At 38.7% G+C, this 119419-nt stretch overlaps 1 protein-coding gene and 1 pseudogene across 1 annotated transcript; one reads left to right on the forward strand and one right to left on the reverse strand.

The window, feature by feature from the left end:
* Positions 1–32251: 32251 nt before the first annotated feature.
* Positions 32252–54543, reverse strand: LOC143402049 (patr class I histocompatibility antigen, A-126 alpha chain-like). The gene is made up of 11 exons (XM_076859549.1): positions 54472–54543; positions 53927–54196; positions 53403–53678; positions 52538–52813; positions 52295–52411; positions 51842–51874; positions 51652–51699; positions 42453–42521; positions 41258–41339; positions 40495–40592; positions 32252–32559 (listed from the first exon to the last, which is right to left on the reverse strand). The coding sequence occupies exons 1-11, from the start codon at positions 54533–54535 to the stop codon at positions 32252–32254; spliced, it is 1641 nt and encodes a 546-aa protein (XP_076715664.1). The 5' UTR covers positions 54536–54543.
* Positions 54544–62850: 8307 nt separating this feature from the next.
* Positions 62851–84807, forward strand: LOC143402050 (patr class I histocompatibility antigen, A-126 alpha chain-like; annotated as a pseudogene).
* The last annotated feature ends 34612 nt before the right edge of the window (positions 84808–119419 follow it).

Consider the following 119419-nt stretch of genomic DNA (forward strand, 5'->3'; position numbering starts at 1 on the left):
CTCTCCTCTTTCTCTTTCTCTTTGTTTTTTGGCATCAAGAGGTGAACAGTCCTCATCTGCCCCATTCTAAGGCTGTGATGGATTCTACTGTGCCCCCACAGGCCCAAAGCAATGGGGTGAAGAAACTATGGACTGACACCTCTGAAATAGTGTTCCAAAATGAATCTATCCTCATATAATTTTATTTATCTTAAGTAAATTGATTTAAGTTGATTTATCTCATTTTGATGGTTACAGCAATACAAATCTAACACAATATCTTAAGTAAAAAGCACCCTCACCATAAAAAAAAACATTGTTAGCTATAGATTTTTCAGAGATGCCTGTTATCGGATTGAAGAGGTTTGCTAAAAGATTTGGCAAGAATAGGTTTTGAATTTTTATAATGCCCTTTCTTCAAGGAGATGATCTTATGGTTATTCTCCCGTGTCTTATTACATGGAAAAATAAGATTTATTTTTAGGTATTCATTCTAATTTATAGTTTAGGATAAAACTAACTTCATCATAGTGTTATGGACTTGATTTATTGATATTTTATTAAGGATTCACAAGAAATGTTAGTCCAAAGTTTCATATTTTCTTTTTAAAAATTTTTTATTCTAATTTGTTATGCATGACAGCAGAATGCATTTCTATTCATAGTACACATAGAGAGCTCAATTTTTCAAGTCTCTGATTGTACACAAGTAGAGTCACACCATTTGTGTATTCATACATGTACTTAAGGTAATGATGTCCATCTCATTCCACCATCTTTTCTACCCCATATTCTCTCCCTTCCCCTCCATCCCCTATTGCCCTATTTAAAGTTTCCCACTCCCATTCCCATTATGGGTCAGCATCTACATATCAGAGGAAAAAAAAAATCAGCATTTGGTTTTTTGAGATTGGCTAATTTCACTTAGCATAATATTCTCCAACTCCATCTATTTATCTGCAAATGCCATGATTTTATTCTCTTTTAATGCTGAGTAATATTCCATTATGTATATATACCACAGTTTCTTAATGTATTCATCTACTGAAGGGCATCTAGGTTAGTTCCACATTTAGCAATTAAGAATTGGGCTGCTATAAAGATTGATGTGGCTGTATCCCTGCAGTATGCTGCTTTTAAATCCTTTGGGTATAGACTGAGAAGTGGGATAGCTGGGTCAAATGGCAGTTCCATTCCCAATTTTCCAAGGAAACTCCATACTGCTTTTCAGATTGGCTGCACCAATTTGCAGTCCCACTAGCAATATAAGAGTGTAATTTTCCCCCACATCCTTGGCAACACTTATTGTTTGTATTCTAAATAGCTGCCATTCTGACTATAGGGTGATGAAATCTTAGAGTAGTTTTGATTTGCATTTCTCTAATTGCTAGAGATGTTGAATATTTTTTGATATATTTGTTGATTGATTCTATATCATCTTCTGAGAAGTGGCTTTTCAGTTCCTTGGCCTATTTATTGATTGGGTTATTTATTTACTTTTTTTTGGTGTTAAGATGTTTGAGTTCTTTATATATCCTAGAGGTTAGTACTGTATCTGATGTGCATGTGGTAAAAATTTGCTCCCATTCTTTAGGCTCTCTCTTCACCTCACTGATTGCTTCTTTTGCTAAGAAGAAGCTTTTTAGTTTGACTCCATCCCATTTATTGATTCTTCATTTTATTTCTTGTGCTATGGAGTCTTGTTAGGGAAGTAAGGGCCCAATACAACATGATGAAGACTAGGGCCTACTTTTTCTCCTATTAGGTGCAGGATCTCTGGTCTAATTCTTAGGTCTTTGATCCACTTTGAATTGAGTTTTGTGCATGGTGAGAAATAGGGGCTTAATTCATTTTGCTGCGTATTTCCAGTTTTCCCCCACCATTTGTTGAAGAGGCTAAATTTTCTCCAATTTTTGTTTTTGGCATCTTCATCTATTATGAGATAACTGTATTTATTTGGGTTAGTCTCTGTGTCCTATATTCTGTACCATTGATTTACAAGTCTATTTTGGTGCCACCACTAGGCTGTTTTTGTTACTATTTCTCTGTAGTATAGTTTAAGGTCTGGTATAGTAATGCCATCTGCTTCACTGTTCTTGCAAAGGTTGCTTTAGGTATTCTGCGTCTCTTATATTTCCAGATGAATTTCTTGTCTGCTTTTTCTATTTCTATGAAGAATGTCATTGGGATTTTGATTGGAATTGCATTAAATCTCTATAGTGCTTTTGGTAGTATGGTCATTTTGACAATATTAATTCTGCCTATCCAAGAACATGGGAGATCTTTCAATCTTCTAAAGTCTTCATTAATTTCTTTTTTAGTGTTCTGCAGTTTTCATTGTAGAGGTCTTTCACCTCTTTTGTTAAGTTGATTCCCAAGTATTCTATTTTTTTGAGGCTATTGTAAATGGAGTAGTTGTCCTACTTTCTTTTTCAGAGGGGTTGTTACTGATGTTCAGAAATGCCTTAGATTTATGTGTGTGATTTTATATTCAGCTACTTTGCTGAATTCATTTATTGGTTCTAGAAGTTTTCTGTTAGAATTTTTTGAATTCTCTAAGTAGAGAATCATGGTGTCAGCAAATAGTGACAGTTTGAGTTCTTGTTTTCATATCTGTATCCCTTTAATTTGTTTTATCTGTCTATTTGCTCGGGATAGAGTTTGAAGAGCTGTGTTAAACAGAAATGGTGAAAGAGGGTATCCCTGTGTTGTCCCAGTTTTTAGAGAGAATGCTTCCAATTTTCTCCATTTAGAATGATGTTGGCCTTATGCTTAGCATAAATAGTTTTTACAATGTTGACATATGTTCCTGTTATCCCTAGCTTTTCTAGTGTTTTGAACATGAAGGGGTGCTGTATTTGTCAAATGCTTTTTCTACATCTATTGAAATGATCATGTGATTCTTATCTTTAAGTCTGTTGTGATTAATTACATTTATTGATTTTCATATGTTGAACCAATCTTGAATCCCATGGTAAACTCCACTTGATTGTGGTGCACTATCTTTTAAATATGTTTTGTATTCTATCTGCCAAAATTTTATTGAGAATTTTTGTATCTATGTTCATTAGAAATATTGGTTTGAAGTTTTCTTTATTTGATGTGTCTTTGTCTGGCTTTGGAATCAGGGTGATATTGGCCTCATAGAATGAGTTTGGAAGTGTTCCTTCTTTTTTTTCTTTCATGAAATAATTTGAGAAGTATTGGTATTAGTTCTTCTTTGAAGGTCTTGTAACTCAGCCATGTATCCAGCTGGTCCTGGGCTTTTCTTGGTTGGTAGGCTTCTGATGGTGTCTTCTATTTCATTGCCTGAAGATGATCTGTTTAATTTGTGTATATCATCCTGACTCAGTTTGGAAAAATCATATGACTAGAAATTTTCAAAAATAATTTCTAATTATTTTCTATATTTCTGTAGTGTCTGTTGTGATATTTCCTTTTTCATCATGGATGTTGGTAATTTGAATATTCTCTCTCTTTCTCTTTGGTAGCATGGCTAAGGATTTTTCAATTTTATTTATTTTTTCAAAGAACCAACTTTGTGTTTTGTCAATTTTTCAATTGTTTCTTTTGTTTCCATTTCATCTCCAATTTTACTTATTTCCTGTCTTCTATTGCTTTTGGTGTTGATTTGTTCTTCTTTTTCTAGGGCTTTGAGATGTAATGTTAGGTCATTTATTTGTTGACTTTTTCTTCTTTTAAGGAATGAACTACATGCAATGAACTTTCCTCTTAGGACTGCCTTCATAGTGTCCCAGAGATTTTGATATGTCGTATCAGTGTTCTCATTTACCTCTAGTAGTTTTTTAATCTCCTCTCTGATGTCTTTTGTATTCCATTAATCATTCAATAGCATATTATTTAGTCTCCAGGTGGTGGAGTAGCTTTTATTTTATCATTGATTTCTAATTTCATTCCATTATGATCTGATGGAATGCAGTGTAGTATCTCAACTTTTTGTATTTGCTAAGAGTTGCTTCATGACCTAATATACGGTCTGTTTTAGAGAAGGATCCATGTGCTGCTGAGAAGAAAGTGAATTCACTGGTTGAAGGATGAAATATTCTCTATATGTCAGTTCAGTCTAAGTTATTGATTGTATTATTGACTTCTATAGCTTTGTTCAGCTTTTGTTTGGAAGATCTATCCAGTGGCAAAAGATGTGTGTTAAAGAGTCTCAAATGTGATTGATTTGACTCTTGAACTTGAGAAGAATTTATTTAATGAACATAGATGTTTCATTGTTTGGGACACATATATTTATAATGGTATGTCTTGTTGATGTATGTTTCCCTTAAACAGTATGAAATATCCTTCTTTATCCCTTTTGGTTAACTTTGGCTTTAAGTCTACTTTATTTGATATGAGAATGGAAACCCTTCTTGTTTCCACAATTCATATGCCTGATATGTTTTTTCTCAACCTTTCACCTTTAGTCTGTGGATGTCTTTTCCTGTAAGATGAGTCTCTTGAAGGCAGCATATTCTTGAGTCTTTTTGACTATGTTAGATACCTCATATGAGTGTAATTATATAGTATTTGTCCTCTATATGACCGATTTTTTCCACTTAACAAAATGTCCTCAAGGTTTATTCATGTGTCTTAATTTCTTCCCATTTGGCTTAATAATATTCCAATGAATGTATACATACATTTTCCTCATCCATTCCTCCACAGTTGAACATTTGGGTTGCTTCACTTCTTGGCTACTCTAAATATAAACATGGATATGCAAATGTCTACTTGGAATCCTGCTTTCTGTTCTTTTGGTTATTTAATCAGAGGTGAGATGAATGGATCACATGACAATTTTTTTAGGGGGGAACTGCTATGCCATTTTTCTTAGCTTACCAATATTTTTCACCTGTTTTAGATATTGTCTGTTTTTACTCAACTTCGGGACCTATTAAATATTATCCTACTTCAGTCTATGTCATTGTTAGACTGTTATGGGGAAAGATGCCCTGGTTTGAACTTAAATTCCCTCTCCAATGTCCCTGCCTGTTATGAGAGGCCATCATAAGAACAAGGAATGCTAAAAAGTTAAGACCAGAATTAAAACCCAAGGAAAAACATCAAGAAAAAGGTTTCTAGGCTCAGAATTTCTTCCTTCACCCATTCCATAAACTAAAATGAAAGAAATCTGAGGTCCTGGTGTTATTATTAGATTGAATTGAAATCAAGACAAAAAAATTAAATAAGACAACAAAAGGTAGCTTACATTACCTAAAAATTGTAATCCACAATGAAGGTGTAATGCTTCTTCAAGATCATAGAGAAAAATATCCAAATATAAAAATTAACCTTGTTAGGGTGATGCACACCCAACCCAAATTACTCAAGAGGCTGAGGCATGAGGTCACAAGTTTGAGACCAGCTTGGGTAATTTAGCAATATTCCGTCTTAAAATTAAAAAAAAAAAAAATAAATGAAAAAGGGCTGAGGATGTAGCTCAGGGTACAGTGCCCCCTGGGTTCATTTCCCAGAACTGCAATAAAGGAAGAACGAAAAAGATAAACAAATTTTATGTTTCAAGTAAAAAATACAGAAAGTGGAAAATTTTACTAATAACAGACAACATACTTTGAAGCAAGAAGTAGTATCCATGTTGTGTCACACTAATTTCCTGTATGATTACTTGTCTTTAACATGTCTGTCCAGCTTCCCCAGCCAGGATCTGGTAACTTATCTCATCACCCTCCTTTATACCCAACATCTGGTCCACAGTATATGCTCAGTATATGCAGAGTCCAGGATGTCTCTGAAAATGCACTGAGTATCATCAAAATGCCTGACTCCGAGTCTGTCCAAAGCTTCTGTGTACTATGTGTGTATAATTGTGAAAGCTGTCAAAGGTATTCAGTTGACTCCATCCTACCTACTTCTTCTCCCCTTTAACTTCTTCCTCACTTAAACTGACTCCTCCAGAAAGATGGCTCCCTCAATCTGTCCCCTTTCTGTCTTCTTATCTATCTCCATATCTATTTTCCTCAGCACCTGCACCCACCTCCCACACATACAGCCATTTGTTATCACATTCATTTCTCTATGAAGAACCGATGCACCCCCACACCTTGCCAACAGAGAGGAGAAGGTACAGTCTCCTGAAATTTAGAACTTAAAACCCATTGGCTGGCTGATTAACTTGTTAAAGATCTCAATAGATTAGAATAAATCCTTGTCTCTCTTCACTCCTGCTCCAAAACTCTTTTTTTGTTTGTTTGTTTTTAACTTTTTTTAAAATTAAAAATGACAGCAGAATGCATTACAATTCTTATTAAACATATATACCATAATTTGTCATATCTCTTTTTGTACATAAAGTATATTGACACACAATTCGTGTCTTCATACATGTACTTTGGATAATGATGTCTATCATATCCCACCATCCTTGCTAATCCCCTGTCCCCTCCCTTTCCCTCCAACCTCTCTTCCCTATCTAGAATTCATCTATTCCTCCCATGCTCCCCTCCCTACCCCACTATGAGTCATCCTCCTTATAGCAGAGAAAACATTCAGCATTTGTTTTTTAGGGATTGACTATGTTCACTTAGCATTATCTTCTCCAATGCCATCCATTTACATGCAAATGCCATGATTTTATTGTCTTTTATTGATGAGTAAAATTCCATTGTTTATATATGCCACATTTTTTTTCTCACTCGCCCACTGAAGGGCATCAAGGTTGGCTCCACATTTTAGCTATTGTGAATTGTGCTGCTATAAACATTGATATAGTTGTGTCCCTGTAGTATGCTGTTTTTAAGTCCTTTGGGTATAGATGGAGGAGAGGGATAGCTGGGTCAAATGGTGGTTCCATTCTCTGATTTCCAAGGAATCTCCATACTGCTTTCCATATTGGCTACACTAATTTGCAATCCCATTAGCAATGTATGAGTGTACCATTTTCCCCACATCCTCAGCAACACTTATTGTTGTTCTTGATAATAGCCGACATTCTGTCTGGGATGAGATTATATCTTTTAGTAGTTTTGGTTTGCATTTCTCTGAGTGCTAGGATGATGAGTGTTTTTTCATATATTTGTTGATTGATTGTATGTCCTCATCTGAAAAGTGTCTATTCAGGTTTTGGCCCATTTGTTGATTGGGTTATATTTATTTATTTATTTATTTGGTGCTTAGCTTGTTCAGTACTTTATATATCCTAGAGATTAGTAATCTATCTGATATGGGAGGGGTAAAATTTGCTCCCAGGATGTAGGCTCTCTCTTCACCTCACAGATTGTTTCTTTTGCTGAGAAGAAATTTTTAGTTTGATTCCATCCCATTTATTGATTCTTGGTTTTAATTCTTGTGCTATAGGGGTCTTATTAAGGACATTGGGGCCTAATTCCAAATGATGAACATTAGGGCCTACTTTTTCTTCTATTAGATGCAGAGTCTCTGGTTTAATTCCTAGGTCCTTGATCCATTTTGAGTTAAGTTTTTTGCATGATGAGAGATAGGGTTTAATTTCATTTTGTTGAATATGGATTTCCATTTTTCCCAGCACCATTTGTTGAAGATGCTATCTTTTATTGAGTGCATGTTTTTGTCATCTTTGTCTAATATAAGATGATTGTAATTTTGTGGGTTAGTCTCTATTCCTCTATCTGTACCATTGGTCTACCAGTCTGTCTCCAAATCTCTTTCTAAGGAGAGGTCACACTGCAGTGTGGAGAAAAATGATTTAGGTAAATTTAGGTGGTCCCTCATCTGCAAAACTTCCAGTGCTGACTGTCAAACCTTCTTCTCTAACTCAGAAATCAGAGTCCCAAGCTGGATCACCTCCTCAGGACCTTTAGTGATATGGCTGCTCCTCCCTTCTGTGAGTTCTTGCTCCATCCCTACCAATAAGTCCAACAGGAACTGCTCCCTTTCTCTCAAGAGCTGATGGCTCTGTTCAAACACTGTTACAATATCTTGCCTGTGGCCCTGGGATTTTATCTACAGTAAATGCATGAAGAAAATGATGATTTCTTCTGGGAGGTCAGAAAACACTAGAACATGTGTGAGATCTTTGGGGATGAGTTCAGAACAGGAATCTCTTCAGTCACCACCTCCTTGATTCCCTCCAAGATCACACACCCCCCTCTCCCCTAGAACATCTCCTTCTGTGTGCACAGAACATTTCCTGGAGATTTCTGTTAAAAGCAGGGCCTGAATCTCATCTTCTCTTGTAGAATGAAAATTCTGAATTCTATTCCTATCTCCCTTCAGAATCTTCAGATAGTTTAAAATTTTACCCTATGGAAATAAACATGAATAATCTCAAGATTAAGATGAAAATGACCTCTTGCTAGGCCCTGGGTTCAATCCCCAGAACCTGGGTGGGGTGGAGGTAAGGGAAGAAAATAGAAAATGATGTCAAAAAAAGAGTAAGATACAAAGTGATTTCACATGAAATCCAATAGCATTTGTTAGAGGCAGGGGACTGACATACAGGGCCTGCCCTTTAGTTAAAGATGACTAAAATTTAAGAATGGTTGTACTTTGACTAAGGAACAAAGAAACTCTGTAAGAAAGTAGCTCAACCAGTTTATGAGAATAAATGTAGGCATTTTAGATGCTTTTAGGATATAAGATTGTTATAAGGAGACTTTTAGATGGGATCCTAGATTAGAAATAAAGTACAGGAGTGCTTTAAATTTAAAGATTAATGACAGGTTAGGAGACATAGAGTCTGGTTACATATTTTGGCATCTGTTAAACAAGGAAATGTTACATCCTAAGAAAATCTGTAAATTATAAATTGATGGCAAATTTTACTAATAATTCTGTATTCATAATAATGAGAAAAACTAGAATAAAAAGAGACTCAGAGAAAGCAGTTTTCGAGGTCTCTTTCTCTCTGGAGATTGCTCCAGTGGAATGACTCCTTGTCTCATCCATGAACCAATGCCACTCATCCCACTGGGGAAGAAACCTGGCAGAAATTAATATTTCCCCTGACATTAAATTCTGAATGAAAACTTGTACAGGAGATTTTATACTGGAAACACTACCTTCAAAAATATTTTTACAAAGATTACATGCTGAAGAACATGCCCTACCAGCAAGTCCAATGGGAAGCTATGTACTAAGAGGGCTGGTGTTCTACGTTGCGCATTGAGACCCAATACAAATGCCTCAAAACCCAACATACCCAGACATCAGGATAGACTTATTATTATAAAATCTGTGGAAACTGGCATGTGTGAATGTGTCCCCCAAAGTTCATGTGTTGGACACTTAATCCTGCAGTAGTGTGGAGAGGGGCATTTGAAGAGGTGATTAGGTCTTGAGGGCTCTGTCCTTGTGAAAGGATTAATGCCATTACTAAGGGAGTGGGCTTGCTATCACTGGAATAAGTTCCTTATTTGGTTTGGTCTCCCCACCCCCTCTCCCCCTTGGGATACTCATGCCTTCATGGTGTTTCAATGCAGTAAGAAGACCCACACTAGATGCTGGCACCTGGATCTTGGATTTCTCAGCCTCCTACCCCATGAGCCAATAAACTTCAGTTTATTATAAGCTACCTAGTCTGTGTTATTCTGTTATAGCAGCACAAAGCCTATCAAGACAGAAACAACCAGTTTTAGTATCCAAATTCAAGAACAGAGCTTCCAAATCTTTCCATACTAAAGCATCTTTTGAACCATCATAACTGTTATAAGGGCTGCTATTTTTTTTTTAAAAAGATGACAAGTATGGCAAGAATGGGGAGAAAAGGGAATCTTCATAGTTCAAGAATAGATTTTCAATTTTTATAATGCCCTTTCTTCAAGGAGATGATCTTGTTTTTATTCTCCCTTGTCTTAATACATGGAATAAATAGGTTTTATTTTTAAATATTCATCTTAATTTATAGTTTAGGATAAAACTAAATTATCATAGTGTGATGAACTTGATTTGTTGATATTTTATCAAGGATTCATGAGAAATGTTAAAGTTTTATACTTTTTTTTAAAAAAAACCTTATTTATTCCAATTTTTTATACATGCATTTCTATTCATAGTACACACATAGAGCACAATTTTTGAAGTCTCTATTGCACACAAAGTAGATTCACACCATTTGTGTCCTCATATATGTATAGAATAATGAAATCCATATCATTCTGCCGTCTTTCCTACCCTCTGCCTCCTCCCTTTCCCTCTCTCTCCTATTGCCCTCTCTAAAGTTTCTACATTTCTTCCATGCCCCATCCCCATCCCCATTATGGATTAGCATCCACATATCAGAGAAAAAAATTCAGCATTTGGTTTTTTTTTTTTTGAGATTGACTTACTTCACTTAGCATAATATTCTCCAACTTTATCTATTTACCTGTTAATGCCATGATTTTATTCTCTTTTAATGCTGAGTAATATTCCATCCCAGTGTGTATATATGCCATCTAGTGTATATATACCACTGTTTCTATATCAATTCATCTACTGAAGGAGATCTAAGTTGGTTCCACAGTTTAGTAATTGTGAATTGAGCTGCTGAAAACAATGTGGCTGTGCCCCTTCAGTATGCTGTTTTTAAATCCTTTGGGTATAGACTGAGGAATGGGATAGCTGGGTCAAATGGGGGTTCCATTCCCAGGTTTCCAAGGAATCTCCATACTGCTTTCCAGACTGGCTGCATCAATTTGCAGTCCCACTAGAAATATAAGAGTGTGCCCTTCTCCCCACATCCTTGCCAACACTAATTGTTGTTTATATTCTTAATAGCTGCCATTCTGATTGTAGTGAGATGAGATCTTAGAGTAGTTTTGATTTGCATTGCTCTAATTGCTAGAGATGTTGACCATTTTTTAAATATATTTGTTGGTTGATTGTATATCATTTTCTAAGAAATGTCTGTTCATTTTCTTGGCCCATTTATTGATTGGATTATTTTTTTTGGTGTTGAACTTTTTGAGTACTTTTCATATGCTAAATATTAGTCTCTATCTGATGTGCATATGGTAAAAATTTACTCCCATTCTTTAGGCTCTCTCTTCACCTCACTGATTGCTTCTTTTGCTAAGAAGAAGCTTTTTAGTTTGAATCCATCCCATTTATTGATTCTTCATTTTATTTCTTGTGCTATAGGAGTCTTATTAGGGAAGTCAGGGCCAAATCTGACATGATGGAGATTAGGGCCTACTTTTTCTCCTATTAGGCACAGGGTCTCTGATCTAATTCCTAGGTATCTGATCCACTTTGAGTTGAGTTTTGTGCTTAGTAAGAAATAGGGGCTTAACTTCACATTGCTACATATGGATTTCCAGTTTTCCGGGCACCATTTATTGAAGAGGCTATCTTTTCTCCAATATATATTATTGGTGTCTTTGTCTAATATGAGATAACTGTGTCCTCTATTCTGTACCATTGATTTACAAGTCTACTTAGGTGCCAATACGAGGCTGTTTTTGTTAACATTGCTCTATAGTATTGTTTAAAGTCATTTATAGTGATGCCATTGGCTTCACACTTCTTCCAAAGTTTGCTTTAGGAATTCTAGGTCTGTTATTTTTCAAGATGAATTTCCTGTCTGCTTTTTCTATTTCTATGAGGAATGTAATTGGGGTTTTGATTTGAATTGCATTAAATCTCTATGGTACTTTTGGTAGTATGATAAAAAATCCTGACAATATTAATTCTGCCTATCCAAGAATATGAGAGACATTTTCATCTTCTAAAGTCATCATTAATTTCTTTTTTTTAGTTTTCTGTAGTTTTCATTGTGAGGTCTTTCACCTCTTTCATTGATTCCCAAATATTTGCTTGAGGCTATTGTAAATGTGATAGTTTTCCTAGTTTGTCTTTCAGAGTATTCATCACTGATGTTCAGAAATGCTTTTGACTGGGTCTGGGGTTGTGGCTCCATGGTAGAGTGCTTGCCTAGCACATTTGAGGCACTGGGTTTGATTCTCAGCACCACATGAAAATAAATAAAATAAAGGTATTGTGTTCATCTACAAACTAACAAAAATTAAAAAAAGAAATGCCTTTGATTTATGGTTTTTGATGTTATATCTTGCTACTTTGGTGAATTCATTTATTAGTTCTAGAAGTTTTCTGGGGGAATTTTTTGGATTCTCTCAGTAGAGAATAATATTGTCAGCGAATAATGACAGTTTGAGTTCTTCTTTTCCTATCTGTATCCTTTTAATTTATTTTATCTGTCTATTTGCTCTGGACAGAGTTTCAAGAACTATGTTAAATAGAAGTGGTGAAAGAGGGTGTCCCTGTCTTGTTCCAGGTTTTAGAGGGAATGCTTTGATTTTTTTTTCCATTTAGACATTTAGAATGATGTTAGTCTGGTGCTTAGCATAAATAGTTTTTACAATGTTGAGATATGTTCCTGTTATGCCTAGTTTTTGTAGTGTTTTGAACAAGAAGGGGTGCTGTATTTGTCAAATGCTTTTTCTACATCTATTGAGATGATCATATGATTCTTATCTTTAAGTCTGTTGATTTGATGAAATACATTTATTGATTTCCATATGTTGAACCAACCTTGCATCCCTTGGATAAACTCCACTTATTGTGGTGCACTATCTTTTAAATATGTTTTGTATTCGATTTGCCAGAATTTTATTGAGATTTTTTGCATCTATGTTCATTAGAGATATTTGTCTGAAGTTTTCTTTGATTTTTTTTAAATAATTTTTTATTTTTTTATATGGTCCAATTCTTTTTATTTAACTGAATTTGCCTTTAAGTTCTTGCCTTGTAACTTTTTTAAAATTTATTTTTATTGGTTGTTCAAAACATTACAAAGCTCTTGACATATCATATTTCATACATTAAATTCAAGTGGGTTATGAACTCCTATTTTTACCCCAAATACAGATTGCAGAATCACATCGGTTACACATCCACATTTTTACATAATGCCATATTAGTAGCTGTTGTATTCTGCTACCTTTCCTATCCTCTACTATCCCCCCTCCCCTCCCCTTCCATCTTCTCTCTCTACCCCATCTACTGTAATTCATTCCTTCCTTGTTTTTTTTCCCATTCCCCTCACAACCTCTTATATGTAATTTTGTATAACAATGAGGGTCTCCTTCCATTTCCATGCAATTTCCCTTTTCTCTCCCTTTCCCTCCCACCTCATGTCTCTGTTTAATGTTAATCTTTTCCTCCTGCTCTTCCTCCCTGCTCTGTTCTTATTTGCTCTCCTTATATCAAATAAGACATTTGGCATTTGTTTTTTAGGGATTGGCTAGCCTCACTTAGCATAATCTGCTCTAATACCATCCATTTCCCTGCAAATTCCATGATTTTGTCATTTTCAGTGCTGCGTAATACTCCATTGTGTATAAATGCCACATTTTTTTTTTTATCCATTCGTCTATTGAAGGGCATCTGAGTTGGTTCCACAGTCTAGCTATTGTGAATTGTGCTGCTATGAACATCTATGTGGCAGTATCCCTGTAGTATGCTCTTTTAAGGTCTTCAGGTAATAGTCCAAGAAAGGCAATAGCTGGGTCAAATGGTGGTTCCATTCCCAGCTTTCCCAGGAATCTCCATACTGCTTTCCAAATTGGCCGCACCAATTTGCAGTCCCACCAGCAATGTACAAGAGTACCCTTTTCCCCATATCCTCGTCAGCAGTTGTTGTTGTTTGACTTCAGAATGGCTGCCAATCTTACTGGAGTGAGATGGTACCTTAGGGTGGTTCTGATTTGCACATCTCTGACTGCTAGAGATGGTGAGCATTTTTTCATGTACTTGTATGTCCTCCTCTGAGAAGTGTCTGTTCAGGTCCTTGGCCCATTTGTTGATTGGGTTATTTGTTATCTTATTGTCTAGTTTTTTGAGTTCTTTGTATACTCTGGATACTAGGGCTCTATCTGAAGTGTGAGGAGTAAAAATTTGTTCCCAGGATGTAGGCTCCCTATTTACCTCTCTTATTGTTTCTCTTGATGAGAAAAAAACTTTTTAGTTTAAGTAAGTCCCATTTGTTGATTCTTGTTATTAACTCTTGTGCTATTGAAACCGCTGTTGACCGGTGAAAAGTTCTTGCTTCCCCAATGTTGAAAAATAACACCAGAAAGCACACGCCGAGGAAAGGTCAGAGTAGAAATTAGAAATTTATTAAAGGACAGCAGAAAAGACTTCTCCTGGAGGAAGAAGGGGACCCAAGAGGTGGGAATCCGTGGAAGTGCAGTTGTTTCCCCTTTTTATAGTTTTGGTGATGGAATGTAGGTTGAAGGGGTTAGGACACAGGTGGGCCCAATTATCACCTTTTGGGATGGGCTATCTCCAAGTCTGTTGGGGCTGTTTTCCTGGGCTCCATTAACATTTCTTTGAGGTGGACTTTGGCCTAGGGCCTTTTCAGGACTTCATTAACATTCCATGAGTTGTCCTGCGTTTTCCCTGAGTCATTCCCAGCATGGCCTCCATTTTAGATTTCACTTGATATTAGACCCGATTTACCTAACTACACTGACTACCTAATTTTAAATCTGGCTTCATTCCCCCCTCTAATTTGGGAACTCCTTACTGCTGTAAGAAAAGGGGGCAAAGATCTTTCTGGCTTCTTCAGGCTAAAAAGGGACGGTGTGGGGCAAGCAGTTTGGAGTCCCCCTTTAAAAATCGGGTCTATTGAGTGGTCCATGATAGAAGTCTGATTGAGAAGTAACAGACTGGAAGGCTATTTGAGTGATGGGTGGTATATAAGAGAAACAAGAATTCATTAGTACTGGAAGCAGATTGATGCAACAATAAATGCCATAGCACAGGAATATGCCAGTGAGTTTGATGGCAAAGACAAAGACTAACAATGTTTTCCACCAGGAAGTACCAAGAACCAGGAGCTAAGATATTGTTTCCATGACAAAGTTGCTGAGGACATGGCTTCTATCTGAGCATGTAAATCTTTAAGGATATTTGTCACATTGCCAGAATTGTCAGGGATGTAAACACAACATTAAGATACAGTTTAATAACTTAATGTCATCTGAGCTTGCAAAATCCTTTTACCAGTATGACCTCTGTGTCTAATAGAGAAATCTTTAATTCTGTTACTTAGGGATGGATAACCATACTAGCAAACATTAAGCCTACCTGTGTAGGTTAGAAATAAAGGCCTTGAACTAAAAACTACTCTGGCAGTTCCTTTTGATAGTTATCAGGCATTCCTGAGAATCTCTTTTGAAGCCTCCAGTTTACTTATTTATGGAAGTTACATTTAACTATTATTTTATTTAAAATGCCCAGGAATAGCTGTGTTTTGGCTTTGACTGTCTTTGCTAAGTGTTTAAGATGAAGCAAGTCAAACTGACTTTTGTTTCTATCTATTGTTAACAGTCAGCTGAGTTTCCTTGGGAGTCCTCGGGAACGTACAGCAGCTTCTCAGGTCTGCTAGTGCTATTTGCACTAGGATGGGTCCAGGCCTTGCTTGACCATGTGGCTTCCCTCGGAAGCATCAGGGATATCTTCCTTCTCTGGTGACCCTCCTCTTCACAGCAAATGCACTGATTGGCTTCTGTCCTCCACTGGTCTCATTAATCTCCCTGATCGGGAGGTTATGTGGCCTAGAGTTGCAAAGCTCTTTGGAAAAGTTCCCTATTCCCTGATTCAGACTGACTCAGAGGGCAAGAGCCAAATATTGGTTTTCTTGGCCCTTTTAATTTAATTTTAATTTTAAAACTTAATCTTAAACATCCAGCAAATAAATTTCAACAGCCTTATATTAAGAGCACTGGGCTTTAATGTCTATCTCTCTATCCTGTAGGTGATAACTCCTTATCTTACATTAACCCAGGTTGTGAGTTCTTAAATCAGTACCTCTGCAAAACATTAACAGGCAATCTTTAAGCCATTTTGAAAACTACAAGATAAAATTATCAAGAGTAAAAACATATTTAGTTCATGTAATAGCTACCTTGAATTTTGGTGGAGTTATACATTATAATCCCCTGTTTGAGATCCTGGTAATCTTGACAAAAACTAACCTTTGGACACAACTTTAAATGTACTGAAATCTGGCCTACTTCTTCCATACTCACTTTCACATGCAGTGAGATGAGACATAGAGCCTTATCTCAAGTAAGGTGGGGCTCTTCATAAATCTTACTATAGCTGTGAAGCTGATCTTTGCTTTTTAGACATCATTTTATAAAGCCTACATAAATTGTTGTGAACTTGAGCAAACACAACATAATATCACATCCAAAACATGAATTAAAGAAAGGTTGAAAACTTTTAACCTTTTGTAGAAAAGTAGTAAAGTACTTTTGTGTTTTACAATAAAACCTTTACACAGATTAAGCCCTCATTAACTTAAAAATACACTTGTTGTATCTCAGTGTAAAAAGGTAACATAGAAATGTACATATCTTATTGATAACAAGCCCAGTTATAGAACACAAATGATTTAATTATATCTCCAACATGTCTTTCTTTTAAGCCTAAAATTACCATACAACTTTAGAACACAGCTTGATATAATGCTCTTTCTAAAGCTTCTACCTAACAGACTTGTATACCTGGAAGATGCGAACACATTAATAGCACCAATTACATTGATGTTTTTATATTAACCAAGTTTAGCTTTTAAAGAAATAACCTAGCACAATTCTCTAAAACAACAGCACTTGTTTAACCAGCTGTTTAATTTCTTTAAGATTACTTGCTCAAAAACTTATACTTGTAAGCAACTTACACAGACCTTCTTTATATCATTTACTTAAACTCTTTTAATTACTTAATCATATAGACTCTTATCCAGAAACACATTTTCCCTCTATGAAATCCATACATAGAACCTTCTAGTTTCTTTTTTTTATCTGTTAACCTCCTTCTGTTCACATTTTGAAACAATACTTGTAAATTTTGAATTTAATCAGATTATTTTATAGACATCAACATTTTATTAGGGCCTTTTTTAACACCTAGAAAAACCTATAAGCTTAATTTTAAAGACATCTTTACTTTTATCTGTTTACCCAATTTAAATTGAACCATTTGAATCATGTGAGTCAAAGATATTTGGATCCATTTTTAAAATTTTTCATGAGCGCTCCTCATCTGTCAATTGTTATATCACTGCATGATATATGAACATACACACATACAGACATACTGACATACAACACGTAACACAAGTGTAACACAACACAATAGTAAAGGCCTTGTTGCTTTCTCAGGTGATATCTCATTGCAATGTTTAAAAACTCCATAGTTGATCAAAAATAGAACTTATCAGAAAAAACGTTAACTTGTCTGTAGGATCAAAATCATGAGCTTAAAAAGATGACTGGCCAGTAATTAGTAAACACCATATAATTTACTTTTTGGTTTAGTCTAGTTTGAGTTCAGGTAAAAAGACACTTTTACCATTTTTTTTTTCTTCTTGGGCCTCAGATCTATCTCCTACTGAGTGCTCCAGGCTTCTTCTATTTGCATATCAGCTTAAGTCCTGGCTGAGGTCTGGGAAAACTGGAATTCTGAGCACAAACCTCATGCCTAAGGCATTTTAACCATAAGTCATATTTTCCAGGTTTGGATGTTGAAAATTATGATACAAGTTTAAGATACAATTTATAAAATTTCATACCTTTCCATCTTTCTACACTAGAAAAACTTGCTCACACAAAACTGAAAATAGGATCTCTATCATCAGAAGAAATTTCTTTAGGATCATTAAGTCACTTTCTTTGTTCTGAAGTTTCTAAAGTAGAACTAAGTTACATTACCTGGAAAAAATCTTAAAAGAGAACTACACACTACCATGTATATCCAAAATTAAGCTTTAAAAATTTCCAAGACTGTTGCTATTCAATGTTATTTCAATAAGCCAGACCAACGTCCCAATCCAACATTTTCTTTTCCTGAATCTTACACACTAAGGGGAACAGATACCAAATCATAATTTACTATCCTTGCCCAAATTAATGCACTGGTACACCTAGTGAAATCTTTTCAGGCTACCCAGTTCAAAATTGATGAAAAAATAAAACTGAATGATTGGGAGTTACTTGCCAACTTGGAAGTAGAGTTCTTTTAATTTTTTTATCCTAAGTATTTAAGTTCTCTGGCATGAATTATCTGAAATCACAAACTAAACAATTACCTAACCCTAACTTTTTTTTTTTTAGAGAGAGAGAGAGAGAGAGAGAGAGAGAGAGAGAATTTCAATATTTATTTTTCAGTTTTCGGCGGACACAACATCTTTGTTGGTATGTGGTGCTGAGGATCGAACCCAGGCCGCACGCATGCCAGGCGAGCGCGCTACCACTTGAGCCACATCCCCAGCCCTAACCCTAACTTTTAACTGCAAGATTGTGCAATGCTTCAAACTCATTTAGATACCAGATGTTACAATGAAACATCATCTTTTAGACACACATTTAGCCTAGATTATCCCCAAGAAACAATCAGACAACTAGATAAGAAAATATCTCTCCAGGTTTTGAACTTCCATTTAATTATGACTCCTATCAGTGGCACCATAGATTTCCCCATGAGTGGACCAGATGTTTTCACATAGGGACAACTATAGGTGTAAAATTAAGGGCCTCAGTGTGACTGACTTTACTGCATTCAGGTGGAGTAATCCTTGCAGTGCAGGGAAAGAATGAGGAAATTCCCCAGAGCGAAAATGGCTCTGGCAGCTGCTGGGAGTTTCTCAGTCTCCCCTTTACTTACAGGATTAACTTCTTTGGATAGACCCAATCCCAGGCAATCTGGCATATCTCCTAACTTTCCAGTAGAGTCAGTTTTTATCTGCCTTAGGTCTTGAAGGGGGAAGAGGGTATGTACTTTGATCGGCTCAAATTTTTCTGTTGATTCTTTTCCTCAGTGAGTCCAAGATTTTCTCTATTCATAGCAGATATCGTAGCTAAGTCTACTTCACACTGTTGGCATAATTTAGGATTTTCCCTTAGAGCAACGAAAATCTGAACATACAGCACCTCACACCATTTCCTTTTTGTAAATTTTATCAAACTGTCCCAATTTTTCAAAAGGCAGGCTAGTGGTGCACCTGGCATATTGGAGAGAGAGAAGCTCCCGTCTGAGTGAGAAGAAAACAGGACTCAGGCGCCCACGCTGTGCCAGAGAAAACTGTTCTCATTAGGGACGTCTCCCTAGGTTTGAGCTTCCTAAACGGTCCAGAAAACCCGTCTCTCACCTTGCTTTGCCAAGGGGTTTCTGGTCCCCTTTAGCAAAGTGCTAGGGTCTCAGTTTGCCCTGTGCCAGAGACCCTGGGAGGATTCAGACTTAAGGGCATTACTGCATCCTCCTGGCCACTAAAAACCCATTGTAAAAGAGAAACATGTTCTCTTTTGTTGCCTTTGCTCTGTAGACTAGCAGATTACCTGAGCAGTTGATTCTAAAAATGCCTCTCTAGCAGCTGAAAGAGAACACAGCTCATTTTAAACATTGGGCGGTAAAACAGACTATTGAAAGTTACCTATGCACCTTAGGGAACCTGGGCAGATTTTACTAATTATCTCATGCCTTTCTCAGTCCTACAACCCGAATTGCTAACATTTCTGACCTGCGAAGGAAGGGGAGCATCCAGGAGGGATTGGATGCGGGGTTTGGAGTGTTGCGTAGCCCATACGGAGGCAAATGTGATTGGGGCTTTCCCTCAGTGCCATTCATCTACCGATCACCCTAGATACCCCTGGGGGCTGTCGGGAGGAGGCTCAAGAGAAAGGAACCTTAAGAATCGTCTGAGAGTAGCCCAGACCGGAATTCTGCAGTTGTTCCAAACTCCTTCCCCCACCTCCACGCATCCGAGGCAGATCGGGATTCAGGACACTGTGTACTCATGCCAATTGCTCTCCGGGCCCAGACAGAAAAGTTGGAAGCGGCTTTGGCAGAACCCAACATGCCTGGTCTGTATTGAACAGGTGATTAAGAGCTGCCTAGGCCGAGAAACCTCTCACCCGAGTCTTGAAGAGTGGCGGCTGCACTAATTGCGTTTAAGTAGCCGTCGGGTGCCCACCTTACCCTCCAGAGAGAAAGAGAGAAAGATGCACCTCAAACAGACATGGGGTGCGTGCACTTACCTCGGTGTAGAATCTCGGTATGGGACCTCCAATATGAAACCGCTGTTGACCGGTGAAAAGTTCTTGCTTCCCCAATGTTGAAGAATAACACCAGAAAGCACACGCCGAGGCAAGGTCAGAGTAGAAATTAGAAATTTATTAAAGGACAGCAGAAAAAACTTCTCCTGGAGGAAGAAGGGGACCCAAGAGGTGGGAATCCGTGGAAGTGCAGTTGTTTCCCCTTTTTATAGTTTTGGTGATGGAATGTAGGTTGAAGGGGTTAGGACACAGGTGGGCCCAATTATCACCTTTTGGGATGGGCTATCTCCAAATCTGTTGGGGCTGTTTCCTGGGCTCCATTAACATTTCTTTGAGGTGGACTTTGGCCTAGGGCCTTTTCAGGACTTCATTAACATTCCATGAGTTGTCCTGCGTTTTCCCTGAGTCATTCCCAGCATGGCCTCCATTTTAGATTTCACTCGATATTAGACCCGATTTACCTAACTACACTGACTACCTAATTTTAATTCTGGCTTCACTATGGGTGTCCTATTGAGGAATTTGGAGCCGGACCCCACAATATGTAGATCGAAATCAACTTTTTCTTCTATCAGACGCAGAGTCTCTGATTTAATATCAAGCTTCTTGATCCATTTTGAGTTAACTTTTGTGCATGGCAAGAGAAGGGGATTCAGTTTCATTTTGTTGCATATGGATTTCCAGTTCTCCCAGCACCATTTGTTGAAGATGCTATCCTTCCTCCATTGCATACTTCTAGCCTCTTTATCAAATATAAGATAGTTGCAACTTTATGGATTAGTCTCTGTGTCCTCTATTCTGTACCATTGGTCCACACACCTGTTTTGGTACCAGTACCATGCTGTTTTTGTTACTATTGCTCTGTAATATAGTTTGAAATCTGGTATCGCTATGCCGCCTGATTCACACTTCCTGCTTAGAGTTGCTTTTGCTATTCTGGGTCTTTTATTTTTCCATATGAATTTATGATTGCTTTATCTATTTCTACATGAAATGCCATTGGGATTTTGATTGGCATTGCATTAATCCTATAGAGAACTTATGGTAATATTGCCATTTTGATGATGTTAGTTCTGCCTATCCATGAACAGGGTATATTTTTCCATCTTCTAAGATCTTCTTCTATTTCTCTCTTTAGGGTTCTGTAGTTTTCATTGTATAAATCTTTTACCTCTTTTGTTAGGTTGATTCCCAAGTATTTTATTTTTTTTGAGGATATTGTGAATGGAGTGGTTGTCCTCATTTCCGTTTCAGAAGTTTTGTCGCTGGATATACAGAAATGCCTTTGATTTATGCGTGTTGATTTTATATCCTGCCACTATGCTGAATTCATTTATTAGTTCTAGTAGTTTCTTTGTAGACCCTTTTGGGTCTTCTAGGTATAGAATCGTGTTGCCCGCAAATAGTGAAAATTTAAGTTCTTCTTTTCCTATTTTTATGCCTTTAATTTCTTTCGTCTGTCTAATTGCTCTGGCCAGTGTTTCGAGAACTATATTGAATAGAAATGGTGATAAAGGGCATCCTTGTCTTGTTCCAGATTTTAGAGGGAATGCCTTCAATTTTTCTCCATTCAGAATGATGCTAGTCTGAGGCTTAGCATAGATAGCTTTTACAATGTTGAGGTAAGTTCCTGTTATCCCTAGTTTTTCTAATGTTTTGAACATAAAGGGATGCTGTACTTTGTCAAATGCTTTTTCTGCATCTATCGAGATGATCATATGGTTCTTATCTTTAAGTCTATTGATGTGGTGAATAACATTTATTGATTTCCATATATTGAACCATCCTTGCATCCCAGGGATGAATCCTACTTGATCATGGTGCACAATTTTTTTTGATGTGCCTTTGTATCCGATTCGCCAGAAGTTTTTTGAGGATTTTTGCATCTAGGTTCATTAGAGATATTGGTCTGTAGTTTTCTTTCTTTGAGGTGTCTTTGTTTGGTTTTGGAATTAGGGTGATGTTGGCCTCATAGAATGAATTTGGAAGAGCTCCCTCTTTTTCTTTTTTCTGAAATAACTTGAAAAGTATTGGTATTAATTCTTCTTTAAAGGTTTTGTAAAACTCCGCTGTATACCCATCTGGTCCTGGGCTTTTCTTGGTTGGTAGTCTTTTGATTGCTTCTTCTATTTCATCCATTGATATTGGTCTGTTCAAATTGTGTGTATCCTCCTGATTTAGTCTGGGCAAATCATATGACTTAAGAAATTTATCGATGTCTTCACTATCTTCTATTTTATTGGAATATAGGTTTTCAAAATAATTTCTAATTGTCTTCTGTATTTCTGTAGCATCTGTTGTGATATTGCCTTTTTTATCCCGTATGTTAGTAATTTGAGTTCTCTCTCTTCTTCTCTTCATTAGCATGGCTAAGGGTCTGTCAATCTTATTTATTTTTTTGAAGAACCAACTTTTAGTTTTGTCAATTTTTTTCAATAGTTTCTTTTGTTGATTTCAGCTCTGATTTTAATTATTTCTTGCCTTCTGCTACATTTGCTGTTGCTTTGCTCTTCCTTTTCTAGGACTTTGAGATGAAGTATGAGCTCATTTGTTTGTTGGTTTTTTCTTTTTTTGAGGAATGACCTCCAGGAGATGAATTTCCCCTCTTAAAACTGCTTTCATTGTGTCCCATAGATTCCGATATGTTGTGTCTGTATTTTCATTTATCTCTAAGAATTTTTTGATTTCCTCCTTTATGTCTTCTGTAACCCATTGATCATTCAGTAACATATTGTTCATTTTCCATGTGATGCAGGATTTTTCATTCCTTCTTTTATCATTGATTTCCAGTTTCATTTCATTATGATAAGATAAAATGCATGGTATTATCTCCACCCCTTTATATTTACTGAGGGTTGCCCTATGGCATAATATATGGTCTATATTTGAGAAGGATCCATGTGCTACTGAGAAAAAAGTATATCCACTTGATGATGGTTGATATATTCTATATATGTCAATTAAGTCTAGGTTATTGATTGTGATATTGAGTTCTATAGTTTCTTTATTCAACTTTTGTTTGGATTATCTGTCCAATGGTGAGAGAGGTGTGTTGAAGTCACCCATAATTATTGTGTTGTGGTCTATTTGATTCTTGAACTTGAGGAGAGTTTTTTTTTATGAACGTTGCAGCACCCTTATTTGTTGCATAAATATTGATAATTGTTATGTCTTGTTGGCGAATGGTTCCTTTTAACAGTATATAATGTTCTTCCTTATCCCTTTTGATTAACTTAGTCTTGAAGTCGATTTTATTCGATATCAGGATGGCCACTCCTGCTTGCTTACGAGGACTGTGTGCGTGGTATATTTTTTCCCAACCCTTCACATTCAGCCTGTGTATGTCTTTTCCAATCAGATGTGTCTCCTGGAGGCAGCATATTGTTGGATTTGTTTTTTAAATCCATGTTACCAGCCTATGTCGCTTTAGTGGAGAGTTTAAGCCATTAACGTTTAGAGTTACTATTGATATATGGTTTGTACTTCCAGCCATGTTTGATTATTTATCTTTTTTTTAATTTAGTTTGTTTCTCCATGATTATATTTCCCCCCAATCTCTGTCTTTACTGAGGTACTTCCCACTGTTGGTTTTGGTTATTGTTTTTCATTTCTTCCTCATGTAGTGTTTTGCTCAAGATGCTTTGTAATGCTGGTTTTCTGGCTAAAAATTCTTTTAACTTTTGTTTATCATGAAAGATTTTTATTTCATTGTCATACCAGAAGCTTAATGTTGATGGATACAAAATTCTTGGTTGGCATCCATTGTCTTTCAGTGTTTGAAATACGTTGTTCCAGGATCTTCTCGCTTTCAGCGTCTGTGATGAAAAATTCGTTGTTAACCTTATTGATTTACCCCTGAATGTAATCTGCCTCCTTTCTCTTGTAGCTTTTAATATTTTCTCTTTGTTCTGTATATTGGATATCTTCATAACAATGTGTCTTGACGTTGGTTTATTGTGATTTTGTATGCTCAGTGTCCTGTATGCATCTATAATTTGTACACGTGTTTCCTTTTTTAATTTCTGGAAAGTTTTCTATAATTATTTCATTCAACAGGTTGCTCATTCCCTTGGTTTGAACCTCTATACCTTCCTCTATCCTGATGACTCTTAAGTTTGGTTTTTTTTGTTATCCCATATCTCTTGGGTGTTTTTCTCGTGATTTTTTACCAGCCTTTCTGAGTTGGCTAGACTCTTTTCAAGATGATATATTTTGTCTTCATTATCTGACATTCTGGCTTCTACTTGCTCCACTCTGTTAGTGATATTCTCATTTGAGTTTTTAAGTTGGTTTATAGTCTCCTTCATTTCTAGAATTATTGTTTGATTTTTTTATAATCTCTATCTCCTGATAAAGATGCTTATTTGCTTCTTTTATCTGTTTATGTAATTCATTTTCAATGTGTTCTTTCACTGTTTGAATTTGCTGTCTCATATCCTCTTTAAGATTCCAATCCATCTGTCTAAGGTTATCCTTGAGTTCTTTATTTGACCATTTTTCTGATGCCTCTAGGTCCTCCTGAATATTTAGGCTGTCCTGCATTTTGTACTCCTTTTCTTACTTGTTTTTTCATGCTGCTCATGTTACTTCTTGTTCTGTTTGACTGCTGAGTTACTGTTTACTCCTATAAATTTATTTGTTGCTTGGGAGGAAAGGTATTAGAAGGGAAGGGAAGAAGTCACTAAAGAGAATGAGAGTAAGCAGATAGTATTCAAGGAAGGGGGAATAAGGAAATTGAAAAGAAATGAAAAGACAAAAGAAAAAAATAGAAAATAAAAAAGAAAAAAATAATCAAAAAAATTAAAATTAAAAAAATAATAAAAAAATAAAAAAATAAAAAAATGAAAATGAAAGAATAAACCCAAATAAAAAAAATTAAAAAAATTTAATAAATGCAGTCTTAGAGTTTGATTAACTTCTCTTCTATAGGTGGAGCTGTGCCTACCGGGCCAAGCTTCTCCTCTCAATATGCGGGAACCAATCACTTTGCAGCAGCTCCTCCTCCCAGACTGGGCGGGTCTCAAATCCTGAATGCCTAGGGCCCTTTCTTGTGTCTAGACACTTCCCCTCTGTTCCCCCAGCCAGGCCCTGCTCACTGGTGATGCTCACCACAATACTGGCTACACGCCAGGTCTGCTGCTCCCAGGAGCCCTGTTTTCTTGAACGACTGGGCACACTCTCCTCGTTTGCCAGTCCCTCAGTCCCTAAGTTTGTGGAGCTTGGGGCTGAGAACCCTCAGCGAATTTTGCTTGCCCTCCAGTAGCCACGCCCCCGGTAGCTGGTGCAAGAGACCTCAGTTGTCAGCACTGGTGGGAGCAGTAGCCAGGGTTCTGCGCCGCAGGTGCTGCGCCACTCCTGATTCCCTCGGTCTGACTATCACGCTCACGGGAGAGCTGGGAGGGGCCCTTAAGGTTTCCCTGCTGTGTAGAGAGGGAAGGCTAGGGGGTTACACACCTATCGCCGTTGGTTTCAATGAAGTTATCTCCTCCACCGCATTCTGTTGACGTCAGTTCTCTGCCATGGTGGTATCCCATGCAAATGGCGACAATTCGTTCCCTTTGCCCGTGACCAATGCAACGGTTGGGTCCTGACTGGCTCTCCCAAGCCCCGTCTCAATCCTGTGGCCACTGCATATGAAGGCTTGGTTGGCATTAACCTCCACAGGTTCAGAAGGGCCGACCAGTTGTTTCAGCGGGATCGTTTAGTGCTGAGTCACAGCGGTTTGTCTGCAAGACGCAGGCGAATGGGAGCTTGAATGCAGCCGATCCGCGCTCTATGTGTGTTCTGAGAGGCCCAGACTGTTCGCCCCAGATCCACGTCAGCTCAGCATTGTCTAGTGATCCTGAGCAAACAGCATTTAGACGGTTTACTACTCCCTATGCCCGCGCAGCTGAAGAGGTCAGAGACTTGATCTCTCTCGCCCGCTGCCATGTTGGATCTCCATCTTTGATTTTTTTTTGTCTGGTTTTGGAATCAAGGTGCTATTGGCCTCATAGAATGAGTTTGGAAGAGTTCCTTCTTTTTCTGTTTCAAGAAATAATTTGAGGAGTATTGGTATTAGTTATTCTTTGAAGGTCTTGTAGAACTTAGCTGTGTATCCCTCTGGTCCTGGGCTTTTCTTGGTTGGTAGGCTTCTGATGGCATCTTCTATTTTATTGTTTGAAGTTGATCTGTTTAACTTGTATATATCATTCTGATTCAGTTTGAGCAAATCATATGACTCTAGAAATTTTTCAATATCTCTAATTAATGTTTTCTATTTTATTAAAGTATAAATTTTCAAAAATAATTTCTAATTATTTTCTATATTTCTTTAGTGTCTGTTGTGATATTTCCTTTTTCATCATGGATATTAGTAATTTAAATATCTGGTCTTTAGTAGCATGGCTAAGGATTTTTCAATTTTATTTATTTTTTTAGCAGTATGGAGATTCCTGGGAAAGCTGGGAATGGAACCACCATTTGACCCAGCTATTGCCCTTCTTGGACTATTCCCTAAAGACCTTAAAAGAGTGTACTATAGGGATACTGCCACATCGATGTTCATAGCAGCACAATTCACAATAGCTAGACTGTGGAACCAACTCAGATGCCCTTCAATAGACGAATGGATAAAAAAAAATGTGGCATTTATACACAATGGAGTATTACGCAGCACTAAAAAAATGACAAAATCATGGAATTTGCAGGGAAATGGATGGTATTAGAGCAGATTATGCTAAGTGAGGCTAGCCAATGCCTAAAAAACAAATGCCAAATGTCTTCTTTGATATAAGGAGAGCAACTAAGAACAGAGCAGGGAGGAAGAGCAGGAGGAAAAGATTAACATTAAACAGGGACTAGAGGTGGAAGGGAAAGGGAGAGAGAAGGGAAAATGCATAGAAATGGAAGGAGACCCTCATTGTTATACAAAATTACATATAAGAGGATGTGAGGGGAAAGGGAAAAAAACAAGGGAGAGAATTGAATTACAGCAGATGGGGTAGAGAGAGAAGACAGGAGTGGAGGGGAGGGGGGATAGTAGAGGATAGGAAAGGTAGCAGAATACAACAGTCACTAGTATGACATTATGTGAAAACGTGGATGTGTAACCGATGTGATTCTGCAATCTGTATACAGGATAAAAATGGGAGTCTCTAACCCACTTGAATCAAATGTATGAAATATGATATGTCAAGAGCTTTCTAATGTTTTGAACAACCAATTAAAAAATAAAATAAAATACAAAAAAGTACCAACATTTTTGTCAATTTTTCAATTGTTTCTTTTGTTTCAATTTTATTGATTTCATTCAGCCTTGATTTTAATTTCTTCCTGTCTTCTTCTGCTTTTGGTTTTGATTTCTTCTTCTTTTTCTAGGGCTTTGAGATGTAATGTTAGCTTATTTACTTGTTGATTTTTTTCTACTTTTAAAAGTGAACTACATGCAATAAACTTTCCTCTTAGTACTGCATACATAGTGTCCCAAAGATTTTGATATGTTGTGTCAGTGTTCTCATTTATCTCTAGTAGTTTTTGAATCTCCTCTCTGATGTCTTTTGCAACCCATTAATCATTCAATAGCATATTATTTAGTCTCTAGGTGGTGGAGTAGTTTTATTCTGTTTTATCATTGATTTCAAATTTCATTCCATTATGATCTGATAGAATGCAGGGTAGTATCTCAACTTTTTTGTATTTGCTAAGAGTTGCTTTGTGGCATAATATATGGTCTATTTTAGAGAAGGATCCATGTGCTGCTGAGAAGAAAGTGTGTTCACTGGTTGAAGGATGAAATATACTATATATATCAGTTCAGTCTAAGTTATTGATTGTAGAATTGAGTTCTATAGCTTCTTTGTTTAGCTTTTGTTTGGAAGACCTATCTAATGGCAAAAGATGCATGTTAAAGTGACCCCAAATTATTGTGTTGTGGTCAATTTGACTCTTGAACATGGGAAGAATTTGTTTAATGAGTATAGATGTTCCATTGTTTGGGGCATATATATTTATAATGTTATGTCTTGTTGATGTATGTTTTCCTTAGGCATTATGAAATGTCCCTCTTTATTTCTTTTGATTAACTTTGGCTTGAAGTCTATATTATTTGGTATCAGAGTGGAAACCCTTCTTGTTTCCACAATTCATGTGCCTGGTATGTTTTTTCTCAACCTTTCACCTTCAGTCTGTGGATGTCTTTTCCTATGATATGAATCTCTTGAAGGAAGCATATTGTTGAGTATTTTTTTCAAAATCTAATCTGCCAGTCTATGTGAATTTGGTGAATTTGGGTCACTAACATTCAGGGTTATTATTGAGATATGATTTGTATTCCAAGTCAGTTTTGTTTATTTTTGGTACTTGACTTGGTTTCTTCTTTGATTGGTTTTTCCTTTAGTGGAATACCTCTCTTTGCTGATTTTCATTGTTGTTTTTCGTTTCCTCCTCATGGAATATTTTACTGAGGGTGTTCTCTACTGCAGGCTTTCTATTTGTAAATTCCTTTAACCTTTGTTTATCATGGAATTTTTTTTTCATCAAACTTAGAGCTTAATTTTGTTGGATATAATTTTAGTATTTGTTTTTTTCTCCTTATCAACTATTTGTTATTAATAATATTCCTTAATTTATGATGTTTATGTCCCTATAAACCAATTGTGGATTGAAAATAGTTTAAGAGCTGGGATTATGGCTCAGAGGTAAAGCATTCGCCTAGCATGCCTGAGGCACTGGGTTCGAACTTCAGCACTACATAAAGTAAAATAAAAACATTGTGTCCACCTATAACTACAAAATAAATAAATAAAAAGAGAATAGTTTAAGATTACAATGTATTTAATACACCTAACTTACTGAACATTACAAATTAGCCTTGCCTGCCTTAAATGTGCTCAGATCCCACCTAAAGTTGGGCAAGAACAAGTAACATGAAGCATGTTTTGTAATAAATTACATGACAGTATCATGTAATTCATTGAATAGCTGTATCCCCAAAACACTAATGACACAGTATACTGTATCATATCAGCTGTTTTCTCTGTCACCATCCTGTGGCTGACTGGGAGCTGCAGGTTGCTGCTGCTGCCCAAAGTCACAAGACAGAGTCCTGCCACATATCACTAGCTCAAGAAAATATTAAAATTTGAAGTATATTTTCTATTAAATGCTTACTACTTTTGCTCCATTGAGAAGTCAAAAAAAAAAAAAACACTCATTAATTCTAAGTTGAGGATCATCTGATTATTAGGATCTTTACTATTGTATTCAAGCTCTTAAATAAATAATTCTTAGTAGAGGCAGTCACCTCCTAGTAAGTTAATTTTAACAAACTCAGAAGATATGTAAATATTTCTTTGCCAGCAATTGCTGCACATACACAAAAGATATTGTATTGACCATGTTTTCTGAACACGTTAGTTATTTGACAATGTGCATTCATGGGGGCAGTGAGATAGAATCTTATTTACTTTTTAAGATGTTTAATTGATAATTTTTAAATATTTATAGTATACAACATGACTTTTTGGTATATGTATACATTGCATAATAGCTAAATTGAGTTAATTAACATGTATATCCTCACATGTTTATTTTGGTTTTTCCTGTGGTGAAAATACTTAAAATTACATCTGAGCCATCTTCAAGTATATAATACAATTGTATTAATTACAGTAACCATGTTGTATAAAAGATCTCTTGAACTCATTCTTCTTATTTCACTGAAATGTATTTGTTGACCGGAGTCTTCCCAACACCCATACTTTGCTCCCTACCAGCCCAGAGAACTACCATTCTACCATCTGACTCTGATTCTATGATTTCATCTTTTTTAGATTCCATATATAAGTGAGATCATGCAGTATTTATCCTTCTGTGGCTGGCTTTTTTAATTTAATATAATGTCCTCCAGGCTCATCTATTTGGAACCAAATGGATAGAAAATTTTAATGTTTAAATTTATTTTAAATTAAATTCTGCCCAGGAATCTCAGAAAAAAAAAGATTTTGGCTTGTATCCATTTTCTTTCAGAGCTTAGTATATATTGCTCCAGGATCTTCTAGCTTTTAGTGTCTGGGTTGAGAAATCTGCAGAGATCCTAATTGATTTCTCCTTATATGAAATCTTGTGGCTTTTAAAATTCTCTTCTTATTCTATATATAGATATTCTATAGATATGGTCTATATCTATATTCTCTATATATTATATATAGAATAATGTATATTCTATATATAATAATAATATCAGTATTATTCTGTATACTAGGCATTTTTATTATAATGTGCCTTGGTGTAGATCTGTTGTGATTTTGTACATTTGGTGTCCTGTATGCCTTTTGTATTTGATTTTCCAATTCATTCTTAATGCTTGGGAAGTTTTCTGATATTATTTCATTGAATAGATTGTTCATTCCTTTGGTTTGTAACTCTATGCCTTCCTCTATCCCAATAATTCTTAAATTTGGTATTTTTATGTTATCCCATAATTCTTTAATGTTCTGCTCATGGTTTCTTACCATCTTCACTGCGTGGTCAACATTCATTACAGGATTATATATTTTGGTTTCATTATCTGAGATTTTGTATTCCAAGTGATCTAATCTGTTGGTGATGCTTTCTATTGAGTTTTTAATTTGGTTTATTGTATCTTTCATTTCAAGGATTTCTGTTTGGTTTTGTTTCAGAACCTTTTTCTCCTTATTGAAATTATCTTTTGCTGCCTGTATTTGCTCTCTTATATCATCCTTTAATTCACAGAACATTTTAATTATGTACATCCTGAACTCCCTTTCTGTAATTTTTCTGTTGTACTGGTCATGGATCATACTAATGTAGTATCTTGGTTTGTTTAGGGGCACTTGCTTCCCTTGTTTTTTCATGTTGTTTGTGTATCTTCCCTTCTATCACTGTGGATCCTAGGCATTACAGTTTTTACCCTATGGATTATTGTGTCCCTGCAGGATTTCAATATCTCTCCTTTAAGAGAGAGAACAATAATAAGATATTTCAATACAAGTAATGTACAGCCTTTAATGAAATATCTGCTATTAAGACATTTATGGTTTTGTCACAATATATAGAAATGGTGAGTTCAATTGTTATCTACAATATAAACAGTAAGTTTTAAAAAGTGTCTACGGTTTCTGATAGTGGACAAAGAACCAGGGGTGAGGTGTAGGATGAGATGTTGAGGCAGTAGGAGGGGAGGCTTTAGAGTTATTAGATCTTAAGGAGTGTAAAAGAGGAATCTAAAGGAGTTGGTTAGAAGCAGGAGAAGATAGAGAAAGTTATTTAGAGGAGACAAGTAAGCTGGAACACAAGAGAGAGTATAATAAACAAGCAAATAGAAATATTCAGAAAAATAAAAAATGTAAAAGTAGGAGATAAGAGAATATACAACACAACTGTAGTATACTATTGACACATCCCAGTTTTCAGTAACCCAATTCATGAAAAGTACTTGGTTTACAAATGTTGGGGATGTGAGGGTTGGAGAAGAAAGAGAGAGAGAGAGAGAGAGAGAGAGAGAGAGAGAGAGAGAGAGAGAGAGAAACATCTCAAAGAAATATACAAGGATCGTTTTTGTTGGAGTTCATTATCTTTCCTGCTTCCCCTCTTGTCCAATAAGTGAGGTTGGCTGTTTGCTAGAATGTCTCCCCTCAGGATGGTTAAGGTTATTAGGGTGGGAGGGTTGATCTTGGGGGCAGATTTCCTGGAGGTGGTGTACAGCATTGGCTCGTCCTGAAGGGAGACCACACCCTAAGAATCTCCTCTGGGGCCCGCTGGCGTGATGTGGGCACCTGGTCTTATCTGCTTATATCGCCTGTAGATCTCACAATTCCTAGTATCTAATTTAGCCTCTAAACTGTATCTTACTACCCCCCTCCCTTTCTACTTCCCACCCAGGAACCTTTCTCTCCAGAGGTCTTGTGGTCTGTGCTCTGGGGGCTGCGCGGCAGTCTTGGAGAGCTGTTTTGTATTGGGCAGTTCAGTACTGGGTTTTGTGAGCTATAGACCATCAGCATAGCCTCAAGCTTTGTGCCTGGTTAATAGCTGCTAGGGAGAGGGGCGATTTGGGGACTATAGATATCTGATACTGCTTCTAAGCCCTGGCTGCTGACCCAAGCTGTGAGATGGAGGTGGCTGTGTTCAGAGATGGGGTGTAGGGTCAGGTGGGGCTAGGCAGTGGCAATAGGCAGTATTTTCAGAGATGCAGCTCTGTGGCATGTAGTGTTGTGGCTGGCAGCTGTCTCCAGACCCTGTGCAGTATCCCCAGGTGGAGGCTTCTATGTGTAAGGCACTATGGCAGTGGTTGCAATGTCCCAAGATGAAGGCGACTGGGGGAGCCCCACATTGGTAGATGGAGGTCCACATGGGAGTGGTGGCCGGAGGTCCTGCATATGGGCAGTGGCCAGGTGTCCTGGTGGGAGTGGCAGCCAGGATTCCTGCTCGGATGGTTGGCCAGGTGTCTTGTGTGGGTGCTGATGCTGGTGGTCGTGCTTGGGCATCTGGAGGTCCTGTGTGGGTGAGTGACCAGGGGTCCTGTGCTGATGCTGAGGCCTAGAGACCTGCATGGGCAAGGTGGCCATGATTCCTGCACAGAAGCAGCTGTTGGGGGCCCTCTAATACCTCACAGAGAAACAGTATTCCCACTAATAGATTCCCAGGTCATAGAGCGGCATAGAATGCAGCCTCTTTCTAATCCACCATCTTGGATCCTCCAAGATAAATGTTTATGTCAGTAATTGAGGTACTCTTTTACAAATGAGTTGTGACATTTTAACATGTTTACTCTTCCTCACATGTTTGTGAAACTTTTACATTGGAAATGACATTTTCAATTGGTCCATATTCTCTTAAGATTTGTTTTATCTCACATGTTTTTAATGTTATTCATTCTAGTTGATGTGTGATGGTAGGTCATTTTGGGTAAAGAGCAGACAGAAAGTGTGAGAAAACTTTTGAAGCTCTCAACAAACAAAAAAAGTCAATCCATAAGCATATGTCAATGAAAAGTGTCCCTCAAGAATGAAAAGAAAATAAAGATTTTCAGATAAGACTAAAGTAAAAGAATTAGTTACTAAATTACTAAATGAAATTTGTAAATGGATACCTTGATTTGAAGGCAAATGATGCCAAATCAAATTTAAACACTAAGAAAAGTCAAAGAGTAGCAGATATTCCATATATCTAGCTAAGTGCAAGGTCTCTCTCTCTCTCTCTCTCTCTCTCTCTCTCTTTTTAAAAATCTTTTTATACTAACTTAAGAAACATGTAAGCATATAATAAACTAAAATAACAGCATTTTTTGCAGACATTGAAACCTGCCTAGGTATATCAAATATAAATCTATACCATTAAAAGTGGTACAGAGGGCAGGTTGGAGAATTGCAAGATTTCTGTATTTGTGAGAATGGATACATTGTTAACTGGGCGTTGAAATGTTAAGATGAGTACTGCAAATATTAAGATGAGTACTGTAATCCCAAGTAAAACATTTATGAATATAATTCAAAACAAAACTGATGACAAGATAATTAAAATGAATTTCTAAAAACAATTGAAATAATTTAAGAAGTTACTTTTATTTTGAAGGACAGTATTTGTATGTAGACAGCTCTTATTTGGCAGCCTTTTATCTGTTAGTTTTTAAGACATTTCACCACAATTTCCTCTAGATAACATTTTTGCTAACAAGAATAATGCTCTTGATCACGTTGTTGTTTCCTGTGCATTTGTTACAGATGTTTTTAATATTTATTTTTTAACTTTTAGGTGGACACAACATCTTTATTTTATTTTTATGTGGTGCTGAGTATCGAATCCAGTGCCTCACCCATGCCAGGCGAGCATGCTACTACTTGAGCCATGTCCCTAGCCCTTGTTACAGATTTTGGTTTGTGACAAATCCCTCCAAAACATAGCAACTTAAACTTACACGGATTTATTACCTTGCTGCTTTTATGAGACTGATGTTCAAGAATTGGCTTAGCTGGGTGTATACCTCTGAGTGTGTCAGGAAATTGCATTTAAGATATTGGCCAGAACTGGAAGAATTGATTGGCACAGAGACCTTCTTCACAGCTCATACCTCCTGGCCATATAGGAATCTCCTCAGATGATTAGCCACTAACAGTTTACTCAGAAACAACTGACCCAGGAGAGAACAGAGAAAGCAGAAAACTTCAGTTCTTTCTCTGTGTATACTCATACTGTCACTTCTGGTTTATTCTCTCTCCTAGAGGTGAGTTTAGTAAGTCCAGCCTCATTCATGAGAAAGGGGATTATCTCCTACCCTTGGGAATCGAGGATTTTGTGCTCAGTTTTTGAAAACCACCATAGTTATCCTTTGACCACAAACTTAATATTCCTTCCACATGTACCCTAAACTGTCTTCTACCCAATGCCTCCAAAAATCTCATTCCATCACATACTCAGTGTAAAGGCTAGACTCTCATCATCTGAATGAGGTCCACGTATAGATGCAGCTCTTTGAATGAAGTGACATGAGTGCAGCTCTTCACATATGGTTCATGAAAGTTCACTCTCTAACCCTGAGTCACACAATGTGCAATGTTGGAGCATAGGTAATTACTATGGACTTCCTAATTGAGGGAAAGTGTGAGGCACAAAGGAGCCCCAGAACTGCAGCATTGTTTAAATACACAGAGGTAAACATTGGAGGTTTCTTGATTAGGTCTTAGTGTTACTTCTTCTGAGAATAGTTCCTGGTTCTTGACTCTATACTCAGATCTGTTTTGTGCTCTTGGTGATCCTCTGCTTGTTTGTTTGTTCGTTTTAAATTGGAATGTGGCCTATGTTTGCAGGTACATAATTTCTTCACAGCTTTGTGCTAAGAGAACTTGATGTCTCTCGAAGTTTCTTTTCATTTCATACTGTCTCTGCCTCTTGCATTGAAAACTCACAGTGTTTCTTATATTCTAGTTCTCCTAAAGAGTCCCCTCAAAGTCCTCCTAAGTCTACTAATTGCCCAGTTCTAAAGCTACTCCATCCTTTAAGTTTTGTTATGGCAGCACCTATTTCGAGTACTAATGTCTATTGTAGGTATCTAATGCTGTGGAACAAAAATTAACAAATATTTATTATATTTATTCAGTTTTATTTTTTAAAAGAAACCTTCTCATTGGTAATAAAATGGATGAAACTTGAGACATTATGGTAAGTGAATTAAGCCAGGTCCAGAAAGACTGCATGATCTCACCCTATGTGGAATCTGGTGTGGGGCAAGGTACTTGTCAAAGAGAACAACCTCCAAGATAAGGAAGATGAAGAAGTACTGGAGATGTAATCCGTGAACATACAGCATGGTGACTATAATTAATAATACTCCATTTTTTCATGAAATATTCAAAGAGGGAAGATCTTAAAAATTCTAACTACACACAAACACATGAATAGAAACAGGTAAAAATCATTAATATTTTTTCAGTTGAATTTGTCATTTTATTCTTATTTTCTATGTGTCTCACCTTTTTTGTTCCTCAATACTTACTGTATTTATTCTTTATGTGTAAAGTGGATATTTTATACTATGTTAATTCCCTTAATAGATTTTCCCTAGAGTTTTCTTAATGCTTGCTTGGAGGACTTACCAGATACACTTGGTCTTACTAGAAACCACTTTGGAAACCACTATATAGGAATAGAGGGTATTACCTCTATACCTGTTTTCTCTTCTTCCTCAGTCTGTGATTATTGTTAAAATGTCCTATCTGAATATGTCAAATACCTCAGTTATGTTGTGAAAAATATACTTTTGTAAAATTAAGAAAAGTTTTGTTTATATGCTTTCAAAAACACTGATCTTTTCTACAATACAGAGTCTACCATTAACCCATGTTATATTCAGTATATTTTATATCTCAGAAATTTCATTCCTTGAATTTTTATTTTCATTTTTATGTATTTTTCATGTTTCTGTAATTTATTGAACATACATCATATACTTACAATAAGCATGTAAAAATTATCACCTTCTAAATTTAACCTTAGTGTCAGTTCTAGGTTAGTTCTGATTGATGCTTTGTCTGTCTCTGAATTGCATTTTCTTGTTTTCATTGTAATCTTGGTGACTTTTTATTTGATTCCAGACATTCTGACTTGACCAATTTAGATGCCAAATATTTTTGCATGTCATAAAATTTTTTTAGAAAATAAAATCATTCAAGAAGTGTTTGGTTCTTTTTGCACTGGGTTTTAGCATCTTTTAAGTAAATCTGAAAGAGTTGAGGTCAGGCTAATTATTCACCACTACAGACATGAGACGCCTCTAAGTATTTTATCCAATGCTCAGAAAACTGTGAGCTTTTCCAATCTTGCTAGTGGAAACAGACACTGTCATTGGCCCTGTGTACCCTGAAGTACCATTGTTCCCTCTAGGCATTTTGGATCATTCTTTTCCTCTCCTTGAGTAGTTATCTAATGCTCATTTACTGATGAGCTGACAACTGAGAGGAGCTCTCTGAGGACCTCCATTGCTTTTATTTTTAGGGACCTTCTCTAGGGGCCTTCAGTTTGCATATTCTGGCTGCCCTACAATCTCCAAATTCACAACTCTCCACCCTCAACTCCCTGAGCTGGATGGGCTGTGTAGGGCTCCTCCCTGCACTGTATCCTGGAAACTCCAAAGGAAGGAAGAGGGACAGTGGCAGGCCTCACCTCCTTCATTCCCTTTGTCTCAGAAATTTCAGTCTCTGGCCAGGGGTGGGGAGCGGGCATTGTACAATCTGAATAGCTGTCTATTTTTGCATATATTTTCTGATTTGTGTTTAAGGTGTTAGCTGCTAGGGAGGCTCTTTTAGGGCAGCACCTGCACTTGTGGGGAAGAAATCTCTGCCCATTTATATGACTGCAAACATCCTTTTTTTTTTTTTAATTTCAGAAAGGCCCTCAGGAGTAAACCATGAGCAACATATTAAACCACTCAAAGCTGCCCAGCCCCTCCTCCAGGTGACTTAGAATAAACTTTACTCACTATAATACTAAATGTTTTACCCTCTTTGTTATAGGACAGAAGAGGTACATGCAGAAATGGGGAGCATAATCAAGAAAGCTTTTACCTTATCTTGGGGAACAGTCAAGCAAACTTGTGCACATATATTGAGTCCTTGAGTCTGCTAAGAACAATTTGAACATCAGCTGTCAATGCACCAGTTTGGGTAGAAAGGAAATTATACCAGCAGGGTGTTTAGACTTTTGTGGGCAGTCAAAGAAAAATAACTGATAAATGTATGGACACTCTCCCTATGTGCATGTACTGAAAAATATAAAACTAACATTAATGTCAGACCATTCATGGTTCCTTAGCTATCTTCAAGATTTGGGTTTTCAAATCCTAGCAAAAGAAAAAAAATGGAAGAAAATTCAAGGAATAATAATTTTACTGTGAGAACATAAATTGGGGTAGAAGAAAGCTGTTCTCCAAATTGAACTATCAGAGGAATAATTTGGTAGATGTTACTTAGAACTTAGTCAATGGAACTCAGGTGACTGTGATGTGCTGAAGCAAGTTCCCTCAGTTCTCTGTTCCAGGATATAAAATTAGTGATTCCATCCTTCAACCCTCTGCTCCAGCACTTGAACTTACTTCTTACCTTAGGGAAATTCCACACATACACAATAGCGGTAGGAGGCAGAAATCTTTTCCTTGCATTAAAGAGGAAAATCCACTTTTCTTAACATTATTGCATTTGAGCATTGTCAGGTGCCACAAGTACCAGGCCCATGCCCATGATGGGTAGACAGAGAACAGCTGGCACTGTGCAAGATGATTTGCAAAGGTCGCATTAGTGGCAAGAATTGTGCCCAGATTCCATGAGTAGTAATGACTGAAGTCTTTCCTGCAGAGTCCAGTGGCCAGTAGAAGGTCTCAGTGGCATCTGGGTCCAGCACCAGGGTCAGTGGTTCCCAAAAGAGGGAAGGTTTGTGAATTGTTTCTGGCTATGAAGCTTCAAGCCTGATTCTCTGACCTAATTCAAAATGAAATCAGCTCCTTGAACACATATGTAAATTCCTTTATGTTTAAGCTAGAAAAACTGGCACTCCTTTTTTTTCTTTTTCTAAAAGAAGGGACAGATAAATTATGTCTGGGGAATGATTTCAGAGGTCAGCATTGGGAGTTTTACATTATGCTGAGTTGAGTCACCTCTTAAATGTTCCATCTGCCTGTACCTGCCAGGACACAAAATGAGACTTATCTCCTAAATTGGGTGTGGTTATAGATTAGATTTATCTTCCATTTCCCTTATAAGGAAAACTACCATATTTTAATGTAGATGAAAGACTCCTCTCCATCCTGAACTCTCTGATCACTGACCTCAGAAGTTCCCACTCATCCTAGTAGCACAATTGTTGGTGAACTCAGTTTGGAACACTCAGCTCTCTCCCCAGACCTTTAATCTCAAGTGTGATGCACCCGTCTAAGAACTGCTTATTAAACAAGCATGAAATGAGTTGCCAACACACAGTCTGGGAATCTTGCTGTACCTCCTTACCACTGCAGTATGAAGTGTGACCACCAGACCAGCAGCATCAGCACCACCTTGTCTTAAATATGGAACCTCTTACTTAACTCCAGACCATCTATTTGTTAAAGTGACATCCAGGAGATTCCAGTGCAGGAAAATCTAGGACTCCCTGGTCTACCTGTTTCTAGACATTTTGCCAGTACTGTGCAGAATGCTCTGGGCATGGGATCTGATCAGGTCACTTACACTGGAGCTCTAGGTCTCAGTACTTGTTCCTTTTCCCTCTGTAGCCAATCTCTCCCTTGATGACCTCATCAGTTCTCAAGGCTTTAACTATCATTTATATGGAGGCACCTCCCAGATATAATCATCCAGTCTATAAATTTCTCCTAAACGTTTCCACATTGTCTATTACAATGCCATTTGGCCACCCAACCTGCATTTATGGTGCACAACTGAGCACAGCATCTCCTGCATTGAGTGTTTTGAATGCATTCAGTTATCACCATCTGTGCTCCTGACAGAGTCCTCCCCTTATCTGCTAAGAGCAGCTCCATATTTCTCCAAGCACAGTCTAAAATCCTTGACTGCTCTTTCTCATACCTCAGATTTAGTCCATCAGGAAATGCTGTCAAGTCCATCTTCAATGTTGTGTAGAATGCAGTCACTTCCACTGTTTTCACTGCCACAACCCAGGTGAAGTGATGGACATGTCCATCCCAAAGGACTGGTTAGTTTCCTCCACTTTTCCCCACCTCCTCATGTGCCCCCTCCATACTGTTCTCAGCAGAGCAGCCAGAGTGAGTCCTTGAAAGGAGAAGTTGTCCCTGTCTGTCTTTGCTCCAGACTGCCTCACTCACAGTAAAAATCCTTCTAATATCTCTAGGTCCACATGTTCGGTCTGTATTGATAGCCTCCTCTTGAAGACCCTGCTCCAGTCACACAAGCCTCCTTGTTCTTCCAGAATGCATAGACACAATCTTCCTCTAGTGCATTAGCACTGACAGTTCCCCTGCCTAGAAAACAACTCCCCAGAGTCCTCATAAAAGAGCTCTTCATGTTTTCCAAATCTGTCACTTCCCATTAGGCCCACACTGACCCTAGTGAAACTGTCATCTTCCCTGTCCCCCTACACTGCACTCTGGATCACATTCCCTGTAACACTGACCACCTTCTAACATGAATAGAATAACTTTTCTCACTCTGCTTATGGCAGATCATCTCCTCTTCCCAGTAAAACACAAGTTACATAAAAGTAGAAAATTTTCCCTGTTTTAGTTCCAAAATATATTGGAAATGCAAAAATTGTTTGCCATATACACAGTATTCAAAAACATCAGTTAAATGGCCACTGTAGAGCACCTTCCTAAGCTAGTGACATAGCTTCATTAAAGGAACTCTGTGGCAGCTGCAGCACAAGGTCCTCTCACACTGAGGTCAGGATCACCTGGGCTTTTCTCACCAGTGATGCTTGCCCTCACCCTCTTCATCCCCTCCTACATATAGGCTCAAGGGTCCTATTTTGCAAACAAATAAAAATCTAAATTAGACTCTGATTCATAAATTATGGATTTGGATAGGAGCCCACAGGAGGATTATTAGGATTATGGGCAGGAAGAGGCATGGGTGAGCAGAGGAGATGGAAACCTAGCAGTAATTTATCTAAGTGAGAAATTATGACATGCCTCCTCTATGCAAGTCTCACCATCTGGTTCATTTAAAAGAGATTAGGGAAAAGATGGGAAACACAGTCTAGGAAACAGTCCTGGATGGAGGGCCAACGCTGGCCAGTAAAAATTCAGTTGTTGATATCAGTGAGACCTGTGTGTACAGAGGCTGCTTCTGCGATTTGTGGGGACTATATTGGGGAAAATGACTCCTGTGTCAGTTATAGGCAGGGGACACCCAGAGAAGAATGACATCAGCAGTCACACAAAAGAACAAGAACAGGAAATTTCTTCCTTGAAGAAACAAAGAAAAGTAATCTCAACCCAGGAAAGTTGGTAGCTAAGAGCCAGAGTCATGACTGATCCTGGGCTGACCTGACCATATAAAGTTCTTGCTGCCAAGGTTCTGGAGACTGGGCAAGGCCTGGACAATGTCAAAGTCCCTGTGCTCACAGGTGTGGTGCGACAAAGTTCTACAGAGGGACCAGGACAAAGCAGAATGAATGATGACCCCTGAGGACTGACTCAAAGCTGACAATGAACTAAAAACCACCTGGACACAACTCATCAATAGTTGGCTCCTCACAGCCATCACCTGTCCCAACCTTGTAAAGAACTCAGCACAGAAAGCACATGGGTTCTGGAAAGTTCTCAGGTCTTTCTCCATTTTAATTAACCCATCCAGCACATCTCATGACAAGAATCTTATTTTTAGTAGATAAGTAGAAGTTACAGCTCAGTGTACCATGAAGTTGAGACAGGGATGGAGACAACCCAGCCACACCTCTGCTGGAACAGGAAGGTTGAAAAGAGGCAGAGGTCTCTGTGGGGAGTGGACCTTCTTGCTCTGCGACAGACCACTTCCCTTTTCATGCCACAGAAACACACACAGACACACACATACACACAGCAGTTGCAAAATAATTCAGGAGCTCTTCATGTCACAATAGGGATGGGGACAGACTTCAACAAATCTTGTGTTGTCCAGTCCCCTACAAGGCAGCTATTCACAATATAAGAAAAACAATCCTGAATGAATTCAGATCAGTCTCTGTAAGAGCTGACACTATGAACATCCCATCACACAAAAGTCCATACCCAGAGTCCCCTTTACAGAGTTGTGTCCCCTTTACCCTACCTGCTTTCCCACTTCAGGGCCTCCAAGGACTCACATTTATAAGCCATGAGAGAGGCTTTGGAGCCAAGGCCACTGTCACTATCTAGGATAAAACAGATTTGGTCAGAGCCACCAAAGATATTATTAAAGGAAGAATTGCTGGGTGGTTGAACACCCCCAGGGGCTCCCATCTAACTCAGAGGATCAGGATCAACTCTACTCACTCAGGTAACCTGTCCATGGCTCCCCTTTTTTCCATCTGTGAGAAGAAAACAACTTGGGAGAAGCCAGGGAGGAGGCAGGCCATGAGGGCCTAGAGGAACCAGAAGATTCTGAACCCCAAGGAATTTCACAGAACTGTGACTGCAGACCCATAAAAGGAACAGAAAATATGAGGGAAGAAATATGAAGGTGATACCTCTGGATACCAGTGACGAGTCCTGCTCCCTCACATGTTGAAGTATAACATTAGAGAAGCACGCTGAGGCAAGCATATAAAGCAGGGTTTATTTAAAAAGGGGTAATATAGACTTCTCTGGTAGGGAGAAGGGGACCATAGCTGGCTTCCTGGTACCACCAGAAGGGTGTTTTGCCTTTTTATATTTCCTAGGCTTCCTTTAATCTCCTGGTCTGTTCCCCTAATCTCTCTCTTTCCTGCATACATGACTAGGCCCAGGAGATGCTAGGTGGGATGGCCAACAGGTGAGAAGTAGATGGGCTGGAGGGGCCAGGGGGGAGTCATCCAGGCAGGAAGGGAGTGTAATTAAGGACTCCCAGAACGGAGGGACCATTACCTTAGGACAGGTTGGAGTAGGGGCAGGTTATCTTGATAAGGGTGGAGGAAGGGCTCTGAAGGAATTAACATTTCAGTTCCTCCATTCTCTAGATCTGACCCTTGCCTCTCTGCCTAATTTGGGCTTCAAAGGAATTGGGGCTAATTGCCCTTTGGAGATTTGTCCTGGCTGGAACCTTTCCCTCAGACCTATGACTGCTAGGAGTCAGGTCCCATTACTTTAATTGTCAATGTCATCAATCTGTCCTTTATTTTCCAGGTACTGTATAATAGAGTACACCTCAGGAAATAGCCCCAGGTGTGTGTGTGTGTGTGTGTGTGTGTGTGTGTGTGGTGTTTCCCAATAAGGAGGCAGCACACTTTTCTACCTGGGCCTGAGCCCCACGCCAGGAGCTCAGACCCCCCTCTTCAGTCTTTCCCTACCTGTGTTCTTCCTCCCCCATGTCACAGGAGCCACCATGGCTCCATGGAGGACCAGGACAGCAATGATGCCTGTTAGCACAAAAAGACCTGGATGAAGGCAAACTTCACAAATAAGCTCAGCGCTTTATTCAGGAACTAAGTCTTACACAGGAACAGGGGATGCAGGGACAAAATGCCGTCATGTTGGGACCCACTTTCCTGGTGGAAAATGAGCCCCTGAACAAAGGAAGGACTGGGCTTCTATAGGTTATCCTGAGAGGTGGTCTAGTGAGCATATCAGATTTCTTGGGCACCCAGGAATTTGGAGTTTGTTCTAGTAATCAGAGAAAGGGTCAGTTTGAGTGCTGAGGAATTTGAGCTCTTGGGTCAGGAGACTGTGCTCAGATGTGGAGAGGATTCACTCCAAGGAAGGTCAGTGCCCCTGAGAGGCTGTCACCTTAGTGTGATGAGACGCCTCCTTCCTCCTGCAGTTAGCACCAGGGAAACATTTGTCTTTGGAAATGAAAGCTGTCAGTGTATGACCTTCTTTTTACTCCTTTTTTCCCAGGCCACAATATTTTAGGAATTCTTCATTTTTTATACCTATTAATGCCCACATTAATGGGCTGAGGAGGTGGCTCTGGGAATGGAAGACAAAGTGAGGGACTTTCACCCCCAAGTTCAGAGCCTGCTGAAGGTGCTCCAGGTTCCTTTGACAACAGGCTCAGTGCCCTCATGCACTCCTTATCCAATCTAAGAGTGAACTTGGGCAGGAGCCCATGATGCTGTGCACAGCATGTATATGTATGCTTTTCTCCAGAAGGCAGCACCACAGCTGCCAACTTCTGGAAGTTTCCATCCCCTGCAGGCCTTTTCTCCCCATATTTTAGAGGTGGTTTTCCCCAACCCGCTGCCAGGTCAGAATGATCTCAGCAGGGAAAATCCCAAGGTCCAGATAGAACATTTCCAAATATATGTGCACCTAATAACCAAGCACCAAAAATAAAGTCATATACCACATAATAATGTTTTTGTTCAACAATGTTCCTGTAAAATTATATTACCTAGCAATATCTTGGCTCTCTCAGGTTGTGTAAGTGCACTCTAAGATGTCACACAACACTCAAATGACCAAATGATGTATTTCTCCGTTGAGACATAGGACTAAACCAGTCAGAGTCACTCCAAGTGATTTGAGTTGGCACCAAATAATGACTCATAGAGGGATAAAATACCTTTTTTGGTGGGGGGGTTCTGTGACAGTTCCTCTGACTTAGCTCACACAAAGGGGGCCAGGCAGGCAAGAAAGAAAAAAGGGAGCATGCCTTGAACCCTGGCTTTATTGGGGGAGGCTGTTGCATGGAACATACCATCCACATAAGGCAGAGGGGTAATATTACAAGGGGCAGCCCACTCCCATTGTGTAACGCCCACTTCCAGAGCTGTGCTCCTCTGCTGAGCTGAGATGGGATCCACCTGCTTCCCTGTGAAGGCAGTCAGTCTCCAATTTCCATCACTCAAAGCTAGGGGGCGCTCAGCTCCTATGTGGCAGCTCCAGGCATTTCTTAGTATCTCTGTTGGTAAACAAAGCACAACTATGCAAGAAAACAAACTTGGTAAAAATAAAGAGAGAAATGCAAAATCCAGAAATGTTATTTGAAGACCTCCTCAATATTTCACACTAAGTGATAAATTAAACTACTAAGTAAATGATAAAAATAGATTTGAACAACACTATAAGCCATCGAAACGTAGTGGACATCTATAAGCACTCCTCTCAACAACAGATGAATATACATTTTTTTAAAGGTGCACGTGGAATATTTTTCAGGATTTGCCATATGCTAGTCTAAAATTAATAAACATTAATCCATTTGAATGCATAAAAGTAATACAAACATCATCTCTGACACAGTGAAATGAATTACTAATCAATCAAATAATTAAAGAAATCAGGAAAAGTCACAAATATACGTAAATTTTTAAAACACTCCAGAATAATCAATGGCTTAACAAAAGAAAAAGAAAGTTAGAAAACACTGTCCAATTAATGTAAAGGAAGATGCAACTCACCAAATCTCTGAGGTAATAATCAAAGAGCACTTAGAGGGAAATTTTTAGCAGTAAATTGGTAGCTATAAATGCCTGCATTGAAAAGGAAGAAAGGTTTCAAATGAATAACTAAACCTTCCACCTGAAGGCACAGAAAAAAGATCAAACTAAACTCCAAACAGACAGAAGAAAACAGTAAAGAAGGAGTAGAAGATAATAGCAGGAAATAGTAGAAAATAATGAAGTAGAGAACAGAGAAGCAATCAAAGGAATCAGATAAGATGGTTTGGAAAGATGAACTAAATGGACAAATGGTCAGCTGGACACACTAAATAAAATAAGACTAGAATATTTAGAATCAGAAAAGAGAGAGGGTGCAATATTACCAACTTTATAATAATAAAAACAATTTGAATTCTGTTGTGAAAGATAGTATTCCAAAAAATTAGCTAGCATTCATAAAATGGACAAATGGTAGATACAGCAACTAGTAATGCTGACTCAAAAATAGACATTTTTGAATATACCTAGAACAAGTGAAGACACTGAATTAGTAATATTTTAGAAAAATATCTACAAAGAAAACCCCTTGTCCAGATGACTTTACTGATGAATTATACCAAATAGGTGAAGAAAATTATTGATGGCAGCTCAGGTTCCTGGATCACTATAGGAATTCTAGAGTTTGACTGCTTGGGTTTGAATCTTGGCTCTATCATTTGTGGGTTGTGAGACCTTGGGAAAGTTTCTGAGCTCTCGGTGTTTCTGCTTCACCTTCTGTACAATGGGGTGACGCTGACTGTTGTACTGAATGTTCACTGTGGTTAGATAAGTGACTGTGGTGAGAATACCATAAACATGAAAAAATTTGAGATACTCTGGTGGATTCAATAATTATTCAGACATATGGCTTTTTAAACTTTTGATATTATATTACCTTCACAGGACATGGCCAAGATTGAGAGAGAGACCTAGGACATCTGGGCTTTCTCTGAGCTGTGGGTGGAGGTATCCACATCAGGCAGCAGAGGCTTCTGCAGCCACAGGCACAGAAACCGAATGGTGGATATTAAAGAATAGAAATAAAGAAACATTCCCCTTTCCTCAAGTGGAAAATGAAGAAAACAGGGAAAGTCAGGGCACCACCCACTGGTCATGTTAGATTTGCTCTTCTATCTGAGGTAGCCATGATCTAACACAAAACTCCTTCTCTTCCTAGGCTCAGCTGTCTCTCCTGTCTAGAGAAGTGACACTTAGAAAGGCACATGGTCCCCAAAACATGCTTTAAAATATATGAGGCAAGACATTTTTAAAAAAAGTAAAATACATGAGGCAAAATTGACAGAATTATACAAATGTATGATTTCAGAAATGGTCTTTCTATACTTTCATGAATTTATAAGTTTTTAAATTCATTATAACTCAAAGCAAATGTCATTGAACTGAATTTTTTAAACAATTGTTATGATTTTTAATTTTCTAATAATTAAATTTGATGTCTTTGAAAAACAGTCAGTTCATTGTTAGTTTCCTACTTCTGCAGGCCGTGTGAAGGTTGTCATATTTTTCATTATTCATAATACTGATTATGATACGTAGTTATATATTTCTTAATTCACATATGGATGTCTATAAGCCTGTTTCTACCATCTGTCATTTTACTGATTTTCATTCCTGTTGTTGTTTTCCATTTGTACTTACACTTTTATCTTTTTTCCACCATGTGTAAATAAGTACTTTATTATCAAATAGTTCAGCATCACAACAAGATTTCTGATTTTAAAAGGGTTTTCTTTACATAGCATTATACTGTGAGATTATACTAGAAGAAACTAATACTATGTCCAGTTCTCGTTTCTCTTTTGCAATTGGGTAACTTGCTTTGATCTAAAAAGTCTAAATTTCTCTCACACTTGTTAATGCAGTATTAGTTTCATTTCAGGTAATATAATTTTACCAGTGCCAGCCTAAGAGACCTTTTTTATAGTGACATATGACCAACTACAACAAAAACTCACAATTATTTTTACTTACAAGGGCAAATCATCCTTAACTCAAAGAAAAGAAAGGACTAAAGTAGGTAAGGAAGTATGTAAGGCAGATGAACCCAGAAATAACATTCATTAAAAGATAATACTCCATATCTAATAATCCCATATGATAAATTATTTACTCAGAGTAAGCAGAAATTTAAATTATCCCTTGGGACTTTGACAATCTAATGCTAAGGCTTCTTGTGAATTCTAATTAATGCTCTAAATTAACCACTATTTATCAGAACAATCTACCAGAAGTCTATGAACCTCAATAATTACAAGCAGCTTTAAATTTATCCTGTGTAACTTCTTTATCCAGTATTCCACAAATAAAATTCTTCTTAGATTGCTCTTAAGATTTATAATCAATTAATTGAGTGCCTATTATATGCCAGGCACTGTGCTGGGTGCTGAGAATGTAGTGACAGCATTCTTTGCCTTGAGAAGTGGTATCAGACTGCTGAATAATGGAATGCTTGGCTAGAGGAGCATACACCAATATCCCAAGAATCAAAGCTGTCCAACTTCAGTGATTCAAAAGAGTGAATGCTACATATAAGACATTTGCATTGTTCTCCTTGAGAACAGTTTCATCTGATGAGAGTATTTGATGCTTTCTATGTAAACTTGGCTTTAGGCAGATGGAGAGGACTGACAAATATCAGCCAAAAGTAGTTCATTATAAATATTGCTAACTGAAGTGAAGCTATTCACCACTGGCTTCATTGCACAGAAAATGGAAAGGTTCAAAAACTCTTCTTTTCCACAGATGGGATCAATTTTTAATGGCTCCAACTCTACCATCTTTACTAAGGAAAATCTTCAGCAGAGCACGGTCCATTTCTGCAGAAATTGAAGTTTGTTGCTACAGTCTGGTGGTGTATGCAAAACCTGAAGCAGAATTCTTCTAAATCCTACCATCGTATTTGGTGTCTCTCTTGTCTAGAGAAGTAACACTCAGAAAGGCACATGGTTCCCAAAACACAGTGAGGTCATTGTTAGTTTCCTACTTCTGTAAGCATTTTGAAGGTTGTCATACTTTTCTTTATATATAATACTGGTATTGATATAGAATTTTCTGTTTTCTTAATTCACATATGGACATCTGTTTTTCAATCCTGTTGTTTTCCACTTGTACTTACACATTTCTGCTCTGAGCTTTTTTTTCCTTTTGAAATGAATTTTGTAAATTGTTTGACACATTGGTTAAGTATGGATTCCCATAGAAATTTTATTCCCTCCTTCAAATTTTAAGTTTATATCAATCTAGTACATTTTAAAAACAAAATAAAAATTTAAAGTTTTTTTTCCCAAATGGTAAAGCCAATCAGGGCAATGCATCTATAGGAATACAATGTGTGGATTACAAATTCTCAAAAAGAGTGTTTTCTTTTCTTTGTTTGCCAACTTAAGATAAATTTACTAAGAATAATCTTGGGTAAAAAAAAAGATTTTCATTTCTTGCTCAGAGAAATCTTTTGTTTTTCAGATTTAACAGAAAGCCAGAATTTCTCCTATTATAATTCCTATTGAAACTATTTCTGGGGATCATTACCTGTGTGCTTGTTATGATTCACTATGGAGTGTTCCAAAGCCCATGTGTTAAAGCTTGATCCCCAGGTGGTGCTATAGGGAAGGCAATAATGAAATCCCTGAGAGTTGTGGCCTAGTGGGAGGTCCTTAGGACTCTGGGGCTGTGCCCTTGAAGGGCATTGTTGGAAACCTGGCCTCTTCTTGTTCTCTTTTCCTTCCTGGTGAGGAAGTGAGTGGTTTTTCCCTGTCCAGTGCTCCCAACACCATGTGCTGCCTCTCTACAGGTGTGAAGTGGTAGAGCCAATCCCGGACTTCACCTTTCAAAACTGTGAGCCATAATAAACCTTTCCTCTTTATAAGTGAATTACCTCAGGTATTTGATTATACTGACAGAAATCTAACACAGTAATATACCTTGAGTCTAAGGTTTTTCCAAATTTGGCAAATACCTTCAGGATAAGAGCAGCTTTTCTACATGAATTCCTGCCCATAATTATATTTTGAGCTAAAGAATTGTTATCTTGGGGCTGGGGATGTGGCTCAAGCAGTAATGTGCTCGCCTGGCATGCATGTGGCCCGGGTTCGATCTTCAGCATCACATACAAACAAAGTTGTTGTGTCCGCCAAAAACTAAAAAATAAATATTAAAATTTTTTCTCTCTCTCTCTTAAAAAAAAAGAATTGTTATCTTACTTACGCTTCTGTACTTTTGAATACTTATTTCATTTTATATCTTCTTTTTAGGTCATTTCAGGGGAAGGGGCAGCCATAAAATCAAGTTATTGAAAATGGAATCACCATGAATTGTTGATTCTTTCCTGCTATTGATCTGACACTGGGACAGATGCTAGAACCCTTTTCTGTCTAGAGCAATGCAACTCAAATGTGTATTAAGTTCACTAGCATTGGATTGTGAAATACTTTTTAAAATCTTTGTTTCTTTAGTATTTTATGGGTGCTGGGGATCAAACCTAGTGCCTCACACATGTTAGGCAAGCAATAAAGACACATATAGAGAAAGTGAGAGTGAGCAAGGACACTTCTACCACACCTTGTCCCAGACTGACACCAGTTAAGCAAAACAAGAATATTTACATCATGCCCTTGGGTCTGCTGGGAACAGTTTGATAATCAGAAGCTGGTATAGCAGCCTGAACACCTAACTCAGTATCTCCACTGAGGGCCTGTAAAGTCCTAAAGTCCTGTCCTTACACACACCCTGTCACTCTCTTCTTCTCCACTGATGCAACTCTTATCCTTCTGATTACAGCATCCACAAGTTTTTAGTGTTCTCTTTACTTACTATTTTTCATATCCCAGTGAAGTTCATCAGAAAGTGCTGTAAAGTTTATCTTCAAATGTGTACAGCATCCAAACACTTCCACTATGTCCCCTGCTCATACTTCTTGTGAAGTGACTGACATCTCCAGCATAGAGTGACTAGTTTCCTACAATTTCCCTGATGCCTTCCTAGTCATCTGTCTCAATTCTTTGTCAGCTCATCAGTCAGAGTGATGCTTTGAAAAGATACTCCACGTCTATCTTTGCTCAAAACTGCCTCACTCAATGCAAGATTCCTTCTGTCAACCTCCAGATCTTCAGAGACTCGCAGTGTCTCTGAGCTCCTCTGGGTGACTCAACGGAGGACTTCCCAGATTCTCACTCTCCCTAGTACACCCCACCTCACACACAGGATCCTACCCTGGTGCATTTGCACTGCAGCTTCCTGTTGCCCAGAAAAATCTTCTCCCAAACATCCTCATGACAAATTCTTCCATGTGCTTTGAATCTTTCTTCTAAGGTCAATTTGCTCTTAAGTCCCACACAGCCATAATAAAACAGCCATCTTCCCTGTCACCACACACCCACTCTGATACCTGCCCTGCAACAATTACCACCTAATGTGAACACTGCCCTTATTCACTTTGTTTAGAGTATATCTTCTTACTCTCCTATAGAACACAGGCTCCACAGAATTGACACTTTTGGCCTGTTTTCAACTCCCTGATGTATCCTAGATGCAAACTGTGAGTCATATATATATGACTATATTCAGTAGTCAAAAATCAGAGTTGAATGAATGATCAGTGTCATCCCCTCCCTCTTCTAGAGACACTGTCTTTAGTAATAGAGTCTCAGACCAAATGCTGCTGTGGCATCTGCAGCACAAGGTCTTCTCACACTGAGGTCAGAGCCATTTGTGCTTTTCTCACAAGTGCTGCCATCCCTCCTTCCACATCAGCCCTCCTGCTCTCCACAGCAGCTAAGGACATTTTGATCTTCAGAACAAGATGATCCTTGACTAATGGATCATGTTTTCAAACTAAACAGAAATTTCTATTAAACTCTGATTTATCCATGCTGTTATCTGTAATGGAGCAAGTGCTAGGGTTAGTAGAGCTCAGGGAAGACACAGTGCTGAGTAGAGAAGATGAGAACCTAAGAGGAATTTATCTAAGATGAGAAATCATGAGCTCCTTTCCTCTGCTAATCTCATGATCTGGTTCCTTTAAAAATATTGGAGGATTGATGGAAAATACAATCCAGGATCCACTCTGGATTTTGTGGGAATATGACAAGAAAAATGACTCTTGCTGCCATCAAAGATTAGAGATACCCAGAGGAGATGAGACCAGAACTCCTACTTATTAACAAGAACAGGGATAATTCTCTATTGAAACTGAGAAACAAAAAAGATAAGAGCAGAAGGTCAGACTCAGGTCTCAGCCTATGGTAACCCAGTGGCATGATGCCCTTCCTGCCCATGGTCCTGGAGACAGACCAGCCCTGGTGATGTTTGAGTCCCTGCCATCACAGGTGCTGGTGAGTTGAGGTTCAACTGAAGGGACAAGAACTAAAGATCAGGGAAGATAATCCAAATGAGGTGTGACTACAGCAACGCCCAGGATAGACTGGACACAGACTGGGTACTACCTTGTCCACCCTGGGCTCCTTATCCTTCTGCTGTTCCCACCTGCCCCAGATTCAGTACAGCAAATATGTGGATTCTGGAAGGTTTAAGGTTTTATTTTCTCTCTGAAGTTTTAGGAATCTTACTTTCATTTATTCATCCATTAACCACATTTCATGGCACAAATGTGAAATACAAATCAATATGCAGATTCAGTTTTTCAAAATGGGAGAAAGAAGCTACAACTCAGGGCAATACAAAGCTAGTCAAGAGTGGAGATGTCCCTGCCCCATCTCTGCTACCAAGAAAGTTGATTGAGGAAGAGAACAGGACAGTGTGCGGAGGAGTCTTCATGCTTAGGGATGGGCTCTTCTCTCCAGTTCCTCACATTATGATGATAAGAACACAGACACATAGACATATGGTTGGTCAAAGATAAGCCAGGACCTCTTAAAATTGCAGTAGGGAGCAGGAAGAGAACTGAAGAAATCATTCAATCCCACAGAATGCGGCTGTCTCACACTGTAAAAGAAAGTATTATGAACAAATTCAGATCACTTGTTGTAATGGAAACACTCTGAACAACCCATCAAACACTCAAAATGTTAAAAATCCAGAGAGTGCCTGTAACTCAGGAGTCTCCCCATTCCCCAAACCATCTCCCTCTGCTGGCCCTCCAGGTTCTCACCTTTCGAAGCAGTGAGAGACACATCAGAGCCCTGGGCACTGTCATTACCTGAGCAGAACAAATACAGAAATGGATCAGAGCCCACAGGAGATTATGTCTAACTGGAAGAAATATGGCATGGATCAGCTCCCCCATTGCTCTCCTCTATACTACTCCAAAGGTCTCTGGGATCGTGATACTTCATACTTACGGACAGCTGGAGCATAGGTTCCTGTTTTTCCTCCTGTGGGAAGAAAGCATACTGTGAAAGAACAGGTTGGAGACAGGTCTTAGAGGTGCCCCCTAGTCCTGGACACTGGGGAAGTCTCCAGAACTGTGACTGCATATGTAGGGAAGGATCAGGAGAGAGGGAGAAAGTATATGGGTGAAGATGGAGCCAATTGCTCTCTTGGAGGTCTGTCCTCAGCAGGGAAATTTCCCCTCTGACCTCTAAATGCTGGGAATCAGGTTCTCTTCACCACAAACATCAGAAGGGTAAAATTATCCTTTAGTTTCTATGTGTTTACAAAGAGTAAACAGGGTCCAGCCTGGGTAAGCATGTTTGTATAGCTATTAATCCCCATTAACAAGCACACTTCTACCAGGTACTTGAAACCACCAAAGGGACAAAAATCCTGAAAGTGGATTTTTGCACTTTCCCTACCTGGGTTTTTCTTCTTCCAGAAGACGAAAGCAGCCACAGCTCCAGTGACAACAGCTCCAAGGAGAACCACACCAGCAACAATTCCCATGATAGGGATGGTGGGCTGAGGGGGTGGCTCTATCAGGAGAAGGGAAGGTAGATGAGGGCCCCTGATCCCCAGCTCTCAGTACCCACACTGCTGAGGGACTCCAGAACACTCCTGCTTTTCTGAAAAGAGGCTCTGTGCCCTCATCCCCTTCGTACCCCATCTCAGGATGAGGGGCTCAGGCAGCCCCTCATGATGCACATGGCAAGTGTATCTCTGCTCCTCCCCAGCAGGCACTAACACAGCTGCCCATTTCTGGAAGTTTCCATCCCCTGCAGGCCTGGTCTCCACAAGTTCCATGTCCTGTGTCTGGTCCTCCCCATCTCGTTGCCAGTTCAGGGTGATCTCCTTAGGGTAGAAGCCCAGGGCCCAGCACCTCAGAGTGACATGGGCTTCAGAGCTAGGATGGTGAGTCACCTTTGTCTTTGGGGAATCTGAAAGGAGGAATGGGAGAAATTTAGACATTTTTGCATTACCTCACCTGGCTACCATCCGAAGAATGCACAACAGAATTGTGATGGGAAAGGGAGCATAAAGCCTACATACAACCCTGGACTGAGGCTTCTGGCATAATCTCCTATTCCTTGAAAAGTTCTAGAACGAGGCTGAGACAACTCAGTGTAAGAGGCTTCAGGTGTCTGAGAGGGACTTCAGGTTCTGGTCTTAGTAGAGGCTGAGATTGGAAAAGCTGGAGTCAGGCCTCTAAATCATACTAGGTTGAAGTGGACCTGACAGTCTGTCCTTAAGTCCAAGACTACTGTCAGAGAACTGTGGTCAGTTATTTATTGTCTTTCTCACCAGCCAGGGACAGACTGGATCCCTTACTTATGCTATTGAAAGCGGCCTTCAGTTTCTCTCTAGTACAGCTCCCGGGAATCCAAGCTGACTCTCTTCCCTCTGGATGAGAAGCAGGGCGGTTTTCTACAGTGGGTGCCATTCTCCCCCCTTCCCCCGCCCCCCCTTGTAGGAAGCAGGTAGAGGGATCTACAGGAGATCAAGTAGGTGTTCAGTAGCTGCTCGAACCTATGCGCTGCAGTGTCTCCTTCCCTTTCTTCAAGTATCTGCGGAGCCACTCCACACAGGTGCCCTCCAGGTAGGCCCTGAGGTGGTCCGTGAATCCAGCCACCTCCCACTTCCGCTGGGTGATCTGAGCCGCCAAATCCGCAGAGGTCCAGGAGCGCAGGTCCTCGTTCAGTGAGATGTAATCCTTGCCATCGTAGGCGAGCTGCTCATACCCGCGGAGGAGACGCCCATCTGTCCCCACTTCGCAACCATACATCAGCTGGAGTGTGTGAGAGCCTGTCCCCGCCTCGCGGTAAGCCGCGTCCCAGTCCCGCCCACCCCGCGGATTTTTCTCTAAACTGAGGAGGAAACCTGGCCAAGGTCCTCGCGGGCTCTTTGTGGGTCAAGGGTCTCGAGGGTCCCTTAGCCTTCGCGGGTCCCTTCACGGGGTGAAGCCAGGCCCAGGGAATCCCTGCCAGACTAAGAACCTTCCATGAAGGACATGACGGGTTGCGACCTCCTTATGGGGGCCCGGGGTCACTCACCGCCTTCACTCTGGTTATAGTAGCCACGCAGGGTGTCAAAGTCCACTCGGTCACTCTGTGCGAAGTCCTTGGCTTTCTTTGTCTCCAGGTCCCAATACTCCGGCGCTTCCTGTTCTATCCATGGCGCCCGCGGCTCCATCCTGGGCATCTGGGCTTCACTGTCGAAGCGCACGAATTGTGAGTCGTCCACGTAGCCCACGGAGATGAAGCGGTACTCCCCGCGGCCGGGCCGGGACATCGAGGTGTGGAAATACGTCATGGAGTGGGAGCCTGGGGTCGAGGAGCCACTGAGACCCTAGTGACCCTCCTCCTGTTGCCCGACCCAGTTCCCAGGTTGAGACACCAGGAGGAGAGGATTGGGCTTTAGAGGTGCTAAGGGGGCAGTGGGACTGGGACTCGGATAGCAGGACTTAGGGGCGGGAGTGGAGAGTCAGGAAGAGCCTCCTTAAGCTGGGAAGGGTCTGGGTCAGGCCATGGAGATGGTAATTCTCTGGGTCCTGAGCCCTTAAGGAGGCCATTTCCCTCCTGATCCTGCACTCACTCACCTGCCCAGGTCTGGGTTACAGCCAGCATCCCTAATAGCAGCAGGGACAGGGTTTGGGGCATCATCACCCCGATCCTGCAAGTCTGTGGAGATTCTGTGTCCTGATCTGTGTGTTGTAGTCACACCAGACCGTGATAACGCTGATTGGCTTCTCTAGGAGCAATACATGCAATGAGAATGAGAACTGGGACCATGTCAGGAGTGTCCAGGCAGAAGACATGATCCAGATTGGGAGAATGAGAAGCGAAACTCCAGGGTGATGGGGAATCCCCAGTGCTCTGTCCACACCCGACACCCAGAGAGCCATGCCCTTGGGACTTGGGACTTTGCCCTGAATGGGCTTCAGTACCAATCGATCTTTCTTTTTTAAAATTTTTATTTCAATTAGGCATGTATGACAGCAGAATGCATTTTGATTCATTGTACACAGTTGCAGCACAACTTTTCATTTCTCTGGTTGTACATTGTCTTAAGCCATCCATGGGCTGTGTGTGTAAGCTATGCACATTCGAGCATATGAGGGAACTGGACTGACTTGCTGCCTGGTTGGGCTGTGTGATGTATGTGTGCCTTTTCTCTCACTCTTCCTGTGATCCTACACAACACCTGAGATGGGTGTGACTTTCCAAGATGTCAGTCAAACTGCTGACCACAAGACATCACCAAGCAAGACTCCACTCTCTGAAATTCAATTTCTTGCCTTATTTGGGTGGGACTTTCTATCCAGTGGCTTTTTCCCAATAAACACCAGGGTTTGCCTGCTTCTTTCCTCTTGCCTCCCTTACTCCCCTTGCCCTTGTGGGAGCTTGATTCCTGAGGCTGCAGAACCGATCTGAACACTGAAAAAGGTATTTTCTGTGTTTGTGTGGTTTCTTCGTTGCCAGCCCACTCCACCTGGAGTGACCTTTATACCATCACATATTGCGACAGTATATGATGTTGCATGTGCAGTCATACATGTACCTAGGATAAAGATTTCACCATCTTTCTTGCCTCCATGCTTCCTCCCTGACCCTTCCTCCTCTTTGCCCAATCAGTAACTAATCACTCTTTATCACACTGTCCCCTTGATTACTGCCTCAGGTGATAAATCAGCAGTTCTTGAAAGTTTTGGTTTCAGGATCTTTATGTGCTCTTAGAAAGTAGTGTGTACTCTAAAGGTAATCTGTTTATGTGGATTATGTCTATCAGAATTTGACACATATTAAATTTATTTGTTTAAAGATATTTTATTCCTCAGAGTATTGATAACTAATTGCATGTTAACAGAAATAATTGTTTCAAAGAGACATAAGAGTTTTCCAAAATAAAAAGATTTAATCAAAAGACTGGATCATTTTGCTTTTTACAATTTTGAAAGGCCTTCTTATTTGTCATTAGAAAACCATTAGATAGTCATGTCTTCTGCATTTAAGCTGTGATTTTGGTTGAATCAAAAAAAATGCAGCCTCACAAAAATATCTAGAAAGAATTTTTTAAATAACATATTCAATAGCTGTGGCTATTCATCTTTGAGACTACACTAAATTGACACTACACTAAATTGACACAAGTGTTAGCTTCTTGAAGATTCTTTGCTATATGGACCCTGAAACATTATCATTAAATAGCTCATATTCTGTTGCATTAAAGTCTGTGTCTTGCACATTGAATGGATATTATGACATTTTTTACAATCATGCACTGTTTGACAAAGTTATATAGGCCTTCTAGTGTTACCACATTTAGTTGCAAATAATTAAGAGGTCATATGTTGATATTACCACGGTTCAGAACATTGTAAGAAGTATATAATTTGAAAAAATCAATGCATTTCTTTTTAAAAGTCTCATACATTAGTATGAGATCCATTTAATGTGCAAGATAGACATAGGGATTTTAACATGGTAGAATATGAACTATTCAGTGATAGTGTTTCAAGTTCCATATTGCAAAGAATCTTTAAATTAACACTTCTGCCATTTTATTGTAGTGTCAATGATAGTCACAGTTATCTCAAAAAGTTATTAAAAGATTTCTCCTACACAATTGGTGAAGCAAGATTTTCTTTTTTACACACTTCACTAAAAAATAACAGGTTAATGCACAAGTAGATATAAAAATCCAGATTTCCTCTAATAAGACAGACAAGAAAAAGACTTGTAAAACATATAAAAAAATCCACTATCTTGCTGCCACAGTGACATCTGCCTGTAATCCCAGTGGCTCTGGAGGCTGAGGTAGGAGGGGTGAATGTTCAAAGTCAACCTCAGCAATTTAGCAAGGCCCTAGGCACCTCAGCAAGACCCTATCTCTAAATAAAATGTATAAAAAGGGCTAGGGATGTAACTCAATGGTGCCCCTGATTCAATTCTGTTTATAAGCAATGCATTATTATTCTAAATGAATTAAATTTTTTAAAATGGTCTTAATTTCAAATATTGTAGGCATACACTCATATAATTTATGTAAGTAAAATTACTTTTGCAGTTCACACTAATTCCCAGGAGAATATCCATATCCTAAAAAAAAAAAAAATGTTTTACATGGCTGAATTAGTCCCTGGGCCAGGACTCAGGGAGACTATGTGACAAAGATCAATGGCTGCAAGAGGACAGGTGTCAGGGCAAAGCCTCAATACCCAGGGCGTGGCTCTCAGGGTCCAGACCAGAGGGACTCTGGGCTGGAAACCCTAGCCTCCGAGGTTCCCCATGCTCTCAAGGTTTCACTTCTCCCTCTCCCAACCTTAGTCAGATCCTTCTGCCTAACACTCAGGATGGGGCCTAATTTTTTATTCCCATTGGGTGTTGGGTTTTTAGAGAACCAGTCAGCATCACAGCTGTTCCCCTTGCAAAGTCCTTTCACACTCACCTGGCCTCAGACTCTCCTCAACCAGGGGATGGGGATCCTGAGGCCTGGAAGCCAATTACCGCTATTCTTGGGGGTCCTGGCCCTGACAGAGGCCGGGACAGGAGAATGCTGGGTCTGTATGAAAACGGCCTCTGTTGGGGAGGAGTTAGTGGGCAGTTCCACTGGGCCACAAGGCCCAGAGAGTGTGGAATCTATGCAACCCTGGCATAGACGTCCTCTTCCACCTTGGCCACTCATTGTCCTTATTCTTATTTACTGGCTGCATCCTATTTTCCTTCCCCTCCCTCACCCCACCTCGGTCCTGCCTTTGTCCTTCTCCCTTGCTCCCTTTTCTATCTCACAAGCCCAGGTGCTCCACCTCCACTCCCTGTTGCCCCAGAAACCAGGAACCTGGGTTCCGGTACTGGTTAAAGGTTTGCACCAGGTCTCAGCCTCTGAGAGTCCCCAGGGTTCCACTCCCTGATGTTTTTGTCCAGGCGAGGACTCTGGGTGCCTGGCTTTATCACAGTCTTGAGGCACAGAGATACATGTGCCTTGTGCAGCACATGGGCTGCCTGGGTCCCTCACCCTGAGATGGGTACAGAGGCATGAAGGCACAGAGCCTGTTGTCAAGGGAAGCTGGAGAACCTTCAGCAGGCTCTGAACTTGATGTCAAGGCCCCTCACTTTGCCTTCCTTCCCAAGAGCCACCTCCTCAGCCCACCATCCCCACTGTGAGCATCACTGCTGTCTTGGTTCTCCTTCACCCTGTGGTGGCTCCTGTGATGTGGAGGAGGAAGAGCACAGGTAGGGAAAGTGAGGAGGGGGTCTGGCAGGTGGGGGGCAGGTGAGGGGCAGGCCTGGGTAGAAGTGTGTCCTGCTTCCTTATTGGGAAGCACCATCCACACCCATGGGCTCACCCAACCTGAGGCCACTTCTTAAAACTTATTTCATTATACAATCCCTGGAAAGTAAAGGACAGATTGATGACATTGATGACTGGAGTGATGGGACCTGACCCCCAACAGTCAGAGGTCCCAGGGGGAGGTCTCTGCTGAGGACAAGTCTCCAGGAGGGCAGTTGTTCCCATCCCTTCATGTTTCTTTCCCTCATGTTTTCTGCTCCTTTTGTGGGTCTGCAGTCACAGTTCTGTGAACCTCCCTGACGTTCAGGATTTTCTGGTTCCTCTGGGCCCTTCTGGCCCTGCCTCCTCCCTGCTTCTCCCAACTAGTTTTCTTCTCACAGGTGGAAAAGAGGGAGACATGCTCAGGCTACATGTTAGGTATGAGTAGAGTTGATCCCTGATACTTTTGGGTGAGTTAAAGGGAACCCCTAGGGGAGCCCACCCATACCAACATTTCTTCTTTTGCCACATCTCCTGTGGATCCTGACCAGTTCCTGTTTTGTTATATCACAGATGATGACAGTGGCTTAGGTTCAGATGTCTCTCTCATGGCTTATAAATGTGAGTCCTTGGAGGTCCTGAAGGGAAACTGCAGGTGGGGATCCTGAAGTGGGAGAGCAGGTCGGGTAAAGAGAACACAACTAGGTAAAGGGGACTCTGGGTATGGAGTTTTGTGTGATGGGCTGTTCATAGTGTCAGCTCTTACAGAGACTAATGTGAATTCATCCAGGATTACTTTTCTTATATTGTGAGACAGCTGCCTGGTAGGGGACTGGACAACACAAGATTTTCTGAAGTCTGTCCCCATCCCTACTGTGACATGAAGAGCTCCTGAATTCTTTTGCAACTTCCATCTGTGTGTGTGGGGGGGTTGTTTCTGTCACCATAAAATGGGAAGCAGTCTGTCCCAGAGCAAAAGACCCACTCCCCACACAGACTCCTGCCTGTTTTCAACTTTCCTGTTCCAGCAGAGATGTGGCTGGGTTGTTTCCATCCCTGTCTCAACTTTATGGTGCACTGAGCTGCAGCCTCTTACTTCTCCATTGAAAATAAGAATCTTGTCATATGTGGTTGATGAGTTAATCAAATCCAAGGAAGATTCCTAACATTAGAGAAAGGAACTAAAACTTGAGAACTTTCCAGAATTCAAGTGTTTCCTGTGCTGAGTTCATAGCAGATGGGGACGGGTGAAGGCTATGAGGAGCCCAGTGTGGTCAGGTTGTGCCCAGTTGGTGTTAGTCCATTGTGGGCTTAGTCTTCTGATAGTCATCTTCCCTCCTACTTTGTAATTTTCCCTCAGTAGAACCTTGTCCCACAACACCTGTGACCACAGGGACTTTGACATTGTCCAGTCTCTGCCTAGTCTCCAGGGTCTTACCAAAATGACAAAGTAGGAGGGAAGATGACCATCTTTGTGTTGTTGGGTCAGCCTAGGATCAGGCCTGGCCCTGGCTCTTAGCTACCAACTTTCCTGTGATGAGATTTTGTTTTTTGTTTCTGTGGAAGGATATTTCCTGTTCTTGTTCCTTTGTGTGAGTTCTGGTGTCATTCTCCGCTGGATTTCCCCTACCTATGACTGTAACAGGAGTCATTATCCCCACAAACCCCAGGGTAGCTCTGTGCACATGAGTCTCTGTGATATCAAGAGATGAATTTTCACTTGCCAGCTGCTGGCTTCCGTCCAGGACTGTTTCCTGGATTGTATTTCCCATCTTTCCTCTAATCTTTTTTAAATGAATCAAATGGTGTGAATAGCAAAGAGAAAGCATTTCTCACTGTGTTAAATTTCTGCAAGGTTTTTTATATTTTCTGCTCTCCTATGCTTCCACCTGCCCTGAGTTCAAGTAATCCAGTGATGGTTCCTGTCCAAACTTATGGATTCATAGAGCAGAGTCTAATAGAGATTTTTATTTGGTTGAAAACAGGACCCAGGAGCCTAGGGTAAGAGTCACTGGTAAGAGAAGTTCAAGTGGCCCTGATTTCAATGTTGAGAGGACTGCCTACTGTAGCTACCACAGAGCAATCCTTGGTGTGAGGCTCCATTAATAAAGATACAGTCCCTAGGTTATGGAGGTGCTCTATAATGATCATTCATTCCACTGATGTTTATTAAGTATTCTCTATATGACAAACAATTTTTGCGTTTAGGAACTACCATGGAAATTAAAAAAAAAAACAGCAAAATTTCTATTTTCTGTGGAGCATGTGTTTTACTACGAACAGGTAGATGATATAACCCAAGCCGAGTAAGGAAAGTTTTTATGTTAGAACATTGTTACAGAGTTACAGGGAATGTGAACCAGAGTGCTGGTGTGGGGGACAGGGAAGATGACTATTTCACTAGAGTCAGTGTACGTCCATTGGCAAGGTGACAGATTTGAAGAACACGAAGAAATCTGTCATGAGGATTCTGTGGAATAGTTTTCTAGGCACAGGGAATGCTTAATGCTAATGAACTAGGGCAAATTCATGTCTATGCATTCTGGAAGAACACGGAGGCTTGTCTAACTGGAGCAGAGTCATCAAGAGGAGGTCGTCAATACAGACAGAACATGTGGACCTGAAGGTGTTGGAAAGACTCTTACCATGAGTGAGGCAGCCTGGAGCAAAGACAGACAGGGACAACTTCTCCTTTGAAGACCTCACTCTGGCTGCTCTGCTGAGAATAGAATGGAGAGGACAGGGGTAGGTGAGGAGGTAGGGAAAGTGTAGGGAACTAGTGAGTCCTCCAGGATGGACATGCCCGTCACTTCACCTGGCTTTGGAGAAGTTTAAACAATGGAAGTGACTGGAGTCTATATATACATTGAGTAGCAACTGTACCACTCAGACAAGTGGGGACTGCTGAGGACAACTGAATGTATCTCAGAGGCTCAGTGTACAAGATGTTGACTGAGCTGTGGAGGAGGTGGCCATTTGGCAGTAGGACAGATGACTGTGGAAATATTTAGGAGAAATTTCTGGATTGGAGAATAGAAGTGTAAAATAACACCATTTAAATGAGTTAAGGCCTTGAGAACTGATGAGGTCATCAAGGGAGAGACTGGCTGCACAGGAGAAAGAGAACAAGGACTGAGTCCTGAAGGTGCAGTGCAAGTGGACTGATCAGACCCCACGCCCAGAGCAGATGGCACAACTCTGGCCCCACATCTAGAAACACATACACCATGGAGTCCCAGGCTTTCCCATGCTGGAATCCCCTGGTTGTCACCTTAATAGTAAGCACAAAAGTCCATATTTGAGACAGGCTGTGCTCATGCTGCTGGCCTAGTGATTATACTTCTTACTTCGGTAGTAAGAAGGTACAGCAGGATTCCCAGACTGTCATTGATGGCTCATTTAATATTTTTTCAACAATCAGTTCTTGGTCTTGGGCATAGTACTGAGATTTCAGGTCTGGGTATTTATATGGAGCCCACCAGCATCATGCTGCTCGGGTGGAAATTGCTGAGGTCAGTAATCAGGGTGTTCAGGGTGGGGAGGGTCTTACCTCTATATTTAAATGTGGTTTTGTCCATGGAAAGGAAATGGAGGATAGATTGAGTCAATTATCACACCCTAGTTAGGGCATAATTGTCATTTTCCGTCCCAGGAAGATGAAAGACTTTAGGAAGTGATTCTCAGCTTAGCCTAATGTAAACCTTCAGATGAAGCTCTCTGAAACCATGCCCAGATCTGAAGTATCAGTCACTTCTTCGATCCAATAATAGAGTGTTAGTTTTTCTAATTTGAACAAAAAACTTACATGTGTCATTTTGGGAGGCTGACTTCATTTGGGGGAATGTCAGAGAACCAGGCTTGAGGATACACAGCCAGAAATACAATCCACAATCCCTCCTTCAGTTGGGAACCACTGACCCTGGTGCTAGACTCAGATGACACTGAGACCCGGATGCTGGACACTTGACCCTGCATCAGGGACTGCTGTCATTCTGCTCATAGAATGTGAGCATCACTCTTGCCAGTAATGCCACCTTTGTAAACCATTGTGCACAGTCCCAGCTGCTCTGTGTCAATGAGTCTGGTCATGGCCTGGTAGGTGATATGTGGTCATCTGACCTGTAGAACCCAAGCCTGATATAATGGTCAAATGCAGTAATGTTGAGAAAAGTGAATCTTCCTCTTTTAGGGAAGGAAGTGGTCTGTCTCCTATCAAAATTCTGTAAAAGTGGAATTTCCCTAGAGTAGGAAGAGAATTCAAGTGCTGGAGCAGAGGTTTGAAGGATGGAATCACTAATATCAGTTCCTGGAACAGTGAATTGAGGAAACTTGATCCAGCACAGCACAATCACCTGAGTTCCATTAACTTCTAAATAATATCTATCAAGTTGTTCCACTGATACTTCATTCTGGGGTCCAGCTTTCTTCTCCCCAAATTTATATTTTAGCATAAAGTGAAGTGACAGTATGGAATGGTAAAATGATTATTCCATTGATTTTCTTCCTGTCTTTGTCTCTTGCTAGGATTAGAAAACCCAGTTCTGGAAGACAATTAAGGATCCATGGATGGTCTAATATTAATGCTAAGTTCTATATTTTCTTTTACATGCACATAAGAAGAGTGTCCATAACAACTTTCATCTTGTTTTCTTTGATCAGCCACAAGTCTCAAACACCTTAACTGATATAGCAATAGCTGATGTCCAAAATGTTCTTTGAAGATTCAAGGACTCGACATATGTGCACACTTTGCTTGACTGTTAGCCATGTGGACAAGGTAAGGTAGAAGCTTACTTGCTTATCTCACCATTTCTATATATGTCTTGTTGAGCCCTAGTTAGAAATAGAGTAGAGAATTTAGCATTATAATGAGTAACATGTATTCTAAATTACCTAGAAAATGGACTGGGCAACTTTGGCTGATTTAATAGTTTCCTTCTAGTTACTGAAGAGCTGGGTGTCGCAGGCCTGTAATCCCAGCAGCTCAGGAGGCCGAGACAGGAGGATTGTGAGTTCAAAGCCAGCCTCAGCAATGGCGAGGTACAAGGCAACTCAGTGAGAGCCTGTCTCTAAATAAAATACAAAATAGGGCTGAGGATGTGGCTTAGTGGTCGAGTGCCCCTGAGTTCAATCCCTGGTACCAAAGGGATGATAGTAGCCACTTGAAGGAGTAGCAGTTTCTTCCCTGCTGCCCTTTTAAGGTGCCACCTTAAAAGAGCATCCCTAGCAGCTAACTCCAAGATGGAGGGAAAAAAACAGATTTACTCTCTTACCTTAAACATGACAATTCAGAAAAGTATATGAAAATATAGGCAGTTAATCATATTGTACAACAAGCACATGAGAGACTACAATATTGGGAATAAATGAGGGAGGCCTGCCATTGTCCATCTTTCTTCCTGCAGAGTTTCCAGGACACAGTGCAGGGAGGAGGAGCCCTATGAAGCCCAACTGTCACAGTGAGTTGAGGTGGGAGATTTGGGAATTTGGAGAGTGCAGGTCAGCCAAACTCTGCAAGATGAAGGCACCAAGAGAAGGTCACTGCAAATAAAAGCAACGGAGTTCTGCATGGGACTCCCCCTCAGTCTGCAGCTCATCAGTAAATGCACATTAGAAAATGATCCAAGGAGAGACAAATAATGATCCAAAATGCTACAGTAACTAGGGATACACAGGGCCAATGACAGTGTCTGATTCCACTAGCACTATTGGAAAGGCTCATAGTTTTCTGGGCATTTGATAGAATACTCAGAGGAGTCTCATGTCTGTAGTGGGGAACATTTAGCCTGGACTAGACACTTTCTGAGTTACCCAAGAAATGTTAAAAGACAGAACAAAAAGGAAACAGGTCTGAATGACTCAATTTGCTGAAGAATGTTTGTGTCATGCAAAATATTTGGCATCTAACTTGGTTAAGTCAGAATGTCTGGCATCAAATAAAAAGTCACCAAGAATACAATGACAATTTTAAAATGCAGCTCAGAAGATAGATAAAAGCAATCAACCTGAATGAATCTAGAACTGACAATAAGGTTAAAATTAGAGGCTAATGATTTTAAAACCTTGATTGTAAGCATATGACACATATTCACACAAGTTACATAAGCAACGTGAAAGGTACATAAAAAATCAAAATAAAACTTCCAGGGAAGAAACTGTCTAAGATGTAGAATATGCTGGATATGAGATGGGTTTTATGGTAGATTCTGTATTGCAGAAAAAATCAAGTGTTTTGAAAGCATTAAAAACCCTTTTTTAATTATATAAAGATATAATTTTTGCAATATAGATTAGGTGTCTGATGTATTCAGATAGGCTATGTTTAATAATCATCACAGAAAGAAGAAGAGAAAACAGAAGTATAGAGGTAGCATTGCTATGTTCCTATATAGTAATTTCCAATGTGGTTTCTAGTAAGACCAGATGTATATGGTAAGTCCTTCAAGCAACCATGAAGATTATATATGTAACGTGTTTCATGTATATAATATACACAGACGTGTTATATTATATGTATACATAAGTGTATACATATTATATCTTCCATAATATGTGTATATAATATATAGTATATATTATATGTATATTTTTATATGTAGTCTTCTTTAAGTTTATATATGTATATGTTACACACACATATATATGTATTTTTTTGGATTTTAAATTCATTTCTTACTCTCAATTAGTTTGGAATTCCTATCATTCAGTTGTTGGATCCTTTATTGATAGCCTTGCACTCTTACAGTTCTTCTGTCTTCCTTACTATTACTTTTCCAACTGTACTACTTCTTTTCTGGTATTATTTTAATCATCCAAATCATCTATTATATTTATTAATTTCTGTGATCAGTTTTTAATTTCTAAGAACTTCTTTTTGTTCTCTTTCTGAATATAATTGTGCATAATCCCCTTACCTTTCACAAATACCATATCTTTTTACATGTTTTAGTAATTATTGAGAGTGGTAGAAGCAAATTAAGCAAAGAAGTTGGGACCAGTTATGATCTCTCCACTCAGAACATCTGTTCTCAAAGTGTGATCTGTGGAACTCTTGAAGGTGCTCAGACTATTGCACAGAATATATATGATCAAAACATTTTTATAATGTCACTAAAACATTATTTACACTAAAGTAAACCTTGGCAACAAGAAAGCTATGGTACCAAACTGCAATAGTATTTATTGTTTTCTTGAGCACCTTTTTACTTAAACATGTTCTGATTGAAATATTAAAAATTATTAACTTTTAATTATTAAATCTACATTCCATTATTTGAGTTTTTTAAAAATTTATTAGTTGTTGATGGACCTTTATTTATTTATATGTGGTGCTGAGAATCCATACCCAGTGTCTCACACATGCTAGACAAGTACTATTTCACTGAGCCACAATTCGAATTCCCCTCTTTTGTATTTTATTTAGAGACAGGGTCTTACAAAAATGCTTAGTATCTCACTTTTTCTGAGGCTGGCTTTAAACTCAAAATCCTACTGCATCAGCCTCCTGATCCTCTGGGATTACCTGTGGGAGCCACCTTGCTCAGCCTCTCTGCCATTTGTTCTTTTATGCAGGAGTGGTATTACAAAAAAATGGGGCAGGGACAACTCACCAAATTGCTTTTGTTGACGAACACTCTACTTTTTAATGTACTAAAAGTGCTTTGTGTGTACTTAACATTCTATCAAATAAGTGCTTTTATAATGTGGATTGGAATGGAGATTTAATATAGCTAATAATTTTTAATACTTCAATCAGGCCATGTTTAAGTGAACTGACTTTATTTTCCTTTTTGCAGTTAAAAAGTGTTTAAGAAAACAATAAATACTGTTGCAGTTTGGTACCATAACTTCTTTGTTGTGAAAGTTTACTTTAGTGCAAATAATGTTTTACTGACATTATAAAAATGTTTTTTGATCATATAGATTCTGTGCAATAGTCTGAGCACCTTCAGGGGTTCCATAGATCACACTTTGAGAACTACTGTTCTGAGTGGAGAGATCAAAATTGGTCCCAACTTCTTTGCCTAATTTGCTGCCACTACTCTCAATAATTACTGAAACATTTAAAAATATATGGTATTTGTGAACAGGTAATGGGATTATGCACAATTATATTCAGAAAGAGAACAAAAAGAAGTTCTTAGAAATTAAAACTGATCACAGAAATTAATAAGTATAATAGATGATTTGGATGATTAAAATAATACCAGAAAAGAAGTAGTATAGTTGGAAAAGTAATAGTAAGGAAGACAGAAGAACTGTAAGAACACAAATATCAATAAAGAATTTCCAACAACTGAATGACAAGAATTCCAAACGAATTGAGAATAAGAAATGATTTTGAAATCTGAAAAAAAAATTATTTCAGAATTTACAGTTCTGTAAATTACATTTGAATTGTACCCAAACAAATGAAAACTGATCCATGCAAGATATATTACAATAAAATTTCAGAAAGTCTGTACAAGAGGCCCTGAATATTTCAAGAGACAGGAAAAATAGCTTTGGAAGCTACAAAATATTGAAGCAATATCATGCATATTCCAAGCAAAAATATTTTCAACACAGAATTCTGAATGAACAAAGTTGAAATTGGACTTAGAAATAGGGTGTCTTAAAGACATTTTCAGATGTTTAGAGTTTCAATGTTTTCTTCCATGTTCCTCCATGATATGACTAAATGAAGTGAGCAACAAAAATGATGGAGAAAAACCAAGAAAAGGGGATATGTGAAATGCAGGTAAGAGGGGAGCCAGCACGATAGAGGGAAGCCAACTATTCCTGCATGAGGTGAAGGCGATCCAGGGAGTCAACTTTGCCCCAGATATGCAGGCATCTAGTCCAGGTGTGGCAGGACTGAAGGCTCTGGTACAGCTGTCTTCACAAAGACCAAGTTGGTGGAATCCAGGATATGCTTGAACATATCCAGGATATCCAGGATACTCCTGGAGACTGTCTTACTCTGCTTGGCTGCTCTCACAGGGCACCACATATTGAGTAAATTATGAAGAACAGGCATTTATTTTCTCAGTTATTAAGGTTGGGAGGTCCATGGTCAAGTCACAGGCATCTAGATAGGGCCCTCCTGCTATTTCTTCATGTGGCTGAAGGTTTAGGGCAAGAGAGGCAGGAGGGGCCAACCCATCCCCAAATAACACTATAAATCTATTTATGAGAGTGGAACCCTTGTGACTCATCCATCTCTCATTAGGCTCCATCTCTCAACACCAGCACATTGAAAATCAAATTTCCAACACATGTACCTTGGGCCACACATTCAAACCATAGCAGAGATCGTGGGGAGAGTTTGAGAAAGTTCCATTACAACAAAAACTAAGCAAATGATGGAACAACACTTTTACTAACTTCAGGGAAGTTAAAAATCAGTTCAAGGGAACTGAGTAATGAAAGCTACAAGTGTAGTGTGAATAATATTAAATCAGAATAATATAAACAACATTGGTCTAACCAAAATTATAAAATGACTATTGAGAGGAGAGAGAAGGGAAGCTGTTCACTTAAAGTGCAACATGAAATTTAAAAACTAAGGAGGAGCCCTGTTAGCATTCTATTTAGGGGCACAGAGGTAACAATAAAATCATCAGTCAAAAGAAATAAAATAGGCTGCCTCTGGGGATGAGGATATGGGGCTGCATGGAAGATTGGGGCCATTTGTCTTTATATCAAGCCTTGTAGAAGCATTTGACCTTTCAAATGCTGTCCATGGCTTCACTAGAAAAAAAATTCTTTTTTGTTTAAAAAAACATGAGAAAGGACTCAGATGTCACTCTATAAGTTGTATTAGAGAAATGGGATAGTAATTGGAGGGAGACATAGGATCAGGTGGTGGATTCTTTTTTTGGTTTGTCCTATTTATTTGTTTACATGACTATAGCCAAGTCATGTTGGTTTTAATGGGAGATATTACAGTAGGATTAATGCAGCAGTGAATGAGCCACAGAAAGTGGGAGGTGATGATGCAGGGGATGAGGGGCCAAGCTTGTTCCCAAGTGCAGAGGTGGCCTCAGACAGCAGCATGATCATCCATTATCACTGGTGGGAAGTTGGATGAGACAGTTTCAAGTATGAGGGCTGTGATGGGATTAAGAGTCCTACTTTTGAGTCCTACATTTTTTCCAAGTAGAAAGAGAAACAAGTTCATCCTCTAGGAGTGAGGAGCTGGGAATTAGTACTGGGATGTGAGAAGGGGGGACAAAGTGAGAAACAGCCCCCTCAGGGGGCCAGAGAGTCAACTGACCTGGGAAATGGCATTTGGAGAGCGCAGCTCAGGGGCCCCTGAAGCCTGTGATCATCATCTGAGGGAAAGAGAGGAGAGAAGAGAAATGTGACGCATTCTGGATGCAGGTGGAGGAGGATAACAGAGTGAAAGGAAACACAAGAAAAATTTTCTGGTCTAAAGATGTGGATTATTTTTAGCTTGTAATTTATCTTTGTCAGAATCTTATAATTTTTCTATGTCAAATATATCTGTAGTCAACCATGACTAGTGATGGGAATTCTTTCTAAGAAAGTTTTCTTATTCTATAAAGCCAGTATCACCTTGATACCAAAACAGATAAAGACCCATGAAGGAAACAAAACTATTTATCAGTATGCCTGATGAATACAGAAGGAAAATCTTCAATAAAATATTAGCAATGTATATTCAAAACCATTATCAAGTGGGTTCCATTTAGAGATACAAGACAAAGATCACATGATCATCCCAGTAAACTCAGAAAAAAAAAACCTCAGGAAAATTCAGTTCCCATTCATGTTAAAAAACACTGAAGAAACTCATAATTGAAGGAACTTGTGTCAACATTGTAAATGCTATATATGTCAAACCCAAAGCCAATGTCTCACTAAGTGGGGAAAAACTGAAAATATTTATTTAAAATCATTAATAAGACATCAATGTTCATTCTCTTCACTCCTACATAATATAGTACTTGAAACTGTAACCAAAGCCATGATACAGAAGATGGAAATTAAAGAGATGAAAGTAGAAAAGGAGTCAATTTTTTCTCTATTTGCTGATGACATTATTCTATACTTATAGACCCCAAGGCAAAAAACCCACCACACTTCTAGATCTGATGAGTTAGTAAAGGAGCAGGACAAAAGACCAACATACAAAATTTAATAACTTACTTATACACAGATAATGATTCTTCTGATAAAGAAATTAGGAAAAGAATTCCATTCACAATAGCCTCCCAAAATTAAAACCTGGGAGTGCATTAAATCTAGGAGGTGAGAGATATGTACAGTGAAATTTATAAAAGTGAAGAAAGAAATTGGAGACGGCACTATGTTCTTGGTTAGGCAGAACTGATATTGTCAAAATGACCATATTACCAAAGCAATCTACAGATTCAATGTAGTCTTCATCAAAATATCAATGTCATGCACAAAGAATTAGAAAAATAGTACTAAATTTCACATGGAAGAATAGAAGACCCAGAATAGAAAAAACAATTCTCTGTATTAAGACAATGTTGTAGGCATCACAATACTCAATCTCAAATTATATCACAGTAATAAAACAGCACATGTTAGCATAAAAACATACATGAAGACCAATGGTACAGAAAACCTACAGGGATATAATCATCTGATCCTTCATAAAGGTGCCAAAAGCACAAGTTAGAGAAAACAGCTTTTTTAAGTGAATAGTACTGGGAAAACTGGATATGCAACAGAATGAAACTAGATGACTATCTCTCATCCTGCACAAAAACCAACTTTGTCCTTTGGGCATATACTGAGGAGTGGGATAACTGGATCAAATGGTGGTTCCATTCCAAGTTTTCTGAGGAATCTCCATGCTGCTTTCCACAGTGGTTGAATGAGTTTGCAGTTGTACCAGCAATGTATGAGTGTAGCTTTCCCCACATACCTGCGCCAACATTTATTGTTACTTGTATTCTTGATGATTGCCATTCTGACTGGAATGAGAGGAAATCTCAGTATAGTTTTAATTTCAATTTCTCTGATTGCTAGTGATGTTGAATTTTTTATATATTTGTTGACATATTTCTTCTTCTGTGAAGTGTCTGTTCATCTCCTTTTCAAGAATCAATAAATGGGATGATATCGAACTAAAAAGCTTCTTTAGAGCAAAGGAAAAAAAATCAAGAACATGAAGACAGAGCCTACAGAATGGGAGAAAATCTTTGTCCCCTGCACCTCAGAGAATTAATCTCCAAAAAATATAAAGAACTCAAAAAACAACACCAAAACAATAACAGTAAAAACAACAACAAAAATAAAACCAAAACAAATAACCCAATCAATAAATGGGCAAAGAAACTGAACAGACACATCTTTAACTTTTTACAGACTACCTAAGGTAACCTTGTACTATATCCAGTAAAATACAGGAAACTTATTAGCCTCATGTTTACAGTTAACCACCCCTCTGGTATTATCACCATGTATACTAACTACATCAGTGTTCATGATAAACCTAACCAGACAGTAGAATACGTAGTGGGGAAAGCTACACTCATACATTGCTGGTACAACTGCAAATTGATTCAACCACTGTGGAAAGCAGTATAATACATAGTGGTATAAAGTCATCAATCATTTAAAAAATTAAGTAAAAATACCTAAAAATATATGTCATATTCTGTGGTTAGTTATTCTGTTTTGTACAAATTAGTTATCATCTCCCATCATTACACTCTAGGCTTTTATTCATTCCAAATTACTTATGGTAGAGAATCACTTAGTAAGGAATCCTATCAATTTTTATTTATCAGATAAATACTTGGTTTTGCTTTGTTTCCACCTTTTTGTCTAAGAGATTTGTGTGAAATAAAATTCACTAATTTTGGGTGTAAATCTAAATGAATATTGACAATTATTTAGAATCATTTTTAAACACCACTGTGGTCAGGATATGCTTTAGCTAGCCTTACCCTAAACAGTGTTCTCATCTGCCTTCCCATTTTATCCTCTCCTCCACCCCAGTTCTAGATGACCACCAACCTCCTTTCTGACTGTAACTTTGAATATTCTGGAATTTTATGTACATTCAAACATGTAGTATATAAACTTTGCTAAAACATAGTTATTTTTAAGCTTTGTTGTGCTATTGTGTTTATTAGTATTTCATTCATTCATTTTTAGTACTGAGTATTACTAAAATACTAGTTTATCCACTGAGTAATATTTCATTGTGTATATATACACCAAAATTCCTTTGCAGTCAAATGAACACATTATGATATGTGAAGAGAGAGCCTACATAATGGGATATATAAAGAACTCAGAAAAACTTTACATCAAAAACAAAATAATAATAACCCAAGTAATAAATTGGCTAAGGAACTGAACTGGTACTGCACAGAAGAAGAAATACAGTTGATCAACAAATATATGAAAAAAATGTTCAACATCTCTAGCAATTAGAGAAATGCAAATCAAATGTACGCTGGGATTCCAACTCATTCCATTCAGAAAAACCATTCTCAAGAATACAAGCAACAATAAATGTTGGTGAGGATATGGGAAAAAGGTTCACTCATACATCGTTCATTTGACTGCAAATTGGTACAAGCACTATGAAGATTTCTCAGAAACTTGGAATGAAACCACGATTTGACCCAGCTATCCCATTCCTCACTTTGTATCCAAAGGATTTAAAATCAGTGTACTACAGTGACACAGCCACATCTATGTTTATAGCAGCTCAATTCACAATAGCTAAACTATGGAACCAAACCACCTGCCCTTCAACAGATGAATAGATAAAAGAATTTTGATGTATATATAACAATGAAATATTACTCAGCCATAAAGAAGAATGTAATTATGGCATTTTCCAGTAAATGGATGGAACTGGAGAATATAATTTTAAGCAAAAGAAAAAAAAAAGGCAATCCAAAATGTTTTCTCTGATATGTGGATGCTAATTCACAATAAGTTGGGGAGGGGACTATGAGAGAATAGAAGTAGTTTGGATTATACAGACAGGAGTGAAAGGAGGAGAAGGGTATGGAGATAAGAAGGAAGTAGAAGGAATTGAATATTAGTATTCTACATATACATGAGTTATATTTGATGATGACACCTCAATAAAGCTGCAAATATTTTGGTAGCTGAAAACAAAAATTAATTGGTGAAGAGCAGGACTCTAGGAGCAAGCAGGCCAGGTAGTTTTGACTACAATTTTCTCATTAGGTTGCAAGCAAGACTCTAGCTAGAATGGCAAGAATATACAGCTGGGCCAGGGTGAGGATCTGAGCTCAAACCCATGCCCTTGGCAGTTAGCCAGAGTCCTCAGTGGTACAATGTGTGGGTCTCTCCACAGTAAGAATCTGCTTAAATAAAGACACAGCACCTGGCAAGCTAGAGCAGGGCCCTCTCCTGCATGGGAATCTGCTGAGAGCAGGTGAGAGAAGGGTTTCTACTCCACCTGAATTGGGGAAGTTAAGGACCAAATTTGTTCTTGACAATTTTGTTCCCTGAGGACCAGGAAAAGGTTAGAAATCTTTGGGTCATGGCAAAAAAAAAATGTGATCCACAACATCAACTTCCTCTGGGACATGGTATAAGTGAATGAATGAATAATATGAATGAATGAATCAATGATTACAGAATGGCCCACTGTCCCATGACAGAATCTGTATGTGCATTTGAACAAACTGCTCAGACAATTTGCTTACATACTAAAGTTTCAGAAGCACTGCTCTAGGACCATCTTTCTCTAAGTGTGATCCAAAATACCTGGAGCTTTCCTTATAAAGAAAATTCTCCATCTCTACCACAGAGGGTAGAGATGTGGGTGGAGGCAGGAATCTGCATTTTCAGCAAGTGCCCTTCGTTCTTTTGCACACTCAGGTTTGAGAACCCTGCTGCAGATGGTGGGAAATCTGGGCAGGCAAGGGCTGCAAGATGGAAATGGAATGTTGATACTGAGGAACTGGAACACCATGTCCTAGCTCTTGCTGGAAGTCAGTGGGGGAAAATTCATGAATGATGACAATGACAGACCCCTAGCCATGGCTGGAAACATGAGAATGCCATAACAGGAGATTGCCACCTCTGTCCTCTCAGTGATAGCCAGTGAGTGACAGACTCTGATAACTAGAAACCCATTTCTGGGAAGGTTCTCACAAGAAATCATAGAAAAGTTGTGTACCTCTTAGGTACATAGAGTCAGTTAGGGCCTGATTCCATACAGTTTAAATAATGGGACTGTTTGTCATTGGAAAGACTCCAGAAAAGAAAAATGGTGGCCTCTTTTTCTGCATTATCAAATATTAACTGCTGTGTCCTAAAAATCAAGGTCACTGTACCATGAGGAAATTTTTTCCAGGTTCAGTGTTGTGAGAGCCCAAAACTTTTCCCTGGTGACTTTCACAGTTTAGATATAATCTTGGTGGTTGGAGATCCTCCCTTTCTTCTCTGTACTCCTGAGTGAAGTCCAAGGTGTATCATCCCCAGTGCAAGAATAGACCTGTCTGGGACAGACCTGTTGCTTCTTGTCTCCTTTATGTTTGGCTTCATTTGAATCCTTCATTTTCTATGAGTAAATGCACAAGAAAGAAATTAGTCTCAGCCCCTTTCCTGGCATCTTCAGTTTGTCCTTCCCATGGTATAACGGGAATTGTGTTACAGGAGGAGTCGGGACCCTGGAGTTTACAGTCGCACACAAGTATAACCACTTACTAACCTTCCTGACATCTGCCCTCTTCCTTCCTTGCTCTCTTCAGCAGTATTAGAATTGACCCCTGGGCCACACTTAAACTAACCTAGTGCTCAGTCACTGAGCTTCATCCTCAGCCCATTTCTAAAATTCTTTTATTTTACACATGATCTTGTTAAGTTGCTAAGGCTGGAATTGAACTTGTGATCCTCCTTCCTCAGCCTCCTGAGAAATGGGATGGCAGGTAAGTGCCACTGCACCAGGCTTTGGCTTTTGATACTTAATTTACTCTCACTATTAGATGTAGGATGAAGCTTACAGTTGTTACCACCTGCTAGTCTTAACATTTTCTGACATTCATAGCTTTCTGTAGCTTCATCTTCCTGATTGTGTGTTACTTTGTCAGGACTGAATAGAGAAAATATCTGTCAGGACAAGTCAGGCACATGCCCTCTATTGGTTACCCCAGTGACAAATGCTGCAGATATCTTCTGCAGAGCAGGCCTCAGGGGGCCAGAACAGCACCTTCCACATTCTTGATACTGGTAGCCCCTCCTTCTTGGTTCTCAGCCATCTCCTGATGTCCCAGGGTTGCTGTTCCCCAGTGATCCTTGCTGTGTGCTTATTTTCTCATTCTGTTTTTCTTTTTTATCTTGTTGCACATATTCCTTGTTTGTTTGCTTGTTTGTTTTGGAATGGAAAGGGCATTTTTTATATTATTTTTATTTATATATGACGATGGAATGCATTACAATTCTTATTTCATATATTCATTACAATTTTTCATATCTCTGGTTGTATACAAAGTATACTCACACCAATTCATGTCTTCATACACGTACTTTGCAAATTAATAATGACCATCACATTCCACCATCATTAATAACCCCATGCCCCCTCCCTTCCCCTCCAACCCCTCTGCCCTATCTATAGTTCTACTCTTCCTCCCATGCTCCCGCTCCCTATCCCACTGTGAATCAGCCTCCTTATATCAAAGAAAGCATTAGGCATTTGGTTTTTTAGGATTGGCTAACTTTTCTTGGCATTATCTTCTCTAACTTCATCCACTTACCTGCAAATTGGCACCCATTCTTAATTGGAACCTCAATGATACTCTCGTTCATGTATAGTGATCTTTTTTTTTTCCTGGAGGGAGATGAAGGCTGGTATCTCTTACTCTGCCATCTTACTGATGTCATTCATATTTCATCCTTAAATGATGGTGAACATAGAATGGTTTTCTTATTTTCATTTGAAGATTGTTCATTACAATTATATCCAAGAACAAAGAGTCTTATATCCTGAAACAGGTGAACTACTTAGTTTTAATATTTGTTTATTGATTTTCTTAAATGTTTTTGTATGGTAAATCTTATCATCTGCAACTAGAGAGAGTATTATATGTCCTTTACAATATGTATGGGTTTTACTTGTGTGCAATGTTTTTTCTGTGCTTACTAAGATGATTGTGTATTTTTTGGTTTTCATTTTAATAATATGATGTGTTACCTTAATTTAACTGGGGAAGTTAAAACAAAGTACCATTCCTGGAATAAATTCACTTGGTAGTAATGTACAATTATTTTGCATTACTAATTTTGTTTAAGTAGGATTTGTTGAGGATTTTTGTTCTGAATCCTTCTTTAATGTAATGTCTTTGATTGTAGTTTCAGAGTATTACTGGTCTCATAGTATTTGTTGGATAGCATTCCCTCTTCTACTTTTTGGAAGAATTTGTGAAGAATTGGAATTAATTCTTTAATTCACACATTTAATAAGCCATTTATTTACTGAACTAATAAACAAGTATGCAATGTTTATTATATGCTTAGCATTGTTCTTACAAGCTCATGAATGTTTGGTACAATAAGCACTGTCATCCCCATGTTACAGAAGGTGAATCAGAGACACAGATGGTTCAAAAACTTTCCCAAGTTCTCACAATCCTTAAATGATAGAGTCAAAATTCAAACCCAAGCAAATTCTAGAATTCCCATAATGAGCCAGTAGCCTGAGCTGCCATCAATAATTCTCCTTTACGTATTTGCTATAAATCACCAGTAAAGTTATTTGGAGAAGAATTTTTATTTGTGGGTAATTTTTAAAAATATATTAGTACTAATTAAATGTCTTCACTTGTTCTAGATATATTCATAATGTCTATCTCTTCTTGAGTCAACATTATCAGTTTGTTGTCCACCTACCATTTGTCCACTTTACAGATATCATAAAATGTTTTGCCTAGTACTGTTCACATTTTACTATAAATTGTTTCTATTATTTTAAAGTTACTATTACTTCTCTTTATTTTTTAATTCTAATTATTTTAATCTTATTTTATTTACGTGTCCAACTAGCAATTTGTCAATTTGTTCATCTTTCCAAAGCATCATATTTGGTTTCACTGATTGCTTTGCTATTGTCTACTTCATTATTTTCTAATATATCCTACTTTTCTCTCTACTATTTATTTACTATTTCCTTCTCTCTGGTTGTTGGGTTTTAGTTTCTCTTCTTTTTCCTGTGCTTTCAGGAGAAAGGTTTGGTTATTCACTTGAAATCCTTCTTCCTTTTTAATGCAGGCATTTACAGCTACCAATTTACTGCTACAAATTTCCCTATAAGTTTCCCTTGATTAGTATCTCACAGATTTGGTAAATTGTTCTTTCATTTTCATCAATTTGAGACTGTTTCCTAACATTGTTTTAATTTTGTCAAGCCATTGATTACTCTGGAGTGTTTTAAAAATTTCCATACATTTGTGACTTTTCCTTATTTCTTTTAGTATTTGGTTGTTTACTAATTTCATTCCATTCTGGTCAGAGACCATGTTTGTATTATTTCTGTGCTTTCAAATGGATTAATGTTTATCTTACAGACTAGCATATGGTGCGTCCTGAAGAATCATCCACATGCACTTGAAAAATAATGTGTATTCAGCTGTTCTTGAGAAGAGTGTTTATAGATGTCCAATAGGTTTAAATGATGCATAGTGTTGGTCAAATCTGTTTTTATCTTTTGCTTAGTATTTTATCCATCACCAAATGTGGAATATTGAGGAGATCTCCAACTAGTATTTTTGCATTTGGCATTTCTCTTTTCATTTCCACCAGGTTTGTTTTCTTGTGAAATTGTGTGTTGCTTACCAACAGAGATAATGAAAAATGTATCATTTGGTCATTTCAGTGTTGTGAGACATCACAGAATGACTTACACAACTACTAAAGCCAAGATGCTGCTAGGTGATATAATTTTACAGGAACATTGTTGACCAAAACACTATTATGTGGTACTTAGTGATCAGGTGCACACATATTTTGAATTGCTCTGTCTTTCTGAAGGATTGACATTTTCATCATTTGCTATGATTTGGTTAAGTGTCCCCCACAAACATAGGTGTTAAAGGCTTGGTCACTAGCTCATGTACTGTGGGGAAAAGGTGAAGCCTTTAAGTGGAGGAGCCTGGTGAGAGAAAGTCACCTCTTTTAAGGCATGACCCTGAAGAGAATGTTGGGACCTGACCCTTTCTTGCCTGTCTGTCTTTTCTTCCTGGTCAATCTGAGGTGAGGTGTTTGGTCACCAAGTCTTCCCCAGAGTGATGCTCACTGGGCCACTGGCCCCAGGGCAGCAAGTCCAACAACCCATGCACTGTAATCTCTGCAACTTTGAGTGAAATAAGCCTTTCCACCTTATAAGTTGATTGTCTCAAGTGTTTTGTCACAGTAATGCAAAGCTGACTAACACATAATTACAAAAGGTTCTTGTTTTTCACCACTGTCATTAAAAAGTTAGTTTTGTTTGACATTGTGTAGTACTTTAGATTTCCTATGGTTCCCTTTAATGTGTCAATGGTTCAGGTTAGATTTTAATATATTTGTGGCTGTGAAGTGCATTTTCCTCCAGAACATTCTGGTCAGAGAATATGTTTGTATTATTTCTATGCTTTCAAATGGATTAATATGAGCATGGTCATATTCTTCTACCCAAGGCAACACTCTCTGCCTTTTGATTGGCTTGGTTACTCCACTTCTACTTAATGTTCATATTTAGTCAGCGAAATTTGTCTGTCATTTTCCTGTGTATCTTCCATGTGTCTCATATCTCTCTGTTCCTCAATTCTGCACAAATCATGTGTCTGATGTATTCAGATAGGCTATGTTTAATAATAATCACAGAAAGAAGTAGAGAAAACAGAAGTATTGCACTGCAATTAGTTGCAATCATGTTTCCTGAAGTCTGCTCCACCTATGACACTTTCTCAGACTTTCCTTTCTCAGATGACCTTGATGTTTTTGAGGAGTGCTTCTCAGATACATTGTAGAGTTATCTTTGATTTGAGTTTGGTTGCTTGGGCTGTGTATTTGGAGAGACCACAGAGATGAAATTCCACTCAACACCACATGTCCAGGGAGTGCACTAACCTCTTGACTCATCTCTGATGCTGTGAACCTTCTTCATCTGACCAAGGTGGAGCTTCCAGTTTTCTGCCTGTGAAGCTCCATTTGTATTTCCCCTTTTCCCATGTTGCAGACTTTGGAAGTCACTATGTGCAGCCCACACTTAAAGAGATATTCTGTTATAAATGTCTGCATGCAGGTTTAGATTGAAGCATAATTATTCAAATTAGATGGGAAAGACCTAGGAGGATAATCACTGGATTGTACTGCAAGTCTGTTTTTAGTTCTAGAAGAAAATGTCAAGTATATCCCATCTTGGTTGTACCATTTTGCATCCCTATCAGCAATGAACAAGGGATTCTGTTGCTCTATGTCCTCATCAGCAAGTGGTATTACCAGTTTTTAAAAATTTTAACCCCACTCATATGTATGTAATGGTATATAGTTGTTTCCGTTTGCATTTCCCTAATAACTAATCACATCATACATCTTTTCATGCACTTACTTGTCATCACTAGATCTTCCTTTGAGAAGTGTCTGTTTAGACTTTTAGCCATTTTTCATCTTATTTTTGTTGGTGAGTAATTATACATGATGGTGAAATTTGTTTTTACATATTTGCTCATGCACATGAAATAATGAGGTAATTTGTTTTGCCCTTTTTAAAAATTTATGTTTATTTATTTTGTATCAGGGCTTAAACTTGGGGGCACTTAACCACTGAGTGACATCCCCAGCCCTTTTTATTTATATCTGCCAATGTGCCCAGCTGTTTTGCCTGTTTTTAAATGAGGGTTTTCCATATTGATCAATTTTTAGTGGATTTTTTAATATTCTAGATTCAAATCTCTTAGCAGATATGTCATTTGCAAATACTGTCTCCCAGTGTGTGGACTTTACCAACATAACAACAATAATAATAGACACATTTTAGAAAATAGAAATAAGAAATTACTAAATGGGTAGATGACCTGAAAGACAAGGCATGATACATAAATAACTTACCTTTGCATATTCTTATCTTGAATTTTCTTGTGTGTGCATGAATCATATTTTAAAAACTAAACACCATTAATATCCCTTACAATTGTGACCCTCATGACACATCATATCCTGATTGCGCTCTAAGACAGGTGTGTCATAGGCTATGCCATCTAGGTTCATGGAAGTACCCTCTAGGATGCTTGCACAATGATGGGATCATGTAATAACATATTTATTTTTCTTCTTATTGGTTCATTGAAATTATACATAATAGTGGGGTGCATTACTCCACAATTGTACATGCACATAACTTGATTTATCTCATTTCCCACTCTCTCCCCTTTCCCTCTCCTCCTCCTTCCTCCTGATCCTCTTGCTCTACTGGTCTCCATTCTATTGTTATTTTGTTTTGAAATTAGTGCATTATACTTACATATGGAAGCAGCCTTCATTGTGGAATGTCTGAACATGGACAGAGCATATTTTGGTAAATTTTGTTCACAGTACTTCCCCATGTCTTTTCCTTCTCCTGTCCTCTCAATCCCCCTATTCTACTCTATTGGTCTCCCCATCTATTTTCATGAGATTACTTTTTATTCTGTTTCATTTCCTCTCTGACTTGCTCCAGTTCCACATATGAAAGAAAACTTTCACTCCTTGACTTTATGAATATGTGACTGCAAGATATATTTGATATAGAAAAATTATAAGATTCTGACAATGATAAATAACAATTTAAAAATAATCCACATCCCTAGACCAGAAAATTTTCTTTCATTTCCTTTTACTCTGTTTTCTTCCACCACATGCATCCTGAATGCTTCAGATTTCCTTTCTCTCCTCTCTTTCCCTCAGATGATGAACAATGGTTTCAGGGGCCCTGGAACTTCCCTCTTCAAATGCCATTTCCCAAGTCAGTTGACTCCCCAGTCCCCTGAGGGGGCTATTTCTAATTTTATCTTCCCTTCTCACATGCTAGTACTAATTCCCCACTCCTCACTCCTAGAGGATGAAATTGTTTCTCTTTTTACTTAGAAGAAAAGTAGGGCTCAGATAAAAGGAGGACTCTTAATACCATCAGAGCTCCCACACTTGAAAACGTCTCCTTCATTTTCCCACCAGTGATAATGGATGATTATGTTGCTGTCTGAATTTGTTTTGGAAACAAGATCTGCCCCTCATCCCCTGCATCATCACTCCCCATGCTCTGGGGTTCATTCACATTAATCATACTGTAGTACCTCTCATTAAAACCAACACAACTACACCCAGTAAATAAATAAATAAATAAAATCCACCATTTTGTCCTATGTCTCCCTCCAATTACTGCCCCATTTCTCTGATACACCTTATAGAGTGACATCAGAGTCTTTTTGTCTTTTTTTTTTTAAAAAAAAGAATTTTTATTTTTCTAGTGAAGCCATGGGCAGCATTTGAAAGGTCAAATTTTTCTACGAGGCTTGATATAAAGATAAATGGCCCCAATCTTCCATGCAGCCCCATTTCCTGAAAATACTTTATTGATGGACTTGTGCTCTTACAGTTCTTCTGTCTTCCTTACTATCATTTTTCCAACTGTACTACTTCTTTACTGCTATTACTTTAATCATCCAAATTACCTATTATACTTATTAATTTCTGGGATCATTTTTAATTCTAAGAACTTCTTTTTGTTCTCTTTTTAAATATAATTGTGCATAATCCCATTACCTGTTCACAAATACCATATCTTTTTATTATTGAGAGTAGTGGCAGCAAAATAAGCAAAGAAGTTGGGACCAGTTGTGATCTCTCCACTCAGAACAGCCATTCTCAAAGTGTGATCTGTGGAACCCTTGAAGGTGCTCAAACAATTTGCACAGAATCAATGTGACCAAAAAACATTTTTATAATGTCACGAAAACATAACTTACACTAAAGTAAAGCTTGGCAACAAGGAAGCTATAGTACTAAACTACATTAGTATTTATTATTTTCTTGAGCACTTTTTAACTGCAGAGGGAAAATAAAGTCAGTTTACTTAAACATGGCCTGGATAAAGAATTAAAAAGTATTAACTTTATTAAATCTCTATTCCAGAATCCACATTATAAAAACACTTATGTGATAGAATGGGAAGTACACACAAAGCACTTTTGCTACATTAAAAAGGAGGGTATTTGTGTTAATAAAAGCAATTTGGTGAGTTGTCCCTGCTCCATTTTTTTTGTAATACCACTCCTGCTTAAAAAAACAAATGGCAGAGAGGTGGGGCAGGGTAGCCTACATCTGTAATCCCAGAGGATCAGGAGGCTGATGCAGTAGGATTGTAAATTAAAAGTAAGCCTCAGCAAAAGTGAAGTACTAAGCAATTTAGTAAGACCCTGTCTCTAAATAAAATACAAAAGAGGAGGGCTGGGGTTGTGGCACAGTGGAAGAGTGCTTGCCTAGCATGTATGAGGCACTGGGTATGGATTCTCAGCATTACATATAAATAAATAAAAGTCCATCAAAACTAATAAAATGTTTTTTTAAAAATCTCCAAATGATGGTAAGCTGGGATTTGTTTTTTAAAAAAAGTACAAAAGAGGGCTAAAGATGTGGGTCACTGGTAGATTGCCCTTGAGTTCAATCTCCAGTACACGTCCCCAAACCCGCCCCCCAAAAAAATGAATGACAGAGAACATATTCCTTAGACTTCAATATTTGATCAACATTCTAAAAAATGACCTGAACCTGTCCCTTCAAGATAATCCACAAACAGCAGTATATTCAATGATAAAATGTATGCTTTCAAAAGTAAATCAGACTCTGGGAAAACTTGAATCTACCATCATCAACTTGACAGATTCCCAAGTACTTACAACACTTTCTGGTGAACTGTGGTAATATCAACATAAAACTTCTTAATTATTCGCACTTAAATGTGTTAACACTAGAAGGTATATAAAATTTTGTCAAAGAGTGCATGATTTAAAAAAAATATCAAGACATCCATTCAATGTGCGAGACAAAGACTTTACTGCAACACAATATGAACTACTCAATAATAATATTTCAGGGTCTATATAGCAAAGAATCTTCAAGAAGTTAACACTTGTGTCAATTTAGTGTAGCTGCAAAGATGAATAGCACACAGCTATTGAAATTGTTTTAAATTTTTTTTCCTAGAAATTTTTGTAAGGCAGCATTTTTTTTTATTCAACCAAAGTCATAGCTTAAATGCAAAAGACATGACTATCTGGTGGTTTTCTAATGACAAATAAGAAGGACTTTCAAAATTGTAAAAAGCAAAATGATCCAGTCTTCCAATTAAATCTTTTTAATTTATAAAAATTGTTATTTCTCTTTGAAACTATTATTTCTGTTAACATGCAAATAGTTATCAATGCTCTGAGGAATAAAATATCTTAAAACAAATAAATTTAATATATGTAAAATGTAGATAGACATAATCCACATAAACAGATTACCTCTGGAGTGCACACTACTTTCTAAGAGCATATAAAGATCCTGAAACCAAAACGTTTAAGAACTGCTGATTTACCACTTGAGGAAGGAATCAGGGGGACAGTGTGACAAAGAGCTATTGGGCAAAGAGGAGGAGGGTTGGGGAGGGGGCGTGGAGGCAGGAAAGATGGTGGAATGAGATTAACATCATTACCGTAGGTCCATGTATGACTGCACATATGGTGCACTGCTACATCATGTATTGTCGCAATATGTGATGGAATCAGGGTCACTCTGGGTGGATTGGGCTTTCAAGGAAAAAACCACACAAACACAGAAAATACTTTTTCAGTTTTTCAGGCTCTGCAGCCTCAAGACTGTCAAGACTGACAGACTGTGGGCTACGTGGACGACTGTAGTTCCTGCGCTTCAACAGCGCAGCGACGCCTGGGATGGAGTTGCGGGCGGCATGGATAGAACAGGAAGGGCCGGAGTATTTGGTCTTCCTACAGAGTGACCCAGTGGACTTCAACACCCTGAGTGGCTTTTACAACCAGAGTAAAGGCGGTGGGTATCCCCGGGCCTGTAGGAGGGCGCAACACCTCATGACCTTCAGGAAAGGTCCCTAGTTCGGCAGAGATTCCCGGGGCTGGCTTCACCCCAAGGCTGAGGGATCCGCGGATATCCTCAGCCCAGAAAGTGCCTGTGAGGACTATGACCAGGTTTCCTTCTCAGTTGAGGGGGAAAACCGTGGGGTGGGCGGGGCTGGGACATGGCTGACCGCGGGGCGGGGACAGGCTCTCACACACTCCAGCTGATGTGTGGTTGTGAGATGGGGACTCATGGGAACCTGCTTAGTCTGTATGAGCAGCTCATAGATGAAGGCGAGAATTATATCGCCCTGAATAGGACCTGTGCTCCTGGACCCCTGCAGACTTGGTGGCTCAGATCACCCAGCAGAAGTGAGAGGTGGCTAGTTTCACGGACCACCTCAGGGCCTACCTGGGGGGGGGGGCACCTGTGTGAGTGACTCCCCAGATACCTGGAGAATAGGAAGGAGACATTGCAGCACTTAGTATGAGCGGCTGCTGAACATCTACTTGATCTCCTGTAGATCCTTCTACCTGTTTCCCAAGGAGGGGAGGAGAATGGCACCCACTGTAGAAAACCGCCCTGCTTCTCATCCAGAGGGGAGAGAGTCAGCCTGGATTCCCAGGAGCTGTACTAGAGAGAAACTGAAGGCCTCTTTCACTGAGGACAAGTAAGGGATCTGGTCTACCTCCAGCTGGTTGGAAAGACAATAAATAACTGACCACAGCTCTCTGGCAGCAGTCTTGGACTCAAGGACAGACTGTCAGGTCCACTTCAACCTAGTGTGTTTAGAGGTCTGACTCATCTTTTCCACATCTCAGCCTCTACCAAGAACCTGAAGTCCCTCTCAGACACCTGAAACCTCTTACACTGAGTTGTCTCAGCCTGGATCTAGAGCTTTTTATGAAATAGGAAGTCATGCCAGAAGCCTCAGTCTAGGTTTGTGTGTAGGTTTTATGCTCCCTTTATCATCCCAATTGTGTTGTGCATTCTTTGGATGGTGGCCCAGAAGAGGTAATGCAAAATGTCTGAATTTCCCCATTCTTCCTTTCAGATACCCCAAACTCAAAGGTGAATCACCACCCTAGCCCTAAAGTGGATGCCACTCAGAGGTACTGGGCCCTCAGCTTCTACCCTAAGGAGATCACCCTGAACTGGCAACGAGATGGGGGGCACTAGACCCAGGACATGGAGTTGTGGAGACCAGGCCTGAAGGGAATGGAAACTTCCAGAAATGGGCAGCTGTGGTGGTGCCTGTTGGAGAGGAGGAAAGAGACACATGTCCTGTGCACCATGAGGGACTGCCTGATCCCTTCACCCTGAGATGGAGTAAGGAGGGAGTGAGGGCACAGAACCTGTTGTCAGGAAAGCAGGAGAATTTCTGGAGACCCTAAGCAGTGTGGGGACTGAGAGCTGGGGTTCAGGGCCCCCTCACCTAACTTCCCTTCTCCTCACAGAGCCACGTGTTCAACCCACCATCCCTATCATGGGAATTGTTGATGGCCTGATCCTCCTTGGAGCTGTTGTTTCTGGAATTGTGGTCACTTTTGTCTTGTGAAAGAAGAAAAACACAGTAGAAAAAGTGCAGGGTCTGAATTTTTGACCCACTGGTGGTTTCAAGTACCTGGTAGAAGTGTGCCCTGCCTTGATAATGGGAAGTGATATCTACACAAACATGCTTACCCAGGCTGGACCCTGTTTGCTCTTTGTAAAGCACATAGAAACTAAAGCACAATGTTATCCTTCTGATGCTTGTGGTGAAAGGGACTTGATTTCCAGCATTTCGAGGTCAGAGGAGAATTTGCTTGCTGAAGATAGACCTCCAGAAGGGCAATTGGCTCCATCTTCACCCAGCTACTTTTTTCTTGTCTCCAGATCCTTCCCTACATCTGCAGTCACAGTTCTGGAGACTTCTCCAATGTCCAGGACTAGGGGGCACCTCTAAGATCTGTCTCCAACTTGCTCTCTCACAGAATCCTTTCTTCCCACTGGAGTAAAAAAAAAAAATGTCCTTATGCGCCAACTGCCTGTAAGTATGAAGAAGAGTGATCCCTGGGACCTTTGGGGTAGTACAGAGGAGATCAATGGAGGAAATGATCCATCCCATAATTCCTCCACTAGACTCATCTCCTGTGGGCTCTGACCCATTTCTGTATTTGCTATGCTCAGGTAATGACAGTGCCCAGGACTCTGATGTGTCTCTCAGTGCTTAAAAAGGGGAGACCCTGGAGAGCCATAGAGGAAGAGGGATTGGAGAATGCAGAGACTCCTAAGTTACAGGCACTGTCTGGATTTTTGACATTTTGAGTGTTTAATGGGTTGTTTAGAGTGTCTCCATTACAAGGCGGAATCTGAATTTTTGTTCATAATACTTTTTTTTTAAACAGTGTGAGACAGCTGTATTCTGTGGCATTGAGTGATACAGTTTTTTCTTTTTTTTTTTTTTTTTAGGTTCTCTTCCTGCTCCGTACTGCGATTTTAAGAGGTCCTGACTTCTCTTTGAGCAATTGGCATCTAAGCTAGGTCTATGTGTCTGTGTTCTTATCATCAAAATGAGAGGAATTAAAGAAAAGTGCCCATCCCTGAGCACAGAGACCCCTCCCCACACTGTCCTGTTCTCTTCCTCAGTCAACTTTCCTGTGTAGCAGAGGTGGGGCAGGGACATCTCCACTCTTGACTTAGCTCTATATTCCCCTGAGCTGTAGCTTCTTCCTTCCACATCAAAACACTGAATCTGGATATTGATTTGTATTTCACATTTATGCCATAAAATGTGGCTGATGGATGAATAAATGAAAGGAAGATTCCTAAATCTTCAGAGAGAAAACTTGAAACCTTCCATAATCCACTTATGTGCTATGCTGAATCTGCCTCAGATGGGGATAGGAGAAGGATGAAAGGAGCTGACAGTGGATGAGGTGGCCCCCAGTCTGTGTCCAGTCCATCCTGAGCTTTGAGGCTTCACTCCTCATCTGGATTGTCTTCCATTATCCTTAATTCTTGTCCCTTCAGTTGATCCTCAGTACCTGTGATGACAGGGACTCAATCATCATCAGATCTAGTCTGTCTCCAGGACCATGGGCATCTCCAGGACATCATCCCACTGGGTTAACATAGGCTGAGACCTGAGTCTGACCTTCTGCTCTTACCTTTTTTGGTTTCTCAGTTTTGATAGAGAATTATCCCTGTTCTTGTTAATAAGTAGGAGTTCTGGTCTCATGTCCTCTGGGTACTTCTAATCTTTGATGACAGCAGGAGTCATTTTTCTTGCCATTGTCCCACAAAACCCAGAGTGGATCCTGGATTGTATTTTTCCATTAATTCACCAATATTTTTAAAGGAACCAGGGAATGAGCATAGCAGATAGGAGGAGCTCATGATTTCTCATCTTAGATAAATTCCTCTTAGGTTCTCATCTTCTCCACTCATCTCTGTGTGTTCCCTGAGCTCTACTAATCCTAGCACTTGCTCCATTACAGATTCCAGCATGGACAAAACAGAGTCTAATAGAGGAAAACATGACCCATTGGTCAAGGATCATCTTGTTCTGAAGATCAAAATGTCCTACGCTGCTGTGGAGAGCAGGAGGGCTGATGTGGAGGGAGGGAGGGCAGCACTTCTGAGAAAAGCACAAATGGCTCTGACCTCAATGTGAGAAGCCCTTGTGCTCCAGATGCCATATAAGCATTTATTCTGAGGCTCCATTAATAAAGCAGTGTCTCTAGAAGAGGGAGGGGATGACACTGATCATTCATTCAGCTCTGATTTTTGACTACTGAATATATGACACATAGTTTGCATCTCAGATACATTAGGGAACTGAAAACAGGCTCAAAGTGCCACCCTTATAGAGCCTGTGTTCTAAAGGAAAGAGGAAGAAGATACACTCTAAATATAGTAAATGAGGACAGTGTTCATGTTAGGTGATAATTGTTGTAGGGCAGGTGGGTGTGTGGGGACAGGGAAGATGGCTGTTTCTTTAGGGTATTCATCATGGGACTTATGAGCAAATTGACTTTAGAGGAAAGATTCAAAGCACATGAAGGAATTTGTCATTAGGATATTTGGAGGAAGATCTTTCTGGGCAACAGGAAGCCACAGTACAAATGCACCAGGGTAGGATCCTGTGGGGAAGGACTAGAGAGAGTGAGGATCAGGGATGTCCTCAACAGAGTCACCAAGAGAATAAAGGGAATAAAGATTTCTATGGAATCCATATGCAACCAATGTGTTAAACAATTTACACAATTCATTTCAACAGGAAATGAAAAGATCCAAGCCTAAATGTGTAAATACAAGTAGAAAACAACAGAATCAAAAACCAGATGTCCATATGTGAATTAAGAAACAGAAAATTATGTATCTAACCAGTATTATATATAAAGAATATATGACAACCTTCAAAATGCTTACAGAAGTAGGAAACTAAAAATGACCACACTGTTTTCAAAGACAACAAATATGATGCTCAGGATTTAGAATAATTCTGCTTCAGATTCTGCATAAACCATCAGACTATAGCAACAAATTTTACTCTTAGCAGAAATGGACTGTGATCTACTGAAGAACTTCTTTAGTCAACTTAAAAACAGCATACTACAGGGACACAGCCACATCAATATTTAAAGTAGCACAATTTACAATAGCTAAACTGTGGAACCAAACTAGATGCCCTTCAGTAGATGAATGGATTAAAAAATGTGGCATATATACACAATGGAATATTACCCAGCAATAAAAGAGAATAAAATCATGGCATTTGCAGGTAAATGAGGAAGTTGGAGAACATAATGCTAAGTGAAGTTATCCAATCCCCCCCTACCAAATAAAAACAAATGGTGAATATTTTCTCTGATTTAAGGTGACTGACTCATAGTGGGGTAGGGAGAGGAAGCATGGGAGGAATAGACAAACTCTAGATAGGGCAGAGGAGTGGGAGGGGAAAGGAAGGGGCAGAGGGTTAGCAATGATGGTGGAATCTGATGGACATCATTATCCAAAGTACATATATGAAGAACACATGAATTTTTGTGAATATACTTTATATACAAACATAAATATGAAAAAAATGTGTTCTACATGCATAATAAGAATTGTGATGTATTCCACTGTCATATATTTAAAAAATAAAAGCTATTAAAAAATAAATAATAAATTAAAAAATAATTTAAAAGCTGTTAGAATTGGGGCATTTAAAAATTGATCCCATCTTTGGAAAGCAAAAGTTTTTGAACCTTTCCATTTTCCCTGCAAAGAAGCCAGTGGTGAATGGCTTCACTTCAGTTAGTAGTATTTATAATGAACTATTTTTGGCAAATATTTGTGTTCTGTTAGAAGGATGTGAGTCAGTCTTCTCCATCTTTCTAAAACCAAAGTTTACATGGAAAGCATTGAATACTCTCATCTGATGCAACTGCACTCAAGGAAAACAATGCAAATGTCTTATATTTACCATTTGCTCTTTTGAATCACTGAAGTTGAAGGCTTTGATTCTTGGGATATTGGTGTATGCTCCTCTAGCCAAGCATTCCATTATTCAGCAGTCTGATACCACTTCTCTGGGCAAAGAATGCTGTCACCACTACATTCTCAGCATCCAGCACGGTGCCTTGCACTTAATAGGCACTCAATTGATTATAAATCTTAAGGGCAATCTAAGAATAGCTTTATTTGTGGGATTCTAGATACAGAAATTACACAGGATAAATTTAAAACTGTTCATAATTATTGAAGTTCATAGCCTTCTGGTAGATAACTCTGATAAATAGTGGTTAATTTAGAGCATTAATTGGAATTCACAAAAGCCTTAGCATTAAACAGGCCCAAGGCATAATTTAAATTTCTGGTTACTCTGAGTAATTAATTTATTATATGGGATTATTGGATATGAAGTATTACCTTTCAATGAATGTTATTTCTTGGTTCATCTGCCTTACATACTTCTGTAAAGTACTTTCTATTCTTTGTGTTAAGGATGATTTGCCCTTGTATGTAAAAATGATTATGAGTTTTTGTTGTAGTTGGTCATATATCACTATAAAACAGGTCTCTTAATGGTATAATTGTGTTACCTGAAATAAAACTAATAATTCATTAACAAGTATGAGAGAAATTTAGACTTTTTAGATCAAAGCAAATTACCCAATTGCAAAAGAGAAACTAGAGCCAGACATGGTATCAGTTTCTTCTAATATAATCTCACGGTATAATGCTATGTAAAGAAAACCCTTTTAGAGTTGGAAACTGATGCTGAGCTATTTGATAATAAAGTGCTTATTTACACATAATGGAAAAAAAAAGAGAATAGTGTAAGTACAAGTGTAAAACAACAACAGGAATGAAAATCAGTAAAATGACAGGTAGTAGAAACAGGCTTATAGATATCCATATGTGAATTAAGAAACAGATAACTACGTATCATAACCAGTATTATGTATAATGAAAAATATGACAACCTTCACATGGCCTGCAGAAGTAGGAAACTAACAATGAGCTCACTGTTTTTCAAAGACATCAAATTTAATTATTAGAAAATTAAAAATCATAACAATTGTTTTAAAAATTTCAGTTCGTTGACATTTGCTTTGAGTTATAATTAACTAAAAATATTATAAATTCATAAAAGCACATGAAAGTATAGAAAGACCATTTCTGTAGTTATACACTTTTATAATTCTTTCAATTTTGCCTCATGTATTTTATTATTTTTTAAAATTTCTTGACTCATATATTTTAAAGCGTGTCTTGGGGACCATGTGCCTTTCTGAGTGTTCCTTCTCTAGACAGGAGAGACAGCTGAGCCCAGGAAGATAAGGAATTTTGTTTCAGGTCATGGCTACCTCAGATAGAAGAGCAAATCTAACATGATCAGTGGAGGCGCCCTGACTTTTCCTATTCCCTTCGTTTTCCACTTGAGGAAAGGGAACTGTTTCTGTATTTCTATTCTTTAATATCCATCATTCGGTTTCTGTGCTTGTGGCTGCAGAAGCCTCTGCTGCCTAATGTGGATACTTCCACCCACAGCTCAGAGAAAGCCCAGGTGTCCTAGGTCTGTCTCCCAATCTTGACCATGTCCTGTGAAGGAAATACAATATCAAAAGTTTAAAGTCATATGTCTGAATAATTTTTGACTCCACCAGAGTATCTCAAATTTTTTTCATGTTTATGGTATTCTAATCTCAGTCACATAGTTAACCACAGTGAACATTCAGTACAACACTCAGCGCCATTCCCATTGTACAGAAGGTGAAGCACAGACACGAATGGCTCAGAAAATTTCCCAAGGTCTCACAACCCACAAATGATAGAGCCAAGATTCAAACCCAAGCAGTCAAACTCTAGAATTCCCATAGTGAGCCAGGAGCCTGAACTGCCATCAATAATTTTCTTCACTTGTTTGGTACATTTCATCAGTAAAGTCATTTGGACAAGGGGTTTTCTTTGTAGTTATTTTTATAAAATGTATTATTACTAATTCAGTGTCTTCACTTGTTCTAGATATATTTAAAAATGTCTATTTTTGAGTCAACATTACTAGATTGCTGTATCTACCATTTGTCCATTTTATGTATGCTAGCTAATTTTTTGGCATACTATCTTTCACAACAGAATTCAAATTGTTTTTATTATTGTAAAGTTGGTAATATTGCACCCTCTCTCTTTTATGATTCTAAATATTTTGGTCTTATTTTATTTAGTGTGTCCAGCTGACCATTTGTCCATTTAGTTCATCTTTTCAAACCATCATATTTGGTTCCCTGATTGCTTCTCTATTCTCTACTTCATTATTTTCTACTATTATCTTCTACTCCTTCTTTACTGTTTTCTTCTGCCTTTTGGAGTTTAGTTTGATCTTTTTTCTGTGCCTCAGGTGGAAGGTTTAGTTATTCATTTGAAATCTTTCTTCCTTTTCAATGCAGGCATTTATAGCTACCAATTTACTGCTATAAATTTCCCTCTAAGTGCTCTTTGATTACTCTCTCATAGATTTGGTGAGTTGTCTCTTCCTTTATATTAATTGGACAGTGTTTTCTAAGTTTCTTTTTCTTTTGTTAAGCCATTGATTATTCTGGAGTGTTTTAAAAATTTACATACATTTGTGACTTTTCCTGATTTCTTTAATTATTTGATTGATTAGTAATTCATTTCACTGTGGTCAGAGATAATGTTTGTATTACTTTTATGCATTATAAAGGATTAATGTTTATTAATGCATGTGGTGCATCCTGAAAAACCTTCCACATGCACCTTAAAAAATGTATACTCATCTGTTGTTGAGAGGAGTGTTTATAGATGTCCACTATGTTTAGATGGCTTATAGTGTTGTTCAAATCTCTTTTTATCATTTGCTTAGTAGTTTAATTTATCACTTAGTGTGAAATATTGAGGAGGTCTTCAAATGAAATTTCTGCATTTTGCATTTCTCTCTTTATTTTTACCAAGTTTGTTTTCTTGCATAGTTGTGCTTTGCTTACCAACAGGGACACTGAGAAATGCCTGGAACTGCCACATAGGAGCTGGGCGCCCCATAGCGTCGGGTGATGGAAATGTGGAGACTGGCTTCCCTCACAGGGAAGCAGGTGGATCCCCATCTCAGCCCAGCAGAGGAGCACAGCTCTGGAAGTGGGCGTTACACAATGGGAGTGGGCTGCCCCTTGTAATATTACCCTTCTACCTTATATGGATGGTATGTTCCATGCAACAGCCTCCCCCAATAAAGCCAGGGTTCAAGGCATGTTCCCTTTTTTCTTTCTTGCCTGCCTTGCCCCATTTGTGGGAGCTGAGTCAGAGGAACTGTCACAGAACCTAAAGAAAAAGGTATTTTCTCCATCTGTGTGCCATTTTTTGATGCCAACTCAGATCACCTGGAGTGACCCTGACTGGTTTAGTCCTATGTCGTGACAGAGAAATACATCATTTGGTCAGTCATGACAGAGAAATACATCATTTGGTCATTTGAGTGTGTGTGACATCTTAGAGTGCACTTACACAACGTGAGAGAGCCAAGATATTGCTAGGTAATATAATTTTACAGGAACATTGTTGACCAAAAACATTATAATGTGGTAAATGACTTTATTTTTGGTGCTTGGTTATTAGGTGCACATATATTTGGAAATGTTCTATCAGGACCTTGGGCTTTTCCCTGCTGAGATCATCCTGACCTGGCAGAGGGGTGGAGAAGACCACCCCTAGAATATGTGGGTAAAAGGCCTGCACAGGATTGAACCTTCCAGAAGTCGGCAGCTGTGGTGCTTCCTTCTGGAGAAGAGCATATATATACATGCTGTGTTCAGCATCATGGGCTTCTGCCTGAGTTCCTCACTCTTAGATGGTATAAAGAGGACATGTGGGCACAGAGCCTGTTGTCAAGGGAACCTGGAGCACCTTCAGCAGGCTCTGAACTCGGGGGATGAGGTACCTCACTTTGTCTTCCATTCCCAGAGCCACCTCCTCAGCCCATTAATGTGGGCATTAATAGGTATAAAAAATGAAGAATCCCCACAATAATGTGGCCTGAGAAAAGGGGAGTAAAAAGAAGGCCATGCACTGACAGCTTTCATTTCCAAAGACAAATGTTTCCCTGGTGCTAACTGCAGGCAGGAAGGAGGCGTCTCATCACACTAAGGTGACAGTCTCTCAGAGGCACTGACCTTCCTTGGAGTGAATCCTCTCCACATCTGAGCACAGTCTCCTGACCCAAGAGTCAAATTCCTCAGCACTCAAACTGACCCCTCTTCTGATTAATAGAACAAACCCCAAATTCCTGGGTGCCCAAGAAATCTGATAAGCTCACTAGACCACCTCTCAGGATAACCTATAGAAGCCCTGTCCTTCCTTTGTTCAGGGGCTCATTTTCCACCAGGAAAGTGGGTCCCAACATGACGGCATTTTGTCCCTGCATCCCCTGTTCCTGTGTAAGATTTAGTTCCTGAATAAACCACTGAGCTTCTTTGTGAAGTTTGCCTTCCTCCAGGTCTTTTTGTGCTAACAGGCATCATTGCTGTCCTGGTCCTCCTTGGAGCCACGGTGGCTCCTGTGACATGGGGGAGGAAGAACACAGGTAGGGAGTGAAGAGGGGGGTCTGAGCTCCTGGCAGGTGGGGGTCAGGCCCAGGTAGAAATATGTCCTGACTCCTTATTTGGAAATACCACACACACACACACACACACACACACACACACACACATACGCTTACCCAGCAGCCTGGGGCTATTTCTGGTAATGTACTCTATTATACAGTGCCTGGAAAGTAAAGGTAAAGGTACATTGACAATTAGAGTAATGGGACCTGACTCCTAGCAGTCTGAGGGAAAGGTCCCAGCTGAGGACAAATATCCAAGAGTACAGTTGGCCCCAATTCCTTTGAAGCCCAAATTAGGCAGAGAGGCAAGGGTCAGATCTAGAGAATGGAGGAACTGAAATGTTAATTCCTTCAGAGCCCTTCCTCCACCCTTATCAAGATAACCTGCCCCTACTCCAACCTGTCCTAAGGTAATGGTCCCTCCGTTCTGGGAGTCCTTAATTACACTCCCTTCCTGCCTGGATGACTCCCCCCTGGCCCCTCCAGCCCATCTACTTCTCACCTTTTGGCCATCCCCCCTAGGATCTCCTGGGCCTAGTCATGTGTGCAGGAAGGAGAGACATTAGGGGAGGAGACAGGAGAATAAAGGAAGCCTAGGGCATATTAAAAGGCAAAACACCCTTCTGGGGATACCAGGATACCAGCTATGGCCCCCTCCTCCAACCAGAGAAGTCTATGTTGCCCCTTTTTAAATAAACCCTGCTTTATATGTTTGCCTCAGCATCTTCTCTGATGTTATACTTCAACATGTGAGGGAGCAGAACTCATCACTGGTATCCGGAGATATCACCTTCACATTTCTTCCCTCATATTTTCTGTTCCTTTTATGGGTCTGCAGTCACAGTTCTGTGAAATTCCCTGGGGTTCAGAATCTTCTGGTTCCTGTAGGTCCTCATGGCCCTGCCTCCTCCCTGGCTTCTCCCAGTTGTTTTCTTCTCACAGATGGAAAAAAGGAGAACCATGGACAGGCTACCTGAGTGAGTAGAGTTGATCCTGATCCTCTGAGTGAGGTAGAAGGGAGCCCCTAGGGGTGTTCAACCACCCAGCAATTCTTCCTTTAATAATATCTTTGGTGGGCTCTGACCAAATCTGTTTTACCTTAGTGACAGTGGCCTTGGCTCCAAAGCCTCTCTCATGGCTTATAAATGTGAGTCCTTGGAGGCCCTGAAGTGGGAAAGGAGGTAGGGTAAAGGGGACACAACTTTGTAAAGGAGACTCTGGGTATGGAGTTTTGTGTGATGGGATGTTCATAGTGTCAGCTCTTACAGAGACTGAACTGAATTCATTCAGGATTGTTTTTCTTATATTGTGAAATAGCTGCCTTGTAGGGGACTGGACAACACAAGATTTTCTGAAGTCTGTCCCCATCCCTACAGTGACATGAAGAGCTCCTGAATTCTTTTGCAACTGCTGTGTGTGTGTGTGTGTGTGTGTGTGTGTGTGTGTGGCATAAAATGGGTAGTGTTCTGTCCCAGAGCAAGAAGATCCACTCCCCACAGAGACCCCTGCCTGTTTTCAACCTTCCTGTTCCAGCAGAGGTGTAGCTGGGTTATCTCTATCCCTGTCTCAACTTCATGGTACACTGAGCTGTATCTTCTACTTATGTACTAAAAATAAGACTCTTGTCATGAGATGTGCTAGATGGGCTAATTAAATGAACAAAGACCTGAGAACTTTCCAGAACCCATGTGCTTTCTGTGTTGAGTTCTTTACAAGGTTGGGACAGGTGATGGCTGTGAGGAGCCAACTATTGATGGGTTGGTTTTTAGTTCATTGTGAGCTTTGAGTCAGTCCTCAGGGGTCATCATTCATTCTGCCTTGTCCTGGTCCCTCTGTAGAACTTTGTCCCACCACATCTGTGAGCACAGGGACTTTGACATTGTCCAGGCCTTGCCCAGTCTCCAGAACTTTGGCAGCAAGAACTTTGTATGGTCAGGTCAGCCTAGGACCAGGCCTGACTCTGGCTCTTAGCTGCCAACTTTCCTGTGTTGAGATTACTTTTTTTGTTGTTTCTTCAAGGAAGATATTTCCTGTTCTTGATTTTGTGTGTGATTGCTGGTATCATTCTCCTCTGGGTGTCCACTGCCTATGACTGAAACAGGAGTCATTTTCCCCAAAATGGTCCCCATAAAGCCCAGAGCAGCCTCTGTACACACAGGTCTCACTGATATCAACAACTGAATTTTTACTAGCCAGCTTTGGCCCTCCTTCCAGGACTGTTTCCTAGATTGTGTTTTCTATCTTTTCCCTAATCTTTTTAAAATGAACCAGATGGTGAGACTTGCATAGAGGAGGCATGTCATAATTTTTCACTTAGATAAATTACTGCTAGGATTCCATCTCCTCTGCTCACCCATGCCTCTTCCTGCCCATAATCCTAGTAATCTTCCTATCCAAATCCATAAATTATGGATTCTAAATTATAAATCAGAGTCTAGTTTAGATTTTTATTTGTCTGCAAAACAGGACCCATGAGCCTAGGTGTAGGATGGGATGAAGAGAGGGAGAGTAAGCATCACAGGTGAGAAAAGCCCAGGAGATCTAGACCTCAGTGTGAGAGGACCTTGTGCTGCAGCTGACACAGAGTTCCTTTAATGAAGCTATGTCACTAGTTTAGGAAGGTGCTCTATAGTCATCATTTAACTGACATTTTTGAGTACTGTGTATATGGCAAACAATTTTTGCATTTCCAACATATCTTGGAACTAAAACAGAGAAAAGTTTCTATTTTTATGTAGTTATGTGTTTTACTGGGAAGAGGAGATGATCTGCCATAAGCAGAGTGAGGAAAGTTATTCTGTTCATGTTAGAAGGTGGTCAGTGTTACAGGGAGTGTGAACCAGAGTGCAGTGCATGGGGACAGGGAAGAAGACAGTTTCACTAGGGTCAGTGTGGGCCTGTTGGGTAGGTGACAGATTTGGAAAACATGAAGATCTCTTTTATGAGGACTCTGGGGAGTTGTTTGCTAGGCAGGGGAACTGTCAGTGCTAATGCACTAGAGGAAGATTGTGTCTATGCATTCTGGAAGAACAAGGAGGCTTGTGTGACTGGAGCAGGGTCTTCAAGAGGAGGTTATCAATACAGACAGAACATGTGGACCTGGAGATGTTGGAAGGATTCTTACTGTGAGTGAGAAAGTCTGGAGCAAAGACAGACAGAGACAACTTCTCCTTTCAAGCACTCACTCTGGCTGCTCTGCTGAGAACAGCATGGAGAGGAAAGGGGCAGGTGAGGAGGTGGAGGAAACTAATGAGTCCATTGCGATGGACATGTCCATCACTTCACCTGGGTTGTGGCAGTGAAAACAGTGGAAGTGACAGCATTCTACACAACATTGAAGATGGACTTGACAGCATTTCCTGATGGACTAAATCTGTGGTATGAGAAAGAGCAGTCAAGGATTTTGGACTGTACTTGGAGAAATATGGAGCTGCTCTTAGCAGATAAGGGGAGGACTCTGTCAGGAGTATAGGTGGGGATAACTGAATGCATTTAAAAAACTGAGTGCAGGAGATGCTGTGCTCAGGTGGGCACCATAAATGCAGGTTGGGTGGCCAACTGGCATTGGGATAGACAATGTAGAAACATTTAGGAGAAATTTCTAGACTAGATGATTATACCTGGGAGGTGCCTCCATAAAAATGATAGTTAAAGCCTTGAGAACTGATGAGGTCATCAAGGGAGAGATTGGCTACAGGGGGGAAAGGAACAAGGACTGAGACCTAGAGCTCCAGTGTAAGTGACCTGATCAGATCCCATGCCCAGAGCATATTGCACAGTACTGGCACCATGTCTAGAAGCAGGTAGACCAGGTAGTCCTAGTTTCGGCACTAGAATCTCCTGGATGTCACCATAACAAGTAGATGGTTTGGAGTTAAGCAAGAGGTTTCTTATTTAAGACAAGGTGGCACTGATGCTGCTGGTCTGGTGGTCACACTTCTTACTGCAGTGGTAAGGAGATACAGTAGAATTCCCAGACTGTGCATTGGGAACTCATTTCAGGCTTGTTTAATAAGCAGTTCTTAGACTTGTGCAACACTTGAGATTAAAGGTCTGGGGAGAGGGCTGAGTGTTCCGAACTGAGTCCACCAACAATTGTGCTATTAGGATGGTGGGAACTTCTGAGGTTAGTGATCAGAGAGTACAGGGTAGGGAGGGGTCTTACATCTACATTAAAATATGATAGTTTTCCTTATAAGGGAATGGAAAATAAATCTAATCTATAACCACACCCAATTTAGGAGATACGTATCATTTTGTGTCCTGGCAGGTACAGGCAGATGGAACATTTAAGAGGTGACTCAACTCAGCATAATGTAAAATTCCCAATGCTGACCTCTGAAACAACTCCACAGACATGATTTATCTGTCCCTTCTTTCAGAAAAAATAAAAGGAGTGCCAGTTTTTCTAGTTTAAACATAAAGGAATTTACATATGTGTTCAAGGAGATGATTTAATTTTGAATTACATCAGAGAACCAGCCTTGAAGCTACATAGCCAGAACAATCCACAAACTTTCCCTCTGTTGAGAACCACTGATCCTGGTGCTGTACTCAGATGCCACTGACCTTATACTGGCCACTGGACTCTGCAGGAAAGACTTAGGTCATTACTGCTCATGGAATCTTGGCACAACTCTTGCCACTAATGCCACCTTTATAAATCATTGTGCACAGTGCCAGTTGTTCTCTGTCTACCCATCATGCTCATGAGCCTGGTATATGTGGCACCTGACAATGCTCAAATGCAATAATGTTAAGAAAAGTGGATTTTCCTCTTTAATGCAAGGAAAAGATTTCTGCCTCCTACTGCTATTGTGTACGTGTGAAATTTCCCTAAGGTAAGAAGTGAGTTCAAGGGCTGGATCAGAGGGTTGAAGGATGGAATCACTAATTTTGGATCCTGGAACAGAGAACTGAGGGAACTTTCTCCAGCATGTCACAGTCACCTGAGTTCCATTGACTAAGTTCTAAGTATCATCTACCAAATTATTCCTCTGATAGTTCAATTTGGAGTCCAGGTTTCTTCTACCCCAATTTATGTTCTCAGAGTGAAACAGTGGGATGGTAAAATTATTATTCCATGACTTTTCTTCCAGTTTTTTTTTGTTTGCTAGGATTTGAAAACCCAAGTCTGGAAGATAGATAAGGATCCATGAATGGTCTGACATTAATGTTAGTTTTATATATTTCAGTACATGCACATAGGGAGAGTATCCATACATTCATCAGTTATTTATCTTGACTGCCCACAAAAGTCTAAACACCTTGCTGGTGTAATTTCCTTTCTACCCAAACTGGTGTATTGACAGCTGATGTTCAAACTGTTCTTAGCAGATTCAAGGATTCAATATATGTGCACAAGTTTGCTTGACTCTTCCCCAAGATAAGGTAAAAGCTTTCTTGATTATGCTCCCCATTTCTGCATGTACCTCTTCTGGCCTATAACAAAGAAGGTAAAACATTTAGTATTCTAGTGAGTAAAGTTTATTCTAAGTCACATGGAGGAGGGGCTGGGCAGCTTTGAGTGGTTTAATATGTTGCTCATGGTTTACTCTTGAGGGCCTTTCTGAAATAAAGAAACAAAAAACAGAAAAGGAGAAAAGGAATGTTTGCGGTCATATAAATGGGCAGAGGTTTCTTCCCCACAAGTGCAGGTGCTGCCCTAAAAGAGCCTCCCTAGCAGCTAACACCATGATGGAAGGACAAAATCCAGATTTACTCTCACACCTTAAACATAACTCAGAAAATATATGCAAAAATAGACAGCTATTCAGATTGTGCAAGACCCGCTCCCCGCCCCCACCCCAAAGAAATTCTGAGACAAAGGGAACCAAGAAGGGGAGGCCTGCCATTGTCCCTCTTCCTTCCTTTGGAGTTTCCAGGACACAGTGCAGGGAGGAGGAGCCCTACCCAGCCCAGCCAGCTCAGGGAGTTGAGGGTGGAGAGTTGTGAATTTGGAGATTGCAGGGCAGCCAGAATATGCAAACTGAAGGCACCTAGAGAAGGTCCCTAAAAATAAAAGCAATGGAGGTCCTCAGAGAGCTCCCCTCAGCCATCAGCTCATCAGTAAATGAGCATTAGAAAACTACTCAAGGAGAGGAAAAGAATGATCCAAAATGCCTAGAGGGAACAATGGCACCTCAGGGTACACAGGGCCAATGACAGTGTCTGTTTCCACTATCAAGACTGGAAAAGCTCACAGTTTTCTGAGCATGGATAAAATACTCAGAGGGGTCTCATGTCTGTAGTGGTGGATAATTAGCCTGGCCTCAACACTTTCAGATTTATCTAAGAGATGCTAAAGACCAGCACAAAAAGAAGCAAATGCTTCTTGAATGATTTTATTTTCTAAAACCTTTTCAATGCATGCAAAAATATTTGGCATCTAAATTTGTCAAGTCAGAATGTGTGGAATCAAATAAAAAGTCACCAAGATTACAATGAAAATAAGAAAATGCAATTCAGAGACAGACAAAGCACCAATCAGAACTAACCTAGAACTGACACGAAGGTTAAATTTAGAAGCTGATAATTTTTACATGCTTATTGTAAGTATATGATGTATGTTCAGTAAGTTACATGAAACATGAAAAATACATAAAAAATCAAAATCAAAATTCAAGGAATGAAATGTCTGAGATATAAAATATGCTGAATATAACATGGGTTAATGGTAGATCCTGTATTGCAGAAAAGATCAGTGTTTTTGAAGGCAAAACTTTTATAAACAAAACTTTTCCTAATTATACAAAGGTATAATTTTTACAACATAAATGAGGTATCTGACATATTTGGATAGGATATTTAAAAAATAATCACAGACTGAAGAGAAAGAGAAAACAGGTATGGAGGTAGCATCCTTTATTCCTATATAGTAGTTTCCAAACTGGTTTCTAGTAAGACCAAGTGTATCTGGTAAGTCTCCAAGCAAGCATTAAGAAAACTCTAGGGAAAATCTATTAAGGGAATTAACATAATATAAAATATCCACTTGATACATAAAGAATAAATACAGTAAGTATTGAGGAACAAAAAAGGTGAGACACATAGAAAATAAGAATAAAAAGACAAATTCAACTGAATAAGTATTAATGATTTTTACCTGTTTCTATTCATGTGTTTGTGTGTAGTTAGAATTTTTAAGATCTTCCCTTTTTGAATATTTCATGAAAAATGGAGTATTATTAAATAGTCACCATGCTGTATGTTAATAGATTATCTCCAGTACTTCTTCATCTTCCTTATCTTAGAAGTTGTTCTGTTTGACCAGTACCTTGCCTCACACCAGATTCCACATAGGGTGAGATCATGCAGTGGTTTTTGGACCTGGCTTAACTCACTTACCATAATGTCTTATGTTTCATTCATTTTATTACTAATGAGAAGATTTCTTTTAAAAATTAAGACTGAATAAATATAATAAATATTTGTTAATATTTGTTCCACAGCATTAGACACCTACAATAGACATTAGCACTTGAAATAGGTGCTGCCATAACAAAACTTAAAAGGATGGAGTAGCTTTAGAACTGGGCAATTAGTAGACTTAGAAGGACCTTGAGGAGACTCTTTAGGAGAACTAGAATAGAAGAAACACTGTGAGTTTTCATTGCAAAAGGCAGAGAAAGTATGAAATGAAAAGAAACTTAGAGAGACATCAAGTTCTATTAGCATAAAGCTGTGAAGAAATTATGTACCTGCAAAGATAGGCTGCATTCCAATTTAAAACAAAGAAATAAACAAGCAGAGCATCACCAAGAGCACAAAACATATCTGAGTATAGAGTCAAGAACCAGGAACTATTCTCAGGAGAAATAACACTAAGACCTAATCAAGAAACCTCCAATGTTTACCTCTGTGTATTTGAACAATGCTGCAGTTTTGAGGCTCCTTTGTACCTCACACTTGCCCTCAATTAGGAATTCCATAGTGATTTCCTATGCCCCAACATTGCATATTGTGTGAGTCAGGGTTAGAGAGTGAACTTTCATAAATCATATATGAAGAGCTGCACTCATGTCACTTCATTCAAGGAGCCGCATCTGTAACTGGAACTCATTCAGATGATGAGAGTCTGGACTTTACACTGAGTATGTGATGGAATGAGATTTTTGGAGTAATTTTGGTAGAAGGCAGTTTAGGGTACATGTGGAAGGAATATTAAGTTTGTGGTCAAAGAATAACTATGGTGGTTTTCAAAACCTGAACACAAAATCCTTGATACCCAAGGGTAGGAGATAATCCCCTTTATCAAGAATGAGGCTGGACTTACTAAACTCACCTCTAGGAGAGAGAATAAACCAGAAGTGACAGTATGAGTATACACAGAAAAAGAACTGGGGTTTTCTGCTTTCTCTGTTCTCTCTTGGGTCAGTTTTTCCTGGGTTAACTGTTAGTGGCTAATCATCTGAGGAGATTCCTATATGGCCAGGAGGTATGAGCTGTGAAGAAGGTCTCTGTGCCAATCAACTCTTCCAGTTCTGGCCAATATCTTAATTGCAATTTCCTGACACACTCAGAGGTATACACCCAACTAAGCCAAATCTTGAACATCAGTCTCATAAAAGCAGCAAGATAATAAATCCGTGTAAGTTGCTATGTTTGGGAGGGATTTGTTATAAACCAAAATCTGTAACAAGGGCTGGGGATATGGGTCAAGTAGTAGTGTGCTTACCTGGCATGGGTGAGGCACTGGGTTCGATCCTCAGCACCACATAAAAATAAAATAAAGATATTGAGTCCACCTAAAAGCTAAAAAATAAACATTAAAAAATCTGTAACAAATGCACAGGAAACAACAACGCGATCAAGAGCATTATTCTTGTTAGCAACAATGTTGTCTAGAAGAAATTGTGGTGAAATATCTTAAAAACTAATAGATAAAAGACTGCCAAATAAGCACTGTCTACATACAAATATTGTCCTTCAAAATAAACATAACTTCTTAAATTATTAATTGTTTTTAGAAATCCATTTTAATTATTTTGTCATCAGTTTTGTTTTGCATTATATTCATAAATGTTTTACTTGGGATTACAGTACTCATCTTAATATTTATAGTACTCATCTTAACATTTCAGTTTCTGTCCAGTTAACAAGGTATCCATTCACACAAATACAAATCTTGCAAATCTCCAACCTTCTCTCTGTACCACTTTTAATGGTATAGATTTATATTTGATATACCTAGACAGGTTTCAATGTCCACAAAAAATGCTGTTATTTTAGTTTATTATAGGCTTACATGTTTCTTAAGTTAGTATAAAAGATTTTTAAAAGGAGAGAGAGAGAGAGAGAGAGAGAGAGAGAGAGAGAGAGAGAGAGAGAGTCCTTGCACTTAGCTAGATATATGGAACATCTACTGCTCTTTGACTTTTCTTACTGTTTAAATTTGATTTGGTATCATTTGCCTTCAAATCAAGAATTCATTTACAAATTTCATTTAGTAATTTAGTAACTAAATCTTTTACTTTAGTCTTATCTGAAAATCTTTATTTTCTTTTCATTCTTGAGGGACACTTTTCATTGACATATGCTTATGGATTGACTTTTTTGTTTGTTGAGAGCTTCAAAAGTTTTCTCTCGCTTTCTGTTTGCTCTTTGCCCAAAATGACCTACCATCACACATCAACTAGAATGAATAACATTAAAAATATGTGAGATAAAACACATCTTAAAAGAATATGGACCAATTGGAAATGTCATTTCCAATGTAAAGGTTTCACAAAAATATGAGGAAGAATAAACATGTTAAAATGTCACAACTCATTTGTAAAAGAGTACCTCAATTACTGACATAAACATTTATCTTGGGGGATCCAAGATGGTGGATTAGAAAGAGGCTGCATTCTACGCCGCTCTATGACCTGGGAATCTATTAGTGGGAATACTGTTTCTCTGTGAGGTATTAGAGGGCCCCCAACAATGCTTCTGTGCAGGAATCATGGCCACCTTGCCCATGCAGGTCTCTAGGCCTCAGCATCAGCACAGGACTCCTGGCCACTCACCCACACAGGACCTCCAGATGCCCAAGCAGGACCACCAGCATCAGCACCCTCACAAGACCCCTGTCTAACCAACCGAGCAGGAATCCTGGCTGCCACTCCCACCAGGACACCTGGCCGATGCCCATATGCAGGACCTCTGGCCACCACTCCCATGTGGACCTCCATCTACCAATGTGGGGCTTCCCCAGTCACCTTCATCTTGGGACATTGCAACCACTGCCATAGTGCCTTACAAACAGGAGCTTCCACCTGGGGACACTGCACAGGGTCTGGAGACAGCTGCCAGCCACAACACTACATGCCACAGAGCTGCATCTCTGAAAATACTGCCTATTGCCACTGCCTAGCCCCACCTGACCCTACACCCCATCTCTAAACACAGCCACCTCCATCTCACAGCTTGGGTCAGTGGCCAGGGCTTAGAAGCAGTATCAGATATCTATAGTCCCCAAATCCCCCCTCTCCCCAGCAGCTATTAACCAGGCACAAAGCTTGAGGCTATGCCGATGGTCTATAGCTCACAAAACCCAGTACTGAACTGCCCAATACAAAACAGCTCTCCAAGACTGCTGTGCAGCCCCCAGAGCACAGACCACAAGACCTCCAGAGAAGAAGGTTCCTGAGTGGGAAGTAGAAAGGGAGAGGGGAAGTAAGATACAGTTTAGAGGCTAAATGAGATACTAGGAATTGTGAAATCTACAGGCGATATAAGCAGATAAGACAAGGTGCCCACATCACGCCAGCGGGCCCCAGAGGAGATTCTTATGATGCAGTCTCCCTTGGGGACTAGCAAATGCTATACACCACCTCCAGGAAATCTGCCCCCAAGATCAACTCTCCCACCCTAATAATCTTCACCGTCCTGAAGGGAGACATTCCAGCAAACAGATAACCTCACCTATTGTACAAGAAAGGAAGCAAGAAAGATACTGAACTACAACAAAAACAATCCTTGTATATTCCTTTGAGATCTCTCTCTCTCTCTCTCTCTCTCTCTCTCTCTCTTCTCTTCTCTTCTCTTCTCTTCTCTCTTTCTCTTCTCCAACCCTCACATCCCCAACATTTATAAACTAAGTATTTTTCATGAATCAGGTTACTGAACATTGGGATGTGTCAATAGTATACTACAGTTGTGTTATATATTCTCTTATCTCCTACTTTTGCATTCTTTATTTTTCTTAATATTTCTATTTGCTTGTTTTTGATACTCTCTCTTGTGTTTCCACTTACTTGTCTCCCCTAAATCACTTTCTCTCTCTTCTCCTGCTACTAACCAACTCCTTTAGATTCCTCTTTCACATTCCTTAAGATCTAATAACTCTAAAGCCTCCCCTCCTACCCCCTCAACGTCTCATCCTATACCTCACCCCGGGTTCTTTGTCCACCATCAGAAACTGTAGACACTTTTGTAAACCTACTGTTTATATTGTACATAATAATTGAACTCACCATATCTATATATTGTGACAAAACCATAAATGTCTTAATAGTAGATATTTCATTTAAGGCTGTACATTGCTTATATTGGAATATCTTATTATTGTTCTCCCTCTTAAATGAGAGGTATTGAAATGCTGCAGGGACTCAATAATCCATAGGGTAAAAACTGTAATGCGTAGGATCCACAGTGATAGAAGGGAAAACACACAAACAACATGAAAAAACAAGGGAAGCAAGTGCCCCTAAACAAACCAAGATACTACATTAGTATGATCCATGGCCAGCACAACAGAAAAATTACAGAAAGGGAGTTCAGGATGTACATAATTAAAATGTTCTGTGAATTAAAGGGCGATATGAGAGAGCAAATACAGGCAGCAAAAGATAATTTTAATAAAGATCTACATAAGCAAATACAGGAAGCAAAAGATAACTTCAATAGGTAGAAAAAGGTTCTGAAACAAAACCAAAGAGAAATCTTTGAAATGAAAGATACAATAAATTAAATTAAAAACTCAATAGAAAGCATCACCAACAGATTAGATCACTTGGAATACAAAATCTCATATAATGAAAACAAAATATATAATCCTGTAATGAATGTTGACCACACAGTGAAGATGGTAAGAAACCATGAGCAGAACATTAAATAATTATGAAATAACATAAAAATACCAAATTTAAGAATTATTGGGATAGAGGAAGGTATGAGTTACAAATTAATGGAATGAACAATCTATTCAATGAAATAATATCAGAAAACTTTCCAAGCATTAAGAATGAATTGGAAAATCAAATATAAAAGGCATACAGGACACCAAGTGTACAAAATCACAACGGATCTACACCAAGGCACATTATATTAAAAATTCCTAGTATACAGAATAGGAGAGAATTTTAAAAGCCCCAAGAGAAAGGACTCAGATTTCATATAGAGAGAAATCAATTAGGATCTCTGCAGATTTCACAACCCAGACACTAAAAGCTAGAAGATCCTGGAGCAACATATACCAAGCTCTGAAAGAAAATGGATACAAACCAAAATCTTATATCCAACAAAATTAAGCTATAAGTTTGATGATGAAATAAAAACCTTCCAAGATAAACAAAAGTTAAAAGAATTTACAAATAGAAAGCCTGCAGTACAGAACACCCTCAGCAAAATATTCCATGAGGAGGAAATGGAAAACAACAATGAAAATCAGCAAAGGGAGGTATTACACTAAAGGAAAAACCAATCAAAGGAGAAACCAAGTCAAGTTAAATACCAAAAATAAACAAAAATGACTTGGAATACAAATCATATTTCAATAATAACCCTGAAGGTTAGTGACCTAAATTCACCAATTAAAAGACATAGACTGGCAGATTAGACTTTGAAAAAAAACCAGACTCAACAATATGCTGTCTTCAAGAGATTCATATCATAGGAAAAGACATCCACAGACTGAAGGTGAAAGGTTATGAAAAACATACCAGGTACATGAATTGCGGAAACAAGAAGGGTTTCCACTCTCATACCAAATAATATAGACTTCAAGCCAAAGTTAATCAAAAGGAATAAAGAAGGACATTTCATACTGCTTAAGGAAAACATGCATCAACAAGACAACATTATAAATATGTATGCCCCAAACGATGGAACATCTATATTCATTAAACAAATTCTTCCTAAGTTCAAGAATCAAATTGACTACAACACAATAATTTGGAGTCACTTTAATATGCATCTTTTGCCACTAGATAGATCTTCCAAACAAAAGCTGAACAAAGAAGATATAAAACTCAATAATACAATGAATAACTTAGACTGAACTGATATATATATATAGCATATTTCATCCTTCAACCAGTGAATACACTTTCTTCTCAGCAGCACATTATCTTTCTCTAAAATAGACCATATATTATGCCACAAAGCGACTCTTAGTAAATACAAAAAAGCTGAGATACTACCCTGCATTCTATCAGATCATAATGGAATAAAATTAGCAATCGATGGTAAAACAAAATAAAACTACTCCACCACTTAGAGACTAAATAATATGCTATTGAATGATCAATGGATTGCAAAAGACATCAGAGAGGAGATTAAAAAATGACTAGAGGTAAATGAGAACACTGATATAACATATCAAAATCTCTGGGACACTACATAGGCAGTACTAAGAGGAAAGTTCACTGCATGTAGTTCATTTCTTAAAAGTATAAAAAATCAACAAATAAATAAGCTAACATTACATATTAAAGCCTTAGAAAAAGAAGAACAAATCAAAATCAAAAGCAGTAGAAAACAGGAATTAAAATCAAAGCTGAAATCAATGAAACTGAAACAAAAGAAACAATTGAAAAATTGACCAAAAAAGTTGGTCTTTGAAAAAAGAAATAAAATTGAAAAATCCTTAGCCATGCTACCAAAAAGATAATATTCAAATTACTAACATCCATGATAAAAAAGAAAATATCATAATAGACACTATAGGAATATAGAAAATAATAAGAAATTATTTTTGAAAACTTGTACTTCAATAAAATAGAAAACATTAGAGATATTGACAAATTTTTAGAGTGATATGATTTGCCCAAATTGAATCAAAATTATATATACAAGTTAAACAGATCAACTTCAAGCAATGAAATAGAAGACGCCATCAGAAGCCTGCTAACCAAGAAAAGCCCAGGACCAGATGGATACTTAGCTGAGTTCTACAAGATCTTCAAAGAATAACTAATACCAATACCCCTCAAATTATTTCATGAAACAGAAGAAGAAGGAACACATCCAAACTCATTCTATGAGGCCAATATCACCCTGATTTCAAAACCAGATAAAGACACATCAAAGAAAGAAAACGTCAAACAAATATGTCTAATGAACATAGATGCAAAAATTCTCAGTAAAATTCTCACAAATCGAATACTAAAACATATTTAAAAGAAAGTGCACCACATCAAGTGGAGTTTATCCAAGGGATGCAAGGTTTGTTCAACATATGGAAATCAATAAATGTAATTCATAAAATCAACAGAGTTAAAGATAAGAATCATATGATCATCTCAATAGATTCAGAAAAAGCATTTGACAAATACAGCACCCCTTTATGTACAAAACACTAGAAAAACTAGGGACAACAGGAGCATATCTCAACATTGTAAAAACTATTTATGCTAAGCACCAGGCCAACATCATTCTAAATGTTTATATGAAGAAAAATTCAAAGTGTTCCCTTTAAAACCTAGAACAAGACAGGGATAACCCTCTTTCACCACTTCTATTTAACATAGTTCTTGAAACTCTGTCCAGAGCAAATAGACAGATAAAAGAAAGTAAAGGGATACAGATAGGAAAAGAAGAACTCAAACTATCATTATTTGCTGACAACATGATTCTCTACTGAGAGAATCCAAAAAATTCCACTAGAAAACTTCTAGAACTAATAAATGAATTCACCAAAGAAGCAGAATATAAAATCAACACCCATAAATCAAAGGCACTTCATTTTTTAAAATTTTTAAGTTGTAGATGGACACAATACCTTTATTTTATTTACTTTCATGTGGTGCTGAGAATCAAACCCAGTGCCTCATATGTGCTAGGCAAGCTCTGTACCACTGAGCCAGTGAAAAACATTTCTGAACATCAGTGATGAATACTCTGAAAGAGAAACTAGGAAAGCTATACCATTTACAATAGCCTCAAGAAAATATTTGGGAATCAATGAAAGAGGTGAAAGACCTCACAATGAAAACTACAGAGCACTAAAAAAAGAAATTAATGAAAACCTCAGAAGATGGAAAAATCTCTCATATTCTTGGATAGGCAGAATTAATATTGTCAGATGACCATACTACCAAAAGTACTATAGAGATTTAATACAATTCACATCAAAACCCCAATTATATTCCTCATATAAATAGAAAAAGCAGACATAAAATTCATTTGGAAAAATAACAGACCTAGAGTACCTAAAGCAAACTTTGCAAGAAGTGTGAAGCCAATGGAATCACTATATCAGGCCTTAAACTATACTATAGAGCAATAGTAACAAAAACAGCCTGGTGTAGGCACCTAAGTAGACTTGTAAATCAATGGTACAGAATAGATGACACAGTTAACTCATATTAGACAAAGACACCAATAATATATATTGGAGAAAATATAGCCTCTTCAATAAATGGTGCCAGGAAAACTGGAAATCCATATGCAGCAAAATGAAATTAAGCCCCTATTTCTTACTAAGTACAAAACTCAACTCAAAGTGGATCAGAGATCTAGGAATTAGATCAGAGACCCTGCACCTAATAGAAGAAAAATTAGATTCTAATCTCCATCATGTCAGATTTGGCACTGACTTCCCTAATAAGACTCCTATAGCACAAGAAATAAAATGAAGAATCAATAAATGGGATGGATTCAAACTAAAAAGCTTCTTCTTAGCAAAAGAAGCAATCAGTGAGGTGAAGAGAGAGCCTAAATAATGGGAGCAAGTTTTTACCACACACACATCAGATGGAGACTAATATCTAGGATATAAAAAGAACTCAAAAAGTTCAACACCAAAAATACAAATAATCAAATCAATAAATGAGCCAAGTAAATGAACAGACACTTCTTAGAAGATGATATACAATCAACCAACAAATATATGAAAAAATGTTCAACATCTCTAGCAATTAGGGAAATGCAAATCAAAACTACTCTAAGATTTCATCTCACTACAGTCAGAATAGCAGCTATTATGAATACAAACAACAATTAGTGTTGGCAAGGACGTGGGGAAAGCGGCACATTCTTATATTGCTGTGGGACTGCAAATTGGTGCAGCCAATCTGAAAAGCAGTATGGAGATTCCCTGGAAAACTGGGAATGGAATCCCCATTTGACCCAGCGATCCCATTCCTCAGTCTATACCCATAGGATTTAAAAATAGCATACTGCAGGGATACAGCCACATCAATCTTTATAGCAGCCCAATTCACAACTACTAAATTGTGGAACCAACTTAGATGCCCTTCAGTAGATGAATTGATATAGAAACAGTGGTATATATACACTGGATGGCATATATACACACTGGGATGGAATATTACTCAGCATTAAAAGAGAATAAAATCATGGCATTAACAGGTAAATAGATAAAGTTGGAGAATATTATGCTAAGTAAAGTAAGCCAATCTCAAAAAAAATGGTGAATTTTTTCTCTGATATGTGGATGCTGATCCATAATGGGGATGGGGGTGGATCATGGAAGAACAGTAGAAACTTTAGATAGGGCAATAGGGGAGAGGGGGGAAAGGAGGAGACAGGGGGTAGGAAAGACAGTGGAATGATATGGATTTCATTATCCTACACATATATGAAGACACAAATGGTGTGACTCTACTTTGTGTGCAACAGAGACTTCAAAAAATGTGCTCTATGTGTGTACTATGAATAGAAATGCATGTATAATAAATTAGAATAAATAAGGTTTTTTTAAAAAAAAGAAAGTATAAAAATTTGCTCTAACATTTCTCATAAATCCTTGATAAAATATCAACAAATCAAGTTCATAACACTATGATAAATTTAGTTTTATCCTAAACTATAAATTAAGATGAATATTTAAAAATAAATCCTATTTTTCCATGTAATAAGACAAAGGAGAATAAAAACAAAATCATCTCCTTGAAGTAAAGGCATTATAAAAATTCAAAACCTATTCTTGAACTATGAAGATTCCCTTTTCTCCACATTCTTGCCATACTTGTCACCTTTTTTAAAAAAATAGCAGCCCTTATAACAGGTATGATGGTCCAAAAGATGCTTTGGTATGGAAAGATTTGGAAGCTCTGTCCTTGAATTTGGATAATAAAACCGGTTATTTCTGTCTTGATCAGCTTTGTGCTGCTATAACAGAATAACACAGACTAAGTAGCTTATAGTAAACTGAAGTTTATTGGCTCATGGTTTAGAAGGCTGAGAAATTTAAGATCTAGGTGCCAGTATCTAGTGTGGATCTTCTTACTGCATTGAAACACCATGAAGGCATGAGTATCACAAGGGGGGAGGGGGTTAGGAGACCAAACCAAGTAAAGAGCTTATTCCAGTGATAGCAAACCCACTCCCACAGTAATGGTGTCAATCCTTTCACGAGGGAAGAGCCCTTAAGGCCTAAGCACCTCTTCAAATGCCACCTCTCCACACTACTGCAGGATTAAGTTTCCATCACATAAACTTTGGGGGACACATTCACACATGCCAGTTTCCACAGATTTTATAATAATAAGTCTATCCTGATGTCTGGGTATGTTGGGTTTTGAGGCATTTGTATTGGGTCTCAATGAGCAATGTAGAACACAAGCCCTCTTAGTACATAGCTTCACATTGGACTTGCTGGTAAGGCATGTTCTTCAGCATGTAATCTTTGTAAAAATATTTTTGAAATTAGTGTTTCCAGTATAAAGTCTCCTGTACAAGTTTTCATTCAGAATTTAATGTCAGGGGAAATATTATTTTCTGCCAGGTTTCTGCTACAGTGTGATCCAGGGTGTCCTGAAGTATGAGTGGCATCGGCTCAGGGATAAGACAAGGAGTCATTTCATTGGAGCAATCGAGAGAGAGAGAGAGAGAGAGAGAGAGAGAGAGAGAGAGAGAGACCTCAAAAACTGCTTTCTCTGAGTTTCCTTTTATTCTAGTTTTTCTCATCATTATGAGTACAGAATTTGCCATCAATTTACAATTTCCAGATTTTCTCAAGATGTAACATTTCCTTGTTTAACAGAAGCCAAATTACTACATAACCAGACTCTATGTCTCCTAACCTGTCATTAATCTTTAAGTTTAAAGCACATCTGTACTTTATTTCTAATCTAGGATTCCATCTAAAAGTCCCCTTATAACAATCTTATAATATATCCTAACAGCATCTAAAAATGCCTGCATTTATTCTCATAAAACTGGTTGAGCCACTTTCTTAGAGAGTTTCTTTGTTCTTCTGTCAAAGTATAGCTGTTCTTAAATTTTAATCATCTTCAACTAAATGGCAGGCCCTGTATGTCAGTCCTCTGCATCAAACAAATACTATTAGATTTCATGTAGAATCACTTTGTATCTTAGTCTTTTTTTGACATCATTTTCTATTTTCTTCCTCTACCTCCACCCCACCCCAGTTCTGGGGGTTGAACCCAGGGTCTAGCAAGAGGTCATTTTCATCTTAATCTTGAGATTATTCATGTTTATTTCTATAGGATAAAATTTTAAACTATCTGAAGATTCTGAAGGAAGATAGGAATACAATTGAGAATTTTCATTCTACAAGAGAAGATGAGATTCAGGCCCTGCTTGTAAGAGAAATCTCCAGGAAATGCTCTGTGAATGCAGAAGGGGAATGTTCTAGGGGAGAGGGATGTGTGTGATCTTGGGGGGTGGTGATTGAAGAGATTTCTGTTCTGAACTCATCCCCAAAGATCTCACACATGTTTTAGTGTTTTCTGACCTCCCAGAAGAAATCATCATTCTCTCATGCATTTACTGTAGATAAAATCCCAGGGGCACAGGCAAGATATTGTCACAGTGTTTGAACAGGACCATAAGCTCTTGAGAGAAAGGAAGCAGCTCCTGTTGAACTTGTTGGTGGGGCTGGAGCAAGAACTCACAGAAGGGAGGAGCAGCCATATCACTAAAGGCCCTGAGGAGGTGGTCCATCTTGGGACTCTGATTTCTGACTTAGAGAAGAAGATTTGACAGCCAGCACTGGAAGTTTTGCAGGTGAGAGATCACCTAAATTTTACCTAAATCATTTTGCTCCACACTGCAGTGTGACCTCTCCTAAGAGTTTTGGAGACAGACTGGTAGACCAATAGTACAGAATAGAGGACACAGAGACTAACCCACAAAATTACAATTATCTTATATTAGACAAAGGTGCCAAAAATATGCACTCAAGAAAAGATAGCATCTTTAATAAATGGTGCTGGGAAAACTGGAAATCCATATGCAACAAAATGAAATTAAACCCCTATCTCTCATCATGCAAAAAAACTTATCTCAAAATGGATCAAGGACCTAGGAATTAAACCAGAGACTCTGCATCTAATAAAAGAAAAAGTAGGCCCTAATCTTCATCATGTGGAATTAGGCTCCAACTTCCTTAATAAGACTCCTGTAGCACAAGAATTAAAACCAAGAATCAATAAATGGGATGGAATCAAACTAAAAAGTTTCTTCTCAGCAAAAGAAACAATCTGTGAGGTGAAGAGGGAGCCTACATCCTGGGAGCAAATTTTACCCCTCCTACATCAGATAGAGCACTAATCTCTAGGATATATAAAGAAATTAAGCAAATATATAAATATATAAATAATATAAACAATATTAAGAAATTAAGCAAATATATAAACAAATTAAGCACCAATAAATAAAAATAACCCAATCAACAAATGGGCCAAAGACCTGAACAGACACTATTCAGATGAGGATATACAACCAATCAACAAATATATGAAAAAATGCTCATCATCTCTAGCACTCAGAGAAATTCAAATAAAAACTACTAAAAGATATAATTCCAGTCAGAATGGCAGCTATTATGAAGAACAACAATAAGTGTTGCTGAGGATGTGGGGAAAAAGATATACTCATACATTGCTAATGGGATTGCAAATTGATGTAGCCAATATGGAAAGTAGAATGGAGATTCCTTGGAAATCAGAGTATGGAACCACCATTTCACCCAGCTATCCTTCTTCTTGGTCTATACCCAAAGGACTTAAAAACAGCATACTACAGGGACACAGCCATATCAATGTTTATAGCAGCACAATTCACAATAGCTAAAATGTGGAGCCAACCTTGATGCCCTTCAGTGGACAAGAGGGAAAAAATGTGGCATATATAAACAATGGAATTTTACTCATCAGTAAAAGAGAATGAAATCATGGCATTTGCATGTAAATGGATGGCATTGGAGAAGATAAGGCTAAGTGAACATAGCCAATCCCTAAAAAACAAATGCTGTTTTATATGATATAAGGAGGCTGATTAATAGTGGGGTAGGGAGGGGGAGCGTGGAAGAAATAGATGAATTCTAGATAGGGAAGAGGGGTGGGAGGGAAAGGGAGGGAGAATATTCAAAGAGAATAATGAAGACTAATATCCATGATAAAAAAGGAAATATCACAACAGACACTACAGAAATATAGAAAATAATTAGGAATTATTTTTGAAAATTTGTACTTCAATAAAACAGAAAACAACAAAGTAATCGACAAATTTCTAGAGTCATATGATTTTTCCAAACTGAGTCAGAATGATATACACAAGTTAAACAGATCATCTTCAAGCAATGAAATAGAAGACGTCATCAAAAGCCTACCAACCAAGAAAAGCCCAGGACCATATGGATACACAGCTGAGTTACAATACTTCTCAAATTATTTCATGAAAGAAAAAAAGAAGGAACACTTCCAAATTCATTCCATGAGGCCAATATCACCCTGATTCCAAAGCCAGACAAAGACACATCAAAGAAAGAGAACTTCAAACCAATATCTCTATTGAACATAGATACAAAAATTCTCAATAAAATTCTGGCAAATCAAATACAAAACATTTAAAAGATAGTGCACCACAATCAAATGGAGTTTATCCAAGGGATGCAAGATTGGTTCAACATATGGAAATCAATAAATGTAATTCCTCACAGACTTAAAGATAAGAATCACATGGTCATCTCAATAGATGCAGAAAAAGCATTTGACAAATACAGCACCTCTTCATGTTCAAAACACTAGAAAAACTAGGGATAACAGGAAAATATCTCAACATTGTAAAAACTATTTATGCTAAGCACCAGGTCAACATCATTCTAAATGGAGAAAAATTGGAAGCATTTCATCTAAAAACTGGAATAACTAAGGGATACCCTCTTTCACCACTTCTATTTAACACAGTTTTTGAAACTCTATGCAGAGCAAATAGAGAGATAAAAGAAATTAAAGAGATACAGATGGGAAAAGAAGAACTCAAACTATCACTATTTGCTGACACCATGAATCTCTTAGAGAATTCAAAAAATTCTACCAGAAAAGTTCTAGAACCAATAAATTAATTCAGCAAAGTAGCAGAATATAAAATCCCACACATAAATCTAAGGCATTTCTGAACATCAGTGACAAACCCTCTGAAAGAGAAACTAGGAAAACTACTCCATTTACAATAGCCTCAAAAAAAAAAATAGAATACTTGGGAATCAACTTAACAAAAGAAGTGAAAATACTCTACAATGAAAACTAGAGAACACTAAAAAAGAAATTAATGAAGACCTTAGAAGATATAAAGATCTCCCATGTTCTTGGATAGGCAGAATTAATATTGTCAAAATGACCATACTACCAAAAGCAGTATAGAGATTTAATGCAATTCCAATCAAAACCCCAATGACATTCCTCATAGAAACAGAAAAAGCAGACAAGAAATTCATCTGGAAAAATAAGAGATGCAGAATACCTAAAACAACATTTGCAAGAAGAGTGAAGCAGATGGCATCACTATACCAGACCTTAATCTATACTATAGAGCAATAGTAACAAAAACAGCCTGGTGTTGGCACCAAAATAGACTTGTAAATCAATGGTACAGAATAGAGGACACAGAGACTAACCCATATAAATACAGTTATCTCATAATAGATGAAGATGCCAAAAACATATTTTGGAAAAAAAATTAGCCTTTTCAACAAATGGTGGGGGAAAACTGGAAATCCATATGCAGCAAAATGAATTAAGCCCTTATTTCTCACCATGCACAAAACTCAAAGTGGATCAAAGACCTAGCAATTAGACCAGAGACCCTGCTCCTAATAGGAGAAAAAGTTTGGCCCTAGTCTCCATCATGTCATACTGGGCCCTGACTTCCCTAACAAGACTCCTATAGCTCAAGAAATATAATGAAGAATCAATAAATGGGATGAATTCAAACTAAAAAGCTTCTTCTTAGCAAAAGAAGCAATCAGTGAGGTGAAGAGAGAGCCTAGAGAATGGGAGCAAATTTTTACCACATGCACATCAAATACAGCACTAACCTCTAGGTTATATAAAAAACTAAAAAATCTTAACACACACACACAAAAACAAACAAACAAACAAAAAAAAACAACAAAAAAACAAATAACCCAATCATTAAATAGGCCAAGGAACTGAAAAGCCACTTCTCAGAAGATGATATAGAATCAATCAACAAATATATCAAAAAATGTTCAACATCTCTAGCAATTAAAGAAATGCAAATCAAACCTACTCTAAGATTTCATCTCACTACAGTCAGAATGGCAGCTATTTAGAATACAAACAACAATAAGTGTTGCCGAGGATGTGGGGGGAAAGTACACTCTTAAATATCTAGTGGGACTGCAAATTGGTGCAGCCAATCTGGAAAACAGTATGGAGATTCTTTGGAAAATTGGGAATGGAACTACCATTTGACCCAGCTATCCCACTTCTCAGTCTATACCCAAAGGATTTAAAAACAGCATACTGAAGGGGCACAGCCACATCAATCTTTATAGCAGCCCAATTCACAATTGCTAAATTGTGGAACTAACCTAGATGCCCTTCTGTAGATGAATACATAAAGAAATTGTGGTATATATACATAATGGAATATTACTCAGCATTAAAAGAGAATAAAATCATGGCATTTGCAGGTAAATAGATGGAGTTGGAGAATATTATGCTAAGTGAAGTAAGCCAATCTCAAAAACTCAAATGCTGATTTTTTTTCTCTGATATGTGGATACTGACCCATAATGGAGATGGGGGTGGAGCATGGAAGGAATATAGAAACTTTAGATAGGGTAATAGGGGAGGGAGGGGAAGGGAGGGAATATGGCGTAGGAAAGATAGTGGAATGTGATGGACATCATTACTCTAAGTACATATATGAATACACAAATGGTGTGACTCTACTTGTGTACAACCAGATAGCTGAAAAAAATGTTCTCTCTGTGTGTCCTATGAATATAAATGCATTCTGCTATCATGTATAACAAATTAGAGTAAATAATTTTAAAAAAGAAAGAAAGTATAAAAATTTGGACTAACATTTCTCATGAATCCTTGATAAAATATCAACAAATCAAGTCCATTACACTATGATGAAGTTAGTTTTATCCTAAACTATAAATTAGGATGAATATTTAAAAATAAATCCTATTTTTCCATGTAATAAGACAAGAGAGAATAACCACAAGATCATCTCCTTGAAGAAAGGGCATTATAAAAACTCAAAACCTATTTTTCCAAATCTTTTAGCAAACCTCTTCAATCTGATAACAGGAATCTCTGAAAAATCTACAGCTAACAATATTTTTTATGGTGAGGGTGCTTTTTACTTAAGATATTGTGTTAGGCTGGGGATGTGGCTCAAGCGGTAGCACGCTCGCCTGGCATGCGTGCAGCCCGGGTTCCATCCTCAGCACCACATACAAAGATGTTGTGTCTGCCGAAAACTGAAAAATAAATATTAAAATTCTCTCTCTCTCTCTCTCTCTCTCTCTCTCTCTCTCTTTTTTAAAAAAAGATATTGCTTTAGTCAGATTTGTATTGCTGTAACCATCTACATGAGATAAATTAACTTAAATCAATTTACTTATGAGAAATCAAATTAAATAAGGATAGGTTTGTTTTGGATCTCTATTTCAGAGGTGTCAGTCCATAGTTACTTCACCCCATTGCTTTGGGCCTGTAGGGGCACAGTAGAGTCCATCGCAGCCTGAGCATGGGGCAGATGAGGTCTGTTCACCTCTTGATGCCAGGAAACAAAGAGAAAAAGGAGAGGACTGAGGTTTCTTTATCTTCTCCAAGGCATGCTCCTGAAAAACTAACCTCTCTACACTGGGTCCCACCTACTAAAGATTCCACCATCTCCCATTAAACCAATCCTTTGGCATATTAGGCCTTTGAGGGACATTCAGGATACAAACCATAAGAGATAGGCCAATATGTTGAGTCACCTCCCCTGTTACACACTGTAACTCAACATCTCAGCCAGAATCTTCAGGCAAGAAATAGAAATTAAAGGGTGCTGAGCACAGGCTCAGACTTAGGTAACAATTTCAAGATCCTGACAGTTGGAAGAAGATGCATTAAATGCAACTCTAATCAAACATGCTAAAATTTTTTAAAACTGACAAGCTGAATTCCATAATTAGTATAAAAGTGAAAAAAAACTTGAATAGTCAAAATAATTTTTTACTTGGAAGATGCACACTATCTGATTTTAACATTTACTACCGTATGCAAGTAGTAAAGACAAAGAGGCCCTGGCACAGGACAGTCTGCCTTGCTAGGACAGAATAAAGATGCACAACTAGCACCGCACATCCATGCTGATGGAAAGGGGCTCAAGGAATCCAGTGGGGAGAGGATCCTCTTTTCTACAAACAGAGGGGAGCAATTAGACACTGAGAGAAAAACAAATACCATGTGCAAAAACAGCTACAGACCTGAATATAGAAGATAGAATCATCAAGTTTCTTCACCTCTGCTAGCCAATAAAAAATACAACCACAAATGTGAGCCATGGTTGCAATCTGACGTTTTCCAGTGTGTTTTTGGTTTGTTTTTTTCTTTTTAATTTTTTTTAGATATTGATGGACCTTTATTTTATTCGTTTATTTATATGTGGTGGTGAGAATTGAACACAGTGCCTCATACATGCTAGGTAAGCACTCTACCACTGAGCCAAAACCCCAGCCCCACCAGTACATTTTTAAAGTAAAAAGTAATGAATGAAATTAGTTAGTACTTTATTAAACTTAGTACCTTCAAAATATAATTTCTGCATGAAACCAATGAAAAAGAGTGTTGACAAGATATTGTGCATTGTTCTCTCAATAACCCTTTCTCCTTATTATTGTTTGGAAAATCTGAAAGCTAGAAAGTCCTCTAGTTTAGATCCTGCCAAGTGGTGACTGTCCTCCAGCTCCAGGAACATTTGCTGAACACGCCAGATTCACTTATACCTCAAACTCTGCAGGCAAAAGAGCACAGAGATGGAGTTCGAGTGGAACTCCACCTCAGATTGAGCTGGCCTCTCCCAACATTCCTCCAAATACCAGAAACTTCAGTGTTCCCAAATTTCAGGATTTTCAGAAGCCTCCATGAGGCACAAAAGAGAAGCCATCATATGATTGATCCACAAACCTTGTGTCCAAAATCACAGACCAGAAGTCCTTCCTGAAGTCTGCCCACTCCCATTCCTACTGCAGTCTGTTGTTCCCAGTATAACACAGAATGTGTGTTGCAGTTAACCATTGCTTCTTCTAAGTAAATCATATTCTGAGAATAATACTTAAAATGATTAAAAATTACAACCATGTCCCTTATCCCTACTTTGTTCTTTTTCTCGAAATCACTTTACTTTCTGACACTCCTTTTTTTTTTTTACTGCAGTCATCTTATTATTTATTAAGTCCCCCATCAGGAGGTAAGCTCCTTAGGGGCTGTGAATTTTGCCTGGCTTTGGTTGGTTGTTTTGCAAGTGCCAGGCACATAACAGAAAACACTTGTTAAGGAGTCACTAAATCCAAGAACCAGATCTCCCTGAAGCCCAGGAAGGACAGGAAAGGCAGGTAGTTTTCTTGGATGTGATTGGGGGTTCTCTTTGCACATGTGTGTATGGTAGAGGCTACTTATGGCTT

This window comes from Callospermophilus lateralis, chromosome 6 (genome assembly GCF_048772815.1).
Source record: "Callospermophilus lateralis isolate mCalLat2 chromosome 6, mCalLat2.hap1, whole genome shotgun sequence".
In the NCBI taxonomy this organism is placed as follows: Eukaryota; Metazoa; Chordata; class Mammalia; order Rodentia; family Sciuridae; genus Callospermophilus; species Callospermophilus lateralis.

What these genes read in the sequence shown, in the direction of transcription:
- LOC143402049 (XM_076859549.1), bottom strand. Translation starts at nt 54,535, where the DNA reads ATGATGCCCCAAACCCTGTCCCTGCTGCTATTAGGGATGCTGGCTGTA. An exon ending in TGTAACCCAGACCTGGGCAG is followed by an intron (nt 54,197 to 54,471) that starts GTGAGTGAGTGC and finishes CCTCGACCCCAG; the next exon opens with GCTCCCACTCCATGACGTAT. An exon ending in GCCCTGAAGTGGGAAAGCAG is followed by an intron (nt 40,593 to 41,257) that starts GTAGGGTAAAGG and finishes GTCCCTCTGTAG; the next exon opens with AACTTTGTCGCACCACACCT.